The 142,732-nt window shown below is 45.0% G+C and overlaps 4 protein-coding genes and 1 pseudogene across 6 annotated transcripts in view; 4 read left to right on the top strand and 1 right to left on the bottom strand.

Moving 5' to 3' along the window:
• The first annotated feature begins 2,135 nt into the window (after window positions 1–2,135).
• PACS1 (phosphofurin acidic cluster sorting protein 1) lies at window positions 2,136–74,471 on the top strand. 3 transcript variants are annotated; one of them, XM_053368065.1, is made up of 24 exons: window positions 2,136–2,712; window positions 35,110–35,197; window positions 35,786–35,875; window positions 37,537–37,662; window positions 38,475–38,619; window positions 42,784–42,875; window positions 44,179–44,259; window positions 45,329–45,385; window positions 46,176–46,336; window positions 48,657–48,750; window positions 49,652–49,732; window positions 49,844–49,959; window positions 52,458–52,596; window positions 54,230–54,337; window positions 55,644–55,750; window positions 59,661–59,815; window positions 60,808–60,918; window positions 61,609–61,711; window positions 62,697–62,739; window positions 67,210–67,252; window positions 67,912–68,047; window positions 68,530–68,756; window positions 68,973–69,092; window positions 69,492–74,471. In XM_053368065.1, the coding sequence occupies exons 1-24, from the start codon at window positions 2,339–2,341 to the stop codon at window positions 69,602–69,604; spliced, it is 2,910 nt and encodes a 969-aa protein (XP_053224040.1). In that variant the 5' UTR covers window positions 2,136–2,338; the 3' UTR covers window positions 69,605–74,471. The 3 variants fall into 3 exon arrangements, with proteins under 3 accessions (XP_053224040.1, XP_053224038.1, XP_053224039.1); XM_053368063.1 differs by having other exon boundaries at window positions 2,137–2,712; window positions 45,326–45,385; XM_053368064.1 differs by having other exon boundaries at window positions 2,138–2,712; window positions 45,326–45,385; window positions 54,233–54,337.
• Window positions 74,472–78,146: 3,675 nt separating this feature from the next.
• Window positions 78,147–97,995, top strand: KLC2 (kinesin light chain 2). Its single transcript, XM_053368503.1, has 16 exons — window positions 78,147–78,269; window positions 83,786–84,042; window positions 84,827–85,057; window positions 86,313–86,385; window positions 87,593–87,815; window positions 88,632–88,719; window positions 89,406–89,507; window positions 90,411–90,584; window positions 91,333–91,432; window positions 92,027–92,076; window positions 92,186–92,259; window positions 93,063–93,171; window positions 93,668–93,817; window positions 94,025–94,149; window positions 94,493–94,553; window positions 95,541–97,995. Exons 2-16 carry the CDS (start codon window positions 83,794–83,796, stop codon window positions 95,619–95,621), a joined length of 1,890 nt encoding a protein of 629 aa, XP_053224478.1. The 5' UTR covers window positions 78,147–78,269; window positions 83,786–83,793; the 3' UTR covers window positions 95,622–97,995.
• Window positions 97,996–105,840: 7,845 nt separating this feature from the next.
• RAB1B (RAB1B, member RAS oncogene family) lies at window positions 105,841–120,656 on the top strand. Its single transcript, XM_053368361.1, has 6 exons — window positions 105,841–106,044; window positions 113,061–113,133; window positions 115,459–115,554; window positions 115,774–115,869; window positions 116,652–116,783; window positions 118,741–120,656. The coding sequence occupies exons 1-6, from the start codon at window positions 106,031–106,033 to the stop codon at window positions 118,933–118,935; spliced, it is 606 nt and encodes a 201-aa protein (XP_053224336.1). The 5' UTR covers window positions 105,841–106,030; the 3' UTR covers window positions 118,936–120,656.
• On the bottom strand, window positions 120,291–124,460 carry LOC128404274 (sulfotransferase 1B1-like; annotated as a pseudogene).
• Window positions 124,461–133,217: 8,757 nt separating this feature from the next.
• Window positions 133,218–142,732, top strand: part of CNIH2 (cornichon family AMPA receptor auxiliary protein 2) — a 50,633-nt gene continuing 41,118 nt past the window's right edge. Inside the window, exon 1 of the mRNA XM_053368594.1 lies at window positions 133,218–133,679. Coding sequence (XP_053224569.1) covers window positions 133,599–133,679 — 81 coding nt within the window. The 5' untranslated portion in view covers window positions 133,218–133,598. The remainder of the gene's footprint in view (window positions 133,680–142,732) is intronic.

A 142,732-nucleotide genomic window follows, 5' to 3' on the forward strand; every position in this document is an offset into this window, starting at 1 on the left:
TCAGTTGACTGGTCCTCGTTTAGTCCATCATTGTGATTAGGCACATGATCAGTGAGTACACCTATCACCTCACCTGCAGGGGAGGAAATTGAAAAATACTGTTATGTGTATCATGGTAGACTGATGACAATACACCGCAAAACTCCTTATGACTATACTTGGCAGCATGTAGATAACTAGGTTGGGGTGAGGTGACACCTGGCAGCCACATTGGTGCCAGCTGTGCTATACATGGCTATACATCATGCATATATAGTTCTACCACGCAAGAGGGATCCTGGGCCAATCAGGATCCTCTCCTTGGTGGACAGGCTCTTGACACATATGGCCATCTTGAGGACCATATGCCAGGGGTGGGTTGGGCCAAGCGGCAAAAGTAGATGCAGCAACATGTGTGACTTTTGCCCTTTTTACAGTAGGATATGTTAGCAGACACACAAAAACCATAAATTTCTACATCCGCCACACATTTATCTCTCCCCTTGCCCCCCGTGATGCAAATGTCTGTAGAGCAGGGATTGGGAGAGTATTGAGGGCCAAGCAGAGAAGCTCAGAGGGCCACATTTGGCACTGAGGTCCGCCACCCCGGCTTATATCATAAGAAATCTGTGAGGTTTTAAGATGCTGGAAACCTCTTTGGTCCTATAGGCACTGCATAATAGCAATGTGTATTTATGTTTTTAACTGTTTCCCGCTCTTGAAGACAGGTACAGTACTAACTGGACTGAGGGGAAAAAATCACCATTAGTACTGTATTGTTCCCCCTACCGGTGTCAAATATATGCTGTGTTTATGTCTAATTATGTATTTACATTTAAGTTGCCCCTTTTCCTTTCACTTGGGTGGTACCATAGGAGAGGAGAGAGGGCAAGCAAATCAAACTAGGAAGTGGTGGGCTTAAGTACTGTGGTGCTTCTACCTCAACAGAGACTGTTATTTTTCACTCAGAGATCTTAACACGAGGGACACAACTTGTCCACCTAGAAATATACTTGGCCCTTCTGTGTCCCCCCATTTTCTTCTTGCGCCGCCACAGTCTATGTACTTTATAAATGTCATAATTGGCTTTACGATACAATACGATAATCTTTATTGTCATTGTCCCATACAGAACAATGAAATTGAAAAAATCTACATCAGACATACAAAAACCAACATGCTTGCTATCCCTTTGAAGGCTCTTGCAGAAAATGGGAAATATACAATATGCCGTTCCCGACTATTTTTTGTTGGGAGTCCCCGAGTGGCTGGGGCAACCCAGTCAGATGGGCAGCATATAAATACATAAATAATAATAATAATTCCCTCTCTGCCATAGGTGAAGCAGCAGTGATCCAAGTTGTTTCAGACATATTGTGAATACTTCTCTCTCTCTCGCTCTGCCTTGCTTTCCCTGACCTGCAAGGCTGGACTCTGTTTTACCTCCTTGAATTTGTTTTATTATTTTGTTATTGTATTTTACTGGTTTTTGGCTGTGTTTTGGTTCAGTGTTGTTGTTGTTATACTGTACAGTTTTAAGATTTTTTTTGTAATGCTAAGCAGTATATAAATGCCTTCTAAATAAATACATTTTAAAACATAATACAGTACAGTACAGTATATACCCTATCCCCCTTCACAATACGGATTCCCTCCACCCCCACCCGTTTCTAATTTAACGTGTATAAGGGGACGTGTGGCGTGAGCTTTCCCCCTAAGCCAGGAGAGCGTCGAGTTCGCCCTGTTAAGAGTGAAGGGAAGGAAGTGAGGGTCGATTGGAGGAGAAAAGAGAGAGAGAGAGAGAGAGAGAGAGAGAGAGAGAGAGAGAGAGAGAGAGAGAGAGAGAGAGAGTGTGTGTGTGTGTGAGAGAGAGAGAGAGAGAGAGAGAGTGAGTGTGTGAGAGAGAGAGAGAGAGAGAGAGAAGAAGGCGGGGAAAAGGCGTGCGCGCGAGAGAAATACACACCGTAAAAGCGCGAGCGGTAGGTCGCTCCACCCAATCAGCGCGCGCAGAGCCGTCAAGGCGCCCAATCGCCGTCCTCCCGCGCGCGCGAGCGCCCCCTTTAATTTGGGTTTGAGCCCCGCAACTGCCACTGCCGCCGCCGCCGCCCTCCCCCCAAATCTCCCCGCCCTTTTGCCAAGCAACCGTTCCTCAAACTCGCTGCCTCTCGCGCACGCGCTCCTCCTCCTCCGCCAGCGGCCTCGCGCTCGCTCCTCCTCCTATTCGGGAGCGCGCCTGCAGGGGCAACAGGAGTCAAACCCAGCCGCGCGGCTGAAGGGGAAAGAAGGCGGCGGCTGAGGCGCTAGCGGGGATTGAGGGAGACTCTCGTCGTCGTCGTCCTCCTCCTCCTCCTCCTCAGCCATGGCGGAGAGAGGGGCGCTCGGCGGCCAGCGGGGCTCGCTCACGCCTTCGCTGCACCAGCCGGTATCCAGCGCCTCGGCTTCTTCGGCGTCCCCGGCTGCACAGAGCCTTTCAGGGCAGCCTCCGCCGCCGACGGCGGTGCTACAGCAGCAGCAGCAGCTGGCGCCTCCTCCTGCTCCTCCGGCGGCGGCGGCGCCTTCGTTGTCTCAGCCGGCCGCTCTCGGCCCCGGAGGAGGCTCTCTGGCCCCGGGGGGAGGCGGCTCGGGGGCTCCCGGGTCAGGCGCGGCGGCGGCGACGGCAGGGGGGCGCCCGGTCCAGATGAACCTTTACGCCACCTGGGAGGTGGACCGGAGCTCGCCCAGCTGCGTGCCCAGGTGAGGAAGTGGGGGTGGGGGGAGGAGAGAGAGACTCTTTCCTTCCTTTTACATTCTTTGGTACCGCCACCGTACAGATTTTATGAATTCAGTGGCATAGAAATGTGCATTTAATCAACCGATTCCCTGAGGGGTAAGTAGTAGCCGTGTCGCAGCAGCAGCAACACACCAGAGGAGGAAGAGGAGTCGTCTTTGTGGGCAAGCTGGAGGTTTAGCACGTTTATCTGCTTTTGTTGGGCTGCAGGGTTTCTTTCCCTCCAACATCATATCTTCTTCTCCACGTCTGCCCCCCCCCACGTCTCACCCCGTTATCTCCCTCCGTTTACCTTCACAGGTGTGGAAGTCAAGCCCGACCCCACCCACTCCCTAAGACCTACTTGCTCTATCGCCTGCCAAAAAGGGAAAAGAAAAAAAAACACACAGAGAGAAAAGGCGCCTCCCTATTTTAAGTATTTACGTCCCTCCTCCTTGGGGAATAAAGGATGAAACCTAACCCTTAGACGTCATTTATCTGTTCCCCATATTTACAAAGTGTGTGTGTGGAGGGGAATGATGGCAAATTGCTTCTTTTAATCACACACACTTGAATGTTAGAGAGTGGTTTGCCTTTATGTGGGGCTGTGGGTTGATGTTTAAGCAGGAGTGGGAAATCGAGGGAGGCTCTCAGTGGGGGGCAGTTGCACCTATAGGTTTTCTTACATGAGTGTATGTTGGGGTCCTCGACCTTTGCGGAGAACTAATACCCCCTTGCACCTATGCCTGCGTACCTTCAAAGAGAATGAGTTACTATATTTTAGTTACCATCTTCCTCGTGCATAAAGAAGGGGGTGTCATCCTGTGTGTGGGTGTAGATATTACTTTTAACATTTGTATCCTGCTTTGAGTGCATATTTTGGAAGAAAAGCTGGAAAAGGCTAAAACAGAATAAATTAACCCCATGTGTACACCTAAAACAGAACCAGCCCCTTCATTTTGGAACACCTACTTCTGTCCCCACCCATGTAAAGGTGAATGAGGTTCTGTTAACCAGAACCCTCCCCCAGCAAATGTAAAGGATGTGGGATGTTCTCCTCCTTTATAAGTCAGTAGCTTATGTGGGAGGGGCTTGCCCCTCTGTGTGCTGGGGGGTGTAGGTTTTTCAAAGTGGAGCGGTTATTTAAATGATATTTAAGAGAAATGTATATGATTGAGGGTGGGCGTTGGAATTTCAAAGTTGAGGAGTTGTTTCTCCTTCAACAGTCATCCATACACATAATAAGCAGCTCATTTTAAAACAGATGTGTCCCTGACCACATATAATAGAGGACAAGTCAACCTTCCTCACATAATGGAGAACTTGCCTTTTACCCTTCAAAGTTTAGCTTTTCCCCCATCAAAAGAATTATCACCCCACCCCCTTTGTTAGGAAAGAAGAGGATCTCTCCCTTTTCCAGAATATAATTTGACTAAGTAGGAAGATGTTCTGCCTAATAAAAGGAAATTATCCACAGCCCACTCACTTGGTAAAGTTGACATGATTTCCCCGGTGAGAGTAAGGTCTTCACTCACGTAGATACTATATTCTGATTTGCATACGCACACCCTGCTTCAAGGCATGAGCAAAATCATTTCCTTATTATGAAAGCAAGCTGCACCACCCCATCTTTGCCTTCATTTATTCCAAATAAGTGACCTTGGCCTTTTGAAGTGAAACAGAGCTCTATTCTTCCTGTGGGGGTTTTCCATTAGGTGTTAGTAAGAATGCTTACCACTTAAACTTTCCCTTTGGGGAGATTGGGACTTCTGCCCTTTCCCTGTGATGATTCTTTCAGAAACCTTCAGATGAAATCTGCCAAATCTTATAAAGGCAGCTACTTTCCAGTGAGGTTCCTAAAACAACCACTGATAAAGATGCTTTATTGATACAATGGTAACTCTCCATATATTCCTCTTTGCTCGATAAATGCTTCTCAGGTCAATATGAAAAGAACCACCTAAGACATTAAAACAAACTTTTCTGGCTCCATTGAGCTTCTCTTAGCTGAAATATATGTAACAGTAGCTCCTCTAGAAACCATTCTGCATGCCACTTTACTGCCTCATTGACGGGGGGGGGGGGATTAGTAAAAGTGGCTTTCCTGGATCTTTCCATCTATGGAGTGTAGAAGAGGTGAAATGACCCAATGCTTGTCTTAGTTTTAAGACCTTTCAGTCCCCCTCCCCAAGGCAGTCTTGTGCAGTCTTGTATTTTCATTCAGAAATCAAACCACTTTCAAAAGCCAAAAATGTCACTGTCCTACAACAGAACTTTTACTGTGCAACAAGGTAAGAGATTACCGTATGTGAAGTTGTCTTATCATTATATTATAATGTTCTATAACTTAAGGGAACCTTAAGAACTTCGCTGTCCAACAGAGCTGTCATTATGGCCATTCCCTTATTCTTGTCAACCCCTATACACAGGACTTGGTTGGTTATGGACCAATTGCCTTGCTATTCCAATCGCCTGTGAGAGTGAGTTTGCTGTCTGCAGGTTATAAGCTCAACCTAACCCCAAATGGAACATTTTGCATGAGTATGGCTGCTTTTTATTACAGCATTTGTAGCTTGATTTTCTTCATCTGGATATACTGTGGGTAGTGCGCAGAACTTAAAACCTGATGAACTAAAAAACAATGAAATGCCTTCTGCAATTACTGAAAGTCTCCCTCACCTGTGTTGATGAGCACTTGTTCCACTAAATGAGTTTCTTCTATCCTAAATAACCTGTATAGTTTAATGTCCTTGTAATGACTTTGTCCATATATCCCCTTTTAGTTGCATGAAGTGAAACCGGCTAAGCTATAAGATCAACTTTCCTCCTTTTCCTCCTTGTGCTTAAAGCAAAGACATACTCCTCTCCTGTCTCTCTTCGTTAAATGATATTTATTATTTGTGTTGAACTGCTGCTGTTCTGAGGATAGCCAAGATAGACAGGCTGGCCACTCTGTTCTCTTTGGGTGGCAAAAAATTGGCATAAGTAGGAAACAGCAGTTTTTGTCTACTGGGAGATGAGCCGCTATCTCAAACTGATTGATTACTGTTTATTTTTAGTCTGCCTATACCTGTTTGATCTTGAAGAACCCAGGTGGCTGATTATTCTTCTCTCAAACAGACACCATGCTTGTTACAGGAATTATTATGCTAATCCCTTGTTCAGAACCTACATGAGACTTGGCCAATATTTTTTCTGCTAACAAGCATAATATCAGCATGTTTCTAACATCTATGATGCTGTGTTGTGGCATTTTGTGACAGCTGAGACTTGTCTCAAGGGCAGTATTTTTCCTACCCACCTCTTAAACAAGAATCAAACAATAATGGGTCTATTGCTAATCTTTAGACAATGCTTAATTGAAGGATTTGTCTCAATAGCTGAATAATTTGCTTCAAAAGCTGAATGTTAATTTGCTGTAGTTTTTGTTGTTGTTTTTTACATCCCCTTGGTTTGAATTCATGGTTTTGTTTCTCTGCTCAGTCACCGTTTGGGGGAGGACCTTTTAAATACAGTACATAGTTCAAATAGCTTTTTGAAAGCTGTAGGGAATAATCCTAGCCAGATTTGAACTGAAATACAGCAGAGAGCAAACCCCTTTCATCCAGCATGCAAAAACAAAAGGTCCAATATTTTAACAATTATTTCTCACCATATTAAAACAAACACACCAGTTGTATAACTGAATCATTTGTTTTGCTGAAATTTGGGTTATTTTAAAACTTCCAGTATCCTGATTTTTAATGTTGTATTCAAAATGATTGATTAGTGTCCAGAGTACTGAATGTACCCCAGATGGGCTTTGCGATCCATGTCTATTGTCTGTTTATAATGAAGGGGTGGAATAACTAATGATTTGGGCTTATTTTGCATATGCAGCTTAGTTCCCTCACCCTGTTTCTGAGATAGCTGTGTTTGTTATGACTCAAGAATCTGCCTGTGATTACAGTAATCAAAAGTACACTTACTGTAAGATGGTATTCTTGTAAAAAAAAAAAAGGCTTCTGCTCTAAATAAGAAATTGGTTTAAGGCCACAAGGGGTCATAACAGTCATTCCAGTGCAGTATATTGACATGTTTACTTTTTGAATAAAACACAATTCTCTGTCTGAAAGCCATAGCTCTGAGACTGAGGGTTACCGGAGAGGTGTGAGCTATTTTCTTTTTCTTGGGTGATCACTGTCCGTGTCTCAGTTGTACTAGCAATTGGTCCTCCTGTGTTCTGTATTGCTTCTGGTTGATCTATGAAACAGCCAAAAGTAGTTGATAAGCTCCTCCTATTTCACATGGCTCTTGAGCTCTATTACATGACACCGGAAAGCATGTTGCATGCTTTACTAATACAGGAATTTAGTTCCTGCCACAGAGGAAGTTACTGTCTTTCCCATTCCAGAGGTGTCAGTAGTGATTGACTCTTACACTTTGCCATTTTTATAGGGATATTTTAACATCATGTTAAAAGAATTTGGACATGCAGTATCTGACACAGTTGAGATGGCCTGAAATAAATCCTTTGCCTAGGGCAAATACATATATTTGTGTTGTTATTAATCCAACCACTTGTCTGACACCTCATGTCATTATTATATTGTATGCTCACCTGGGAGTAAGTCTTACTGAGCATAATAGGCCTTGTAAAATCTTGTGCATGCCTACTCAAAAATAACTCTCATTGAGTTATATCAGATGTACACCCAGGTAAGGGTAGATAATTGCAGTCTAGGTCATTTGGAACATGAGCTCAATATACCAATCCCCTCTTTGTGTAGTTCCAGGATAATAGAATTTGACAACACTTCCTTTTTTGTTTTTGTTTCTTCTCCCTATTGCACTTTTTGGTATAAAATATGTATTTGCTGTGCTCATCCTTTCCTCCCAGCTGAAGAGCTCCGCTGATTTCCTTAGTGCAAAAGTAACTGTAGCAGGTGGAAAGGCAAGTTCTGCCAATGCTACATTTTTCCCTTTCAGTATAAAGTAACTTCTTAATGTTTCCATTGAGTTTATTGACTTGTAAATAGAACTTCAACATATTTTTATAGTAGATAATACAACTCAGAGTCTGAACAGCTTAATTTATCCAAGTTACATGTTTTTGTGACTCTTCTTTTACATGCAAGAGCATTAGAGTAATATTAGAAACTTTCTGTGGAGATAACATTTCTTCAGAGTGTGCATGCATTTGAATCACACTATTATCTAAATCTTCTTTTAAAATCTAAAACCTTTTATGATTCTTGAAAGGTTTCACTGTCTAGTTTTAGTATAGTCTACATTATTATGAAGTCTTTGACAAACAAGATACTAGCAATTCCCCACTACTCCAGAAAGTTGTAACAAAGTGCTTGATGGTTTCTAAAGCAGGGAATATAGATTTGATCAGGCCCTATTAATTTAGATACTTAGCTTAGTTGCTTTAACCAAACATTGTTGCAGTCTTTAGTTATGGTTATGCTTGATACTGATTTAATATCAGGTCATTTCAGGTTGCGATTGGGTTTTTCTCCCTGGAAAAAATTTCTGGTTTGTTGCATATAATATGGGGAGCTTTTCTCCTCCTTGACATGTTGCAATTATGGTAGCAAAATGTGGCAGTCCACCATTCTGTGGGGATCACTGTTTTCTCATTGTACTAATTAAATGTTGTCTAGAATGGGTGTCAGATATGTGCAATTTTGATGGTTAATTGGTCCATTATGTATGTGGCTGGGTGGCTTCTCTCAGTGATCATGATTTGTAATTTACTTACCAACTTTACTATTGGGGTGGAATGTGGGGCATGACTTGGGACCACCTGGAATTTAATTATTTTTCTTCAAGACCTTTTGGCATATACAGGGCACATTTTGTGTGCCTTGTGGAACAAATAACATTTAATACTGATACTAAATGTTGCTTTTACTTCCACCAGAGTGAGTTTTTCCTAACACCCCAAAGGTATTGCTATAATACTTTACTTCCATGACAATTTTTCTTGTTAAGGAGGTGACACAGTTTGTTGGTTTGATTTTGTCACACTGAATGAAGAAAACTCTTAGTAAGGCCAGTGCACTTCACAGCATGTTAAGCATTACATGTATTTGCCATATAACATATGGCCATCTACCCCAGGATGGGGAACCTATGGCCCTCCAGATGTTGTTGGACTCCAATTCTCCTCATTCCTGACCATTGGCCATGCTGGATGGAGCTGATGGGATCTGGAGTCCAATAACACCTGGAGGAGCATATGTTAGCTGTCTATGATCTAACCAATCATCTATAAAAATAGTTGTAAGTTATCAGTGGGTTGGATAAGAAATATGGGCAGGTCATATCTTTTGCCAGGTGCTATTTCAGTTGCTGATTTTGTGAATATTAGAAAGCTTTTATAGTAAGATAGATGCCTAGTTAATTTTTAGTTGATTAATCACCTACATTTTAACCAATTTTAAATAGGTGTATTAAGAAAAACTTTACTTTTTTTCTTTGATAGTGAAGTACAGTACATGAGAATTTAGTAAATGGAAGCTCATCCGTTGAATAATTTGATTCTCCCAACAAAAGCACACAAGGCTTAAAATAGCTTCAAAAAATAAACAAACTTGCCCTTATATTTTGGTTTCATCAATTGCTTTTATTCATACAATTAAATTGTTCTTTTTCTGATTAAAATTAACCCTGTTAAAGTATCAGATTTGCAGATTTTTAAAGCTTGCAGTCCTATTCCATAAATGTTTTCTGGCAGGAGTTGTGAAAGTTCAAAGTTGCATTAAGAAATAAGCAAATTGGCTTAGAAGTTTGGTTCCATTAGTTTAATTTTCTCACATGTTCAGTTCCTAACAGTAACTCTTTTCTACAGTGTGTTTCAATATTATTGTAGTAACTTATTGCTCTCCTGAATGACCTTGTCTGTTGTTAGCTTAGTGATAGGAACTTTATTGTTGAGCCAATTAATCTGTTCTGGAAGTGTTTTGAATCAAGGAAAAACAAGGCCTATTCTTGGCACCTCAATCCTGCACATGTTTACTCAGATTAAGGCCTATTGCCACCAAAGAAATATAGCAAGCGAATAAAAAGAGAACCCACACAAGTGATCCCGACACAAAACCCCACACATACACTAAGTAAAAGAATAGAAGCATTGCCACCCACCCCACCCTTCTCCTCTTCACCCCCTTCCTTCCTAACTATATACTGCATGAACACTAATAGGGTTGCCATATTTCAAACAGGATGTTGCTGAGGTTTGTTTTTGTTTTTGTTTTTTTTAGAAACACACCAAAATTGTTGAGCTTTTTTTGGGGGAAACCTCCACTTAAAACTTAAAATAGTAATTTTCAGCTTTTGGAGATTTTTCTGTTGCTGTTTCCATCACGTTGGCATGCATCCAGGTGTCCGTCCGTCCCTCCGATGCTATTTTTATACCCCAAAGCCAGGACATGTTAGGAATTTTCTTGATGTATGGCAAGCCTAAACACTAATGTCTCCCCGAAAATGAAACAGATCTGTAGAAAAAGACAAGTTGAAAAAAGAGACAATGCACATATTTTTGTAAGTTCAGAAGTCTTTAATAAAAATTATTTTAAAAATAAGGTCTATTGGGTTCAGTTAATCTTGTTCTGAAACAGGTTTCAGGTTATGTAGGCCTTCAGGCTTAAGGTAAAGATAAAGGGACCACTGACCATTAGGTCCAGTTGTGACCGACTGTGGGGTTGCGGCGCTCATCTCGCTTTATCAGCTGAGGGAGCCAGCATACAGCTTCCGGGTCATGTGGCCAGTATAACTAAGCCGCTTCTGGCGAACCAGAACAGTGCACGGAAACGCCGTTTACCTTCCCGCTGGAGCGATAGCTATTTATCTACTAGCACTTTGAAGTGCTTTCGGACTGCTAGGTTGGCAGGAGCAGGGACCGAGCAACGGGAGCTCATCCCGTCGCACGGATTCAAACTGCCGACCTTCTGATCGGCAAGTCTTAGGCTCTGTGGTTTAACCCACAGGGCCACCCACATCCCTTTCAGGCTTAGGGTAATGACCGGCAATTTACATTGGTGTGGTCCCTCTGAGGTAAATGGAAATATATGAATGTTAAGTGTTTTGAGTTGGGCCCTTCAGAATTCACATGATTTGTGAATTAAGATCTTACTCTAGTGGTAACTAAAAGTGGGTTTAATGCAGGTTAGCCACCCCTGATCCAGCAATACATATACCATAAAATATATACACAACTGTTGTCAAAATTCTGTGTTTATGTGACTTTAGAAGCTTTTGTTACTATTTTTTTTATATCCCTTGAATCCTGTTTTCATCCTATCATTTTGTGTCTCATTTGCCTTGGATCTCTTCTGAATTCTTTGCTGTGGATAGACTTTCTGGATAACAATTAATTCAACTGAGGCCAGGGGCTTTTCTGATATTGTATCTAATCTTCAAAATGAACAATTAATCCTCAACAATGCTTTCTGGTGACTCAGTTTTTATTTGACCTCTGTTCAGGGAACATTAGTGTTTGAAGTTAAACATAGGCATGGATAGGCCTGACATTGTAAATGGGATCTATTAATTGTTTTCATTTTAGATGAAAAGAAAAGAGCTCTCGTGCCATTCTCAAACTTTGAGCAGTTTTTAGCCTACGCATAATTAACCTAACTACAGACATCTTGGGAAAGCAATGGCTTTTTGCTGGAAAATTCATTTTGGATGCTCTCCCCACCAACTAATAGTAGGCTATGTTTACAGGCACGTTTGCACTGCAGTAGCATTAGTAGACACAAAGCAAAAGCTTCATATTAAATATCAAAATGCTCTAGAACAGGCATGTCCAACTCCCAAGAGATAGCGATCTACTCACAGTATATAAAAAAGGCAGTGATCTACCCCTTGTCATTGGAAGATGGACCAGAGTTGTTGCTGAGCTTTTTTTAGGAAGTCAGAGCTGTTGAGATTTTTGGGGGGTGAATATCACTAAGGGCCCAAAGATCAACCAGGAGCACCCCGCGATCAACCTGTTGGACATGCCCTGCTTAGGCCCAGAAGTGTTTATTGCCGTGCATGTTTTAATCCCGCATGGGAGATCAAGTTCTGAGGTGGAGCCATCTAGCAGTAAGAATTGCTTAGTTACGTGGATATAACAGGCAGTGGCAGCGCCTGTCCTGTGGGCGCCACCTGCGGGGGTGGGGCTCCCAGCATGGGGGGGGGCAGCCGCGATGGCAGCCTGCCAGGATCACACTGCCGGGGGCGGTGCGCTCCCCCCACACTCCTCTTCCTCCACCAGTGATAACAGGGTTTCTCAAAAGTTCTACCCCCCACCACTGAAATGGTGGAACAGAGGCAGAACCACTCACAAAATGGTAGCACAGGGCAGCAGTCATATCACAGAAGTATAAAGTAAAATACAATGACACTATTACCAGAGGCAAACCTTGAGGTCTCAAATTTCAGCAGTGCCCTGTGTGACACCAGAATTCAGAAAACTTGCCTCTCACCTTCCATTTTTTATCAGAGTTGTGGCAATCCCTGTGCTGTCCCTGAGGCACATGCACTGTGTGGCTGAACCAGTCACACTACCCTAAATTCGTCTTTGCTGTTATGATGCAGCATTGAGGGATGTAAAATGGCATTCCATGTCACCACTTCTGCTTCTTTTAGGCCTGCAGGCTTGGTGATCTTGGGTCAGTGCTTGTGAGGATAAAATAGAGGACCTCCCCAAAAACTTTACCTCCCTTGAGGTAAATGACTCCCCATCTGTATTTCATGCCCTCCTCTACTTCATGCCCATTGTCCATCCCTACAAAAACTGAAGAAACAATTACTTTACTGATCTTTCTCTTACAACTTTCGGAAACCTTTGTTATAATTTAGTACCATTGCCAATAAAAAATTGTCTTTGGGAGAGTGACCACTAGACAGTTATTCATCTCCATTCTAAATTGTGGAAGGCAAAATTAATGCACAGGTAATTAGAGCCATTGTGCATCCCTTTTCTGATATGTTGGAAAGACTTCTTCACTTTGGAGCTTCACATTCATAACTGTAGTATTGAATGCAAATATAATACATGAACTGAAATAGTCTCCTATTTTATCACAAAAAGTAATTATGTGGTCTGTGTTAGGCAAAACAAATATTTGGGCAAGGAAGGGTATAATTTTTTTCCAGCAGGTTAAGTATTTGTTATAAAAGAATTTGGATATTGATAAAGATACCTTGTCTGTCAAACACGGATAGAATTGTTAGTTAAAATTTCTAAACCTTGAGATTTAAATTTCTGGGGAGGAATCAAGCAGGACTTCATATTCCCCCTTGCAAGCCCTGCAAATTGGCTCCAGTGCATTCATCAACCCTCTGGAGCATTTTTTTGAGGGCACATGGAGAACCTGAAGGGAGGAGAGGAAGGTGAACTTCTGTTGCATGGGTGGAAATTTGTTCTTCTCACACACGGACTAGCATTGCATGCAACCACTGAAATAATCAATGCCTTCTATATTAGCAGGTCTTATTTTGGGGTTTGCTAAATTATAAATTTCTCAAAGCAAGTTGAACTTACAGTTTAGCCTAGGTATTTAAAAATGCTATGCAGGATTAATGAAAATATGAAAATGAATGGTAGCTGGTAATGAATTTGAATAGATTTGATCCAGTTTAATATGACTATCTAAACTAGAACTACAGCCTAAACATTTTTTCAAAAGGCTGCTCTTTCTGAATCTAAGGTCATTTATCAGTGAGGATTAAGGTGCACAGTCTTAAATGTCATGTTATAATTTATTTTTTAAGTGTGCTTAGATTACAGTACAAAAATGGTTTGTGTATTTAAAAACATAATGGAAGTTTTTCAGAGCTAGAAAAACAGTTCACATTTCTATGGTTCACTCAAGTGCTTCTTGTTGTTTCCCTGAAAGCCTATATTAGGAAGTAGCAACATAGGAATAAAGTAAAGATGGCTCAAGATCAAAGAATACTTATTTTCACCCAGAAGTTAAAAACAAATATTAATATTCCACAGTTAAATAAGATAACAAGCTCAAGTAACTATAGTGGTGTTTAAGGCTCTTCAGAAATGTGAAAGGAAAGAATATAAAGATATTGGAGAATAAGGCAGCATGAGTTCACCAGACCCGTCATGTCTGAATACTCTGTATACTGTATTAAGATAAGTCATCTTCTCAAAAGAACTGGCTTTCTGGGCATCACCAGTTTAGACTTTTTGATATGGTCAGCTATACTTCAATTGCCATGTGTAGTTTCTGGAATATTAGCAAATGTTGTGATTAGGATCACATTGTGCTTATTCTGACATTTTCTGTTAATGTGAACAAAAGAAGACTCAAATAACATCATGTTGACATAGCACCAATAGGGCCAAAACCGACAGGGATTTGTTTTGGCTGGCAAAATACTCCCAAATGACTTTAAGCTGCTCTGGCAGAAATACCTGGTCGGAACTACTTAGCCCAGTGACACCACAAAAACATAATAATGAAATGGATGTTGTGGAAGGAAAATGATCATTAACAGCAGTTGATTTGAAGGTTTGCATTTCCAAAATTCCTCTTTGGTTGTGATGTAGAGTGAAAATAGATTGCTGTAATAGGGTTATTTAAATTGTAACCCTAGCTTGCCAGACTTCCCCCATTCCATTTTTGAAGAGGCAGATACTGAAAATGAAACTGTTCTGCTTTATGTTGATTGCTGCTCTTGCATATATTTGAGATTCTTTAGGAGTACACCCACTATGCGCATTTCTAAGGAAAATTGTTGCTCGATTTCAGGTGATTCTATTCATTACCATAGCACGAAGAGCTTTACAGCTATTTTATTATTTGTATTTATAGTCCACCCTTCATCAAATGGTTCCAATTCCAAGACATTACAAAAAACCTAATTAAAATAAGTACAATGTTTAGTTAATATATTGAGAGTAGCAGATATTGCTGTGCATTGCCGTGCACTACTGTTCTGTGTTGCTGTTTTGTTGTTCTGATGTTGGTGGCTTAGTTGATTGTGTTTTATAATTATTTCTCTGAATCTGGACTTTTTGCCTTCATACAAAGCAAGAGTTCACTGTTAATCCTTCCTGTGGGTAGTTTCAACATGAAGGCTATGACAGTGCTGCAACTTAGTTTGCCTCTGGTGTGGTATTGGCTTTCATCATTGAAAGTGCATTTGTATCCGCTTGTTGCTTCCAGAAACAAACATATCCCATGGAGTTAATATGAGTAAGTGGGATGCACTTGATTTTGGCCATTTTTAGCTATGTTTTAATCATATATGGCAGGGTTTACTACACCTTTTGGTCCATGGGCACATTTGCAAACGAGAAACTTTGATGTACACCACACATGTACAGTGGTACCTCGGGTTAAGAACTTAATTCATTCTGGGGGTCCGTTCTTAACCTGAAACTGTTTAACCTGAAGTACCTCTTTAGCTAATGGGGCCTCCCACTACCACCATGCTGCCGGAGCACAATTTCTCTTCTCATCCTGAAGTAAAATTCTTAACCCAAGGTCCTCATCTTAACCTAAGCTCCCATCACAATCTGTTGTGTTGGGTTCAACAGAATGCTGCTTTCAATGTACTAATTTCAGTGGGAGGAGGGACAGAAGAGGTAATCCTGTGGGTACTATTGAAGACCTCTGTAAGCACAAATGCACCTTCAGGTGCTATGTTGCCGACCCCTGATGTGGAGACAAGAAGAGTGCAGTTGCTCAAAGTGCAGTGGAGATGGTAATTTCATACCCTTTTGATTAAACTTGCCTTTCAAACCAGGAGGACTGAATTGTAGATTATTTGTAAAGCATTCCAGTGGAGTTTGGGATTTTGCTCTTAGTTAACCAGTGTTACAGAACTAGATTGTATCATGACATTAAGCACAATTTAATCTGTTACAGCATTCTCATATTGCTTGGAGAGACGCTAAAGCAGAAGTGACTTTGTTATAATTTTAAAACACTGTACCTTTTTCCTTATTGGGGAAGCCCAGAATTCCTGCAGGGCTTTGCGTATATAATTTTGCATGAAGAGTCCTTTCCTTATTTTTAAAGATAAGAAAGCTGCTTGAAACATACATTTCTGTCATGAGATCAATATAAAACTGGAAAATACCACACTTAAATATAGCTATGCAGTTATTAAAATTAAAAATGAGGGTGCTGGTAGACAAACAACCTCTGCTCAAGTACATGTATGATAATTTAGATGTTGGGTTGCATTGTCTATTGGATTTTTTGCAACATTTGCTGCTGTTTAGTTACAAGCTGGTATATTGACTCTGCTGCATCTGCAGTCCACTGTGCTTGTTATAACAGCTTATTTTCATCCACTAGAACCCTTTGGGTTGGGAGGGATCATCTGTGACTCATCTAGCTTGTGCATTGGGGCAGAATTGATTTAATTATGCTTAAATATCACTGATAGATGGGTGTCGAGAGAGAGCGCTCTGCTTTGGATCTCTGCAGAGCTGTTATCTGGAAGTGCCCTTGGCAATTTGTCCCACTGCCTGGCATCAAATATTTTTGTCACGTTCGAGATGTTTTTATTATTGTGATATTTCAGATGAATGACTCCAGTCATAGAAGCTTGTTTATAACTTATCAGATAATGTCCTTTATTTGATTTAGGGCAGTGGATCACAGGCTTCTTCCAAATTGCAGAGCCCAGCTGACTTCATTTGGGTCTAGTCCATGCATAGGTGTCTACAGGATAAGTTTTTAATGAAGTACAATAAAAATGAGTAATTCAGAAACTTGATTTTCTGTACTAAACTGGCTAAATTAGATGAGTTCACTTTAAAAGTACATGTGAAAAGGATCTAGGAGTATACAAAGGGGTTGTAGGGCCATGCCTTTTGCCCTGACTCCATTTTAACATGCAGCTTCTTCTGACTTCCCAGGGCAAGTATATGTAGTGGGAAGTCAGCTGTACTTGTGTACAGCTCCCCACATGGTTTGGAACCTTTATCATGCGGCGCTTGAAGCAGGCTTCCCACTTCTAAACTCACTAGAAACCAAAAGAGCAATGTAGCAATAATGGTGAGGCTAGAAGTGTGGTGAGAAACAACCAAATTAGAACAAGGAACAGTTTCCAGCTTGCTATCCTGGCAGGCATGAAAACAGTACTGAGCTCATCCACTTCTTGGCCAAGCAGAACCTCCTGAGTGCTGTTCTACCTAACATTTCCTGTTACAATTTCTTGGCTGTCATATTTCATGATTCCACCTTGCAAATTTTCTTGTTTGTATAATGGTGCGGCCATGCACTATTGAAGAACTATCTGGCAATGAATAAATGATGCAGCAGCTCTCCAGCCAACCTTAATGTACTACTTATGAAACTGCAATTACTAAAACATTTTATGAAGTTTATTACTAGATGGCAAGAATGACTCTGCAGAAATGGGCTCCTGAGATTTTAGGCATGTGGAAAAACCCTAGCTTTCAGAATTGCTTTATTTTGTCTTTTAAAAAATGATCTGTGGTTTGGTGAGCACTGCTCTAAATTAATTTTTTCCTGGTGGTTATTTTTTATCCTTGCTGTTTGCCAATGATCCTAAAAACATGCCTCAACTCACCCTGGATGATGAAATGGTAAGGAACCATTAGCTATTTTTGAGGTAGTCTACTTTACAAGAAACAGCATGAACAATACTACCTGAGTTTACTTACAGAGCTTTGCTGTCTTTCTGTGTATCATAAGCTGAGTCAACACAACATATGTTGCGTTGATTCTGTAAATCCACAAACACAATAGGCTGATGGGTGAAATGGTATTGTGTGATGGATCATTTACGGTACTGCTTAAGCTGCACGTATATGGTCAAAGAAGTTTCTCCAACAATGCAATGATTACTATTTTGTGTGTGTTTCCCCAGTAGGGTCATGAGATAAGAATTTCAAAAAGTGATCATGCAGCATCTGTTCTTGGGAGTGCTGTGGAACCTGGCCTCAAAGCTGTGAGGGTATTGAAATAAAGCATATATTTTACTTTCTGTGAGAATGTGGTAGGTTTGTAAAAAAAAATAAATCCTTAATCCCCCAATGACAAGTAGGAATCTTCTGCAGTTAACCACGCAAGCAAACATTTTTCAAAAGTTAGCTCTTTCCTTTACGCCACAAGTAAAAAGCATAAGCATGTGTGGGCAAGTATTTTTTGTTATACAGTAAAGGTATGATTGAAGATCCTGCCTAGAGTAGGAGATCCCCTAGGCAAGGGATGGTGGTATGGAGTAGAGCAAGGATTGAAATGCATTGGTTTTCTTCAGATTAAAATATTAAACTGGCCTGGGAAATAATAGGGACCAGTGGAGATTGTTAGGCTAAACCTAGGCAGTAATGTGTTGGTTCAAGATTCAGTGGTGAAGCATTGACTGTGCTCAAGAGATTCCTTAAGATATGTTGTGTAACTGAAAGTAGCTGCTTGACTACAGGAAACAAAATTAGTACAAAAATAATTATGCATAAACTTTCTCTGCTGCACTAAGTCTTACCTGGAAGTAAGACTATCGCTAACATGAGATTAATTCTCATTGTGGTGACCACAGTATAAAGATTTGACACAGGTGACATGTATTAGATAGCTCATTTTTCCTGAAGTGGAAGGATTTGCTTATTAAATGTCCCTCTGGGCCTTCCCAGTGAACATAGTACAGATCTTTAAGTGCAGAGTGCTTCACTGTTCTTGGTTAGCTTATATATTTTGTGCAGCTATAGTGAAGGAGTGAACTCTTGAGGTTGCTGAAGTCATAGGCCATTCAGTTGCTTCCTGGTAGTCAGCATATGAGGTGTGTAGTAATCATGCAGAAACTGCTAATGCTTAATCATGCATTTTATCATTGGTCTTTTGCTATTGGTGTGTGAAGTGGTGTACAAAAGAGTCAAAGCAGCATTTTCCTCAAGAGCTTCACAAGAGAATGGTTGATCGGCAGGTCTGAAACTTAATCAAGCAAATGGGGACCTTGGGAATATGGCTTGAACAGCTGAAAATGGGAGCTTCCATGTCCCAGATGAAGTATCTGCATTTCTACAATGGGTAAACTCTCTCTGTGTGGTTTGGACTTGGTTGAATGTCACTTTCTAAACCTCTAGTAAGAGATGAAGAGAGGCTTTTGTTCTGGTGTGTCCATACCTCTCCCTGGGTAAAAAGTAATTTTTATACAGCTATCTACAGAAATAGATAACAGGATAGAAAGGAGCATGAATTTCTACCTGGAATGGAGGTGAGAACAGGGCAGGTGTGCATATGAAGTGTATTGTTCTCTATACTGGGTACAAAAAGGACTGACCAGGCTCTCTGCCTTTTAGGTGTCAAAGCTGGTGGGGTATACATGCCAAGCTACTAAAACACTGTCATTCAAGCTGTTATAACATGGTTGTTTTAACTTCTGTATGCAGCTGCTGAGACCAAGACTCTTGAATTTCCTTCTAAAATGATGCAGTTCTCTTCCTACCTTTGATACATACCCACACTTAATATTTCTTCAAATAAGAGCTAGTATGAAAAGGGTTCTGTGTTCATTGTTAAGACATTGGTTTCAATTGTCATAATTTTTGTGCTGGTGTGTATTTGATTCTGGCTTTCTTCCATTTACCCTCAACACTTAAAAAGAGCTACTGTTGGCTGAGTGAAATGTGATTTGTTTTCTAAAATGGCCACATGCTATTTCGATGCTAATGGAATCCTGCTGACTTGTATCAGTTCTAATTATTAAGAGCAGGTTACTTGACTCTGTACAGATACTGTGCAGAGGGAGAATAATGAAGAGTTTATGTAAACAAGAAACAGGTGGTAGCTTAAATTCAGTCGCTTAAACTCCCCTTCATCGATGTAATGCCACATCTGAGAGACTGCCTTGGCTCCAGTTGTGTGTATATTTTTGTGATGGTCCTATTTTATCTTTGCAGGTCAGGCTGTGTGTGTGTGTGTGTGTGTGTGTGTGTGTGTGTGTGACTGGCCCAAGGTCAGTAGTGGTTAAGCACAAATTTGAACCCAGTTTCTAATGCACTGACCACTATGCATGCTGTAAGGAGAGCCAAAGCAGGACTTGATCAAGCAACATATACATATTTTTCCGTGTATAAGACAGAGGCCCCCTACTTTGGGGGACTAAATTTAAAGAAAATGAGGGGAGATGCCCCAAAGTTGTTGAGCTTTTTTAGGCGGAATTGCATGCATGCCATCACCCCAGCAGGGCTGTTGCTGGGAGTTGTCAAAGTGGGCAGCCGCTCCCCCAGCCACTGCAGGCACCAGCTGGCTGGCTACGCACAGCTTCTGCTCCGCGCTGCTGCGGGAAACGCTCCCTAGAGCACACGCCTCCTGCAGTGGCTGGGGGGAGAGTTGCACGCCCGCAAACCAGCTGGCTGGCGGGTTCACAGCTTCCCTCCCACGCCACTGCGGGAAACACTCTCCTCCTGCAGCAACATGGGGGAGAGTTGTGTGCCCGCAAACCAGCTGGCTGACGGGTGCACATCTTCCCTCCCACATCCCTGTGGGAAACACTCTCCTCCTGCAGCAGCATGAGGGGAGTTGCGTGCCTGCCAACCAGCTCCCCCCTCCCCTCATGCCACTATCCGTGTATTGGACGACCCCAGGTTTTTGACATGTTTTTTGAGTCAAAAACCCTTGTCTAATACATGGAAAAATACGGTAGCTCTGCAAACTGGGTTCTCATCTACAGAGCCACAGTCTGTATGTGCCTTCCCCTGCAGCATGTGATGAAGAAACCAGCTGCCCATCTTGTATAATTCTTGAGGTTTAGAGACATATCTGGGACTCCTGTGTTCTCTCCTTTTGGTACATTGCAGTTTAGATAGTAAGAATTCATTCTTGGGAGCAGAGTGGCTAATGTGTGGTTTTGAAAGTTCCCTACTTTGGGGCAAAGGTGATCTAGGTCTTGAGGACTGTTATAGATACTTCATGTGGATCTGGAAAATATTTTATTAAGAGACAGGTTGATGGCAACTTAAGTCTAACATCGTGTGACTTAAGCCAGTACACAATGTTAAAATTGTTTTTTTGGATACTACAAGGTGGAAGGCCTGTGAGGCATTGAGATAGTTTACAATTATAATATTTAAATTAACTTAAATAATAGTTACTATTAGCCTTTAATTTGTGGCAGCTTAACTCCTGTTGGTGTTTTCTACACCCACATTAATAGATCTAAGAATCAATGGAGATGACTTCAGGATCTTTCATATGTGTAGTACAAAGAGTGAGAGTCTCTTTAAAAGCTGTACTTCTTTGCCTTCTTATATACAGCATGACTTTTGAAAATATTGCTTGTTAGGTTAGGTTATCAAACCAGTCACCACTACTGACTATTTGTATATGGGGTGGTGGTGGGAAATCTGCACTTACAGAAAAGCAGAGTATTCTGAACTTCTCCTCTGCCTGCTGTATTTTCCATGGTTGTCAGCAGTCAAAAGATATTGAGACACAGGGTTTTCTTCTGATGCAGAAACATGCAAGTCTGAACAGACCTTCTGTTCAGTATCCTGATCTGTGAATTGCCCTGTTGCCGACTCAGGACATGTTTTGGCTTGGCTTAGTGTGGCTAATTGGCTTTGTCATAGCTTGGAATGCAAGGGAAGAGAAGTCCTTGAAATGACCTTGTTGGCAGCTGTTTAATGTGGAAGTTGTGTTTGACTTTGGAAATGTTGGTTTAGAACATGAGAAAGTAAGTTGTCTGTTGCCTCATTGTGAACTGGGAATTAAAATGTCATGCCTAGTGCGACAGAGTAGTACTAATGGAGTGGGGAGGAACCAGGAGGAGAAAACAGAGCAACATAACTTAATTTTGTATGATAGTTGAATATTTAAAATACCAAAGTAACTCTTTTTGAAGGAGGTAGCAAAAATAACATAGAATATACCATACATAAATTTCCCAGTTTTTGATCTCCTGATTAATATTGGAGCAGAGGGGAGCCGGGAGAGAAGTTGAATGCATCATGGTGAATGCACTGTATAGGCCAGGGGTAGGCAACCTAAGACCCGGGGGCCGGAGGCAGCCCAATCGCCTTCTCAATCCAGCCCTTGGACGGTCTGGGAATCAGCGTGTTTTTACATGAATAGAATGTTTCCTTTTATTTAAAATGCATCTCTGGGTTATTTGTGGGGGCATAGGAATTCATTCCCCCCCAATATAGTCCGGTCCCCCACAAGGTCTGAGGGACGGTGGACCGGCCCACGGCTGAAAAAGGTTGCTGGCCCCTGGTATAGGCCATACAAAGCAAAGCTTTTGAATAAAGGCTGTTCAGTGGCCTCTGGCTTGTTTCTTTGAGCCTGCTGTGTTATGCATCACCTTCTTGTAAGAATTAAATTCAACTATTTCAAAAGGACAAATGAATGCCCAGTTGTGTGTTACAACTCTTCATGTTGTTAGGGACAGGGGGAAGCCTTTCATTTCAGAGTTTGTTTTGTGATGGTGGTTTTTCAAATTTGTCTTATCTCTGAGCATAGATGAAAAGTGGAACTTGTGTTTGATGCTTAGTATCTCATTGCTTTCCAGTATTGTGTCCTAATTTACTGATGCTTGTGTTCTGCTCTATAGAGTAATCCTAGGTCAGGGTGAGCAATATTTGGAATACCTAGTAGAAAGATGGAGCAAAATTTTTGCTAAAGGATAAGAATCAAGAAATTAAGTAAAGATCCTGAATTTAATATCTGGGTGGCGCTGTGGGTAAAAGCCTCAGTGCCTAGGGCTTGCCGATCGAAAGGTTGGCGGTTCAAATCCCTGCGGCGGGGTGCGCTCCCGTTGCTCGGTCCCAGCGCCTGCCAACCTAGCAGTTCAAAAGCACCCCCAGGTGCAAGTAGATAAATAGGGACCGCTTACTGGCGGGAAGGTAAACGGCGTTTCCGTGTGCTGCGCTGGCTCACCAGATGCAGCTTTGTCACGCTGGCCACGTGACCCGGAAGTGTCTCCGGACAGCGCTGGCCCCTGGCCTCTTAAGTGAGATGGGCGCACAACTCCAGAGTCTGTCAAGACTGGCCCGTACGGGCAGGGGTACCTTTACCTTTACCTTACCTGAATTTAATATTGCACTGCTTGATGTACGTTCTGCAAACAAACTTCTTTGAATTTGAGGATAACATTCTCAAGAGCTTCATTATAGAAGAGACCTTGAGTACACTGCTACTCAAAAGTGGCAAGATGCTTTTTTGTCCCATATGATGAGATGCAATTCAGTTTGCTCTCCTTATGGTTTGAGAAAGAGCAATGTAGTTAACTGGGATGTATATTCACAGCACAAGATGGTGTGTTGATGATGTGTCTTTTGTCTACATTTACGGGCAACAGGGCATGACTTGAATAATTTTATATTATTTAACATAAAATCTGTCACTTTTATCCCTCAAGCCATGTCCTGTTGCACTTCCTCTCAAGTAATTATTCAAGGAAGAACCCTCCCCATTGAACTTGATACTGTACTTGTTTTTATGAAGTTTTATGAAGAAAGTGATTTTGTTGCATTCTTTCAGCACTGGCATTGCTAATGGCACTCAGGATATTTCTCTGTATGGGAATGCAAATTATGGAATTGATTTTAGGAGTGGAGTTAAGCACATGCACAACTCTCTCTGCTTTACATAAAAAGGACATTGAAAGGGCTTCAATTTAGCTACACAGGCCTGTTGCAGGCATCATGTTTACAATCTAGGAGTTTGCAACCTTTTTTCTTTCCCCTTCTAATTAATGTAAATTGTAAACTCCTTGGGATGGGGAATTGTATTTTGCTTATATTTTCTTAAAGAGCTTTTTACAGTGTTGTCACTAGATAAATTTATAATTTTGTACTATTAGAAAAAAATCTCAACTCAGCATTAGATTTTTGGCAGACTTGCGTATGTTTTAGCTTTGTTTGAAATGCTCTGTGAAAGATAAGGAATATTCTGGTTATCATAAAGTGGCTTAGAAACATAGCTGCAAGCAAGATGTCTGGAGGAAGTGATTACAATTATTGCATAATTGGTTGCATTACTCTACAAATATTAGTTATAGAAATCAATAATGCTTAGATGTGTAAATAGCATGTATAGCTAGATGACAAACTTGAGTATAATGACTTTTAAATGCTTATAATGTGTGTATTTTTAAAATTGCCCCCCAAAATATCCTATGGTTTTAAATTATGGGAGAGACCTTTCATGTTTGAAAGCTCAGAAGAAGTAATATGGCCCAAACACATGCAAATATACATACTCTTGACGTAGATTTTGCCATGGAACAGGCTGGTGTGAATCCATTGATGGATTGGAGGAGGGGGGCTTCTAGTAAGCCAATTGTCATGGATGGATCATTCTCTGATAAGACTTGGGCTGACAGTGGCACACTGTAACAGCTGGGGGACCCATTGACTTGGTCTGCCTGGACTTAATGGAATACAAAGGCTTTCTGAATGCTCTGGGAGATTTTCCAGTTGACATGACTGACACTTGGTTGAGGCTCTGGTTTCTCTTTAGAATGGTGACAAGAGAAGAGTAAAATACACAAACAGGAAGGTGGACAACTGGAGTACAAGTGGCATAAATCCTGATGTAAATCTGCCTGGATACAGATGGCAGCACATTATTGGTGGCAGTGGCAGCAGTGAAGAAGATATAATTTTCTGCTACCATTGCAACTTCTAGTATCTGTTTAACAGTGTCTTTTTGAGTGATCAGTGGGTTTGTAACATCTGGATAGAAAAAGGCGATGATGTGGCAACCATTGGATACTACTGTGACAAATTTGCAAAACGCTAGAAGCATACAATTGCTTAGATTCACATGGCATTGGATATCACAGAGTGAGTCCTGAGGAAATGTCCAGAGCTTCTAGTCAGGTTCTTTTGGATCAGTTCCATCTATTGATGAGCATGTGGACAAGCTACTTGAAGAATTTTGAACAACAACATACCCTTCAACCTCCTCCCTTGCTTATCATAACTAATAAAAACTAGCTGAAGGAATGTGACTAGACAAGTCCTGGGAGTGGTGAATGCCTTGCTATGGGTAGTGGGAGGTACCATTGGCCCTTAAGGAAGCAGTGGTGCATCCCCTTCTCAAGAGGATCTTCCTGGACTCACAGGTGATCGCCTAATAACCAGTATCCCCCTTTTTTGCAAGGTGTTCAAGAAGATAGTGATGGCTCAACAGCAGACAACCTTCCTTTAGGCCTGGATAGGGCACCAAAATTGCCTTGGTTGTCCTGATTCATTATGTTTGTCAGGAGAGGGATGGGGAAGTGCAACCTTGTTTGTTTTGCTTGATCCCTCAGGAACTTTTGATACCATTGACCATGATGCCCTCCTCTAGAGGCTTTGAAGGTTGGGAGTTAGGGGCACTGTGTTTCAGATATTTCATTCCTACCTCCAAGGCCTATTTCAGAGAGTAACAGTGGGAGACTCTTGCTTAGTTCCTTAAGTTCCCATGTCAGTCTTGTCCCTCTTGCTCTAACAGCTATATGAAGCCATTGGGATATATTGTCAAGGGCTTTGGAGTGAGGTGTCATCAGTATACCAATGACATCTAGCTCTAGCTTTCTATTCCACCTGAATCAGGAGGGGCAGTTCAGATGCTGGACTATGTGCAGGCAGTAATGAGCTGTATGTGGACCAGGAAATTGAAACAATCCAGGTAATATGGAGGTACTGTGTGTTGCAGATTATTGAATCTGGGAAGAAGGGAGATGGGTGGTTCTGGATGGGATTGAATTCCCATGGAAGAAACAGGCACATATTTGACCCATCTTTGTCATTTGAGGCCCAGGAAGCCTTGGTGGCTAGGAGTGCCTTTTCTAGCTGATTCACCAGCTATAGCTGTTCCCACACAAGAATAGCCTGACTACTGTGATCCATGCTCTTGTAACTTCCAGACTGTACTGTTGCTATGCATTCCATGTGGGACTGCCATTGAAGACTATTCAGAAGCAGCAACTAGTGCAGAATGTAACACCTAGTGGGTATCTGTGGCTGCAGATATTATGCCAGTCTGAAAAATTATGCACTGGTTTCCAGTCCGTTAACAAGATGAATTTAAGGTGTTAATACTGACACAGACCCTAAATGATTTGGAGCCCAACCATTTGAAGAGGTGCCTCCTCCCACATAGACATGCCTGGGTGTTAAGATAAGTAGGTGAGGCCCTGATAGCAGCACTACCACCTTTTGTATTTTAAGGGGTAGGGGCGAGTGAGAAGGGGTACCTTGCACCATCATTGTATGGCTTTTTGATGATTGGTCAAGGTGCACTAAGGCCTTCAGTTGAGTGGATGTTTCTGTGTTACTGGTCTGTGTGGGTGTTTACTTTATTTTGTCTTTGGTTACTTTTTGTAGTTTTTAATTGATTACTTTAATGTAAAAGCAGTTTTAATTCGGATATTTTTGTAGCCCATCCCGGGAAGGGGAGGCTATAAGCACTAAATACATGCATACATACATACATACATACATTTTGATTGCAAGAGAAATTAGGCTTTTACACCTCCTCCCCCCAGCTCTAAAGTTTATGCAACTATTAAAATAGCTTCCATTTCAGGAATCCATTTCTGCTGCTACACTCAAATGAAAAGCATTTTGAAGTTTACAGGATAATTAGACTGTAAGTGTCTGAAAAAATTGTAGGTATTCCAATCAACAGTTTTCCCAATTGTTGTGCTCTCCTTATAATCTAAGGCATGCTTAGCACAAGACAAAAACTCTGCAGGTCTGTCGCAGCTGGAATGTTGCAAAGGAAGGAAGGTATTTATTTTCTTCAGTCTATTTTGGTTTTGTTTTAAAATTTTCCTCCTTTACTTTTAAATGGCACTCTTCCATTCTCCTTGAATTTTCTTTCACCCTGGAAGGATACACAGCTATCACACCACATACCCCTTCTTCTGCTTTCACTGCTTTCATTATTTTTTGGAGGAACTAGCAAATTTGACTTGCCTAAGCTTAATGCTAGCTTCTAAACTGATTTTATGAGCTCTGATTCTAGATCACATCTCACACTAATGGAATCATAATCTACAATGTGGGTAGAACCAGCTTTTAAACGCTAGTTGTGCAAAAATGAAACAGTTGTTGATGTGTGGTAAATGACAGGACCATGTATAGGCAGAATTAATTTGATGTATTTGGAAAAATCTGGTTGTGCTTCCTCAGGGTAGTAGAATTACTGTTTTTGTTTACCTGTTATTCCTGATAAGTATTCAGATATATACATTGTTTATTTTTTTAGTGTGTTACTCAAAAATGTATGATCTTAAAGTGGGGGACGGGACTGGATCTGGCCAGTGGTGGGTCAAATCCTTATTTCCTTCACTCTACCCCCAGCAACAGGCAAACTTTGAAAAGTGGGAAAGTTTTCCTTTCCTGCATGGTTTGAAATAAAAACTGATGTGGATAAAAGCACATGGTGTTAGTTGCAGGTGGTAGTGATCAGCTGATTGTCAGCCCTTGGAAAACCCTATGCCATGAAGGTCAGCAGTTGCAAAGTGCTGTGCTTCCTCAGTTGCACTAGGGAGTTTTCCTTTGGGGCTTTTTTAGCACTGTCTGAAAGTACCACTTGCAGTTCAACACTTGGGTACTCAGTTTATGAACCCAGTTGCTCAAGCCATGTCTTTACCTGCCCTGCCCCTGACATCACATATGAGTGTGTTTTGGGGGAAATGGTGTCATGAGCCCAGGGGGGCACATCCTGACCTAATTAAACCTGCTGGCAAGCTGTTCCCAATCCATGGGCTAGATGGTTTCATGTTCTGATTGTACAATGCAGCTTCATATTTCTATGCAAAATGTGGAGTATGGTGGTAAAAAAAAATGGCAACGAATGCATTGTTGTCACATCTTATTGACAAAACTACTGATTTTTGAGTGGAGTAAAACATGCACTTGTACATTTAAATGAGGATTCTCAGCTGGGGGACATTGTTATGCTATTACTATCCTGGAGCCAGAGCAGAAGATATATAGTTAGGGTTGCCATACATTCGGAATTTCCCGGACATATTCAGAATACTGCAGCCGCAAGTATACAAAACTGAAAAAGGCTCAACAACTTTTTGAAATATGGCAACCCTAATATAGTGTACTATAAGCAATGCCAAGTCTGCCAACTTTTGATCTGAAGGAGATGACCAACAGATATACCAACATACAAACACAAATTGCTACATTTCAGAGTCGTAACATGCAACTTGGACAATGACAAATTTACTTAAATATTTGCTGGCAAATAGAAGACAAGCACTTGACTTTAATCTTTCTCTGCTGCTTAAGCCACTACATGTGAAGTATGTATACAGATAATGAATTTTCTCCACCTACTACAAGAGATATGTGTTACCATCTGTGGCTACAGTTGTCAGATTGAAGTGAATAATGAATCTGGTTGGGAGTAAGATGAAGTAAATGGATAAACAAGAATAATCCATAACAGGCAACCATATAACATTGTTTAAAGAGGCTCAGTGAAGACCACCCAGGACAGGCAACAATTTGCACATAGTTTGTCTTCTCTGATTTTTTTAAAAAGCAGGTCACAAGACAGAATATTCCAGAGAGCTCTGGTTAGGCTGAGGATGGTCCTCCCTTCAGATTATAATATAATGTTAACTACCTGGCTCTGTAAATGTTTGTGCACCTTTGAACAAATTCGTTGCAGTTCAAATTCATTGCTAGCATATGAGTGTTGCAGTGGACGTCTTTTTTAAAAAGTGGACTAGCCTACCTGCCTGCACATGTGCTAGCCATTTTGTGGCCTAAAACATCCTAAGTCACTTTAAAGATTCTCTGCCTGAATGCATGAAGGCAGTTCTTACTTACCACAGGGAACCAGGTGAACAACATTTGCAAGCCTGTACTATGATTTAACAACTTTAGCTATATTTTCCTAAGGCTATGTGGCCTATGCAGGGAAAACACAAGAGACAAAACAGGAGGTTTGAGCTAGAAGTGGGGGAGCCATCATAAGTGATTAATTTTGAACTGACTGGGGGGGGAGCGTTTTTAAATCTCCCCAAAGCCTTTATGTATACAAGATAGTAGACTTGGGCAGTCAGCCACCACTTCACACATAGCCTACTAGTACAAAGTCCCTCTCAGCCAGTGCTTAATGCAAATTTGCCTGTGTGCTGCATGTGATGAGGATGCACTTTGTCGGGATATTTGCCCTATGAAATCTTTGTCCCAGACACTGCCCGTGGGTTATTCTTTTTAGCATTTAGCATGGTGTTGTTTTTAAGTGCTGCTGTTTCCCAAGTCCTTCTTTCTTTTATATTTAACTTTCACTTGCCCTTAAACATAGGTGGCTGAATGCCAGCTCTTCAAAATCCACTTAGCCAGTTTCCCCTTTTAAAATGAAAAATTGCCAGAATGGCTATTCTCTCAAGCCTGAGGTTTAATGAAGTGTGAAGAGAGCATTGGTTAATTCCCCCCCTCCCCTGAAAGCATTATGTTCCATTTTTAATGGAAGAAAGGATAAACGTAGCCTTGTGAGCAAAGAGTTTGATTGATAAGGTCTGGATTTTGCTGTTTTGATCAACCAGCAACTGGCACAGAGAAGGTCCTCTTGAGAGAGGCAGATATATTGGCCTACTAGATTTCGATATGAATGAAGCCTGGGTCCAATGCTCAGCTTGCTCTAGAACAGGGGTTCTAAGTTTTTGTAGAAAACCGCTCTTTCAATCCAATAAAAAGAAATATAGTAACTGCAGTAAGAACAAGGTTTTGTGGGGGGTTTTGGCTGATGAGACTCATGTTGGCTCACTTTTGGATACCACAACAAACCATGATTAAGGAGGGTTACGTATGGTTTGGCGTGATGTTTGAATGGAGAAACTATAGTTAGTATCTTTTTGCTCTTCCCATGGATGCAATTGCACCACAGAATCAGGAGAGCAGACCTGGTAAAAAATGAAAGCAGATAAGCAGCTCTTAACTATGGCTTTATGTTTATGTTTGGAAGGTTGTCATGGTTTGGTGTGTTGTGTCGTCCTAGACCCAGGACCTGAGAAAACAAGATTTTGGGAATCTGTAGCATGTACTAAGTCAATTAGGGCACCACCTGCAATGTTTTTCAATCTTGGGTCCCCAGATGTGGTTAGACTACAACTCCGATCATCCATGACCATTGGCTAAACTGCATGGGGCTGATGGGGGTTGCAGTCCAACAATATCTGAAGCCTCAAGTTTGAAGAACACCGGAGGAAGCTGTGCTCCAAGTAGAGAGGCATTCATTTTCTATATTAAATCAAGTTATATTTAAGATCAGCCCTTAGGGAATTATGACTGCTGGGACAGCTGTAAGCCCAATGTCTCAGAATGGTCCTGTTTTCCCATCTGTTAAGTAAGTCTGTGGTGTTCTCTTATTGAAAATGCCCTCAAAGTGATAGAAAAGCATTGTTCCAATATTATTAGATTGGATAACAAAGGTGGATGTTAAGACATCTTTCCCTTAAGCAATTCAATCAGATCAGGTGTTTCTAATGCTCTTTTCTTGATTTTGAATAACTGGGGGTTGCATTCCCCAACCTTCCAATATTAGGTTTCTTACCCTGTTTTTTTATTTAATAAACATTACAGTGGTACCTCAGGTTAAGTACTTAATTCGTTCCGGAGGTCTGTTCTTAACCTGAAACTGTTCTTAACCTGAAGCACCACTTTAGCTAATGGGGCTCCTGCTGCCGCCGCGCCACCGGAGCCCGATTTCTGTTCGTATCCTGAAGCAAAGTTCTTAACCTGAAGCACTATTTCTGGGTTAGCAGAGTGTGTAACCTGAAGCGTATGTAACCTGAAGCATATGTAACCCGAGGTACCACTTTATACCGCTCTTCAACAGAAACACTCAGGCTGGGTTACAATAAAAGATTCATATATAGAGTTGCTTCAAGATGTCAGGCTGAGTTTTTTTTGTGAACTACAGGTTGAGTATTTATGTGATTCTGAATAAAAGCCTTTAACTTTCACAGAACTACCTTGTGGTTTCTTTGAGTGATTTGGCAAGGATCCAAAAAGCTACTTCGGACACGCCCAGTCCAATTGTCACAGATTAAAGCTCTGTGTGTGTGTGTGTGTGCACACACACCTCCAGCTCAAGAGCCATGTAGCAAATTATTTTGAGATGCCTCTCAGTTTCTAAAGTGCTGGGCGGGGTGTGGTGGGTGGATCCCAATCTTTGTCTATTATATCAACCTGTGGTGGTTTTGGTACTTTCACTTTTATGACATTTCATGAGTTCCTTTTGCGTCAAACATAACAACTTTGAAAATAAAACCCAGATATCACAGTAAAAACAGCAACCAACATTTTTTAAATACAAACAATTGCATTCCAAATAACATGGTAAAAACAAGGAAATGGCATTAACTTTGTTGCCTGAGTGGAAAACAAATTAAACAAACGTTTCTGACAGCAAAATATAACCCAGGAAATAGCTTGGTGGCTCTTACTCTACAAAGGACAGATAATTCTGTAGGGTATAGGCCACTCCAGAGAAGGCCTGGTTCCTAAAATTTATACACCTCTTGATTGTGAGAAAACCTCTAAGTGGTTTTCAAAAAAGATAAAACAATAAAATTAGAAATAAAACAATAATCATACATGAGGCACAAATACCTTAGAAAATGTATATGTAGGAAATGCATATGTAGATAATTGTGGTTGATCTGAAAACATAATCCTGAATCTTGTGGTACACCATCCACAGCTTGACAAGCTACAGTGGGCAGTGAAGGCAGTGTTCTGCTCCTGCAGTCAGCTTCTGACTTATGTTTGATGTAGGTTAGCAGAGCATCTGTTCTGCAGTTCAATCTCACTATGCAGCTCCATGCCTCCCTGCTTTTTGGTGTTCATCAGTCTCTTTCCCTGTCTGCCCTTTAGAATTTGCTGCCGTTATAGGTTCATCAATTTGAGCAGATGAGAGATGGGCCATGGAAGGCGTAGGTATGATTTTGGTACATAAATGGTGCAGTCAGAAAACTTTTCCTTTTCAGCCTCCCCTCCCCTTTTCCTCTTCACCGACAAAGATGGATAACAGAATCCTTAACAACAAAAAATTTCCTTCTTCCTCAAGGCTTTCCTGTGGTCCACACATTAGACTTAGGCTTAAGCTAGCTATTGTCAACTTGCCATCTATCCAAAAACCTCTTTCCTAAAGGAAGTGTGTATTGGTCAGTGTATAAAGTGTTAAGCTTTCCAAGTCCTAATGGACCATCAAAAGTCACCTCCATCCATATGAATCTACCTAACCTTTGAGATCTAGTGAGATTTTGTTATGCATTCTCCCTGTCAGTGGAAGAACAGTCGGTAAATATGAGAGAATGGCCTATTCTTTGGTGGCACAGACACAGTGGAATGTCCTGTCTGGCCTCATTGCCTCTAACCTTTAAAAAATGATTAATATGTTTTCTGGCAGGCATTATCTGCTATAGTGTTTTAATGCAGAGGTTTTACTGCTACTGTCTGTTGCAGACTGATTTGTTTTCTGTGATGGTTTTAAAATTGATTTTTTATACATTGTGTTATTCTTATACAGTGGTACCTTGGTTCTCGAACATAATCCATTCTGGAAGTCCATTCGACTTCTGAAATGTTCGGAAACCAAGGTGCAGGCGCCCTAGAAACAATAGCCGACAGTCGCATCAGATATTCGGCTTCCGAAAAGTGTTTGAAAACTGGAACACTTCTGGGTTTTCAGCGTTCAGGAGCCGAAATGTTCGAGTACCAAGGCATTCAAGAACCAAGGTTCCATTGTATACTACTTTGAATATATTGTTTATAAAATGGTGGAATTAAAAATGCTAAAAGTAAAACAGGATAGTTTGAAAGTCAGTCACTTGCAGCACTTCCCACTCTGTTCTGTTTTTGTTAGCTTTTGCTGTTCAGTAACACACACTATTCTGTAGCCCTTTGGCTTTTAAACTAATTTTATTAATTTTAAACGCATCAAAAAACCTTAATGAAAAATACCTGTTGGGGATTCTGAAAGAAACTGTGTTTCCTCTTTAAGTGTGAGAACTTATTTATAGATTAAGAACAGAATATATTGCATGTCCTGCTAAAAGAAAATAACACTGTTAATATTGATTCAACAAATAAGCAAATTAAAGGCCCTTCAATGTGATGGGAGACTTGAGGTTTTAAGATGAATATGGATTTTAGCTATCTGGTCTTATTTTTAGAAAAGAAGCCATAGAAACATCACTTGAAAGTTGAACTCACTTTGGATACAGACTGGAAAGAAGTCATACTTTAGTTCCCTTTTGCATAAAATTGGGTGTAGGGAGGAGAAAAACGGCACATCTGTGTGGCCTGCATGAATCTTGTAGCCCTGAATTTCTGCTTTGCTCTCATTACCACTGATAAATGGTGGATTTTTTAATTGGATATCAATGCTTCAGTTGATTAATCAGTAGATTAAAGTGTACATTCCTCAAAGATGCCTTACAGTAATTAACTGCATCACCTCAAGGGGAAAGGCTAGTTGTCGGCTAACCTACACTTGACCTTGCTCTTAATTTAGATGAAAGCTTTGGGGACCAAAGTACAGTAGTAATTTCTAGGTGGAGTTGGAGCCACCCTGTACTGAGTTTCCGCCCTGTGTTCAAATCCTGCTGGCACTTGTCTGGATCTTACCAATTTGAGCTAGACATATTTGAATTTTCTGTCATAGCTGCATTCTTTCTTTGCACTTCCTGCAAAAATGTCTGGGCTTTTATGTTGGGCTATAAGTTTTTAACCTTGGTCACAATGAGCGCACCCCAGAAGTGTGGAAGAACTGACTTGAGCTATGTAACATTGAAGCAAGACCATCAATACCAGTGGGAACTGTGAACTTTGTCTCAGGCAATGAATGGGCAGAGTAATAGAAAGGGCTGCAAAAACCTGTGCTGTGGTGTTGAGGTTCCAAATGGTAGTTTTGGAAAGGTGGAGGTGTTGATCTGTTGGCTCCACTGGTGGTCCATCGATGAGGAAAATATGCTTCCACTCAGACTATATTTCAAGGATCCAGGTTTTTCAAAGCCAGGGTTTGTCAAGACAATTCAATCCCAAGACAGTATCACGAGTTCAGGACCCAGGAAGAATTAGGTTGGCAGCTGGAGGAATTAAGATCTATTTCCAACCAAAATTTGTACAGCTATTCCTGTTAATAGCATCTTTTCCACAGACTTGTTTTTATGTTCTGAAAACTCTCCTGCACCATTGTCAGTACTGTTGACAAGGACTGCTTGTTGACGGGGAAGAATGGGGCAAATTCAAAACACCAGGAGAGAGAGTATATGCCTGCAGATTTAGTAATGACTGCATTAAAATAATGAAAACAAGAGCAACCATAGCATCCAGACATGGGAAATTTCCCCTCTAGTCTTGAGGTCAGAGATTCTGGGTTCCCTTAGCAGGAAGGGCAGAATAGAAATTGAATAAATAATGTTCCTTTGCACAATATCCAAATGACTTAAACATGAATTTATCCAGGAAATAAACCTGTGAAAACAAGCTTCCTGCTAGTGAGCAATTAAATCTCATGAAGTTTTGAAATGTTGTGATGACATTTGTGTTCAAGTTCAGAACCCAGTTTCCTTCCTGTGCACGTGAGTTCTCTCCTGTGTCGTGTGAGGTTGCATTTTAGACTCTCAAATTTCACCTCCACTTTCCCTGTAGTTATCTGGGTCCTGAAGTAGCCACACGCAAATAACTTGATTAATTATCAATACTTTATGCACAATACATCCAAACTAAATGTTGTACCATATTTTAAACCTAGTATTACCATTTCAGAACCTCTAGGGTTAAGCAAGCGAGAAAGTTCTAAACAGATAAAAGGCTTATTATTGTAGAAATGTCAATAGTGCAACAAGAGCTTATCCTTTATATAACATTTCCAGCATGAATTCTTAGCTTTTGCTTACATTATTATATTAACTTTATAATCTTGACAAAATGGAAAGCTTTCTAGTGCACATAGAAAGAGATGTGCATGTATGTGTTGAAAAAATGAAATGAAAAGGACTAATCCTCCTGGCAAGTGCCACTTGGAAATCTGTTTTCTGTGCCTCTTGGCATACCTGAAGCTAACAGTCTGTCTCACTCAAGTTTCAATCTGAGCCAAATGGATTCAGATTGCCTACATATGGAGAATTCATGGTAGGTAAAGGACAAAATTGGTAGCATTGCCCTGCCTCCTAAGCTGCCTTGTGTTCTGGAAGGCTGGAAGAGTGTGCTGTTCTTGATCATTTTCTTGGTAGAAATATACAGTAAAATACTGATTTCAACAGCCTTGTTTGGGGAACTGGAAGTAGAGAGGAGAGACTGTTCCAGGTGCTTTATAGTTCAAGAAAGGGTAAACCTTTTGTCCTTTCAACAATGGGCAAATGTATTTATGTAAAAGTTTTTGTTTCAGGAATCCCTGATCTATAATCTATGTTTTTTATTTCATTTCACTTGACAGATTGTTCAGCTTGACCTTGAAAAAGCTAATCATGCTGAAAGAGATGGACAAAGATCTAAATTCTGTGGTGATTGCAGTGAAACTGCAGGTACGTGTAATAAGGGAGCAAGGAATTTTTCAAGCTGTATATTGGCCATAGCAATTGCAAGGCTTGCCAATTGTGTATAGCTCTGGAGAGACCCAGTTCCCTTTCTCCTGTTCTTTGGGTTGGGGTGGTGGTAGTGTTAAGCTTTTCCATTTTCCTGTGGAATGGGCAAAATGTCTGGCTTGGAGCATTGGACTCTCTAATTCATTATGTGGAACTTCGTGTTCAAATTTAACCTACTGTGCCGTGCCTAGCATCCTAGCCCTATATACCTGAAGGAGCATCTCCACCCCCATCATTCAGCTCAGACACTGAGATCTAGCTCGGAGGGCCTTCTGGTGGGCCTCTCACTGCAAGAAGTGGAGTCACAGGGAACCAAGCAGAGGGCTTCTTTGGTAGTAGCACCCACCCTGAGGAATGCCTGAAAATGGCTCTGAAAATGGGCCAATTCCCTGGATTGATTAAAAAATTAGTACATACTGTGTTAGTGTTCTTGTACTGGTTTCTTCAGTATGTTGTTTGGGGCTCAAATACCCCCATGTTGAAGACTAAAAACAATGATGCATGCCTCTTGTTCTGTGTGAGTTGCAGGGTTCAAAGAGGATTCTGAGGTCCAATGAGATTGTCTTACCTGTCAGTGGACTTGTGGAAACGGAGCTTCAGTTGACTTTCTCCTTGCAGGTAAATACAGTTTTAACTAAATTAATGGCGGTGCATAGAGGGGAGGGATGCTGGGGGAAGGAAGGGATAGAAGACCCTTTCTCCATAAACTTTATCAACATACCTTAGGACCTTTCTCTAATACTGTACTCAACACTAATGTCTCACAACAAATGTAACTGATTTGTTAGAAAGACTGTACAACCTGAAAAAAGCGAGAAGGCATGTATGTTTGTGAACCAAGAAAATCTTTATTAAAAAAAAAACTTTTTAAAACATACCTTACCGTCTAATCCTTAGTCTTTAAGGTGCCACAAAACTTCTGTTGTTTTTAATGTAATAGGTTTAATGTAATAGGTTTAACATGGCTACTCCTTTGGAAGTAGCATAGTGTTAGTGTGCTTCATATTTTCTAAACAAGAAGCTTAATAACTGTACAGTGGTTTGGGGATATTTGAAGAGAGATTGCTGTGAAATTTCAAATCTCGTTACATCCACACTTTCATATTCCTAGGAAGCAATGCCACACTCTTCCTGCTGTGTGCCTAGCATGATAGCTTTTCAGATTGAGAATGTGAGGCTTATGCAATGTGTCAAAGATAGCTTTCCAGTGGATTTCTCTTCTGTGCTCCTTTTCTTCAGGGAAAATGCTCAACTTCTTTTTCTCCCTTTCATGCTACATAAATAGCCATTTCTCAGCACATGGTGTTAAAAAGCATTGGACCTGTAGAGAACTGTAAAATGTATGCAATCTGTACTAAACTGTTCAGCTTCACTGCTGTTTACAGGGTGAATTACATTCTTAAAGCATCTGAAGTGTTTATCTAAGATGGGACAGAGAGGATTTATATGTTATCCTCTTCTCCTTGCTAGTAAAATCCAGTGCAATCACAAAGCCAGGAGGGTGTTTGGGGGATGGTGATGTGCAATTTGTTTTAACGAGTTTTCTTCCAGAATAGTTCAGACATTACCTCTTCCTGAACCAGCTGTCTTGCATGGGGAAGTAAGCTTTTGAGTTGCACAGTTGTTGGATCCATTTTTAGACCATGTCCTTTATACTGAAGTGGCAACCATTTTTGGAACGTCATTCCTGACTCTAAGAAATGGCAAGCAACTATACAATGGGACATTTCCTCACACTTTAAAATCCTTTTGAAGGCATGAATTGAATGGAATATATTGATTGGGCCATTTGAAACGGTTTCCTAATCATCTGGAGAGTATTTTAGCTCATAAAGATTATGAGTTTTGGGAAAGATACGTGGGGCCAGCTGGCTGATAGTACTGCTTTGAAGCTTACTGTGTTGACCATCTTGATATGCTGTCAATATAATAGCATTTATCGAGAAACCAGAGATTGGAACTGAGGGAAGTCAGGGGCGGGGAGGGTGGGTTGTTTTATGGGAGGGGGAGGGGGAAAATGGGGGGGAATTAAGGATGATATGATTTAAGATAATATGTTTTGTCTAAATTCCTAACATATATATTTTTTAAAAGATATGCTGTCAATAGCTACAGATTAGTATTGAGCGATCTATAACCTGAAGACTTGCAATTCTTGTACTAAAGTTGGTTCAAGAAAACATTACACTCAGCCTGATCTCCTTCTATCGGGACTTACTGCTGTACAAGTTTGGTTTGCAACTTATTTACATGCCATTTCCTTTGGGTTCCTCTTGCAGTATCCCCACTTCCTGAAGCGAGATGCCAACAAGCTGCAGATCATGTTGCAGCGAAGGAAACGGTACAAAAACAGGACCATTTTGGGCTACAAAACTCTAGCTGTTGGCCTTATTAATATGGCTGAGGTAAGGGAAGTTGAGAGAACTGGTTTTCTTGAGAAAAATAATAGATGTTGATTATACCTCCTAGTTGGATCATGTTTCTTGGGAAAGCACACTACATTTTTTGAAGGGGACTTAAAAAGTGAGCACCTCCCCACCACTACAGTGTGAGAATTGATTTGGGGAAGTGCAGGCTTGGACAGTGAGGTTTTGCATGCAGGAAGGTCCCAGGTTCAATCCTCAGCATCTCTGGGTAGAGCTAGGAGAGACTTCTGTCTGAAATCACTATTAATTAGTGTAGACAGTACTGAGCTAAACTGACCAAGTAGCCTGACTTGGTGTAAGGCAGCTTCCTATATTCTTATATATTTCCCTCCACAAAAGTTGTGGCACTATAAACAGATATTTGGAGAAGCAAAGAGAGGTAAATTTGTTTCATGGTGTTTGGGTAGGAATGCAAAAGGTTTCAGCAAATTAAGTTCAGTCGCTAGCAATGCTGTGCCAAATGTAGGTTGGAGACATTTGCATCCATAGCACTGCCTGTCTTCTCCCTTCCATCGTCACTATTTTGTATGTTTAGCCCCCTTTACAAGAATGAGCTTTCCCAGTTGGTTGAGCTTTTTGTCTTAGGCTCACATTGGTGTGTGCTTCACTTTCCTTGCTGTAACAATCTCTTTTCTTTAGTAGATTGACTTACATAATTGCCTGCTGTGCGTTTTAGTTTTGCAATTTTCAGGAAACGTAATCAGATCATCTAGCCAGTTTGCTATTGCTGTTTTCTCTGTATTTAAGCTTTCTGGCTGCATTCCTGAAATTGCACTGTTTTTCTTCTCCAGGTTATGCAGCATCCAAGTGAAGGAGCCCTGGTGCTGGGACTCCACAGTAACGTGAAAGATGTTTCTGTCCCTGTCGCTGAAATTAAAATCTATTCCCTGTCCAGCCAACCAATAGACCATGAAGGACTAAAATCAAAATTATCTGGTAAGAATGTTTGTAAGACTTTAATTTCTGGATTTTGAGCAGTCCCAGTAGTTGACATGTACTAATGCAGGACACAGTCCTCAAACAGTTGTCAAAATTTCATTTCATTTCTTTCACTTTTAATTTGTATACTACCATTCTATATAATTTAATTTCTATACCACCCTCCATCCGAGGATCATAGATCAGCTTACAATATAAAAACACCATGGGAAACTCCAGGTCTTAGATGCAGGAAGGTTCTCTGCCCAGACTTCTACCCCTGTATCTTGCTTTCTGCTTCTGATTTCCTGGTGCAGTTGCTCTGCTTCCCTTGGATATTTGTATTGAACCAAGAGTGAGCAACCATTTTCCCATGGCCATCTTAACAACCTTTTCTCAACAGAAGCAAACCAAAACATATCTGCAGTATTTGGACTGAAATCTGATTCATCATTTTTTCACAAGAAATTTGTTGTATGCTGCATCTGAGTATGCACCTTTGGTTTCTACAGCACCCAGATATTTAGGGTGTCTTTTGTAGTGGAGCAGGAGAAGGGGATGGGACACATAAAGTATCTGTTATTACAGAGAGGACTCACAATATTCTCTAAGAGCTGCAATTCCCACAGTTCCTTGTGGTGGGGAGGGAGACCATGCCTATTAAACTAGGTTGGGAGTGATAAATGTGGCCCAAATGAAATTCTAAATCTGTGACTTTCCAAAATACAGTTGGTTTATTCTGCCCATGTGCAGTGTTATATAGCTGCTATGCCAGCAAAGCTGCATTCTGCTCTGTTGGTTTTCCCCTCTTGTCTTGTGCTGATTGGCTAAGCCATAGCTCAGTGGCTAAGGGCTGCCTTTGCATGCAGAAAATCTTAGATTGAATCTATGGCATCGCCAGTTGAAAAGACATCTGGTAGCAGGACTAGGGAAAGCCTGTGGCTGAGATCTTAGTGATTTGCTGCCAGTCAGTGGGCTGCCAATCAGAGTGAGCAGCACTGGGCTGACTTGGTTATAAGTCAACTTCGTATGTTCTCCAGTGCATACATGTATCCATACAAAGCAGAGGAAATCTTGTGTTGGATTCCCTGCTGTGGTTGATTTTGTCCTAGTGCCAATAATATGGATGCTTGAGGCACAGTGAAAGCAAAGGAGTGCTTGTAGCAGCAGGCTTACAGCTGGTGCTTGGCAGCCTGTGGTGTGCTCAGTTGTTAGTCTTAAAGTGTGCAATTTTTCAGGAGAGCAATCCCAATGCTTTTTGGATCTAGTACAGTAATGTCCACTCTTGCTGTGTCTTGTTTTGACAATCCAACCTAATTCCTTCAAACACTGCTATATTTAGCCTTCTGTCTTGGATTTTTCTGCTTTATGCTACTCCCTCCTGGATGGCTGCCTAGGCAATAAATCTGGTTGCTAAGGAAACTGATGGAGATGTAGACTCTGTGCTGGATTTATTCTGATATTTGGGTTTATTACCAGCAATGTTGTGAGTGACCGGATGCGAGGGAAAGCTGGGAACTGAGATGAAGTCATTACACTAGGCTCCAGTGTTATTAGTGCCTTTATCTGAGAATAATGGAAATGGGTTCACTTAGTTGCATAGTGTCAGAGTTTTAATCTAAAAATGATCTTATACTCTTTATAGTGGAGAAAGACGCAAGGTACAGTAAACTAATATCCACTGTTAAATGGATATAATAAATGGGGACAGCTTTTTAAAAATCACATTTGTGTATTGTTCTTGAGGGTGGCATGCCTGTGTATCTTTGGTGGTGGTGATGTACCAGATTGGCCTGAATATAAGCCGCACTTTCCCCCAAAATTCTGGACATGAAAAGTTAAAGTGCGGCTTTTATTTGCGACCTTACGGTATGCAGCCAGGAGCACAGGGCAAACAGTGGCAGGAGCGTGGTGAAGTGGTGCCTGCCCCGCGCGTAGTCCCCCATCCTCTCCCCCAAGGCTGGGAAGGGAGACAGCGAGGAAGGGGAAAGGCAATGCTGCCCCCCCCCCAGCATGCAGCCAGGAGCAGCAAGAAATGGAGCGGCTTATATTTGGGCATTTTTTTCTTTTTTTCCTCCCCCCCCCTCCAATTTTAAAGGTGCGGCTTATATTTGGGTGTGGCTTATATTCGGGCCAATACGGTATTATGATATTTACCCTTGCAACCAATTTGTGAGTTAGGCTAATTAGAGAATGAGTAAGTGATTGGCCCAAGGTTTCCCCAGTGGGCTACTTGGCTGAGTAAGGATTTGAACCCAGATCTCTGCAAACCCAGCCCAGTATTCTCTCTATTCCATATAGGCCATCTTCAGTGAGAATGACGCTGATGGGGTTGGATTTGGGCACAATTGTCCTTTTAGTCTGCATTTGTGAGAGTTAAATCCTGTCATTCAAATACTGTTCACTAATCAGGATTCAAGCTTGGTTAAAAGCAACCTCTACTGCCAGACTTGGGGATAGACTTTGGTGACTTAGGTCTGAGTTGAAGGGGCAGCAGTCAAGCAGATTCAAAGTCCTGCTTTAAGCCCGTGTGTTAGATGGTATCCCACTAAGGCCAGCATAATATACTTCCATTTCCTAATCCCTACTGAATGTAGCAGACGAGCAAGTTCAAATTGTAAAGCTCATTCAGATAGCTGAAGTCACTTGAATGGCACATGGGCACACTGAAAAGAGAGGGGGATCTGCTTTTGTCAGGCTCACCATAAAAGCAGATTTCATTTGTGAAATGTCTGCCTAAATAATGGCTCTAGCCTATGTTTATAGTCTCTTTAATTACTTCCCCTAAATATCTGGGAAATGTTTGCTGTTGGTGAATATGTATTAGGCTTGATGGAGCATTTGGCTGATTGGAGAGGACAGTTGTGAATCTTGAATTGTGCTGTTTTGCTGGTAAGCCCCATCCTCAAGAATGAATGATGAGCTGTCAGTGTGAATGAGAAATATCAAGTTTGAGGTCACCCATGGGGGCTATGCAGATGCAATGATTTTCATAGCTACTTATGCTGTCTGGTCCGACTTGAATTGACCCTTTGGATTAATATTTAAATGCAGATCCCTCCGGTTGCTTTATTTCCCTGGTATGATACAGAAATATCATGTTCTTCAGTTGTGATTCAAAAGGCTCATATTGGCTTGATTTGAAGGACACAGTAAGCCATAGTAGGAAACAAGCTAAGGCTTCCTGCCAACAAGCAGCATGCTAGTGCAAACTCCTCAGTTATCCCCATTTTGCTCTGCAAAAAAACCAAATGATAGAGCAGCTAGCTTAGTGTTACATGTGGCCCAGTGCTCATCGTTCATATTTTCTGTAACAAACCATGAGTTGAAGCTGCTTCTTTGTGGTGTTCCTAACTATGGCTTACTGTCAAGTACTAATGGGGCGATTTTATTTATTACTGGCTCACCTAATGTGTTTGTTGTATTTCTGGGACTCTGTGAATATTAAAATTGTTGGCATTCCTGCCAGTTCAAAAATTAAGATCTAATCTAGTCTGCACAAGCAGTCAAGTGAGGTGATAGGATCCTGAAGTAACAAGGGTAGATTGTTTGCTTAATTTGGAGGGCATTAAGGGGGGGTTCTCTCACCTGCTGTCTGAGTTGATAACAAACAGTGCCCTACTCCCTGCAAGTGGAAAAACAAAACTAGTATCAGAGAGAGATTCATCCAGCTCACTCCCTGTTTAGTTAGTTTTCTATTTGTTTTATGCTTTCTGCCTTGGAAGGACTTTGCACAGAAAGGCAGCATGCACATATTGAAATAAACTTTTTAAGTACTTGGATTTTTTTTATATGAGAAGAATTTTTAAAAAGGGATATATCTCACCTGCACCTTGAAGTGATACACCTCTGGACTCTACCACTTTATTGTGCTGTATGCAGGAAACACTTTACTAATCCACCATGAGATTCCTAGAACTGATTTTCATGACATGTATAGTCAGTAAGACAAGACGACCAACGAAAAGTGGGGGGAAGTTACATATTCTGATGGAGCACAACATGCTGGCCACTCAACAACCAGTTGCCTTCTTGCTTTACATTCTGCTGAATTTGCATGACCTTTGTCCCTTGAACCTTCACACTGGGGCAGCCTTGACTCCAGTTTGCGTATGAAAATATATTCAGTTTATTTGCAAGTTTGGCAAGTTGACATTTCTTAACTCTCAAACTATCCTCCAGATCGCTCTCCTGACATTGACAACTATTCAGAGGAGGAAGAGGAGAGCTTCTCTTCTGAACAGGAGGGGAGTGATGACCCCCTACATGGACAGGTAAGCTTCTCTTTTCACCTAGTCAGTCCCTTCTGTGAGGGCATGTTGAGAATGGATTGCTCAGCAGACTCCTAAAGGAACTTGGGAACTCTGACACCTGTTCACAGATGATTACATCATAGTTCCTGTGTACTACTTCCCTCTCCAATATCCCTTATTGCATTAGATTCATTTTAACCTTTTCTAGTTGTTTATTAAAGCTGAGTTGGAAACCCGAGGAGGAGCCAGGTGAACCCTCTAAAAATAGTTGCTCACCAAATCCTGATGTAAGCTGATTAGAAAGAACAAAGTGTAGCAGAAAAGAGTTCATGGGAGTTGGCTGTATGGCACTTAAAAAAAGAAAGTGAGTCTTCCAACCAAGATTATACAAATACCGTATGAACACAAAAACCAGATTAGCATAATAACACAAATAATTAAAATAGCAACAACAAGCAGTTAACCACTGCTGTATCATGCACTACAAATCTCTAACAAAGTAGTTTCACTTATGCAGTATACAAAGAATACAAAACTATATGTTATTTTGACTCCTTTGGCATTGTTTGCAATATAAAAAAAATCAGTGTGGCTTTAATGCACTCCCAACAATGAGTATCAAATTATATATTCCTGAACCTTATTCACTTAATAGATAACAAAAGTGATTAATTTTTCAGCCAATTTATCATAATGCTGTCTGCCTTCTCTCTTGATGGTTTGGTTGACCATACAAACTATGCCCCATGCTTTATTTAACCAACCAATATTGGAAGCGAAGCCAGGAATTCTTCAAATTATAAGCAAATGTTATATGAGCAGCATTCAGCAAAAGAAGAACCATCTCTTGTTGTTTGTTAAAGTTGAATCTTTAACATAACCCAGCAGGAGGGATTAATGAATCCACTGATAAAGAACAGCTTGTTACATTTTCTTTTTCTGTTACTACATCAATCCAAAAGTGCCTTAGGACAAGACCATGGCATTTCTAATACTGAAGGCTGACTCAAAGTGTCATAGATCTGAGGAGGTTAACTAAAAGACAAAAGAAGCAAACCTGTTACCAGTTAATATCCTGAATAGGAATGGCTGAGAATAAAATACATAGGCTTCCTAAGTAGCTTTGGCCAGTGTTGGCCATCTTGGAATTTTCATGTCTGGCTGTGTTCAGTCATTTGAAGCCAGATCAAAATGCCAAGCCTGGTATCCCTAACATTTCATGGGCAAAGAATGAGATTTTGTCCTGCTTTGGAGGACCTTGTTCATAACTATGTGACTGGGTGTTGTTTGTGTTCTGAAGTGGTTTCTCCCCTGCACCCCCTAGGATTTGTTTTATGAAGAGGAGGACCTTAGGAAGGTGAAAAAGACTAGGAGGAAACTGACCTCAGCTTCTGCAATTACTCGGGTGAGTAGCACTGCAAGCGGACTTGTCAGGTGAGGAGTTTGGGGCCTGCCTCTTCTCCCCCCCCAACTTCCAGTCCATCCTGCATCTGTCTGCTTGGTAATCCCAAGAGATCAGGCATAGGTGAGATCCACTATGTGGCTGTAACACACTGAGGTGAAGATGCTTCATAGCCTCAAGAAGAGCAAATGTTTACCTCCTGTATTGTGTGGCCAAAATGTGCCAAATATTAAACTTCTCTTGGTTTGTGTGTGATTAGAAGCTGTATTAAAAAGGAGTCTCCCATGCTGGTACTCAGCCATACCTGCCAAATTGACTGTTACCAGATTTGTTTTAGTACCAAGATACAGAATGAGTAGCTGACCTTTGATGTTGAGTTGCGATACTCTACGAAAAAGAATCTGTGAGCTTTTTTCAAGCAGAGCTTAATGAGAACAACCATTAGTTGACCACCACATTCCCACATCTCAGGGGGTAGCAGCAGAGTTTCCAGGCAGTCTTGACCTGCTTTTTAATAAATTAAGCACTTATAAGATCTTCCCTCCCCCCCCCCTTTGTATGCATTGCTCCTTAATGCTTAGCTTTGAAGATGAGTCTTTGAGAACTAACTTTCTGAGCTACCTTCATGAAATATGTACGCTTTAAAGCTGAACTGTTGAGAGCTGCATTCTTACCAGGTTTGCAAGCTAAGCAGTGTTGCTCTGGACCAGTTACTGGAAGAAGAGTTTGAGTAATGCAGAGGTTCTGCGGAGGTGTTTTTTTCTGGCATTGTGCTGCAGAGCTACTATTTCCCCCTCCCATTTGGTGTAGGTTTATGGACTTGTTGAACACACTGTGGTACTTGGGTTCAGCTATATATGGTGTGGTGTTCTGACAAATCTGCTACCATCATGTTCTGTGGTTGGGATGCTAAATTGTGGGGAGAATTGCCTTAGGATTTTCAGTGTGTGTTTCACTCTCCCAGCCTCAGTACTCATCATGCACTGTGTCTCAAGAACTCTGCTTGTGCCTGTCCTAGTCAATTGATAGGTGGCCTTTCTAATAAGTAAATGGTACCTCTTTTTCACAGCAGCCAAATATTAAGCAGAAGTTTGTGGCTTTACTGAAGCGGTTCAAGGTATCGGATGAGGTAGGTATGACAACATTTATGGTCTAGATTCCTGTAAGTGTGGTTCCTGGTTATTTTACAAAAAACCGTGGTCATAAGTGGATATTCCATGATGACAATTTCCACATGAAATGTAGCTGGCAATGTTTGGTTTAAAGAGAAGGGCTGAAGTTCAACGGTAGAGCACATGTTTTGCATGGAAATGATCCCAGTTTCAATCCTTGGCATCTGGTAGGGCTGAGAAAAGACCCCTGAAGCCAGTCAGTGTAGACAATACTGGCTAGATGGATTACTTTGGAAGTATAAGGCAGCTTCCAAAGTTCCTAAGCAGTTTTATGAGGGTAGTTTTGGGATTATTGGTATGGCCTGGAGAAAACAGGAGGAACCCTGCTTACATCACAGTAGCAGGAGCTCTGGGAAGTATGGTTCAGGTGTCTGCATGTGTGGGTACAATCAGAAGATGATTTGCCTTGCTGCTTTTGTCTTGCATTTTCCTTATAAGATGTGTCTGTCACTTACCTATTTAAGAATACAAAGCAATATAGTTTTGTTTGTGTGATCTGAAGGAAGACACAATATTTGCTAATAGTTTTCAGGTGAAACTGTTTGGCTGATGCTTGCTTGGCAATGCCCCAGTTTCAAATACCACACATTTGCATCACTATGCAGAAAGAAGATACAGCATAGAACTTAACAGAAAGTTGCCCCTCTGAGAAGCAAATAATTCTGGGCCTGTCTTAAAAGAATAGGAAGCCGTGTATTTGGAACACAGGAGCTTTGAGCACCCTGGTAACCATGTCTTTTTTAACAGGTCGGCTTTGGACTGGAACATGTCTCCAGGGAGCAGATTCGGGAGGTAGAAGAGGATCTGGATGAGCTCTATGATAGCTTGGAGATGTACAACCCCAGTGACAGTGGCCCTGAGATGGAAGATACAGAGAGCATCCTCAGCACACCAAAGCCAAAACTCAAGTAAGTGTGACTGGATAAGTTGGACACCTGTGTGTGTGTATGTGTGTGTGTGTGTGTGTCAGAGTTGGAAACCAAGATTCCTGTGCGAGATATAAAATTGCTGATACGCTGTTCTTCCACAAAACTCTGAAGCCTGAGTGACTATGCTTAAGTTTTGTTTTCTTTCAACATCAAAAAGATTTCTATTTTTGACTGAATGAGGCGACAGAATGTATCAGTATGCATAAAGATGATACAGGGTTGCTGTCAGCTGTTAAAATTTTAGGGCTCTTTAACCCTTGGGGAAATGTTGTCTGACTTCTATGGTTTGATTCTGGAACCTTTTCTCAATAATGCCCACTGTTGTTAAAGCTTTCCTCTGCCACCTTGAGGCCCAGCAACTTTAAAATACAAAGCCCCAAGATTTTCATAAAGCTGAATTATGTGGAAAATATATGTGCCTGCTGTGTGATATGCCTGTTGACATGCATGACATATATTCAGACTTGTCCACTTTTAGGGGTGGATTATTTTCAAGCACTCCTGAGTCTTTTTAAGATTCCATTCCCTGTCGCATTTGGATGGCTGCATGAAATGTGCAGAACCTTGTTCTAAGCATGCAATAGGAAAAAGAAAAGTGAAGTTTGTGCATAATTGAGGCAGGGAGGGGGAGAGTTCTTCCTCTGGCCTCCATTCTAAGGAAATACATTCTCTTCCAACAGGATTCTTCCACTGTAGCTGCCAACCCACTCAGCTCCCTGTGCAGTCATTCTGTTCCATAACACACACTCTCTCTCTCTCTCTCTCTCTCTCTCTCTCTCTCTCTCTCTCTCTCTCTGTGTGTGTGTGTGTGTTTGTTTCTGTCTGTGTGTGTGTGTGTTGAAGGGTGGACCTTGCACCCCTCCCGATTTTGGGATTTGTATTTCTCCCATTTCCTTTCCTTTTACAGAATCATATTAGTGATTATCTTTTAAACTGAAGCTTAATCTTTGTGGTTGGATTATGTTACAGTTCTGTCAAAAACAATTGATCCCAACTTCAGCATGTGTGGCTTGCCTGTGAGCCATTCTGATTTCCTGTTTTTCCTACCAAGATAATTGAAGCCAGTCAAAGCTTTCTCCCCCTATGTCTCTACCCCCTATCCACTTTAACTGAATACTTAAGAAGTCAGCTAAATAAAATAAAAAAATTAGCTGATTTTTAAAAATATATTTAATTTCCTTTTGTTACACACTGTGTGTGTTTGTGTGTGTGTGTGTGTGTGTGTGTGTGTGTGTGTTAAAGTCAGCTAAATGTTAGTCAGGCTTACAGAACATTTTTCTTTGGGATGTGGATGGTGAAAGAGAAGGAACAGCTGCTTTGTGCTAGGTTGGGAAGGCATGCCATTTGGGTCTAGAGGCCACATTGTCACTATTTAATTGTAGCTAGTGGACCAGGCAGAAAACAAAAAGTGAAAAGAAATGCAACCATCTCTACTGCACACTTGTATTAGCTATTGTATCTTGCCCCTTTTCAACCAAGGATGGTTTGTTACATTAGAAAGCAGTTTTTGTTTACTAGGCAGCAAGCGCAATAAAAGCAAAATACATAATGATGTGACACAAATGTAATACAGATAAGTTGATTATTATTATTTAATTAAACAACAGTAAACTAAAAAACAAAACAACACCTAGCAGAAAGATAAAACTTGATCAGGAAAGTTGATTCCTACAAACTAATAAAGTCACAGATGTCTTGTGGAATAGGATAGCGAAAAATGAATCTGAAAGGGAGTGGCATTTCTAACCCATGCCACTCTTTAGAAGGTCCTTTGTAACCCCTACCATGAACACCCCACCAAATTTCAATATAGCAGGACCTGATTTACCTGAAGGTTCCTATGCCTGTATTAAGGCATCAGAGCTGTAGTTTGTCCCAATTGTAGAACAGGAGTGGGGAACCTCAAGCCCGAGGGTTGAATGCAACCCTCCAGGCCTCTCTTTCACTTGGGGCTCTGTCTGTGCCACATCTCTTACTGTCCCTGCTCCACAGCCTCTTCAAACATGTTTGCCTGGCTGGAATTTGCTCTTGAACTGTGATAATGCTTCTTCCTTTCATGAATGGAGACCAGAAAGAGGTGTGTAAAAAGGGTTTCCCATCCCTGTTGTAGATCATCTATAAAAGAAAGCCATGGTTTCTTCCGCCATTAATGCAGGTGGAAGTTCTAAACGGAGAAGAATAGCTGCTGTGATCTAACTACATTGTTTTTTAAGAATGTCAGTCAGCCTTTTTACCCTGCCCCCTGTTAAAATGTCTCTCCCCACTCCCCTCTTGATTTCACTGCTTTGTTCTATACTAGGCCTTTCTTTGAGGGAATGTCACAGTCAAGCTCCCAGACTGAAATTGGAAGCCTTAACAGCAAAGGGAGCCTCGGCAAGGATGCCACCAGCCCAGTAAGTCACAAGGATGGGGGAGCCGTAGATTGTTCTTGTTCACTCTACCAACCTTATCATTATGGTGAATTGTAATTAATGCAGAAGGAAACTAATCTCAGCCTTTTACAAGAAGTATTACCATATTCTACTGGCTGTGTCCATGTGGAAACAATGTTTTTCAGAACCGCTATTGTGAACTGATTGCTGTGTCCTGTCTCAAATGAATGAGATTGGTCTGTCTTCTGTCTACATGCTGCTTGCAAAGTTAAGATGAACCCCAATCTGCCTCTAGCTGTGTGTGCATTTGCATGCACACACCTGTATTCCAATGAAGGGGTGTGTGTGTAGAAGGGATCAAATTGGCCAGGTGTAACAGTTCCTGTGATTTATATTCATATTTATTATTTTTAATTTTTTTAAGGGGATGGGACAGCAGGGCAATTTGGAAGCAGTTCTTTGAAACTCTTCTCCCCTTCCTTTAGGTGCTGTTAATCCTGCAATTAAAGCTTAGTAATAAAGAAAATGCCCCAGCACCGAAGGCTCTTCTCATAGAAAACTCCCCTCTAGAGCATGGCTTGTGATCAGTGGTGATGGGTGTTGCAGTTCAGCAACTACTGCAGGGCCACATGACACCTCAAAACTCTTTGCCTTTCCTCTCCTTCTGACTCCAACACAAGTTCCCTTCCTGAAGGACTAGAAACTTGTGTTTGGAAACTGGGTTTCTCAGGGATTTGAAGGGTGATTTACCTTCGATGCCAAGGAACAATTGTTGTCATTTCCAATGCTAGGAAGTAAAAGTCCTAGTTTTTTAATCTGCATAAACAACAAATGACCTAGTGATTGTAAACATGATCCTTCTGAATCACAGCTTGCTTTTTCCATTTTTCCCTATTTCTCTCCAATGCTGTTCTTTATCCAGATGGAAGCATCCATGGGGGACAAACTGAAACCTACCCGGAATAAAAATGCAGATGATAGTATCAACGAAGGAGACACACTGGTAGGTACATTTGTCCTTTATACTATTGGTGAGGACATTTGCTAACAGCAGTAATCACCTACTTTTATGACTAATATTAATTCTGAATGCTCTTCCTCTTCCCTTATCTAGGAAGGAAACGGTCAGGATACATTTGGAGACTCAACCACCACCTTGGTCATTCCAGAAAAAGTCAAGACACCTATGAAGACCAGCAAGGGAGATCTTCAGAGCATGGCATCACCTAGGTAGTATGCATCAGGTTTTGCTTGCTTACATATTGCTATTCTGAAAATTGGTCAGAACACTGTCAGCTACAGCAAGGTTGGGGAACTTGTGGCTCTTCAGAAGTTGCTAGACTCCCATAAACTCCAGTCAGCGTGGCCTGTGGTCAGGGATGATGGGAGTTTGTAGTCCAGCAACATCTGTAGGGCCACAGATTCCTTCCTTCCTTTAGTAACAGTATAGCTGAAAATTCCTGTGGCAGGGCAACTAGTAGCTTGTATTTTCGCCAAAGGGATAAAGATGAGGATAAAAAAGGCAATTTACTCCTCCCTGCAATTGAAGAGCATCTGCCATCTTTTCTTGGGAGGTTAGCATCAAATTCTTTAGCTATCTTGAAAAGAGGAGATTTTACTAAATTGTTCATGAGTAATTTACCTAGATTGCATACATACGTGGTTTGAGTTACACAAAGGGGGGGGTGTCCTTACCTCAATGAACTTTTAAGTCACAACAGCCAGGGACAATGGAAGATGCACTGAATGAAATATGAGCAAACTGCAGACACACATATTTAGGCTTCATTTCAATAGGAGCTGAGGACTTGGGGGGGTGTAAACCAAAGGCTGCACAGAAAAGGAGGGTTTTGAGGAGGGGTTGGCAAGAAGCATGGCTTACGTAGCCTTGTCAAGGCATAAAAGGAAGAAAGGGGTGAGTTGTATAAATGAGGAGGAAGCCCAGGGCAGGTCACAGGTGAGGGAAGGTATAACAAGGCATAAGGGCAGAGTTTATTTTCAGAATGCTTTCCATCGACACTGAGTAAACCATACCTGCCTCTCCCAAGATTGATTCATTCTGTGTTCTCCAGTGAATGCTTGCTACCGAACAATGGTGGTGGGTGAGCATGGAAAGATTCACTGGGCTGGTGGCTGCTCAAGAACTTGCCCCCTGTTGTGCATTCTGAATGTTCATGGAAATGTATATATTTTTGGGGTGGGAGTGAGGAGGGTGACTCCAGCTGCCCATATGTCATGCATGGAGAATCTTTTCCCTCTCCCAAGAGCTGTGTTCCCTTAGTGGGTAAGGCAAACCCATGCAGCTTCCCACACACTTACACCCATCCCACCACACACCCCATTCATCAGCCTTCCATTCATTTCACACTGTCCCTATTCCATTCCTCTTCTCCCACCTCCTTCCTCCCAGCATGGCAGTTATGCTTTAGAAGGAAGGCCTCACTTGTGCTAAGCCTAAATGTTGCACTGTGGGAGTGTTGCCAAGGAATGGAAACCATGGCCTAGATGCAAAAGAAGTGGGCCTTCACCACCCGTTGCTCCTCATGTCTTTCTCAGTTGAATTGTTCAGTTTTCTTGTGGCTAGTAGTGACTCTTCAATCACAAGAGTTCAGCACTCAGCTTCTGATAGCAAACGCTGCAGCTTCAGCTAAATTCCTGTGACTCAGGCACCTGGGTAAGAATTTGACCCCAAAGTGCTCTGCTCTGTTAGAAGTCTTTGCTGTTTGGTTGTTACCTGAAATGTGCCACATTTGCCTTTCTCTGTGGTGCTTGGGGAGGCAGCAGATGACTACTGCTTAAATGCAAAAGTGATACATTCCCAGGGCCCCTCCTGCTTCTTCCTTTGCAAAGCAGACGCTTAGTAACAGACATGCTTGGCAGCACTATATGTTTGTTTGCTCAGCTCCTCCTCTCTTTGTTTCCTTTTTTCCTTGTTCAGCGGTGGCGGCAGCTCTATGATCCACTTATTTCCAGAGGGCAGCAAATTCTCAGAATGAGGCACATGGTTTTGTCCTTCAGTTTGCACCTTTTGCTGAATGCCTCAGATGGCAGCAGAAGGTTGGATGTGCCTTCGGGCTCCCTCAGGCTCATTACCATTCTGGGAAATGTCACTGGATAGACCAGAGGGGGGTTTCCTTGTAGCATCCAATTCAAGACTGAATCTACAGCTGTTTTTCTACCTGCTTGCATTGTGATTCCTCTGAGAGTTGCTCTCTTTCTCCAAATCATGAACTTGCAGTAATTGATACCCAAGGTTGTGTGCATTTTTCTTTCGCCTCCATTACCACCAGGTTCCTTATGTTTCTTAACATTCACTTTATGTAGCTGATACAGCCTTAAGGGTGTTCATTTTTCTCTGCAGTAATGAGGGCTAGAAACTTGGCAGTGTGTGTTACTTTTGGGGGTTGTAAGATGTTAGATATTAGATGTCACACTATGGTGGTAAGCCTGCAGGCACAAACACACCCTTGCCAATAATTTATTGTCTCAACTTAGTGGAGCTAGAAAAAATCCAAGGCTCTGTTGGCTGGCTGGCTTGCTTCCTCGCAAGTATTAAATGTAAGATGGGATCAGTTAGTTCTGAGACTCTGCTAGTTTCTTTGCAATGACCTTGGATCAAAGTTTCTGTGTTCCCCTACAGGTATAACATGGTTTGCATTCTTCTTTCCATGTTCAGTAAGTTTGGAGAAGATGAGGCATTAATATCATTGTTTCTCTACCGGTCACAGCAAAATGGACAGTGCTGCACACACGCCCCGGCAGAAACGCAGCACCCCACTCAAAGAGCGTCAGCTGTCAAAACCCCTCAGTGAAAGAACCAACAGTTCGGACAGTGAAAGGTCACCAGATCTGGGTCATAGTACACAGGTAACCAGCATTCAGAGATTGCAGCTCTGGGGCTTAAACACTCTTTCCCTAATTTTGGAGGAGGAGTGGAGGTGGCGTTCCTTAAATACAGACTTGATAAAAGCCAACTGTTGTTGGGGTAGCTAGTTGCGGTAAGCTTATTTGAAGTACTGCAGTATCTTTCCAGCTGTATGTAGTCAGCTCTAAAGAGACCCTGAATTAGCAAAAATGTACAAAATTTGTAATAAATGTTGGAAATGTGGGGAGAAGGAGGGTACATTTATCCATATGTGGTGGGAGTGCAAGAAAGTGAAGGGATTCTGGGAAATGGTATACAATGAGCTAAAGAAAATGCTGAAATACAGCTTTGTAAAGAAACCAGAGACCTTCCTATTGGGAATAACTAAAAACGATATAAATAAGAGGGACTGTAAACTCTTTCAGTACGCAATAACAGCAGCGAGAATATTGATGGCCCAAAGGTGGAAGCAGAAAGAACTACCAACTTTGGAAGAGTGGAGAGCAAAACTAACAGACTTTGCAGAACTTGACAAATTAAGTGGAAAAATCAGATTTCAAAGAGACCATAAGTTTTTAGAGGACTGGGAAAGATTTAGAGATTATTTGAAAACTGCATGTGAGGAAAATACAACGCTAGTGTGTTTCAAAGAAGCTTTGTGAAAAAATAAGGAATATCGCAAAAATGTAAAAGAGGATAGAAAAATGTATTAAAAGGTGATACTATAATTAAGGAATGTGAAGAAAGGAATTTAATTATGGATGATTGTCAGAGGAGTTGAGGGAGGTTCAATAATTTAAAATATGTGATGTTAAAATTGTATGATTGGAGATATTATGGAAAAACTTAATAAAAAAAAATTATAAAAAAAAGAGAGACCCTGAATTGAGTAGGCAAAGTTGTTGGTTTGTTGCGTTTACATCCCATTTTTTCCTCCAAGGAGGCATGCATGGTTCTCACCCATGCTTGCTATCCTCACAAAAACCCTATGAGGTAGGTTAAGTTGAGAGACAGTGACTAGTCCTAGGTCACGTTAGGGTGCTTCATGATTGATTTACAATTTGAACCCTGGTCTCCCACCCCCTAGTCTAGCATTCTAATCACCACACTGGAATTTTTGCTTCTAAACTTAAATCCAAGAAGGGAAGGAGATTGGAGCTATATGGTTAGTAAAGGGTTAAGAGCATTTGTTATGAGAGACACAAAACCTTTCCCCCCACTATCCCTCAGACTTGGAAGCTTGTCGAAAGTCCTCTTTTTATTTTCTGAGTTTTCTCCAGATACCAACCACTTATGTAGAACTTTTTTTTTTACAGCCACAAGGGCTACAAGTATTTTCCCCTTCACCTGCCCAATAAATATAGGCAGGAGGAATATGCATTTCTCAAATTATAGTGACCTGCTGAGGAGTAAATAAGTTGTGGGGGAGAATGTAATTTCCCATAGTATTAAAAGGTGATCCTAGAAGTATTGTCATACAGCAAGAATAAAAGGAATGCTTCTCTTTCTCTCCCCATTCCCTCTCATGACATATGCCTTCCTGCTCCATGTTGGGGATAAGATTATTTTGCTTTATATTTGAGTTAGGAGTTATGTCAATGAACCATGCTTAAAAAACCATGCAACTTCCCCCAGCAGATTCCTCGCAAGATTGTTTATGATCAGCTGAATCAAATCTTAGTGTCAGACTCTGCCCTGCCAGAAAACATCATCCTAGTGAATACTATTGACTGGCAAGGCCAGGTAAGGAGGTTGTTGCTGTCCGTGTGTCTGTACATGTGTCTGTCCTTTTCTTTGCACCATCCCAATCTCTGGTCAACAGAATTAAGTAAATTGGGAAAAAGAATGTGTGCTGTTGTCCCTAACTGGTTCCATTTTCTGAGTGCAGAATGTAGCTTTGCCTGTAGAAACCTAGACTTGCTCCCCATATATTAAGGAATGCAAGGTATTGCCATTATTATTATTTAATAATAATAAAACAATAGTAATACTCTTATGCACCATTGGTAAATGTAACAATTTACATAATAACATAAAAATAGGTAGGTCCCTACCCCATGAAGTTTCCAATACAAATGTTTAACAGTACTAAGATAATGGGTGGGGATGTCCTATTATTACTAGTTAATAAAGGTAATTTCCCCAACCATCAGAACCAGATCCTGCAATTCATTCCCAGCAGAATAAATTATTCACTTTAAGCACATTTTTTCATTGTTGTTTATTAGGTAAACTCAGTTTAGCATTATTGGCAATCAGAAGTGGTTGTGCTTAATCTGTGTCACTGAAGCTAAGCTACATGGGAAATTAAGCACCAAGGGGACTGTGCAATATTGGCAAGAGGATAAGCAGTAGGAATGAAGAGCCATGAAGAAATTTTGCCCCTTCAACTGGCCATTAAAATTCATCCCAAGCCCTGTCTCATGTCAATATGTAGAGAAAATCTATTTATCTTAACTATATCATTGAGGCCGTTTGGTTAGAAGCCAGGTGTCTTATATAAAATGAAAGTTAGCATATTCAGAATTTGACAGCTAACCCAGATTCTTCACTGAATGTCATGCAGTAACTGAATGTTTCTGCCAATGGGAAAGGGGGAAGGGTACATTGGTGCTAGTGAGAGGCCATGTCTGGGTTGATTATCTTGGGATTCTGCTTTGTCCTGTTGAACCCTCCTTCGTATAAGCCAGGACCTTAAGTGACTGGAACAAGATCCTCGAAAAGGAGGGAATCATCTTAAAACAAATGGGTCTGTCACACAATATTTCATACCCATTGTTGTCCCATTGCACCTTGATTGCTTTCCCCCACTCTTACCTACTAGGGCAGCAATAAGATGAGTTTCAGATTTCCATCACCTGAGTCGTAACTGTGTCTTGTTAAGCTTGTATCCAGGGTGCTGAATGGTGCTCTGTTACCAAACCTTTTGTCTGAGGTCATGTGGCCAGTGATTGCTAATCAGGGAAGAAGGGGTGTTGTGTGGCAGTTGTGTAAACAGAGCACCAAATCCTTCCACTGCTTGCTTGCTTACTACTTGTTTTACTTCCAGTATGTAGCTGATCTCCTTCAGGACCAGAAGAAGCCAGTTGTTTGCACATGCTCCACAATTGAAGTGCAAGCTGTCCTCTCTGCAATCCTCACAAGGATCCAGCGATAGTGAGTGCACAAAGCTATATCTGTTGTGTCCCCATTTTTATACTATGGAATTTGCCCTGAGAAAATGGGAAAGAAAACCAGATTCCAAATTGCTTGAAAAGGATGCCCCAGTTCACTTTGATTAGGGCTGTCCATCCTTGTCTGCACTTGAATAACTGAAACATCACTTAATCCTTAGAGCTAAAGACTCTTCTCTGGCAGGAAGGATGGGGGAAGAATGGTCTTTATATCTGCAAGGTTTCAGTACTCAAATGTGTTTACAAAGGTGCCTGCCTCCTTCCTAAGGCAGGCACACAGAGAGAAGATAACAGTTGTGTACAAGGCATGCTTTGACTTCAGCCATAGGAAGGAAGCACAGTCTTATAGTGAAAGCTGCCTGTATGCAGAGTAAGAAAGGGGGAGGGAGGAAGAATTCAGTGTAAGCGCGCAAATCTCCCATCTGGGTTTGATGCCTTGTAGTCCATAACCTATACATAGATGAGCTGCAGATGAGGAGCATCTCTGCCCCTTCTCCACATTTTAAAAGTCTCAAATTCTTCCAAGTGCCTCTTGCAGGACACTCAGTATTAGGAATATGTGTTCTGAAGTTACAGTTCTTATGACCACAACTCAAAGAGGACACATTGCAGGTCAATCAAAGAAGACACCTTGCCAAACAACAGTTCATTGATGGCAACCCAGTTCCTACCATACAGGATTGGCATCGTCACAGATCTCTGGTGGCTCCACTGCACATTGCTCTAGTGTCATGAAAAGCAAAGCAGCTTGAGGGCATTGCTGCAGCTGGAGTAGACACATACATCGGCCTCCCCTAGTGTTCTCCCTCATTCCTAAAAATATTTTAATTGTTTAATCATTAGTACTTGCACCTTCGGTAAAAGCAGCTTCCAGGACAGCCACTGTGGAACTTATTGGAAAATATTTTAACAAAAAGCAACCATCTATTAAAAACCACAGAATCAAACACAGCATCATTGGTGGGGCTAACTAGAATAATTAAATTGCTTTTGAAATAAAAAAATAAAAAAATTGTCCAGTAGCACCTTAAGGTAAAGGTACCCCTGCCCGTACGGGCCAGTCGTGTCCGACTCTAGGGTTGTGCGCCCATCTCACTTAAGAGGCCGGGAGCCAGCGCTGTCTGAGGACACTTCCGGGCCACGTGGCCAGCGTGACGAAGCTGCTCTGGCGAGCCTGCACCAGCGCAGCACACGGAAACCCCGTTTACCTTCCCGCTATAAAGCGGTACCTATTTATCTACTTGCACTTAAGGGTGCTTTCGAACTGCTAGGTGGGCAGGAGCTGGGACCGAAAGACGCACCTTAGAGACCAACTAAGTTTGTTCTGGGTATAAGCTTTTGTGTGCACACACACTTCTTCAGATACACAGTTGCTTTTGAAAGGCTTGGGAAAACAAAAGGCTTTAACCCAGCATGACAGTGAAGATGAGAGTCAGGTCAGCCTCCAGGCTGGGTTCTACATCCAAAAATACACCCTTCACAGCAGTGGCGGAGCTAGGGGCTTTGCCACCCAGAGCGAGGGGGGGGTGGCATGCCACCCACGCACAAGCATCCCAATGGGGGTGCCGCCCACGGTGATGTCACCCCTGTCAGGGATGGAACCTGGGCGGCCCCCCGCCCCCTTTCCTACACCACTGCTTCACAGTTGCCATCTGCCTGACTTTATAAAATGAGAGTGCTCAGGAAAGGGCCTTGGAGTTCTTAAGCTTAAATGCAGATGTAACCTTTCTCTAGCACATTCTATTGTGACATGGGCTTGAGTCACCAGAGGAACAGCAACGACGTTGTTTCAGTAACATAAGGACAAGCTCTCAATTTTTCTTTCCATCCAGCACCATAATCCAAGAAATAAGATTGAGTTGTGTGCTCCTGGCTCCCCTGGGCTTCTTTGCTATTTTCATGCCAGAGTCATCCTGGAAGCTGCTGAAATGCAGGTCTGCTTTCCCAGCATGACTGGCTGCCTACAAAAGAGGCTCTGCACTCAGATTCCAGCATCTTCCTCTCTCACAGCCATGATGGGAAGTCAATGCCCATATAATTAGAAGGTCCTTTCTTCACTGTATTCTTTGTCATTGCAAGATGACAGTGGCTGGAGAGGGCAAAGTGCAAGTCTCCCAGGACATGATTCACACTATACTGTTTTGTCAGGTTAACTGGAGTCATCGCTTAGCTCTGGAGGCTGTCTAATGCCAGGGCACAGGCCTCAATACATACAGAATAGTAATGAATGCCTTCTGAGCATGTGCTTGAGTACCCACTGTCAGCCACCAAACATGAAATGAATCTTTAAAAGCAGATGCCATGCAGGATTGAGCCTCTCAGAAATTAAGCATTACATGCAGAAATTTGGCTGTTGTTAATTTCAAATTCTGTATTATGAAGTACAGATGCCTATGTATTTGCTTGAGACTACACCTTACTGAAATTCAAGGCAGGAGAGATTTCTGTGCTTGTGGGATTGGAGGTCAAGGATTAGGTTTGGCTCTTGTCTCTTATCTCCCTGAAGTTCCTGATCCTCATAGACTCCACACTGAGGGTAAAAGTCATGGGTAGGCAAACTAAGGCCCGGGGGCTGGATCCAGCCCAATCACCTTTTCAATCCGGCCCACGGACGAGTCCTGGAATCAGTGTGTTTTTTACATGAGTAGAATGTGTCCTTTTATTTAAAATGCATCTCTGGGTTATTTGTGGGGCATAGGAATTCGTTCATTTTATTTATTTTTTCAAAATATAGTCCAGCCCCCCACAAGGTCTGAGGAACAGTGAACCAGCCCCCTGCTGAAAAAGTTTGCTGACCCCTGGAAAAGTAAATGTTCAGGTTCTTAGAGTTTGCAAGCTATCCTGGTCCTGCTTAAAACAAAAATACTGTGTTACGTGTTCTCAGTGTTGTGTCTAGAAGCAGTAAAGCTGTAGGCATCCTTGAGGGGTTTAAATGCATTTTTCTCCAGCTCTTCAGTGCCCTCTAGTGGCCTTTGGTCATACTGCTGATTTACATGTTAAGACGGATGCTTGAAGCTTTGAAGAAGTGCTCACTTGTTCAGTGTGAAGGAGCTTAGAGTTCATAAAAAGTGAATCCATCCCACCCTCATAAAATACATTTAAATTGCTCCTTCAGATGTAAGGTTGCTAAGAGCTGGGATATGGTTTGCAGAAGGTTGTCGGCACATTGTAAAAAAAAGGTGCAGCTTCCATTTCACCACTGTGTGGCTTGTAATGTGTGAAGGGGAGATATTTATATCTCCTAACATGTGCTTGGGCAGTGGAGATCATAGCTTCTGAGTGCATGTTTACCATATGTGATATCACACATACCTGGCCTATGCACATTAGTGGACACCATGGGAACCTGTGGTGGCTAAATGAGAGCTCATATTTTCCCGTAAAGTATGAAGCAGCCTTCTAACTGAGTGTGAGTGTTGACAAGCTAGTAAATTACAGTGCATTTAAATTAATGGCCTGGGAGCCATAGGATTGTTAGGAAGTAAGTGACTGTGGTCCTGATCAATGCCTGAATGAGAGAACCTTGCAAATCCTTTAGGGCTATCTACAAGGAAAAGTTGGAGATAAATGAAATAAAGGTCCCTTTGAGAGATCTGACTGTGCTTTCATTAAGCCTTGGCATGTATTAAGGTCTGTGGTTATATAGTCCTTAGTCTGAAGAAACCAGAGTTGTATTGCTGTGGCACCTCCTATTTTAAGGAAACAGTTCCTTGCAACTCCGTACTTGTGTGGGGTGTAGGTAGATCATATGCATGGTTTTCTTCTCAACACTAAGATAGAATTCCCAGTTCCACCATTTCTGTTTTTTGCCTTCTACAAGTAGATACCAGTATAAATGCAGAGCCTGACGTACAACTATCTTAACTGCCCTCTTCTTTCTTTCCACCCATCAGCTGCAACTGTAATTCCTCCATGCCACGTCCTGTGAAGGTGGTGTCTATTGGGGGGCAGAGTTATCTCAGCTCCATCTTGAGGTTTTTTGTGAAGCAATTGGCAAACAAGACATCAGACTGGCTGAGCTATATGAAGTTTCTCATCATCCCACTAGGTAATACCACCTGTGCCTGTGGCTCGCTCACTTGGTAGGTGGCTATTGAGTTACACCTCTGAAACCCAATAGGTCTACATTTCAGTGACCCAAAAGCCACCAGGTGTAGTAGCTCTCTTCTTACAAACAGAATGAATGAGCTGAACTGACCTACCTTCCTCCACTCAGTCCAAGAAACGAAGCCACCAATACTTGCCAAAAGCTCACTCAACTCAAAATTCTTTGTCTGGTTTTTTTTACAGCCCATGATACCCTTTCTCAGAACCAGTGGACTCAGTTTCAGTTTTTGAGGGCAAAATTTAATTGGTGGGTCTGAGCTTTTAAAAACATGCTTCCTCAGTTTTTGAGGCTGTGTTTTTATTATGAAGTAGGGAATGAAAGGCAAAATGTTGAGGAGGATGTTTCCTTTTAATAATGAGTGACATCTTTTGTTATCTCATACCTAAGTATTTTCTAAAGTCAGTTCTGTTGAGTATTTGGGAATAAGAAAATGCTTAGGTTTATTTAAGCTAAAGCTGGTAATCAATGACAAAAATAATAATTGCTGAACAGCCTCAATTTTTTGTAGTGAAATATGTGATGGTTTACTTAAAGGAGAGTGAGTTTCCCAGTCATTGGGGTAGTTTTCTTGCGCTAGAAAGAGAGATTACCCATTTTTGTCTCTGAATAATAAAGATCACTCTACAAAAGGAGTGTTGTGGTAAAGACAGTTGCAGTTTCTATTTTTTGGAGAGTCAATGGCTTTCTGATGCCAAAGGGTCTGTTGCCGCAGCAGCCATCTGTCGGTGCTAGATATGTGTAGCTTGCCAAGGAAAATCATAGCAACACAAAGGGAGAGGCGGGATTATTGGGTTGTTTTTGTTTTTATTAGTTATTTGGTGTTTTTATATTGTGATTTTATGTTCTGAACTGCCCTGAGACCTCCGGGTGTAGGGCAGTATACAGATTTAAATAATAATAATAAATAGGCCTTCCTCTCATTTCTCCACCAGGGTCTCACCCGGTAGCCAAGTACATGGGCTCTGTGGATAGCAGATACAGTGGTATGTTTCTTGATGCCACCTGGCGAGAACTCTTCAGCAGATCTGAGCCACCTATGACGGGTAAGAGCAAGTTTTCAGTTCACAGTGAGTGATAGAAGTAACATCTTTCAGAAAGGTCTTTATTCTGTCTTGCCAGACTGAGGTCTCTTCTGTATATGTGCTGCTTTTATGTAACTTAGAATCAAACTAAGGTGAGAAGCCAAAGAATTAGTATGGGCCTTTTGGTATTACACCAAACCCATGCTTGGTAGATGTGGACCCCTCCCTGTGTCCAGCTAGTGTTTAATAAGACAATGTTGTCATTGGCAGTCAAAGGTAGGCCATAATGTCATTTGATAGAACGAGCAATTCCAGCCAAGATGCAAAGTCGCCTTTCCCAGGACCCTTGCAAGTTTGAGGACAACAGTGAACTACACATTGATCAGCAGGATTATGGACTAGGTGGCAAATTTGGGCAGCTAGAGTTGGGTGGGGCGAAATAATGGCATTTAGCAGTGATGTTTACCACACCAGGATGGGGTCCATACTTAATGCTTGTGCGTCTTTTTGTTAATCCAAGTTCTCCTGCCTGCCTCTCCCCATCAGCCACTTCTCTGGCTTGTCACTCTTTGTGCCTCAGTGCAGATACCATCTCATGTGTATCTTAAAGCCAGCATCTTGAAGGTTCTCCCACTTGCTGGCTTGGGTAATGATGAATACTCGGTGTGCCTTTCCTGCTTGACGCTCTCTTTGGGTTATCTTCTTTCTCAGAGCCTTTTGATGTGGTTGGCCGGATCATGCAGTATGTCAGTGGAGCAAACGTGACTCACCAGCTGCCCGTGGCCGAGGCCATGCTGACCTGCAAACACAAATTGTAAGTCCTTCCCCATCCACCCCTCTGCCATGGGCTTTGGATTTCAGCGTGGTGGGTGAGTGGGCTCAAATTGCCTCACCCACATAGCTAGAAGAAACCTAAATGTGAACTATAATGTTTGCTGTGTCTGTATTGATTGAAAGTTCGTTCAGAATCCCCTTTAGCATGCCCTTTCTCAGTCTTCATTTTGTTTGTATGCAAAGCAAGGCTGAGACAAACTACTGTAAAAAAGTGGAAGGTGGCTTGCTTGTGGCTCTCAAGGAAGGCTAGTCTGTGCATTGAGATGTACTGGTGAAAGTGTTGTGGGCACATTGCAATCACACACATGCATACTCACTTCCTCCCTGACAGCAATTAGGTTTGAAAAAAGTGTGTTGGCTTTCTCTCCCCACCCCAAGCCTAATGCAGCTAGAGATTATCTTCTTGGAGAGTATTGCTAGGGAGGCACAAGTCACTCTTCCCTCCTCAGCTGCAGTTTCCAGGAAGGTCACTTCCTTACACACAGCAATTAAGCTTGAAAAAAGAACTTCTATTGGAGCCAGTAGAAGGTTTCTTTCAAGCCTAATTTGTGTGGCTGAGGAGAGGGGTTAGCTAGGGAGAAAGTTAACTGTGTGCCCCTCCCCAGGTGAAGCTGCTGTAAAACAATCAGAGCTATAAATTCTTTTGGAATCTCTTGCATATGGAATTATTGGACCCATGTCGTACCCTTTTTTCAAGAGTCCCAACGTGAAATCCGTTGCCAAATGGAAGCATCCTCCATACTGAGGCTGTAATGTGATGGGACTGACCTTCCAGTCTTCATGTTCTTTTTTGTCTGGTCGTGTGCCTGCAGAATGCTGTGTCTTGAAGCCCCAAGTTTATGTTCGTTTCATTTGTCAGATACGTAAAATATAAAAGAAGGTGGAGAAAACCTTTGCCTTTCAGCATTGCTTGTTCTCTCTTTTCCTGTCATTTGGATTTTTAATGGCTGTTTCTTTACCCACAGCCAAGATGAAGATTCTTACCAGAAGTTCATCCCTTTCATTGGGGTAAGAGTTTTACATTTCTTGGATGTTTCATCTCTGAATATGAACTTATTTTATTCAGGGCCAGTTTACCTGAACTCTTTTATAGCTCTGGTTACTTAGATAAAGCCTACTTTTCGAAAACAAATGTGTGCGCATTTCTGTAGCTGTAGTTTAACTTTAGCAGCCACCTCACTTGCAGAACTATCATTTTCACCTACTGTGTTCCTTACCCTGCTGATGCTGAACGGAAGTTGTGGTTAAAATTCAGATGTGGTGGTATTTAATCAAATGACATTGTGTAATTTAGCTGGGGCTAAATTTATCTTTCTGAGTCGAGGACTTGGCAGTAAGCCTGACTGGATCCCATCTGATGAGTGGTGAAGTCATAAACAAGTGAAAGCAGGCTTCCCATGTTGAAGATCTCATAAAATTAGACTTGTTTGTTTGGTTTTTAAATACCAGTTTCACTGTCCCTAAATTCAAGCAGCTGGCAGAATGTTGGGGGTGGTTAGCCAGTTTGTCACCTTGCAAATAGAGAGGCTGCATACCTGAAACATGGTTTCCTTAGTGCAAATCTAATGCTTAACCATGGTTAATGAATGCCCTAGTTAATTTGCATACATTCCAGCCATGGTTTCACCTCCTGGTTTGTGGGTAATCCTTATCCACAGCTATGTTTGCACCAGGGGGCAAAGCGTTAAGTTTGCAGATCGCTGTAAAGTGAATGTAGCTTTTTTTAAAAAACACCCGACTTCACTTCATCCCTGACGGTCAGAAGGAAATGATGACAGCAGCACTGTTGCAATCCACTTGCAATCTGCTAGATATTGGTTAACATCACCATCCCTTCAACACTTCACTGGTTACTGCTGCCAGGAAAATGCCAGAGGTCAAAAACTATGCAGCTGCCTATGAGGAGATGCTCTAGCCCCAAGCAAGGATGAAATCATGTTGGGAAAAGATGGCTTTATTCCCTTGTGGCCACTGTGCAACCTTTGATGAGCAGTGCTTGTAGCATTTTTGTCACCACTGCCTTTTTAAAAAAGCTCTTAACATTTACTGTGTTCGCATTTCTGTTTTTATTAGAAAGTGCCTGTTGTCAGTAAGAAAGTCAGTCAAAATGTAAACATTTCAAATAAAATAAATAAGCTTGCACATTTAAGATCAATGCCTCACCTTTTGTTTCCATAGGCCACTTTGTGCCCTTGCAATATACAAGGCAGCTCACTTTAAATTGAAATGTTACATGAAAATACATCCTGTACAATTAATGAAGCATAAAGTGGGGGCTTTTTGCAGCAACTGTCTGTCTGTGATTTTTGATAGTGACTGAGGAAGGCCAAGAGGGGTGTACTTGACTATCTTTTAATGGTTAGAGGGGAAACTGTTGCCTCACCTACATCACCACTGGTCTAGGATTATCTTGACTCTTTTATTGCTCATGATTTTGGGGGGTAGATGGTCACAAATAATTATTTGGAAGAAACCTTTTCTCTTGCCAAGGCACTCTATCTCAGCTTTTGCAATTGTGGTGTTATAAATCTTTTGGAGATTTGTTACTTGCAGGCTTCTACTGCATCCTCAATAATTAAATCTGTTTCAAAGCACAGATCTCCCAAGGGAGGGGACCTGCAAAGCAAAAAGTTATCTTTCCTCTCTTGTGCATAAGCTCCTGCCTGGCACTCAAAGTCTCTGCTAACAAAATTGCTCTCCCTTTTCTCTTCCCACCCTCACTCAAACGTATTGGGCTATGTTTGACAAACTAACCTCTGCTTTGACACAGAGGAGGATCTTAAAGGTTAAAGAAAGCTCATTGTGTTTGCTAGTGTGACCATTAGGTAGACATGAGGGATGCTGGCCACTGGGGACAACTCTTTCCCTGCAAAGGAACTGGTGTGCCTGGCAAGAAAGGCAATACCCCCCTCAAAAAACCCCTCCAAAAAGCTTATTTGCTCTCCTTTTTAAAGCACAGAGGAAATATGAGTCAATCTGAACCAGGCAGGGGTGGAGGGAGTGACTCAGCAGACTGTGACCCACAAGTGTGCATTGGAACTGCTGATGTGATGACAACCAATTAAGGCGAAACCTCAGATGCATTAGTTTTTAGAATGCTCTCAAGCCCCTGTGCTATTTACAGAAGGAAAGTAAAAATGTGTGCATTATTTGATGGAACAGTGTGGGGAGCCTGAGAGTTTCACATTTCAGGCTGTTAGCTTTTTTAGAAATGTTGGCAAGTATATCAGGCAGACCTCCTGGTTGCGGGGCACATCTGAAACACAGATCACCTGGTGGCAAGCAAAATTCTTCTCCAGCACAAAGGACTCATGGCACAAAGCAGAAAGTGTGGCCTTGAATCAACACTGCCAGAACAGCCAAACCTGAACTTTGTGAACACTTCTCTCATTCCATCAAACAAGCTCTAAGGAACTGCACCTGAGACAGTGTCGAAACAAGGTGGAACCTACACCAAAGATGCAACCTACAACACAGCTATGATCTCTTTTGGCAAAAGAGAGCAGCAGATCTCCAACTGGTTTGAGGCTGGCATTAAGGACATGGAGCCTGTTATCGCTGCAGAGAGTGAGGCTCTTGTGAACTGCAAGCGTGCAGCCTGTGACAAGATGTTTGCTGCACTGAGAAAGACAAGGAGTGGTGCCAAGCAGATTGCCAGATGATGTGCAAGTGACCACTGGCTAAAAGCTGTGTCAGAGCTGACAGTGTCACTGCTGACAATGGCAACACTTAAAAAATGTACAAATGCATGAAGACAGCCTTTGGAGTTTGGAGCAACAATCAGGAAGACTGCACCACTGAATACCTTGTCTGGAGAGATCATCACAAACCGCAGCAAGCAGATGAAGCAATGAGCAGAGCACTATCAAGAACTGTCCTCATGGGAAAACATGGTCTCCGACATAGCAATTGACAGCATCCAGACTCTTCCTGTCTTGGAAGCGCTAGATGTCTCTCCCTCCCTTGACAAGCTGAGGAATGCCATCAACTCTCAGGCATGTGGTAAAGCCCCAGGACAGGGCAGAATCCCAACAGAAGTGCTGAAAGCAGGTCTCAGTTCTTCCCTCATTATGCACCTCCATGGTCTTCTCTTGCAGTGTTGGGGGAAAGGATCTGTGCCAGAAGAGATGTGTGACCCCAGCATTGTGACCCTCTATAAGAGCAAAAGTGGCCACCATGATTGTAACAACTACCGTGGAATCTTCCTGCTGAGTACTGTGTTACTCACTGACAGGGTCTATCCTGAGCCACAATGCTTCAGAGCTCATGTTGAACAATCAACATGATTTTCTCACTGCGCCAGCTGCAGGAGAAATGCTGAGAGCAGAAACGACCTTTGTATATCGCCTTCATAGATCTGACAAAGGCCTTTGACCTTGGCAGCCCAAAAGGACTGTCCACACTGCTCAGCAAGATAGGATGCCCACCTAAGCTCCTCAAGATGAGCATGTCCTTCCACGAGAACATGCACAGCACCATACAGTATGAAAGTTCATCCTCAGACACCTTTATAAGAGTGGTGTGAAACAGGGCTGTGTTCTCACTCCAACTCGCCTTGGCTTGTTCTTCTCCCTGTTGCTCTCCTATGCCTTCAGCTTGACCTAAACCCACATTCCTAGCATGTTCTCACTTCCGTTTCAGCATCATCTATGCTGGTTTGGTCATGTACACAAATGGAAAAGATGACAGGATCCCCAAGGGCGTGCTCTATGAGGAGCTGGCTTCAGGCAGTAGGCCTGTTGGCAGACCAACTATGCATTGCAAAGATGTTTGCAAACATGACATGAAGGCTGATAACATTAACCCTTCCACTGTAGATGATTGCAGTGTCTCGAGACAGTCAGGTTTTGTATCCGCAGCAGTGACCAGAGGAGGAATGACCACTAGGAGGAGCACAGAGAGAAGATACGCCATAGAGCACCTGTAGCAGCCAAACTGGACATCTTCATCTGCCCCACCATCGATAAAACATCTCTCTCCCGTATCAGTCTCTACAGCCACAGTAGGCACTGTAACTCTCCAATGGTTTGACTTGATCTCTGAAGGCGCACTCTTCCATTTCTCTCCTAAGACAGATGGATGCCAGCAACAACAGATCAGGCCAAGATCAGAGGGCCACACTTCTACTATTTAGAATAAGAAAGAGGGGGAGAGAGATTTTCATGCTTAGTCTCCAGCAGCTTCCTGAACTAGGTCTCAGTTTCAGGCCTCAAACAGCTGATAGTAAATACTGAGCTGGGGACAGATATGGCAAGAAAAACCCTAGGCATATGCTATGAATGCCATGTTTTCGTTATAGTTCTGGAAGGGTTAACTGTCTTGTGCTTCTCTTCTATAACTTTGAGATAAAGTGACTTTCCTTAGGAAGGTCAAATGTGTTTCTTTTCCACCTGTAGCTAAATTATTTGTCAGGCTTTGTTTTTGAAGTGATTTGCCTTCATTGTTTGCTCTCTCCTCCTCATTCCCTGCCCCCTGCAGGTGGTTAAAGTGGGCCTCATTGAAGACTCGCCTGCGGCTACAGGTATGACACACCCCCTAAGATCCCTGTGCTGCTTAGAGCAAAGACTGGTTATCCTAGTTACTCCACTTCCTCCGTTAAATGAATACAAGCATGAAATTGGGTGATCTGCTTCAGTAATATTGACTAGGAAATAGCTGACCCAGCTTGACAAAGCATGAAAAACCTATGCTTTTTATAGTATGCTGTAGCTGTACAGTATCTGCCAGCAGTGATTTCACCAGCTGGAGTGCTAGGAAGGGTCTGAAAAGTGCCTGTAAAAACTTAAGCTACCAGGATGGATCCATCCAATACTCTATGCCTAGAGTGGGGAAGTCCTCGTGCAGCATTGATCCCACCTCTTTCTGCCAGCCACTGAGCAAGGGTATCTTAAGAGGCGGGTGGAGATAAAGATGTCCTGGGATGCAGCCTGCTATTTAGCTGACAAGTGTGGAATAAATCCCAAGTGCCTATCTATTGCTCATAAACCCCCAATCCCATTCCTGAGACTGTTTGGGAAATGCTGGCATAAGTATTAGTGCCAGAGAAACTTTAACTTATGATAAATGCCTTGTAACTAAAACTGAAAAGCTCAGCAAGAGAACCTGAGAATTAACATTGCTTCTATTTAGCAGGTAAACAAGATGTGTTCTTCTCCATCTCATGATTTCCTTCCTTTGCAGGAGAGGGAGATGATTCTCCCATCATCAGCCTCACAGTTCCCTCCACTTCTCCCCCTTCTTCCTCTGGGCTTTCCAGAGACGTCACTGCCACCCCTCCATCATCTCCCTCTATGACTAGTGGACTGGCTGTCATGGGGTAAGTCTCTGGGTATGAAGACACTTTGTGCGGATGGTGGTTGTGCTATTTCTCCTTATCATGTTGGGAACCCTGGACACATTTGCTGGGAAAATAAATTATGAAAGATCCTAAGAGCAAAGTAAATGCCACAGATGGTGTACACACCACCGTCTCTTTACTGTGATCATATATTAAAATACTATTCTAGTCTCCCGAAGTATCATGGCATCAGAGCTTAATCCCCTGTTCACTCTTATCTCCAGAGTGAATTCAATAGCCAAGATTTATGCCTGGCTATCATCAGTCACCACATAATTATCTCCATTGCCAGCCTGCCAACAAAAGATATTCAGTCCGCCATGTTCTTCCCCCAAAAGTCCAAAAGTCCCTTTTTCAAATATCTGTGTTGTCAATGCAAATATGTCAGTTAGAAATAGCTTTTTCAACAATGCAAAACTTGCTCATGTTTCTTTCCACTTTTTCCTGTCACTTGATCACAGGTCCCCCAATAGCCCTTATGGCGATGTCATTGGGCTGCAGGTGGATTATTGGCTAGTTCAGGCCACAGAAAAAAAGAAGGAAGGGGAGAAGAAGGACGCCAGCTCCAAAAATACACTCAAGAGTGTCTTCCGCTCGGTGCAGGTGTCACGGCTTCCAAACAGTGGGGAAACCCAGTTGTCTGGGACCATGGCCATGACTGTTGTCACCAAAGAGAAGAATAAGAAAGGTGAGTTATGGAGAGTGGCACTTCCTCTTTACTGGGGGTGCTCCTTCCTGGAGGGCAAATTGCCAGCAGGCCTTTGCATGATAGCCTGCCCCTTGAACCATTTAGCCCTGCTGAAGACTCATCCTGCAAGTCTTGCCATAAGCATGCCAACTCTTCTACTTCGTGTTTTAAGAGAGAGACTCGTTTTCACTAATTGGGGGTCCTTGTGCTTTCTAGTTCCCACAATTTTTCTGAGCAAGAAACCCAAAGAGAGAGAAGTAGATTCCAAGAGCCAAATGATTGATGGAATCAGCCGGCTGATCTGCTCTGCAAAACAGCAGCAAACTATGCTGAAAGGTAAGCTTGCCCCTGAGATCAGGGATGCCTGACGGTATTGAAGGTGACTGGGAAGGATTTCAAAATGGTGAGGGACCTGATAAACTAGAAGGGATTTCATTATATTATTTCTTTATAATAATTTATAGTGGGGTAGGGAATTGGCTCTAGCCAGAGAGCCAGATCCAGAAGTGACCAACTCTTCATTTCTCAGCACAGCTGTTCTGTTGGGGAACAGAACAGAGTTCAGTGGATTTAAGAGGTCCCAGATTCAATAACTGGAACCAAGCAGTAGGGGATGGGAAAGGTCCCTGCCCCTAACATCCTGGAAAGCCACTGCTAGACAGTTTTTCCTGAGTTCAATGTACCAATGAAGAATACTTGGTATATGTTCATAGGAATCGTCTCTCTTCTCTCTAGTTTCCATTGATGGTGTGGAGTGGAGTGACATCAAGTTTTTCCAGCTAGCTGCCCAGTGGCCAACCCATGTGAAACACTTCCCCGTCGGACTCTTTGGCTCAAAACCGGCCTGATGATGACAACACGGTGGTCCCTCCTGTGTCCTCATCACTCTGCTGCAATGCGGCATCACCTCTGTCCAAACCATCAGCCAAATCAGAGCTGTCCTGTGGTAACTTCACCCATGTTGCATTACTGTGTGTTGATCTGGTCTCGCCAGGGAGGGACCAGCCTCTGGTGCCAAGAGAGATGCTACATTTTTGTCTCCAGCCAAGGAGCCGCCCGCCAATTGCTTTCTCATATTTTTCTGCCACATCGTGTCGTGGGTGTCCAGCCTCCATCTGTGCTGAGTGCATTGCATTTTGGGAACGAATCCCAAAATATTTGGATTCTACTGGTTTCCCATCACTCCTGGCGCACACTCCTTCTCTGAGCTGGCATGCCTGTGTCTTCCTGAAGAATGTGTTTGAGAACTTGTGGTCCACAAAACTTCGCCTTTAACAATATTGTTCTTTTTTACATTTTAGCTTTTGCTGAGCCAACCGAGAGCTTTACTGAGCACCCACTCTCAAAGTTCTCCTTTTCAACCTCAGCCTTTCCAAAAGCACAAAGCTTGCAAAGCCCACATTGGCTATTGTGTTAGCAACCAAACTCAACCCCATCTGGTTCTTGCCATTAGTAGGCAAGGCCCTTTCTCCTGCCGCCAACCCATCCTGTGTCACGTTGCTAGGTCAAACATGCCAGGTTGGTGGAAGGAGCCTCAGCAATCTTGCACGGTTGCCACTCCTTGCAAAGATGAGGAGCAGAAAAGTCAGTTGTAGGGAGCTAGAAGCAGACATTTTTCTTGAACAGGCATACCCACTGCTCTCCCATGGCTGTGTCCCTTCACTCTTTCATGTTTGTACTGCTCTTTTCTTACACCCCTCATCTCACCTTCAAAGTGTTTTTTAAAAGAGCTTAGGTCACCTAAGATACATTTCCATTTCTTTGTAAGACTCCACTTGCTAGTGTGGCATCACTGTGCAGTGAGGGGTGGGGAAGGTTGTCCACCATACTGAAGAGTTGGATAACTTCATTAGAAGGCCTGTCCTGAAACTCACCCTGTTCATCTGTGTTTGGCAACAGCTCTGAGAGGTGTGTACTCCCAGCCACATGCCACAGTCAAGAGGAGAGGCTACACCTTGTTCCTCTGCCCTCTTTCTGGCTCCTGAGCCTGCCTTGTGGTGTGATGCATCTCAGCACAAGGAGATACTTTGGGGGGACCTGCTCAGCCATCTGTGCGGTCTACTTGTCACAGCCATTTATAAGGCATGGTTGGGATCCCAGCAGCATTCCTTCCTTTTTGGCATTTCAGTTTTGGGGTTTTTATTTGAAGTGGCCCCATGTTGCAGAGCCTCTGGGAACTCTATGTGCCATACCAGAAGTAGCAGACTTTGCCAAGCATTCCTCTTCTGGGCGCTCGCCTTGGCAGGCAAGAGATCAGCCTTTGCCCTGAGACTTGAAGGGAGCAAGTTGAATAGCTGCAGGGGTTGGATGCATGGCTGAGACCAGAGGTTCCTTGACAGTGATGCAAAATAGCTTTACCAACTGCAACATAGTGATGCTTAAGGAAGACTGGAGAAAAGGCTACTTTTGTGTAGTAAGCCTGCACTTCAGAGGGCAGTTTTTGTGTGCTTGATACGCACTTCTGTCCCTCAAAGACCTTCCCTCCTTCCTTCTCCAAGCACTGGCACTCTTGTTTGGTTTTTTGGTTTTTTGCTAAGGTAGTAAAACATGAAAACAAACAGGGGCCCCTGAAGCTGGTATTGCAGGGGACAAATGGGAGCCACCTTGCCTCCTCTCCTAGAGCGCTTTGTCAGCAGCTCTGAGATGCTTCCAGGGAGCTGTGCTGCTTTTTATCTGTTCCTGACCAGCAATAAATCAAACCACCCCTACTGTGGGGTTTGGCAACACATCATCAGCCCACTTTATTGGCTGTTCGAAACTGCTTTGGGGCCATCATAATGCTTAAGCACTTAACTGCTCGTAGCATACAGTGTGGCTTTGTCAAACAGTGGCGCGTACAATCCACATTCAGTCTTTTAGATGGTTTTTAGATTTTTGAATCCACATATATTTCCAGAGGCCCCAAAATTCAGCTTAAAGTAACTGTGTGTGTAAGCAGAGTGAAATTTTGTCTAGCTGGAAGTGGTGGTTCTGGTTTCTAGGCTATTACAGCGGAAGGGGAATGTGGAGGTGGCAGGGAGAGAGCTGGCTTTATAAATAACTCTTGAGCAATCTGCTCTGCTTCCCAGATTGAGAGAGGAAGACCCAGGCAAGCTCTTTGCCTTCAGGAAGTTTCTCCCCAAGGCCAGTTCTTTTAGGCTTGCCCTTGAGCCACTGCAGTTGTTTCTTGAGAGAGAGAGCCCAAGAAGAATGACTATAAGTACAAGCAGCTTCGTTCACCTCATGCCCCTGGGTGGGGTGACCCCTCCGAGGCTTAACTGGCAGTGAGCCCCTGGATCGGATTGCATCCCCCTCGTTGTGGATTCTCGGTGGCAGATAAAAAAACCTGTACACTTTTTTCCGTTTCCTTCTCTTGGCTCCTGCTGCTGTGGCTATGTTACAAATGTGGCTTTTGTACTACTCTGCCCCAAGCAATGCTCTCAGAGCCACAAAGTGAACTTGATCTTGTGCGTCTGTCCTAAACACTGCAGCCCCCTGCCTCAAGGAGGAGATGTCACAGATATCTTGGCATGCTACATATTTCCTTTTGAGTTAGATCTCTCTTTGTGTCCTCCCCACTCATTGAATACTGAATAAACTCCTTGGCTCAAATGTGAGAAAGGAGGTTCATAGCGGTATGTCACTTACCCCATGGGCTTTGGGGGCAAGTACTGCTTCCTCTGCATGAAAGGGAGCAGGGTGCCACCCAGAACACGGGGTATTTAAATAAGCACAACTCTGAACATTTTCTTCCTACTTGCTTTGTAGAAATGTTTCCTGTCTCATTTTCATATTCATTTGCCTTCCTCCATAAGCAAATGTCACTTCCAGTCCAGTTGCTTCAGGTCAAGGGTCTGAAAGAGCCTGCAGAAGGCAACCCATTTCCAAGTTGGGAGAAGCAAGGGAGCAGTTTGGCTCCAAGTAGTCAATGTCCAGGATTCTTTGACACTTTGCCATGGAAACATCCACCCTAATGGGCCTCCATTTTAAGATCCCTTTTTTTAGGTTCGGCCTGTGAAACTTACGACCTTCCCTAAACTGAGTGGGGTCCACCAGCAGCACATGGTAGCACACCAGGAGCTCAGTAAGCTTGCTATTATTGTTCAAAACTTAAAAAATGGAGAGGTTGTTGAGCACCTGGCAGGCTACAGTCAGTGGTGGTGGTGGGCGGCAGCAGGGTAACAAGCTGTGCATGTCAAGAACAGGGTGGAACTTACGAGTGGATGGGATTCATTCAGCAGCCAATCAACTCTGCCTTCACCATGGTTTAATTTTCATGACCTCCTCTTGGTTGCCTTTGGCCAATCAGAAATGGATGTGGGAGAAGGGCAAGTAGTGACAGAAGTCTGTGTCTGTAGCTGCATCCTGGGCTTCTGTAGAAGTGCACACTAGTGCCCCCACCCACTCCACAAGTCAGATTGGTGCAGTATTGACACCGTATGTGCCCATCTGTCAGTCAAACCAACGCAGGACCGCCTCACACATGTTGCATTTTTCTTTGTGGCCTGGCTGTTCAGATTCATGTTTTGCAAAGGCGCGCACACACTCTTGCTCTCACGGCTGTGGTCTGGGACAGAGAGGGCTTGTTAAGCTTGGGCTTGTTAGAATTTGTGAAACCGCTTGCAGGACTAGGGGCAGACAGCTGGCTTGGTTTCCCTCCCTCCTTTTTCCTTTTATGGTCTCCGGTGTTTAACCTTCCTGCACCCATAATGCACAAGGGAGTGGAAGGGAAGTTCATTCCAAGAAGCAGCTGTCCAGATAGCTCTGGAAACTACAAGTCCTGCAGCTGCTTGCTTTGGAATGGGTGTGCATGCAGCATCCTCCCAGTGCAAAATGTTGGCACTGTAGGAAGGATCCTGACACACTATCCAGTCCCTTGGCTTACCATCTCCCCTTCTTAAGTGGGTGGCCCTTTCTCTTCCCTGAGGAATGCAGGTTCAGGAGGCTAAGCTGAATGGATGTGCCTCCGAGGATGGATGGGCAGGAGTCGCTCCCACATTAAGCACTTTGTCCTTTGTGCCTAGCGAAAGGTGAAAGTCACAGACTCCTAACATGGAAGGAAAATCACCCCGCCTCAGGGACATGCAGATGGGCTAGCAACTCCAAGAACCACACACATCATATTCATTCCCTGAGCATCATTTCACTTGGTTCCTCCTTACCCCAGTACCCACCTACCACTCCTGAGCCAGCCCCCACGAAAGAGCCTACCAAAGAGTACACTCTTCCCCAGGGAATGACACTCCCAGGAAAGAGCCGCGGTGGGGAGGCACTCTGCTCCAGGGAGCTCTCCAAGGTCTCTGTTCATTGCTTCCGTACAGCCTTGCCTCAGGCCTAATTTCTCATGTCTCGACTGTTACAGTAAGTGTGTCCATCTGAGGACCATTGTGTTTCCTGTTTTTGCTGTGTGGATTTTGCACATTCTGGAACTTTTGTCTATAAATTCAGATTATCTGGATTTTTGTGTCTGTTATGTATCCCAGCCACTGTACATAAATATGAGTTTTGTATATAATCTCATTTTATTCTCCTTTCTTTTTGTAAGTGTGTTGATTCTCTTGGTTTGTACTGCAGGCTCCAAACGATCCACATTAAGAATCTCTGCTTGTTTAAATTTTGGAGCCTTGTTGGTATTTGATGCATTCTATCCTTGGCGGGTGGGGTCTGTTGTCTCCCCACTCCCACTCACTATTTTTGGAGTTTTTCATTAAATAAATTGTGTTTTTTAAAATAATACTTTAAAATCTCAAGCTTGATCACTTTATGCTTTAGTTCCTCCTCAAAGCTCCTTGGATATGGTCCACATGAGAAAAGCTAAGGGGCAATACGAGAGAACCAGCCACTAAGACTTCACTTTTCCAAAATCTAAAAGCAGAGAACTGGGGCAGGAGGCCTTATAGTTGGAATGGAGAAACTGCATTTCAACTTGCTATGTTTTGCTTTTCTTTGCTTTAAGGAAATGCACAAAGAATGTGAATACTTTGCAACTGGCACAACAGTCCTCTGGGGGAAAACAAAAGCTTATAAATCACAGAAGCAAAAATATTCCAACACTTTGGCCATGGGTAACAGCAGTGTGGAATTTAAAGCTCTCCTATACCTTATACCAGGGGATGTGGGTGGCGCTGTGGGTTAAACCACAGAGCCTAGGACTTGCCAATCAGAAGGTCAGCAGTTCAAATCCCTGCGACGGGGTGAGCTCCCGTTGCTTGGTCCCTGCTCCTGCCAACCTAGCAGTTCAAAAGCACGTCAAAGTACAAGTACATAAATAGGTACTGCTCCGGCGGGAAGGTAAACGGCGTTTCTGTGCGCTGCTCTGGTTCGCCAGAAGCGGCTTAGTCATGCTGGCCACATGACCCGGAAGCTGTAAACTGGCTCCTTCTGCCAGTAAAATGAGATGAGCACTGCAACCCCAGAGTCGGTCACGACTGGACCTAATGGTCAGGGGTCCCTTTACCTTATACCAGAGCTTCCCAACCTTTTTGAGTCCACTGCTCCCTTGACAAACTACATTTTTCTGCAGCACCCCTGTGGGGCTTAGGAGCTCAATTATGTCACCCTAGCCTGTAGAGCTGGCAGTCTCTCACCCTTTTTCAAATACCCTCCCTTGTGGAGTGTTCCCTCAGCCTCCCCTCCTTTCCCCTCTCCTTGGGAGTCCTCTGGGCAGTTACAGCTCCTGCCCCTGGTCTCTGAGCTTTCCCCCAACCACACCCCAAAGGGAGGTGCCTCCTCCCACTGTCCCACAAGGGTCTGGGTAGCACCCCCTGGCCAGCCCCAGAGGCACCATTTGTCTGTGGAGCTTGTAGCCAGGGCTGCTGCACCAAACAGCTGTGCAAGCCTTTGGGAGGCAGAGATGCAAGAGGGCATCAGAGGAGGGAGGGAAGGAAGAAGGGACAGAGGCCAGTGTTGCCTGAAGCACCCCTGACCCCTGAATGATTCAAGACACCCTAGGGTGCCATGGCACTCTGGTTGAAAACCACTGCTTTATACAACAGGTGTTTGCCTGCACTGGTGCCAGTCTAGAAAGAATTGGGAACCCACACGGGAGGCAAGGTCCCCCTTTGCTGTAGAACCTCAGCCCAGATGAGCAGAGCTCATGGTTGTATGCTTCCGCAGGACACAAATGTTCCTTCAGCTGCTTTTCAACTACTTTTCATGACACGTCAGTCAAAAACTATCCTTATCTTTAATATGGTCAGAAAGCCATAAACATGGCCATAAAGCAATCTAGATAAATACATAAAATATATGCAATATTAAACCACGTTGCTAGGTCCATTATCTAAATGAATTTTATATTGTTTTTATTGCTGGGTTGTTTGCCATTCTGTGCTCCTTTGGAAGAAGTGTTAGGATATAAACTTAGCAGCAGCAGTAAGGCATGTTATAAAACTCACGTTGGGTTAGCTAACAAGGCACACAAATAAAACTACTGTAGGAAAGAGTGTACAGTGCTAGATAATTCCTTTAGCAACATACACATACGTTATCCTGACACTCCGCCTCACACCCATGAAAGAATGGGATTGCTTTTTTTAAAATTGCAGGTGCCCTGTGGGGTTTCTGGAATAATTATTTCAGTACAAAGACTTAAAACACCTGTCTACTAAAATATCTTTTCAGATTTTAAGAAAGTTTTCTAATCAAGTAACAAACTGGTCCTGCTGTGTAGGTATTAGGAGCTTCCTTTGAAGAGAAAATTTCTTTAAACTTCCCACATAATATAAGCATAGGAGGAGAGCAACTTGCAGTATAATCCCACAAACATTTATGCAAGCGGCAAACCTCCCAGAGTTCAATGAAACTGATTCTCTCGTTAGTGTGTTTGGAATTATTGTCTTTGGTATCTCTAAAAAGAGAAATTCCATCTTGGGGGGCTGCCACTAAGCAAATAAAAAGAGATGATGGTAGCAACAGCAGTAGGCAGCTAAAAAAAATGGAGGAAAAGCACGAAGTTCTTACCTACTTTAAGTGTAGCCCAAACCTATGCAGGCTCACCCACAAACATACTAAATATTGCCACCACAATCCCTTCTCCCCATTCTCTCTCCCCTCCTTCTTCCCCCACCTTATTCTGTATAATGTCTCACATCAAATGTAAAAAAGACTTTACGGTTTGGGAAAAGAAAAAAAAGACTGCACCTTGTTTGTGAACCAAGAAGATATTCAATTTATTTATTTTTAAGTAAACCTGGCTCTGCACAGTGGAACTTACTCCCAGTTCTAGTATGTGTTGTATGGTTGCTATACTCATTCAGCTATACATTGAGGGAGTGAAGACAGGGGGAAACTGGTACATGGAAGCTAGTGTGGTGTCGTGGTTAAAGCACTGGGCTAGGACCAGGGGGTGCCCAGGTTTAAAACCCCACTAACCCTTCATGAAATTCATTGCGTGACCTTGGGCCAACCATTTCTCAGCATACGTGGCCACATTCACACTATACGTGTAAAGCACTATGATGCCACTTTAAGCAGCCATGGGTTCCCTCAAACATTTCTGGGAGCTGTAGTTTAAGGGTGCTGAAAGTTGTTAGGAGACCCCTATTCCCCTCCCAGAACGACACTTTTCAGAGTGGCTTAACAATCACTTGATCTTCATAGGGAAAACTTAACCAAAATCGATTGTAACTAAATCAGCCGACCTACGGAATCGGTCTCTCTGCGCTAGGATCATGCAATCCCTGCCCCCACGGCTTCTAAGAAACCAATTCCTAAGCAGGGGGGTCAACCGGACGCCAAAGTAAGAGGCCTCCCCACAAAGCAGCCAAAGGGAAGAAAAGGCTCCTTTCCCCCTAAAAAAGAGGGGACTTGGGAGGAGACCTTTTTGCACGCCGAGGAGGAGGCGATCTATGCACAGTTGCAGGGCGCTAAACCACATCGCACACGAAGATTTGTTTTGGAGCAAACTTGCCTAGGATCGCCCCGCGGCCGGGGTGGCTCACCGTTTTATGAATTAATTTGCGAATTGTGTTCTGTTTGCATTTGGTTGTTGCTCCAGAGAACTCCTGATATGAGGCGATAACCATAAAATGTAGCGAATAATTAAATGAGAGCCCCCCCCGCCCCTTTAAACACAAGGGGACTTTTCTTCGTAAACACGCACCGTTTCCCGCTCATTTAACAAAGTGTGTGGGGGGGATAACCCCTCCAGGTGGAGGGGCCCGTTGCCCCACCCGGCCGCATTTACTGACATACAAAAACAGGCGCCAGGACTTACTTATTAAAGATACAAAAGGAAAAGCACCAAGTTAAACTGGTAACAACTTCGGAAAGAGAACCCAAGGCATCCTTCCCATCCCCTTTAAGGCGGCAAGGCAGGACCGGCGGCGGCGGCGCTACTCCTGATTTGTCCTCCGGCACTATTTTCCCGGCCGGCCACTATTTGCCCCCTCCCCTTTAAGGCGGTTGTTTTGGGGCGGGGCCGCGCGGCTGCCGGTGCCGCAGTGCCTGCCGGGAAGGATGTGAGGCCGCCGGTGGCTGGAGAAAGAGCAGAAGCGGCGGCGGTGGCGGCGGCGACGAAGGCGGCGCGCGCAGGTGCGTTGCGTCGTGTCGTGTCGGCTGTGGTGCTGAGGTGGTGGGCGGTGGGCGGTGGGCCTCCTCGGTCGGCAGAGCCCCTCATATCTGGTGGAAACGAGGGGGTGGGGGTTCGCGCCGAGAGTAAGTGAGGGGAGGGGGGTCAGGTAAGGAGTCGTCCTCCCCCCCCCCAAGTAAAATCCCCCTATAGGATGAAAATTAGGGGTGGGTGGGTGGTCGTTCGTCGAATCATCTTGTGTCCCCCCCACCCAAGCAAAAAGCTACCCGAGTGGCTGGTTGGTTGGGCAGGGAATCTCCCTTCTGCCATGTAAAAACCTTCCCCCCCACGCCAATAGGGTGGAAACAAGGGGTGGGGGTCATACCGAGAGCCCCCCCCTTTAGGGTGAAAAGGAGGGAGGGTGGCTGCCCAGGATATAAGTGAGTAGTGGCCTCTCAGACAGCCCCCCCAGGATGAAATGCGAGGTGGCTGGTGGGATACTTGAGCAGAAGATGGAGATGAGGGGGCGGCCAGGTGGGTGAGTGAATTCCCTCAGCAGAGGAATGTATGGTGTTGCTACCCCCCCCCCATAAGTAAATTGTGGTCCTTCCATCTCAAAGCTTCCTCCGCCTGGTGGGTGAGTTCCTTCTGCTTGTTATAAGGGCTTCTCAAGAAGCCCAATGGGGCAGGCAGAGGAGACCTCCACCAATTTCATAAAGGTGCCCGCAGAAACACACATTATGGGGGGGGATGAGTTCTCCCAGACAAAAGAGAGGGACCTAAGATAGATGTTCCTTTGCATTTCCAAAAAGATGGGGTGTGGGATGGGGTGGGCAAGGACAAAACCTCCTTAAATGGAGGGGTGAGTTTTCCCAACCCAGGAGAATGAGGTTAGAGGGGAGCCTTGCAAGGGATTCCCCCACACAGCAAAAAAAAAAAAAAAGACAGGGTTGGGTATTCAGAAGTTGGGGGGGGGGGAGCTAATTAGACACTCTTAAAAGGATGAGGGCCTCTCTAAACCAAAAGGGGTTCCTTCCACCAGCTGGATGAGGAGTTGGTAAGGAGGTGAGTCCTCTCAAGACAAGAGGTACTCAAGAAAAGGAGAGAATTATTCCCCAAAAGGAAGGTAGTTGGTTAGGTAAAAGAGGGGACCCCTTGTCCCTCATAAACACTGAAATGTCAGAAGAGGCTTTTGCAAATCTTCAGCTAGCAGGAATAGAGTAGAGGGAGAGAGAAGTTATTAGAGTTCTCTCGATAAAAAGAGAGTGGAGGGGCACTATTGTAGCAAGTGGCTGCAGAGTGTCCAAAATATGGGACCTAATGTATTGTGTGTATCTTCGGGGGGGGGGAGTGAGGATACCTTGTGGGTTGATTTGAGACAACCCCCCTTCAAGGAAAGGATGACGGACGTAAAGTGTGGCACTCTTCCCCCCGCCCCCCCAGCCACAAAGTAATCATGGATGAAAATGCCTCTGGAGTTGAAGTAGAGAATCCCCTTTAAGATGGTGGAGTTTCAGAAACTTTTACCCCAGAAGGAAGAGATGGAGGCTCCCAGGAGAGAGGGGGGGTGTTATATAGGTGATGTGTGAAGGTGAGAAGATATTTGAATAGCAGGAGATCCACCTGCAGAAGGGCATTTGCTGGGCCACCAGAGAAGAGGAATGGAGACTTGTATACATCATTGCTCTGCTGTGGTGACTTGCATCGCCTTCTGTTTTAATTTTTTTTGAATATATAATATAAACCACCTTGGGAACTTTGGTTTTTAGGCAGGTATAAATACTCCTAAATAAAAATAAACAAAAGAGCAAGGAGTTCCCTTTCAAAAAGTGAGACAGGTGTCTAGGGAGGTGATGAAGGAGAAGGGAATCACCCTCCTTCCTGCCTTACCATAAGAGGGTGGGAGGCATCAATAGGATCTCCACCAAGTTAAAATAGAGGTTAAGGTCGTACCCTACCTTCAGTATGATCAAAGAGAGGAGAGACTTGATGTACCTTGAAGGAGCACAGTCAAGGCCTGCAGAGGAGGAAGGAGGCATGTTGCTAACTGGTTGGGCAAAGACTGCTGAAAGAAAAGGAGGCATAGTGGGTTGGTTAAGAAGTTGGGAAAAGAAAGGGTGAAAAGCAGGAAGATTGAAACACCCCCTAATAAATTAGAGGGATTCTGCAGCGCCTCAAAGGCATAGAGGAGGTAACTCAATCAATGAGATTATCCTCCTAAAGGTTTAAGGAGTGGTTGGAATAGGTGAGAGGGGTGAACCCCATAATTCATGAAGACTACCAGACTGAAGATCAGGCTAGGGAGACAACCCAGTCTGATTGGAGATGGGGAGAAGATGAAGCAGATAATATTGAATGAATTAGGATCATCCCTTGAACATCAGAGGACAGAAACAAGCTGGGTTAGGGGGAGTGGAACCTCAACTCTTTAAAAAAAATCTGTGAAGGCCTCAGAGTCAGTACCATTTCAATGCTGTGGAAAGAACTCAAGTATAAGGGGAGAAATTTGAGAGGGTGGAATGACAAAGTAGTCCCATGTCCCCCAATTCCCAGAAATAATCCCAAGACTAAAAGGAAGAGTTTCTGGACAAAAGGTGTTTTTATAGGCCAAGAATTCTGGAAAAGGCACATAGGAGGCTCTTGAGGACTTGGCTATATCTCCCTTGCATCTTACACTTGATTTTGGAGGTGCTTCTCTACAGTTGTGTGGGCCTAACGTGTGTGTGTGTGTGTGTATGTATATGTATATATGTGCACCTTGAGCCTGTGTGATCGTACAGCAAGGAAGGCCCATCTGTTCAGAAGTTCAGGTCTTGCTTCTTCCTTTTTTTCTTTGTTGTGATCTTCATCAGAAATCCTGACTATCCAGTTTCTTGAAATGACGGACATGCTTGTTTGTCGGTAAAGAGGGATTTCCTTTAAACAAAATCAAAGATGGAAAGAGTACAGAGGTCTCTACTTTTGCCCTAAAAAAAGCCCCAGAGTGGAAAATCAAATCTGCAGAATACTTTACAACTGGGGTGGGTGGGTTTGTGTGAAAGAACAGATATGCAAAGCTTCCCTGCCCTTTGTGATGTGGAGTGGATGGGTGGATATTTCTTGTGTCCCCCCTCCTTTTTTTTTGCTTCTGTATCTGCCCTAGGTAAATAGCAAATCCTATAAAATGGGAGATACTGCCCAAAGTTCCTTGAAAGATTCTGAAACCTCTGGCCGAAAGCATTTCCTTCCTTATTTCAAGGGGCGGGGATGTTATGTTGCACCAGTCCATCATTCATCCTTTCCCCTCTCCTCTTGATAAAGAGAATGTTAAAAGGGCAATGGAAAGGAGATTGAAAATAAAAGGGTAGGCTGAGAGGGAGAAATCCTTTTATAAACAGATATGACTGGGGAGGGGGGCAACAGAGCACACTTCATTCATATTTGGGCAGGGGTCAGTGCAGTTCTCATCATTTGGATACAAGGACTTCTGAGTTTCAGCCCTTTTTCAGATCAAGTAGAGACGGGCAAAGTGAGTTCTTAGAAATGGCAGTCTGGTAACTTAAAGGGAAAAGAAGTGTGTCTGGTTCTATCCTGCGTGTGCGTGGGAGAGGTTAAAGCGATCCCTATTGCGCTGCGGCTTCGGTTTGGTTTGCTGGGCACGGGACTCCACGCCGCATTGCGTCTCGATTGCTGGGGCCTGAGCCAGCCACCTACTGGGGGAGCCGGGAAATGCAATGACAGCCGGACAGGAGGAAAAAGGGGGGGTTCTCTGCCCCCCTTCTCTCCCCGCCCCTCCCGCTTTTCCTTTCCCTCATCTCAAAAATGGTAGAATTAGAAAAGGTCAACTGAGAAGATCAAGGGGGGTGAAGTGACTCCCCTATGAGGAAAGAGGCAACATTTGGGACATTTTGAGCTTGGAGAAAAAAGGCAGAGGAAGAGGTGGCACGATGGAAGTTTAGAAAAATCATGCCTGGCGTGGAGAAAGTGGACGGAGAAAAGTTTTCCTCCCTCTCTCATAACACTAGAACTTGGGGACATCCAATGAAGCTGAATGTTCAGTTGGGGGGAAAGAAAGCCCTCCTTCACGCAGCGCATAGTGGAACTGTGGTACTCGCTCCCCCAGGAGGAAGGCATGGCAACCAACTTGGGTCGCTTTGAAAGAAGATTGGATAACTTCATGGAGGAGAGGGCTATCAGTGGCTGCTAGCCATGGAGGCTATGCTCTGCCTCTATGGGGGCCGGATCCGGCCCAATCGCCTTCTAAATCCGGCTCACGGACAGTCCAGGAATCAGCATGTTTTTACATGAGTAGAATGTGTGCTTTTATTTAAAATGCATCTCTGGGTTATTTGTGTAGGAATTTATTCATCCCCCCCAAAAAATAAATAAATAGTCCAGCCCCACACAAGGTCTGAGGGACAGTGGACCAGCCCGCTGCTGAAAAAGTTTGCTGACCCCTGCTAGAGTCAAAGGCGGTGATTCTTCTGAATACCAGTTGCAGGAGAGAGTGCTCTTGTTCTCAGGTCCTGCTTTGCAGGTTTCCCATAGGCATCTGGACAACCACAGTGAGAACAGGATGCTGGACTAGATGGGCCATTGTCCTGATCCAACAGGCTCTGATGTTCTTTGATTCCTGAAATGCTGGGGGGGGGGGTGGCAGCTGCACCTTCTGCCAGACCTTTTTCCTCATTCATGATGGGGCTGTGACTCATCGCCCCCGTGTTGTAACGACAACCATTCCAAAGTTGAACTCAAGCATACCTAACAGGTTCTGGTGCTCAGCCTGGCCTCAAATTAAACCCCACCCTGTGCCACATCCTTGCCGCAGGTATGCAAAGCTCAGGTGTCATCTGGGTCACTTAGAGCACAGTCCTTTGCACTCCAGAAGTCAAATCCCACTGTGGTTGTTTGATGGTAGGGTTGCTCCCTTGTAAGTACGTTTTAGGATTGCCGCCTAAGGGTACGAGTGGTTCCCCCATGTGGGAATAGCAGGTAGTAATGTTCTTTCTCATGTGCCTAGGCTTTAGAGCAGGGTTTCCCAAACTTTGCTGTTTTTGGACTACAACTCCCATCATCATCACTGACCACTCATCCTGCTAGCTAGAGATGACCTTCCAACAAGCCTTTTAAATAGAGATTAAGATCCCAGTTTCCATCTGTATTAGAACTGTTTTTAAGAAGTTCTCATTGTTTTATTGCTTGTCTGTTTGCCACCATGGGCTCCTTGGGGTGGAAGGCTGGGGTGTAAATTTTATTAATAATAATAATAATTACTTAATCCATAAAAATTCACTTGTTCACACGCACTCGTATACCAGCAAAAGTCATGTATTTCCTCTAAGACAAGAAAACCAACTTGTGCGATGCTTCTGCGCTTCCTTTTTCAGTCTAACCTACCTCACAGGATTGTTGTCAGGAGGGGCCATGTGTGTTACCTTGACCTACTTTGAAAGGAAGAGTGATCATTATTAAAACAAATAAAACAAGCCTGGTTTAGTGGACCTATTCCAACTCTCTCCACCGTATTCTTTTCTTTCTTTCTCTCTCTCGCTTTGCGAAGGCTCAGTGATGGCGACCATGTTGTACCCCCGTGAGGAGAAGCTGGAGAAGATGAGCCAGGATGAGATTGTGTTGGGCACCAAGGCAGTGGTGCAAGGCCTGGAGACACTTCGCACTGAGCACCACTCGCTGCTGGCCGCCCTTCTCGACACCGTCAACCGTCTGGAGCAGCAGCACGAAACTAGCGCTGCCCAGGAGAAGGCCAGCCTCTTGCGCAAATCTCTGGAAGCCATCGAGCTGGGCCTTGGGGAGGCTCAGGTAACAGCCACTAGTTCAGGGATGAGGAACCCTGTGGGCCATTTGGGTGTTTGGATGCAGAGAAATGGTGGGAGGAACCAGCTGGGGAACCACAAAGGGAAGACGGTTGAGAGCCTGGGAAGTGGTGGCGGCATAACAATGAGTGGTCAGAGGAAGAGGACTGGGAAGAGGAGCTGAAGAGGTAACGGGGCTTAGTGAGCTGGGAGAGTCTGTGGCAGAGAGAAGCTCAGAATCAGAGACAGAAGCTGAAGCAGGAGAGTGGGATGAGGGAGGCCAAGAGGCAGAGATAAGTCAGGCTGGTGAAGAGTCACAGGTGTCTCTCCCACCTGCTGTGACAAGCTCCTCTCCCCCCTTGTCTCCCAGAACCAGAAGAGGCATGAAAAGCATGGAGGAGAGGTTGGCTGCACGCAGGCGCAGTCTCCGATTGTTTGGGAAAAGCCCTGGAGAGGAGGAGATCTAGACGGCTGTGGGGAGGTGGAGACCTTTAGTTTCGTGGAGTAAGGCCTAGAGGGAATGAATGGCTGCTCTCGTTAGGCCTGGCACTCAGCAAGTCTGCAAAGATCATGTTTTTACTAATAAAGAGTTAACGCAAACTTTCAACTGAGTGACTTGCTGACTGGATGACTCGGTGCCTGCTGAGCTGACTGGTGTTGATGGGAGTCCCAGCAGTATCTGGAGGGCCAGAGTGTCGCTAACGCAAGGGTTCCTGGGGTTTTGACACCTGTGTCCCCTTTCCTAGTTGGAATTTCACAGGCCTGTGTTCACACTAAGTCTCCGGTTACAGGTGATCATTGCCCTCTCCAGTCACCTGAGTGCGGTGGAGTCGGAGAAGCAGAAGCTGCGGGCTCAGGTGCGGCGCCTGGTGCAGGAGAACCAGTGGCTGCGCGATGAGCTGGCTGGGACCCAGCAGAAGTTGCAGCGGAGCGAGCAGTCCGTGGCCCAGCTGGAGGAGGAGAAGAAGCACCTGGAGTTCATGAACCAGATTAAGAAATTTGATGATGATGTTTCGCCATCGGTGAGCCTTCTCTTTTTCTTCTTCTGATTTCTCTCAACCCTGCACTCTCCTACTCGTGACCCTTCATATTTAGAGAATGAGCTGCACTTATGATGTCCACCAACCTAGATGGCTGTAAAAGCGGTTGATTGTTTGTTTCCTGCCCTTTGCCCGAAGGTCCCAAGGCAGATTGCAGCATTAAAACACAAGAGCAATTTAAAACAACTTAACATTATACAAATAAGGTGTCTTAAAAGCACAGAACTCATGTGTCAAAGGCCCCTAAACCTCTGAGGGCAGAGGAATTGCCAAGGTGGCCCCCTTTGCCATTCTCAGCAGCCGAGAAAGATCTGTAGGGAAGGAGACGGTATTACAGGTATTTGCGGCCTAAGTCATGTAGGGCTTTAAATATTAATATGAGCACCTTGAATTGGATGCAAAAACAAACACAGGCAGACAGATTTGTGAACGATAAGGTTACCAGGCAAAACCATCCTGTTCTCCCAGGCATTTGGCTTTTAAACTGTGGGGCGGGGGGAGTATTGCTTTTGTTTAGTATTTTCTGTACTGTTGTATTTTTATATTGTAAACCACTCTGTGATCCTTGGATGAAGGGTGGTATAAAAATGTAATTAATAAATAAAATAAAAGTCACAGTGGCTGTGTTCTTCCTCCACTGTCCTTGTACCTGAGAGAGCCCTGTATCTGTGTACAGTTCTGCTCACCTCACCAAGAATATTGTAGAGCTGGAAAAGGTTCAGAAAAACGGCAACGGAAATGACCAACAGGTTGCAGCAACTCCCCTGTGAGAAAAGGCTACAACGTTCGGGGCTTTTTAAGTTTAGAGAAAATGCGAGTAGGAGAAGACATAATAGAAGTATATAAAATTAGGCATGGAGTGGAGAAAATGGGTAAAGAGAAGTCCTGCTCCAGCCCTCTCAACAGTAGCATCTACCTTGAATCAGGGGTCGAGGGACCTGTGGCTGTCTGGATGTTGTCAGACTCCCATCAGCCCCAGCCAGCATGGACAATGATTAAGGATTATGGGAGTTGTAGTCTGGTAATATCTAACAGGTCAAAGGTTCCCCCATCCTTGCTATACATAAGTGTCAGCAAATTGGGAGTGGAACACTGCAGGTTCATCAATCCCCAAGGACTGAATCAGAGGTGTGAGCTTTGGTGATTAGGATGGTGCTGGGCATTATTACTATTTCCTTTTGCCCTTGAAATGGTAGGAGAGTTTCAAGCCCTGATTGCCTTTTTTCTTTCTGCCCAGGATGAGAAGAATAGGGAGACAGGCAAAGACTCCTTAGATGATCTGTTCCCGAATGATGATGACCAGGGACAAGGTGAGCTACCTTGGGTTAAGTAGACCATTCTGATCCAGCAAGTCAGTTCGTACGGCAAGGAGTCAGAATACTAGAGATAGTGGCCTTCAGATTGCAGCATTTCAGTCCAGGCTGTCAGTAACTGCATGAAGACTAGAAGCTTGCTCCTTAAAGCTAGAATGGGAAGGAGTGTTCTGTTTCAGAGTCATCATCATTGTTAACGTCAGTAGACCAGAAATGAAGACTTACCTAGGAGCAAATATCTTGTATAATAATGACTTGGTTTGCCAGCTAGGGATATCACCAGGGAAATAGATTAGTGATGGGGAACCTGTGGCCTTCTAGATGTTGCTGCTCTCCCAGCTTCCATCAGCCCTGTCCAGCATGGTGATGGGAGGGAGGGAACATCTAGAAGGCCAGGAGTCCCCCCACCCTCAAGTTAGATGATCACAGGTACTGGAGTAAAAAGAACAAGGCATGGGCAAACCCTAAAGTTGTTGGAATTCAACCAAAATTTAAGGAAACTAAAAATGTTCAGGGTTGTAGGCAGTGCTAGTCCTGCTTGGGGTAGACCCATTGAAATTAATAGACATGTCTAACTTAGGCCTGTTAATTCCAGTAGGTCTGCTCTGAATAAAACTTAGTTGGGTATCACCCCATGTCTAGCAAACATAAATACTTTTCAATATCTCAACCACAGATAGGTTGGCTAATATACTCGTGACAGAAGAAAGAAATGATCATTTATTTATTTGAAAGCAGTTTTGCCTTGCTCTTCATCTGAAAAGGCTGCTAGAGCAGTTTACATATCAGTAGCAAACAAGACAATCCCTGTGCCTCATGTGTACAGCATTAAAAGACCCAACACAAAGTGAAAAGGGGGAGGGAAGGGAGAGGAGAGGAGAATATACAAACTCAGGCCCCTTGTCCCGTGCATTTACCAAATTCTTAGGCTGACTTCTCTTCCCTCACATAGCTCTTAATTCCAGCCATGAAACACTGTGATTATATAAATTCCATAGGATGATGCTGCATTATGTGGAGAAGTCTGCTAGCTCTCTGTCCTAAGCCTGCCGCCTATTCATTTTAAGTGTGTGTAGGTGTTTGTGTTTGCAGGTGTATATACACCTGCTTTGAGTGTGTATGTATAGCATACTGAAGAACTGCTTTGTGGAGGGTGTGGGCAGCAGATCCCACCCCCTTTGATGATGCCAATGTATTTCTGCAGGGCAGACGCATGGTAGTGGAGATGCGGCAGCCCAACATGGTGGTTATGAGATTCCGGCACGGCTGCGGACACTCCACAACCTGGTGATCCAATATGCTTCCCAGGGGCGCTACGAGGTGGCTGTACCACTCTGCAAGCAAGCACTGGAGGATCTTGAGAAAACCTCAGGACATGACCACCCTGATGTGGCTACCATGCTGAATATTCTTGCTCTGGTTTACAGGTGTGAGGCTTGGCTGATTTGGGCTGAGGGCAGGGGACTGCTTTTTGACCTTAGATCTAACTTGGACATGCAGAGAAAGCGTGTGGAGCTGCCCTGCTGAGACTGTATCGCTTTAGGCTGCCGTTACTGAATTGCTTATTTGCAGGCTCTCTTAAGCTGAAAGAATAGAAGCTCAGAAAAGCTCCATGCATTTGGAAAGTTAGCTTGTCAGGAAGATGACTAGCTTTCCAAGTTCCTTGGAGAACAGTATTCAGACATGATCAGAAGCCACCCCCTGGCCTGACATGGTGCAGTCTAGAAAGGACTGTACCCCATGCCTTTTGTGTACTGTACATTCAGATGTGGGCTTTTATCATTTTATGTTCTTAATCGCATTTATAAACAGCTTCATATATATATTTTAATCTATACCATATAAAAATGAAAAATATAATCAGAACAAAAGTACAACCTGAAACCAATAAAACAGCAGTCTAAAGACTTGTAAAAGCATATTAAAAACAAATGAAACAAAAATTCAGAGCATTCAGTTCCATAAAAATGGGCCCAGTCTTATGGGTCAGGGAAAGCCACTCAGGTCCCTGGCCACAGCCTGCTGCACCAACTGCAGCTTCTGGACCAATCGCATGGGACGCCCTGCATAGAGCTCATTACAGTAGTCCAGTCATGAGGTTCCCAACGCATTGAATCACAGTGGCTAAGCTACCTCTGTCCAGGAAAGGGCATAGTTGGTGCTCCAGCCTGAACTGGTAATAGGCACTCCTTGCTTTGGAATTCTCTCTGGCCAAAATAATAACTTATTTTTCTTCCTGTCAGGGACCAAAATAAGTACAAGGAGGCTGCTCATCTTCTCAATGATGCCTTGGCCATCCGGGAGAAGACCTTGGGAAAGGACCACCCTGCCGTAAGCACCCTGATTTTTTGCAAACCACTTTGAGGTCTTTTTTTAAGACAATCAAGCAGTGTATAAATTTTATTAGATAAATAAATCATTTCAGAGCCTCTAGCAGAAACCATTTGGATGCTTGAGGTTCCCCCTCCCCCTTGATAACGATGAGGACTATTACTTTAGATCTTCTCTTCGCCTCCTTTTTCTTTAATGGATCACCTTTGATTCTGAATCTGCTAAAAGGGTAAAGGGACCCCTGACCATTAGGTACAGTCATGACCAACTCTGGGGTTGCGGCGCTCATCTCGCTTTATTGGCCGAGGGAGCCGGCGTACAGCTTCCGGATCATGTGGCCAGCATGACTAAGCCGCTTCTGGCGAACCAGAGCAGCGCATGGAAACACCGTTTACCTTCCCGCCGGAGCGGTACCTATTTATCTACTTGCACTTTGACGTGCTTTCGAACTGCTAGGTTGGCAGGAGCAGGGACCAAGCAACAGGAGCTCACCCCATCGCCGGGATTCGAACCGCCAGCCTTCTGATTGGCAAGTCCTAAGCTCTGTGGTTTAACCCACAGTGCCACCCGTGTCCCCTGAATCTGCTAGCCTGCTGTGATATCCTGTTTTGAAGTAGACTTCAGAGGTTCACACAGCAATCATATCTTAGAGTTTTGAGTTGTACAATGTACTTTTTCATCCTTAGGTGGCTGCTACCCTCAACAATCTGGCCGTGCTGTACGGTAAGCGGGGCAAGTATAAGGAGGCGGAACCGCTGTGCAAGAGGGCTCTGGAGATCCGAGAGAAGGTACTTAAAGAAGGCCGCTACAGGCAGCAATACTTGGGGCATATCCCACCCACCCCGGTGCTTTCTTTTTCTGCAGAAAATTTGCAGTTTCCAAAGTTCATCAGTTACAATGCATGGATGCTAACTATGAACGCAATATAAGGCAGACTTCTCAGTGATCAAGTTTTTAGCTTGTACTAAATTCAAGTAAAATGAACATGGTAAATTAGATCACTTTTAGGATATCGTAATGGTTCCCCAATGCAAACTGAAAATTTTCTGATGCAAGTTACCCTGTTCTGTGTGGGGGAAATGTTCAGCATATAAACAAATAAAATATGAAACAAAACAATACTATTAAAACAAAATGCTGGAAGATCTGATAAGTCCATGGCCTGCCGAGCCATTGCCTGTGGGCTATGGCATCACCCTCCCCACTCCCCACACCTTTGTTGCTGTTCTGTTGTCAAGGATCTTTATCCCCACCCTTTTGCTCAAAGTCATATTCCCTTGGCAAAAATTTAAATACATGCACTGCGCTTTTTAAACAAGTTGCTTCTATTTAACCCTGTCTCTTCCAGGCTGTTTGTTTCCGTACCCCCACCCCGCTCTTCATTGTCTGCTGTCTTCCTTTATTCAGAACATTGAGGACTAGAATCTTATTTGGAAGAGTGGCCATATCTCAGTGGTAGAGCATCTGCTTTGCATGCAGAAGGTCCCAGGTTCAATCCTCAGTGGCATTGTCAGGGAATAACCCCTGCTGCCAGTCAGATGGGATGAATTGCCTGATCTGGTTTAAAGTAATTTCCTATGTGAAATTGATGGTTTGGGCGATCAGCACTGGGAACTGGGATTTGGCAATATGGGCAAGCTTTGCTTTCTTTCTTTTTAAGTGATCAGTGTCTCCTCTTCCCAACCTCCCAGGTGCTGGGGAAGTACCACCCAGATGTGGCCAAGCAGCTCAACAACTTAGCTCTCCTTTGCCAGAACCAGGGCAAGTACGAGGAGGTTCAGTACTACTACCGCCGCGCCCTGGAGATCTACGAGTCTCGCCTTGGGCCAGATGACCCCAATGTGGCCAAAACTAAAAACAACCTGGTGAGAGGGGCTGATTGGAAAAGTCCAAGAGAAACCTTTGGGGGTGTGGGGATGGTTTAAGCAGGGGGTGGAATCTATGCTAAGCAATTTTCTTCCATGCCAGATTTTGGTTGGACTACAACTCCCATCATCCCCGACACCTTAGCCAATGTTTAGGGATGATGGGAGCTTTAGTCCCAACAACAGGGGACCCAAGGCTGAAGAACACTGATAGCGTGCTATAAAGTTTGTATTAAATGCTTTAAAGTTTGTATTAATTTTGTGACATTAACAGTGTGATGTTTGCTGTACGCCCCGGGGCACTACAGCCCTCCAGATGTTGTTGGACTACAACTCCCAGCAATCCCAGCCAGCAGGGGGTGATGGGAGTTTTAGTTCAATGTCTCCTAGACAATGGCAGCTTCTGTAGCCCCTGATTTGCATAGTGCTCATCAGTTATATCAGTGCCTTTGCCCTGGTGGGAGGCAGGAAGGCAACTTCCAGGTGCCCCTGGAGCCCTTTCATCCTCCTCCCCTGCCTACTCCTGATTGGTGTCTTTCTGCTGTTTTTCTTTGCAATCATTGACCATGCCACTGGAAGGCAGGTTAATCCCCTGACTGACCAGCTGGGTTGAATACTGGTCTGTGCAGTCTGCCTCTTCTCTCTGCAAGAGAAAGGACAGCACTTCATAGAGTTATGCTAGGCATCGATGCTTCCTGGTCCCTGTTGCCACAGCCTGTTCCTCTGACCTCAGAATATGCCCCCACAGGCCTCCTGCTACCTCAAACAAGGCAAATACAAGGACGCTGAGGCCCTCTACAAGGAGATCCTGACCCGAGCACACGAGAGAGAGTTTGGCTCAGTCAATGGTGAGTGCAGGAACAGGTGGTGGGACCTAAATGTGTACAGGGGAGGGTTGCTTCCTTTTATTTTATGCACATCAGGTGTGGGGCAGGAAAAGACACAGCTGGGACAAAAGGGGGGTTGTGGCTGCTGTCAGTCAGCTGATCAGGAGCACCGCTAAAAACATACCCTTTGCCAGCGCTGACCACCAGCTGATTGGCAGGGCTGGCATGATTGTCCACATGATTTTAATGATTTTTTTGTTATTATATTTCTATCCCATCTTTCCTCTAAGGAGCTCAAGCTGTTCTCCCCTTTCTCACCTTTTCCCCATCACAGCAACCCTGTGGTGTGGATTAGGCTGGGAGAGCGTGACTGGCAAATTGGTTGGTGCGTTGAAATGTGGATATTTCATAAACCTCCCACCCAACCCCCCGATCGTGTTTTATTTATAACAAATTTATGTCAAACTTTTGTTTATAATTATGCAAATGTACAAGAAATATTTTTAATGTCCTGAGGAGTCCTACAAGGTGGACTGATGGTCTGCCCTGGTTCAAGTCAGGTTCTTCACTGCTGTAAGTTCTTTTCTGTTCTCCCCCAACCACCGTTCTTTGTAGGAGAGAATAAGCCGATCTGGATGCATGCAGAAGAGCGAGAGGAAAGCAAGGTATCTCTGCATTGGGAGGGAGAAGGGAACCCGACTTTCCCTTGGGGTTGGATCCAAGCCGTCTGACACATACCCTGCCCTTTAACCTTTAACCTTGCCTCCCCCTTAGGAGAAGCGCAAGGAGAAAGACAGCGCCCCCTATGGGGAGTATGGCAGCTGGTACAAAGCCTGCAAGGTGGACAGGTAAGGGGTAGCCCCCCTTTCTTTTTTAAAAGGTTTTTAAAAGGTTGCTCCTGACTTTGAGTTGGGGCTAGGAGCTTGAAATGAAAGAGAAGCCAGAGGCTTAAGAAGAAGAAGAAGAAGAAGAGTGAAATTGCTGCTGCTACAAGTTAAGGCTGACATAGTTTCCTTATTTCACAATGGTTAGGATTCATTGACTGTCTTGATAAGACGAGTGAACTTAAGTACAGAAGAGGAGCTCTGCTGGATTAGGTCATTGGCCCATCTAGTCCAGTATTCTGTTCTCACAGTGGCCAATGAAATGCCCATGGGAAACCCGTAAGCAGGATCCAAGCACAAGAGCCCTCGCTGTTCCTGTGGTTTCCAGCAACTGGTACTTAACTGTGTGATCTAACAGGTGGCTTTTACAACTTATCATTTAAGATAGTTTCTGCATAAAAGTACCAACGCAAGTACAACAGTATTGGCAACAGTAATGCAGAGAAAAGGCTGGAGCAAAGTGTAGGAACAGCATTGGTGACCTATTGCTGGGCAAAGCAATCCAGTGGTTTAAACTGAGACCATATTTTAGCCCAGTGTGTCTGTCTTAACACAGTAGCTTTAACTAATTTAACTGTAATTATATTAGAACAGTTATAAGATGCATACATGACAATTGATTGAAATTAATTTTTTTCAAAGACACGAAGTTGACCATTTAATGGAAACTATTTTGTGAAAAGTTCCTTAAGAGGACAGCAAAAGTGCAAGGGGTACAAAGAACGCTCTTGACCTATCTGTCTTCGCATTCTCCTTTCCACCCACAGCCCCACAGTCAACACGACTCTGAAGAGCTTGGGTGCTCTCTACCGGCGCCAGGGAAAATTGGAGGCTGCAGAGACGCTGGAGGAGTGTGCCCAGAAAACCCGTAAGCAGGCAAGTGCTGCATCATGGTGGTTGGCGGTAGAAGGATAGGCAGAGCTCGCCCAGATGTTAGGCAGGGTGAGGCCGCTGCCTCAGACAGAAGAAAACCCCCAGGTGGAACGCTCACGGATGTCCTGCCGCCATCAGTACTGATTTGGGGCAAGATCGCAGCCATTTGGAATGAGATCTCACCCAAACTCATTCAAGATCTTGTGTGCTCCGCAAGATCTCGAGTGATCTTGGGTGAGATCTCTACAAATCAGCGCTGATGGTGGTGCTATTTTGATGCGGCAGGGTGTGCAGTGGCGACAGAGCAGACCGTGGCAGCAGAAGCAAGGCAAAACAGCACTTATCGTTTCACACACACTGCCCCTGAGGATAGGCAGTGTTGTTCCAGCAGTGGGACGTGTGCTGGAGGATATTAAAAAAATTCTGCTCCCCCATGCTGGCTGAAATAGGCCATCTAGCTCTTGGATGCCCCAGTAGATAATCTCTGTATTCCAACTAGGGCATGGACGCTATTAACCAGAGCAAGGTTGTAGAACTACTGAAGGATGGGAACCGCTCTGAGCACCGATCAAACTGCGAGGGGGTCCTCAGCTCCAACAAGTGTGAAAACGGGATTGACCCAGAAGACAGAGCGGCTGAGTGGTCCGGGGTAAGAAGCAGCAAAACTTTACAAATTAATCCTAAAATGGAGGACACTTCAGTGCAATCCTATCCAACAAGGTGTGGGGAGTCTTTGGCCCATGCGCCCTGTATTTAGGCTTCCCTTCAAGGAATGTGGTTGGCCTCTCTGGGAACAGGATGCTGATTTAGACATTTGGTGCTGATCCCTTTTCTTCTTTTCTCCCCGCCTTCCCAGGCTGGCTCCGGAGCCTTGCGACGCAGCGGCTCCTTTGGGAAGCTGCGTGACGCCCTGCGACGAAGCAGCGAGATGCTGGTGAAGAAGCTGCAGGGGAGCAGCCCGCAGGAGCCCCGGAACCCAGGGTAAGTCTTCCGTCTAGTGGCTCTGCTTTGGGACCTGGGGTGGGCAGGATGTGCTGCAGACCCAAGGTCTAGCCAGCCCAATATTTTTTATTATTGTTTCAGCAGTATATAGCTAGCTGCTTTTCTCTGGAGAAACCCACAACCAGGGTGTGAAGGCAACACCCTTAGTGAATATCAAAAGGGGCTGTGTCTCAACTGCCTTGCATGCAGAAGGTCTCAGGTTCAATCCCTGGTATCTTCAGGTAGGCCTGGGAATATCACATGCCTGAAACCCTAGAGAAGGCCATAGATCAGTGACCAAAAGGCCTAACTCCTTTGGCACTTATTTTTTGTCTCCCTGCAGGATGAAGCGGGCCAGTTCTCTCAACTTCCTCAACAAGAGCGTGGAAGAGGAGGCAAGCCAGGTATACACACAGACCGCAAAACCCAGCCTGCCTCTCTCTCCCTTCTGAGTTGTTTCTCTGTTGGGTAGGGGAAGGAAGTGTGGTTACTGAGAAATCACAGGATGTTCTTTCCCAACCACTTCCAAAGCCCTGATTGAAAGGGCAGAGCAGGGACCCATCCAGAAGCACAACGGCAACCTCATATACAAGGGATAGTAATTTATGTTGCATCTCTGTAATGAAACCCAGTGCAGATGCGCCACAGAATTGTCCACCCCTAGCAGAGGCTGATTGGGAGAAGGCACATTCAGATCAAAAGATCACGCAGAGGCACAGAAAACAGACTCATCCACCCAAGACTGGGTGCTTTAGATCATGGGTAGGCAAACTAAGGCCCAGGGGCCGGATCCGGCCTTCTAAATCCGGCCTGCAGGCGTTCTGGGAATCAGTATGTTTTTGCATGAGTAGAATGTGTCCCTTTATTTAAAATGCATATCTGGTTTATTTGTGGGGCCTGCCTAGTGTTTCCACATGAGTAGAATGTGCCCTTTTATTTAAAATGTATCTCTGGGTTATTTGTGGGGCATAGGAATTTGCTCATTTCCCCCCCCCCAAATATAGTCCAGTCCCCCACAGGGTCTGAGGGACAGTGGACCAGCCCCCTGCTGAAAAATTTTGCTGACCCCTGCTTTAAATCCTTCAAGGCAGAGGTAGCCAATGCAGTGTTCTCCAGATGTGGGAATACAGCTCCAATCAGCCTCAGTCAACATAGCCAAGGGCCAGGGATGATGTTTATAAAGCCCTGGCTTTTGAGTGGCTGGCCTATTCTACAAAAGTATGCCTTGCACCCATAGCTCCACCCACTTTTGCCCCTGGCCCTCCCCACCACTGCCATGTGTTGTTGTCCCCATGAGTGGTTGCCCACAAGGCAGTGCAGCCCTCTGGCTGAAAAAGGTCCCCCACCCCTGCTCTGACATGTTGACCATTGTCTCCCTTTCCCTTTTCCAGGCATCCAGTAGTCTGTCTGACAGCCGTGGCCTTAGCGCCAGCAACGTAGACCTCTCTCGGCGGAACTCTCTGCTGGCATGAGGATCAGCTTGGCCTGCACCTACGTTGCATTGTTGAAGACCTGGGCCACGTCCGACCTTCTGCCTTCTCTCTCTCTCTCTCTCTCTCTCTCTCTCTCTCTCTCTCTCTCTCTCTCTCTCTCTCTGTGCTGCTCTGCCTGTGACCACTTGCCCCCATGTCTAACAGCAGAAGAATCGCCCACCCCCTGGTTACAGGGATGTCCCGTCACAATTTGCCCTGTGTGGAGCAGTGTGCACTTTCTCACACACTTTCTCACACGTGTGCATGCACTCACGCATGCACACACACGTGCACACACAGCCAATGTCTTCCTCTCCACTGCAGCATGCTGCTGTCACCCTCGTTGTTGTACTTTGCTACTGGAAAAGAAACTGTAGTTTGCTAGGGTGAGTGTGGCTCTTAACTCTGCCATCTGCCCATCTCCTCTGCCAGCAGTTTAGCTTCTTGTAAAGGATAAGGTGATCCCACCTGCACCAAGGAACCCCTAGGCTGCACTCCTCATGCATATACTGTATGCACTATATGTTTTTCAAGTGCCCCCTTCCTGTGAATGCTAAGAATGTATCTCTTTTGGTGGGGAGGAGGAATCTGTGTCTTTCAGAACCCTCCCCCCCCAAAAAAAAGGAATGGGCAGAGAGAGGCTTCTTACAGTGCTCGTAAATAAGCAATGCTACGCCGTACTATAGCAAACCTCTGAGAGAACTGTGCCTGGGTTGAATTACCCAACAATTCAGTTTGATTTGTTTGTCCCCAGAAAAGGAAGAATTGCAGTTCCCAGGGCACCTACAGTTACCCTTTGCCATGTGAAGTCTCTCTTTTCCCGTTATCGTCTTCTCCCCATCTCTTTGCTTTGCATTCTTGTTTTGGCCTCAGGGAATCGCTGTTCCTTTTCAAAGTCCCAACCCCCCCTTATGCACTTCTTCTCCCCCATTTTTTCTCTTCTCTTCTTCTCTACCCAACCTCCCCAGTCTCTACTCTGCCTATGTACAGCAGCCTCTTAAGAATTCTTTCCATAGTTGTTTTGCCGGGTCGGGGCTGTGTCATTTGTGCACAGAACAGATGTTGCCAGTTTTGCCCTTTCCCTCTCCAACCCCCCTAAAATAGTTTAGGGCCAGGGTAAGAAAGCAGCTGTGGAGTCTACCTCTAGTTTCCTGTGTCATGGATGCTGGTGCTGTCACGCTAGCAAAACTACCACCTACTCTGTTCTATCAACAAAACTTGAGCACATGGCATTTGCTGTTTCCTCTTCCTTCTGGACTGAGCAATAGCAAGGCATTGTGAAGCAGGAATGACTGGCCTTCAGCGCTGGACGTTGCACTTTCTGGGTCATTCTACACTGGACAACAAATTTCCCTGGAATGTTTGTCTCTGTTTCTATCAGACCAATGCACAGGAGTGCAGTGTAGGGGACTTTGGATTCCAGGCATTTTCCGTCTGCTGGGAGGAGTATGGCATTTGGAGCATGAAGGTATAGGTGATGGACGGTGGAAATTAAAGTTCTTCCTTGTAATAATCCCCATAAATCAGTGCTGGAAAATATTAGCCCAACCCCTCACTCTATCGTGTGACCTTGTTAAAAATCACGTTAAGACCTGTAAGCACTATAAATGGAGCTGCCTTATTTCCTGGTGAAGGTTTTAAGCTGCAGCTGCAACCTGGCATGTGTGGCAGAAGAGTAAGGAATTTGAGCCATTCTCTCAGTGGCAGCCAAGCTTGCCCCCTCCATGTGACGTTGGACTTCAACCCCAATCAGCCCTGACCATTGGACTTGCTGATGGGGAATTGGGAGTCCAGCAGTGCTTGGGGGGAGATCACCACTTCTGTTCTAAATTGACCCACCCCTCCAGGAGAGCTTTCTCCTTTGAGTCTGCTGCTATCCTAGAGTTTCTAGGCCAGGATCTGTGTGCCTTTTAGTAGCTGTTTTAAGAGGTGAGCATTTCAGTGGTTGCAAATTCTCCATTCTGCCTCAGTCGGGAGGCAAACTCAGCTGGCATTGCTCCTTCCTGCACAGCTATTAAAAAGCATGGGTGGGGGGTCCTTGCAGTTTAAAGCTGGCGACTTTAATTTGCCTCTTCATTAGTTGCTCTCTTTGCTCAGTATTTAAGCGAGAAAATGTTATTTAAACCAACAAAACAGACAATAATACAACCAGGCCCTCTCACCTGACTGTATCCCTCTCTTTCAGGAAAGTACATACAAATGGGCAGGGCCCAGAGCGACTTAACATCGAGTGAGGGGGGTGGGGGGTGGATAACCGATAGCTGCTCTGGGGTGGGATGGGCTGAGATGAAGGGAATAAATGGGATGGGGCAAATTTTGCTCTGTATTTAATGATGTTGCTGTAGAAAACATAATAATAAAAAAATGAAAGCTCCTTACTGTACCTGGTTTTCTCTTTCCTGCTTCTCTGGTAGTCAACTTTGTCCCATTCTTTCAGGTCACATCCACACCATACAGTTAAAGCACCATTATTTCACTTTTAAGTGTCATGGAGAATCCTTGGAACTGTAGTTTAAGTGTGCTGAGTACTGTATTTTTTGCTCTATAAGACTCACTTTTTCCCTCCTAAAAAGTAAGGAGAAATGTGTGTGTGTCTTATGGAGCAAATGCAGGCTGCACAGCTATCCCAGAAGCCAGAACAGCAAGAGGGATTGCTGCTTTCACTGCGCAGCGATCCCTCTTGCTGTTCTGACTTCTGAGATTCAGAATATTTTTTTCCTTGTTTTCCCTCTCCAAAAACTAGGTGCGTCTTTTGGTCTGGTGCGTCTTATAGAGCGAAAAATACGGTGAGTGCGGTAGCTCTGGAAGGTCAAAACTCTTAACAAATTACTGCTCCCAGGATTCTTTGGGGGAAGAAGCCATGATACAAGAGTGCTGTGAACTATGTGTGGGTGTGACCTTTATCGCAATTGTAAAAGCCATCACTGTTTCACATTCCCAGCATGTTCACACTCCTGTCTCAGCGACGTCTTTGCTGACTCGATCATGTCCACAAAATGGAAGATGGCAGGATCCCCAGGAACATACTTTGTGGGGAGCTGGCTTCAGCCACCAGGCCTGTTGACAGACCCAATTGCTTCCAAAGATGTCTGCAAACGTGACATGAAGGCTGGCAACGTTAGCCCTGCCGTGTGGGAATCCCTTGCAGTTGACCACAGTGCCTGGAGACAGACAAGTTGTGTGTCCATAGCAGTGACCAGAGGAGGAATGACCACTGGGAGGAGTGCAGAAAGAAGAAACGCCATATTTCACCCGCATCAGAAGAACTGGATGCCTTCATCTGCCTAACCTGCAACAAAACATGTCTCTCATGTATTGGGTCTCTACATCAACAACAGGCGCTGTAACTATCCCAACAGTTTGGCTTCACACTTGAAGGCACCCTCTTCCATTGCTTCCCATGTCAGGTGGATGCCAACAGGGAACGGCTGCCAACAAGGATCAGCTGTCCTGAGGAAGACTTAGTTGGAGGCAATTGTGTGCCACCGAGCAGCTTATAGCAAAGAAGCTGACAAAGGAGTGAGGGGAGAGATAAACTGGATAATTCTAGAGAAAAGCAAGCCATGAGTTATATCGGTTGACAGTGACTATACAACTTAGTTTACATTGAGTGTTAAATTTTGGGAGTTAAAAGTCCTGTAGAAAAGTGGGATGTACTCATAGTGGGGTGGGTTGCTGACCTAGGAGTCTTATCTGGTGCCTCCAAAGCTTTTGTAGAACACCCCCTTTCCCATTTTAAGTCCTGTTGCAATTACTGAGGCTTAATCCCAGGTGAACTATATGGAATTATCTATAGAATTGCACCCTTTGGGCAAGGAAGTGTGTGTATAGGGAACTCTCAACTTATGCACATTTAACGTGTGCACATTCAGCTTTATGTGCTTGGCAATTGATAAAAAAATAAAAGGAGATGGGCATCTGGGATGGGGGGGGGACTGCAATCCCACCTGCCATTGCACCCAATATGTTTTGACTATATGCAAATTTGGCTGAATTCGCTATCCCTGGGACGTAACCCCCACATAAGTTGAGAGTTACCTGTATGTATGTGCATACACACACACACACACACACACACACACACACACACACACAAAGTATCTCTTCTTATTCTTGTGTTCATAAGGCGGGAAATGTTCCATGACCGAGTTTGAGGCCTTGTACTCTAACAACGTTGCAAGCCTATGTGGCAGTAGTTCTTGATGACTAATTCTGACAGGAGAGAGAGACTATTGTACTATTAAGTTTGTTAGTCGCTTTTCTCAAAGAATAACCCAAAGGGACTTCAAATAACTTATTGGGAAGGGTCTGAATCTGGTAAATTCAATCTGGGTGTCAAAGGACTCTTTGATTGGCTGAAGCCTCCAGTCAGTTGGGCTTTAACTGAGAGAGACCGTTGAGATTTTGGCAGTTGATGAGTCGGTGGGAATAAAGTGGTTGAGGAGGGAAATGTGAGGGAATATGACCAGAGAATGGCTGAGGGGAGTGGGGTAGATTAATAATTAAAAATTATTAATATATTAGTGATCAGTGTGTTGTTAATGCTTGGCTGGTAACGGTCTGTGGGAGTTATTGGCTGGGTGGAGGTTTAGGGGATTTGGCCTGAGGTAAATGCCACTTAGGGGCAACAGTGGAGTCTATAGAAACTGTTGTCAAGCATCTCTAACACCCCAATGTAAATATAAGTATTCCCCTATGTATACAGTATCCCTTCACTAAGCCAACAATCATGAAAGTTCATCCTGGCACTAGGGTTGGCATCCATTTCATGCCCAAGCACCCACCTGAAGACCTTCGCTCAACAAATCTAAACAGAGCTTTCCCAGTTTGCATTTGTACTGGAGTTGCTTTCAATAATATTTTTATTGTTTTAATTACATCTTGTTTGTCACCCTTGGTTCCTTTGGGAGGAAATATGGGATATAATAATCATAACAATAAACACACTCCTAAGAGGTTTTGAAAACATTCTGAGTAAATTGGTGGCAGTAGAAGATTAAAAAGGAGGATAGACCAACTAAATTTGGGTTATACAATTGAGGTTGAGTGTTGGCATCCATCTCACGCCTAAGCAAACTATCTGGAAACTTCTGAAGACCTCCTTCTTTCAGAAAACCTTTAAAATGAGATCTTCCCCAGTCTGCATCTGTCTCAGAAGATAAAATACAGGGACTTGCATGCATTGAAGATGGTAGATTTTAAAAAGGCATTCCTCACTTTCAGCTTGAAATGGTACAATGCTCTTTAGCACTGCCCTTTTTAAAATTCTCTTCCAGGTGTGAGACTTCTTTGAAAGCTGCTTTGAACTGCTGAAGGAAGAGTGGGATCTAAGTATTATTTATTTAAAGGTGGTGCATATCCTACTGTGCTAATGAGATTTTTTAAAAATATATAATAAAAATATGAGTGCCATCACACAGCCCCCACTGGAACATTTGTAGCTCTGCATCACAATCCTAGATTTGCGTGAAGTCAGGGCAGGTTAGCAGAGGAAAAAATATGGCAGGTTGCACCAGAGCAGTGGTAGTAGCATGGGAGGGAGAAGGGAGGGACATAGAGAGAAAAAGTGGTTGAAAAAATTAGACTACAGTGACAAGAGAGTTGGGAAAGGCTCTGCTGTGCTAGCTTTTTTGGTGTTAGCTTCTCTGTTGTATCCATCTCTACTGTTTAGTTCCTCATGTACTGTATTTCACTCCTGGTATCATGCTGGGTTGAAAATGACCCCACTGGGCCCACTAACCCTGGGCATCACTGTTATCAGATTAGCAGGTGCCCTCCAGCAATGGCTCCTGGCCTCTACCATTTGCAGCCAGGAAGATGCAGTGCCTGACCGTGATGTTGAGACTGCATTTTGGGAAAGAAAATGTGGCAGCACCCCCACCCCAGCACCTACTTTCCCATCCAGCGTATGATTGGTGGTGGTGGGAGCAACTGCCTAATGGGATTGGGGGCCCAGCTTGGTCAGCACCACTTTGCCAAGGGTCTGTTTAAGCCTGATGCCAACCTGGACTTAGCAAGGGGGCAGGAGTGTCACTGGCCATAGGGCATCAATAAATGAGTCTTTAAGGTTTGGGTTTTACACTGGGGGGTGGCGAATACAGATTCCACACCTGAGGTTGGCTGTGGAGATTTCCTCAGAGAAACAGCTCTGTGACAGGGTTGGGATTTGAGGACCCTGTGACTTGGGAGGTCCGCCTCAGGCAGGTAGACTATCTCACTCTATATGTCTTGTCTAGATCTCAAATAAAAAGATGACGGGATAATTCTACTGGTTTCTGTAGCTCAGTAGGTGGTGCAGACAGGTCTCATGTGAATCATTAAATCAGAGCTTTCCAAACTGTTCATGTTGGTGACACACTTTTTAGATATGCGTCATTTCGTGACACAGTAATTCAGATTTACTAGCAAACTGGAGGTTAAACTAACCTATTTCCAGCCCCAGGATGAGCAAGCAAGCGTTTGTATGACACGCCGACACACTAATTTGTTGCAGCATACACCTTGGAAAGCTCTGCATTAAATGAAGTCTGGCCTCAGCATCACAGGGGAGCAACTGGCCAAGAGAGAGCCAAGGCAACATGGGTGACCCCTGTCCTCTCACGCCAAGTTTTGAGTAGCAGTAGAAGAAGTCCTACTTACATTTTGAAGTTTCTTCTACTTACATTTTCTTTCTACTTACATTTTGAAGTTCACATTATGAAGTTTCTCTGTAGAAAGGTAATTTAAAACACACAACCAACACCTATGTTTTCTACCTCCCTAAAACCCACCTAAGCTACTCCAACCCCTACCCCTAAATATCAGTCTAAAAATATACAAAGCTATGGAAAGCATTATATAAAAATATCAATGAAAATGTGTAAGTACCAAAACAAAATATAAAACCTCTTATCCTCTCTCACACACCCACAGTCACACTCTCACACTGCTCCTACGACTCCTGACTCCTGGACTGGACACCTCTGGTTTGTGACTTCTAAGCCAGAATTCAAAGAGATGTCACAAAGGAGGGCAGATCACTGTTACCTTGACAACCCAACTGCTCCTCAGTCTTGATGCTTCTTCAGAACTTTGAGGCACCTGATAGTTTGTCTGAAACACCTTGTTGAAACATCTCTATTCATATTCATATCTCCATTTCAGATTATCCTGATTTCTAAGAGAAGTTACCACCCCAATCTCCTTTTAAATACAATATGAAACGCACATCTCCCAGGTTTAAGGATGTTGATAACACAGCATTAGGCTATCTGCTTTACAAGCAAGAGGTCCCAGGTTCAATCCCCAGCATCTCTAGGTAGGAATGGGTAACTTCTCTGTCTGAAACCCTGCAGAACCGCTGCTGATACCAGTGTTGATAATAGTGGGGTAAATAATAGTGGTTTGCTATGATATAAGGCCAGTTTCCTATCTAGATTCCTATGTTGTCTTTTAACTTGAGAGCCAGCAACCTTTCCCACAAGACACAATGATTCATTCGTTTTTTTCACTTACAATATAACATCCTTTCCACACGTTCTACTGGCAAGCCAGGTGTCTAATATCTTACTGCATATCTGTGCAGCTGGTTATTCCTGCCTAAGTGTAGAACCTTACATTTGTCCCCATTGAAATTCATTTTGATAGCTTGGGCCCAGTTCTCCAATCTCTTAAGGTCATCTTGAATCCCGATTCTGTCTTCAGCCACATTAGCTACCCCTCTGTATATGTGCTTACATGATCTTTCAGAATTCTCGTTTGCTTCATTTGGAATTGCATAGCTGCTTCCAGAACATGTCCGTACCATCAAAGCTGTGATGTTGGTGGTAGCTATATGTTTCTCAAACAACCTACTTATGAACTGTTAAGTTGTGGGTGAACAGACTACACAGCGATTCTTCAACAGCTCTTGTTTATTCACAGAACAGAACAGAACTGAACTGAAGGGTTCAGCCAGCCTGCTTATATAGAGCTCCACTACAACGCAACAGTAACAACTTTCTGTAACTATCCAATCACTGAACGTCACTTTCAATTCCTTACTTGCATATGTGGACCTGAGTGAAAACTATCTACAGTATCCCCCTGCTGGCCCAGGGTGAGAACTTCAGCACATAACATGAACAATGTTAAAACTAACTTAAAGAGCACTCATCTCATCTAGCCAGTTGGGCACAGAAAATCCAGTTTCTGAATTACAGGTTCTCATTATATATCATTAAAACATTATCCTTTAGACACCTATGCATAGGCTAGCCAGGGGTCAGCAGACTTTTTCAGCAGGGGGCCAGTCCACTGTCCCTCAGACATTGTGGGGGGTCGGACTATATTTTGAAGGGGGGGGGGAGAACAAATTCCTATGCCCCACAAATAACCCAGAGATGCATTTTAAATAAAAGGACACATTATACTCATCTAAAAACACGCTGGTTCCTGGACCGTCCACAGGCCAGATTTAAAAGCCGATTGGGCCGGATCCGGCCCCCGGGCCTTAGTTTGCCTTCCCATGGGCTAGACCCAAATGAAATCAGTTGGGCTCTGCAATTTGGAAGTGATCCACTGCCCTACATCAAGGAAAGGGTATTATTTGCTATTTGCTAAAAAAAGCCTACAAGACTGGAGTCCTTCATACCACAAAAATAAAAACATATTGAACGTGACAAAATCACTTGGTGACAGGCAGTGGGACAAATTGCCAAGGGCACTTCTGGATAGTAACTGCAGAGATTCAAAGCAGAGCTTTCTCTCTTGACACCCATCTATCAGTGATATTTAAAGATAATTAAATCAGTTCTACCCCAATGCACAAGCTAGATGAGTCACAGATGATCCCTCCCAACTGAAAGGGTTCTAGTGGATGAAAATAAGCTGTTATAACAAGCACAGTGGACTGCAGATGCAGCAGAGTCAATATACAGCATGTAACTTGTTGTTGTTTAGTCGTTTAGTCGTGTCCTCTTCGTGACCCCATGGACCAGAGCACGCCAGGCACTTCTGTCTTCCACTGCCTCCCGCAGTTTGATCAAACTCACGCTGGTAGCTTCAAGAACACCATCCAACCATTTCGTCCTCTGTCGTCCCCTTCTCCTTGTGCCCTCCATCTTTCCCAACATCAGGGTCTTCTCCAGGGAGTCTTCTCTTCTCATGAGGTGGCCAAAGTATTGGAGCCTCAGCTTCATAACCTGTCCTTCCAGTGAGCACTCAGGGCTGATTTCCTTAAGAATGGATGCGTTTGATCTTCTTGCCATCCATGGGACTCTCAAGAGTCTCCTCCAGCACCATAATTCAAAAGCATCAATTCTTCGGCGATCAGCCTTCTTTATGGTCCAGCTCTCACTTCCATACATCACTACTGGGAAAACCATAGCTTTTACTATACGGACCTTTGTTGGCAAGGTGATGTCTCTGCTTTTTAAGACGCTGTCTAGGTTTGCCATCGCCTTTCTCCCAAGGAGCAGGCGTCTTTTAATTTCGTGACTGCTGTCACCATCTGCAGTGATCATGGAGCCCAAGAAAGTAAAATCTCTTACTGCCTCCATTTCTTCCCCTTCTATTTGCCAGGAGGTGATGGGACCAGTGGCCATGATCTTCGTTTTTTTGATGTTGAGCTTCAGACCATATTTTGCGCTCTCCTCTTTCACCCTCAGTAAAAGGTTCTTTAATTCCTCCTCACTTTCTGCCATCAAGGTTGTGTCATCTGCATATCTGAGGTTATTGATATTTCTTCCGGCTACAGCAATTATTGCAAAAAATCAAAAGGGCAGTGCATCCCAATGTCTGAATTATTTTACATGTACTGGAGCAGAGATAGTTTGTCTAGCAACACCCCCATTTTTTAATTTTGATAACTGCATGCCTATATTTGTTATATTTTCCAGTTTTATATTGGCCTCAAGTCAGAAATGTATGAGTAGACATTCTTAGTACTGCGTTTGTAAGGTCAAATAATTTCAACTCTGCACTCCCAGAAAGAGAGTCTGCTTCACTTTTGCTCAGTTGAGCGTTGCAGCGCGAACTACATCTCCCAGACACCTTTGCGCAGGCAGGGGCGAGCCCAGGTCACGCGGTGTGAAAGCCGACTCGAGGCGGGGCGTGCGCGAGAGGGAGGCTGACGTAGGATGCGAACGGCCTAGAACTCCCTTTCCCACAATGCCTCGCGGGGCCAGGAGGGCGACGGGTGGGGCTGCGGGAGCAAAAGCGCCTCGAAAACTGCTCTGGAGAGCGACAGGCGGAGGAAAAGACTACATCTCCCGGGGTGCTCTGCGCGCACGCGCCTGCGCGGTGAGAAGTCGCACCTGAGGGAAAGAGGGGAGGAGGGAGCGGCCGCCATCTTGCGTGAGGGAGAGACCGGACCAGCTTAGCCAGGAAGGAAGGAAGGAGGGAGGGAAGCAGCTAGTCAGCCGCCGACCCACCACCGCGGAGGAGCCGCCATGAACCCCGAGTAGTGAGTGTTTCTCTGCTGGGCCTGGCCGGAGGGAGGGGGCGGACTGGCTTCTACTTTGGGGAAGGGGAGGGGCTGAAGTTCCTGGCTCTCTTCTTCCTTCCCCCCCATATGAGGCCTAGATAGACTCCCTCCCCCGGTTCTCCTAAGGGCGCCGGTGACAGTCGGTGTCGAGTTGGGGAGAAGAGGCTGAATATATATACATATAATATATACATATATACACACACAAATACGCATGCACATACACATACACCTTAGCTCATTCCTTATAGGTGTGGGGAGTAGTATACATATAACTGGTTGGAGGAAACTCGACTCTTGTGCCAGCCCCTTCCTCTCCCATGAACTGTCTAGCTCCGTTGCGCTATGGTGCCTCCTCCATGGTGGCTTTTTATGTCTGTCCCCAACTTCCCACTATGTGTCTCCTGCTAGTCTTCTTCACCCCACATTGGCCTTGTGCCATTCTTCCTCCTGACTCCAAATTGCCCACTTGCCTTGTCTCTCTTTCCCTAACTTTCTGCTGTGTTTTCCCGCAACCACTCCTCTGCCTCCGCCCTCCCCTTGCAACTACTAGCCTCTTGTGCTATTATTCCCACCCCCAATGTTCATGATTTCCCCCTTTCCATTTCTTTTTTACACACCTGCATACCACACTGTTTCGCTTATAATGCATTTAGTTCACTTATTTCGTGAAATATCTAAAACAATGTGTGCAATTAAGAAAAGAGATTTAGCCTGTTTTTAAGGACCGAGTCTTCACAGGGTGTTTGAAAGCAGATAGTGTTTCCTTAAGATGTATGATAGACAAACAGATGGTGGAAGAGGAAGATGGAAGGTCGATTCACTGATTAAGTGAGGCATACATAAATGTTATATACTCCCATCACCCCTGGCCATTGACGATGCAGGCTGCTGGGAGTTGGAGTCTAAGAGCATCTGGAGGGCTGTAGGATCCCTACCCCATATAAAGTTAAGCTTCTGTGTATGTTCTCATTAACTAAGAAGAGTCTGTTCTTATACACCCCTTCAAAGAAAAAAAACCCTGTAATCCTATTCACCCTTGCTTGAAAGTTGACTGTTTTACTCAGTGACACTTGCTTCCAAGGAAAGAAGCATAGAATCAGGATGTAAATTCCTGTGTCTATTTCACTTTCTGTTCAGTGGAATAGTCTTCGAGTTCATATAAACAACTTCCAACTCCATCATGTGCTCCCACTATATTGTCATGTGTTTTTTACTTTGTACAGGAAAGTATCCACCCAATCAGGTGAGTAGTTGTTTACAAATCTGCTGTTAGATCCTCCTATATTATATACCTGCCCACTTAAATGACCACTTACCACATTATGTGGTTTCTGACCTAGGAAGTCTTATGCCACAGTGAACAATTAAGGTCTTTAAGGTGCTGCAAGATGCTTTGTGTTTGCTGGAGTTTGTCTTCTGTAGAAGCTATTTAGGTGGCCTGGCCTAACTTCTGTAGTTGACACTGTTCATCTGACCACATTCATTGAGGCCTTGCGAGGTTATCCCAAAGTTGTTTCTGGTAACTTTTCCTGCTGTGTAAATAGTCCTACAGCCGTGGTAAAAAAGAGCGGGGGGCTTTTACAAGTAAAGTTCATGAGCAAGCAAGCAAGCAAGCAAGCAAGCAGGGATTTGGGCATTAACTCAAACTCCTGCTTCTTTCAAACTGTTAAGAACTTGAAACAAGTTTTGTTAAACCGAGGTAGTTTGTAAAAACAGTAATTTCAAACTGTGTACCAAGTAAGCATAGGTATCTGAGAGCATCTGTATTCCCATCTGCTCAGAATGGGAGATCCCCTTAACACACTACTTTGTGTGTGCAGAGGCACTGGCTTGAAAGCTATTCTTTTATAGGCTAGCACAATCACATTTCAAACCCTGTTTTAGCTGTCTGTTTTAGCTACACAGAGTAGACCCATTGGCATTACTGTATACGACCAACATTGGACCAAGGATGGACACAAGAACGTACATAGAACATAAGAAGCTGCCTTATAAACTAGCTCAGATCATTTGTCCACCCAGCTCAATTTTGTCCATGCTGACTGGCAGCGGCTCTTCAGACTGAAGTCTTTCCCATGCAGCCTAGGATCTTTTGCATGCAAAGCATGTACTTTACTATTGAGCGACATCCCTTTAAGACTCTGAGCAGAATATGCTGTTGTTTAATTCCCAGATGTCAAGTAATTGGGCTTTTAGTCACTGAGTGTGAAGGGAAAGCACCATGCAGGTGCTCAAAGGCACACTTTCTTGGAGATACAGAGTTCTGGCCATTGTATGTAGCACGGGAGACTCATGAATCTCAAAATGGGCTCATGAAATCTTGAGGCCCGGCAATAGTGGGCCTGAGGCCACTATAGTTTTGGGACCTTTGGTCCTTTCTGCTGCATCTCTGGCTAGTTCTGACTTGTAAAAAATTACTTGCCTGATGTTCTGTAGAGAATAAATAATGCTTCATTGAGATCAACCAGGAGATCATTGGTTTTACATTCATTTCAGGGATGGGGAGCCTGTGGCCTATCAGCCCCAAACAATGGTTAGGGTTGAAAAGAATTGTAGTTCAGCAACATCTGGAGTGCCACAGGTTCCCCGCATATGTTTTATTCTAAGCTCTTGGTTTTCCAGTGTGGGCAAGCAGGCTAGAACAGCCTTCTTTGGGCCAGTTTCTTCTGTGGACTTTGTTTGCAAAGGATTAACATCTACCCATCAGGATGATCTGCTGCACCTTCTCGGAATGGCTACTCTGAGCCATCCCCAGAAACATTCACCCTCATTATCCAGGGTTGACTGTGGTTGCCATAGCCTCTGCAGAGGCTACTGTAGCTTGTCGGGTCAGCTTTGGTACCTTTGGTTTAAAAAACAGGAGTTTCTTCTCTATCAGCTCTTAGCTGGTCACGAATGCCGTTACCATTGAGATGATGTGTTAGCAAAGTTACAACTCGTAGTGGCTGCAGACTCAGTGGCCAGACTTTGTTTCATTGGCGCCAAGGACAGCAGTATCTTTTCTCAGTGCTGAGCCCAGGCTATATAGTTTACTGTGGTGGAGAGCTAACCTAGCATAGTGGCTAAGAAACTGAGCTATGGAAACAAGAAGTTCCCAATTCAAATCTTGCCTCTTCTGTTAACTCATTAGGGGCAAGCTAAGACAGTCTCAGCCTTCCAGCTGCAATGTGGGGAATCATAATATTGATCTACCTTACAGGACTGATGTATACATTACTGATAAGATGTCTGTGTAGCACTTTCTACATGCTAATCATCACATTAAGTGCTTGGCTGCACAAATCCAGAAAGCATCAATTCTGCTGGTAAACCTGCATTACAACAGGAGCCTCCTGTTTTTAGGGGTAAAGGTGGAACATGATGCTGCACTGGCAGAAATCTTGGGTTCCTTGACCCTTAGGTCTGTAAACATTTATTGTGGATGGCACCTTAAGAACTATAGTGGTGGTTTTGGCTTTGTACAGACCTATTTCTTAAATAGGTAGAGGTTTCTAGCCTTGAAAGGATGTTGGTTACGTCCTATAGAGGTCTGGTGTTCTGAAGCAAAGGGGTGTAGTTTTAAAATAAGGAGAAAAGAGAAATCGTCTTCGGTCTTGCAGGGGGAGATAAGTGTAATAAAGTGTCAACAAGATGGTTGGATTGTCATAACTACTCTGAAAAACAGTCTTGAGGTCTCTTTTAAGTACCAGGGTCTTCTTTCATGGGAAGTGTTCAAAGAAATGACCTGAAGATCATGTGCCATCCTTTCCTGGCAGAATGGATTTGCTGTCTGGCTGCCCTTAACTTTTTAGGACACCTTGGTCTTCACAGTTCAAGTTTGTTGACTGCCTCTTTAGCAGCTGCTGACTCCCCTGCCCTGGTAGCTGTGAGTTTGGCTGGGAAAAAACACATGCGTTCTAGGTTGTGGTGCAATCTGGCAAATAGATCAGAAGCATGTGATCTGGGTCAGATGCCTTTAATCTGAATTTAGGTTCAACAGAATTGGGGCTACCTCTAGCTCAGGCTAAAACCTTTTGAAGTCTGTTTCGCAGTTGTTTGTCCCTTTGGGCCCAGGGCTTGTATATATCTTGCCCTTCCTTTCTCAAACCTGCAATGAGTGAGGAACAGCTGGGAATTGGTGGCATTCCTAAGGTCACCTGAGTCCATGACTGAGGCTTGAGACTTTAGATTTTATTGGCATGCATTTGCTTTGTGAATAGCATTGCCTCCCCCACCCCCCAAGATTAGGGATAGTCCCTTCCCTCTGTGCTTAATCAGGAAAAGTGCCAGCACACCATCTCGTGACTTGCCTGCTTCCTGTCACCTCTCCCGCACACTAGTCAAACACTCCAATTAAGAAACTTCCTTCCTTCTGACTGTTGGCTATACTTACAGTTTGGTACATGGGAGAGAACAGCCTGATAGTCAAGTGCCCTGTTGTGCTTTTGGAGTGGGGGGATCCTTGGCAGCAGTGCTGGTGGTGTGGCAAAGGGGTGGTGTTGTGAAACAGATTCCAGAAGGTTTCTCTGGTAGTCCCCTGAGCTGCAACTTCAGATGAGTTGGGGGATAATGGGAAATGATTCTGGGGCTTTTCGGAACAGGAAGGATGTAAGACAAAGGGCCTGAGTAAGACAGTGGAACTGTCTCCCTCTGTGGACTCTCCTTCATTGGGGGTTTTTAAGCAGAGGTTGCATGGTCATCTGTCATGGATGCTAGATGTCCCGTTCCAACTCTACAATTCTCTGATTCTAAGGCCCAGCGACTCAGCTGGGAGCATGATGGTGCTTAGATATATTACGCACTCTTCATCACAACGTCCCAGGGCAGGTCACAACAATGTAAAATACAACATTGAAAACAGTTTAAAACAGTTTACAAGCACAACAGGTGTGGGTCCTAAAATATCTATATCTCAAATGCAAAAAGGCCAGGCATCTTCAGCCTACAAATGAAAGGTGTATAGTGATGGTGCTAGATGTGTCTCTCTGTGGAGGGAGTTCTGCTGCTTCGGGGCTCCCAGGTCATCCCTATCCTGAGCTTCTGAGGGCAGAGGATCTACTCTTAATACCCCCCTCTGCTGATCTTCACAGCTGAGAAGGTCTGTATGGAAGGAAGCAATCTTTCATATATTTGGGGCCCAAGTTGGTTTAAACACTAGCATGAGCACCTCCCAAAGATGGCCATTCTTAATTGTTATGGAGGCTTAACAGTATTGTTTTAGAAAAGGATGAGGATAAGGTGGTGGAAGTTGTGTTGTAAAACCTCTAGGCTAGCATCTTCTAACCTGGTGCCCTCCAGACATTTTGGACCACAACTCCCATCAGCCCCAGCCAGCACATTGTAGTCCAACATTTATGGAGGGCACCAGGTTAGAGGAGGCTGCTCCAGGTGGCAGAAGTTAGCCATGATTTAAAATTGAGCCTGTCTTTGAAACCGTTTGCAAACACTGGTTAAAGCTAACCATGGTTAGAGTTGATGTCGCTGTAGGTTAGCTCTGACAAAAGTGAAGCAAGGCAGGGATAAATTTTCACTCGGGTGTGTGGGGAGGAGAGTGCATGAATCACTGACTCACTCCCTGTTGCTTAACCATGAGTAAGAGATTGAGAGAATTATGCTTCTACTGGGCCTTACTGTCCCTAGTGCCAGTTAACCATACTGATTCATAGGAATTATTAGACAAAGTGCCAGAAGTCCACTGCTGCATTTGTCACTGGCGACTGCATCTTTTAATTGGGCAAGGGGCTCTACCCCTCTTGTCGAATCTGGAAAAGGGAAGGAGATGCTCACCTTGAAGTTCAGTCTCTCAGAAAGTAGTGAAACTTTTTACTGCTTTTTTAGTGCCTCCACCACAACCCATCCTTGTCAAACCAGATGTTGTGGCCTACAACTCCCATCATCCCTGACCACTGTCTATGCTGGCTGGGGCTGATGGGGGTTGGAGTACACAGGCTCCCTGCCCTGTTCTAAGCACTTCTGAAGCTAGCATTATAAGGTCCCCCCCATTCCCAGGTCCTCCAATGCTCACTGGAAAATTGTAGCAGAGACCTTATCCCACACCTTGGGATAAGGGCAGGGCTGGGTCTCTGGTGAGTGCCGAGGCCAAGCAACATTTCTAAAACCCAGCAGAGTACATAATCATGGCGTATACACAGAGCCCTACCCTATGACTTTCCAAGGAAGTATCTGCTTTCGATGAGTAGTGCATTGTGACAGTTCCTACAAAGATGATTTATTTGGATAGTGAAGTCAGACCTGAACAATCAAACAGAACATTCAAACATTGCTCAAGGCTTGTGCATACACAGCAAACTCATCCAAATGATAACCTTGTCAAAGAAACAAATGTGTTGGGGTATTTAATGCATTTTGCTGCATGTCAAATACATGTTTCACTTTGTGTAGAGGTGCTCCTTTACAGAATACCTGCCGGCCACAGATAATCTGGGGTTTAGCCATATCTCAGTGCTAGAGCATCTGCTTCTTATGCAGAAAGTCCCTGGTCTAATCCCTGACATCTCTAGATAGTGCTGGGAACATTCCCTTGCCTGAAAGTTTGGAGACCTGTCTCCAGGCAGTGTAGATGCTACTGAGCCATGTGGACCAGAGGCATGACTTGGTATAAGACAGATTTCAATTTCCTGTTGGGTGAGCTGGGACATGAGCTTGAACAGTGAGGAGGCTGATTAATTGGGGGCGGACGGGCAGTACCACTTGGGACCTAATGGTTTCTGCTTTGGCCTGCTCTGGCTCCTGATTTCTTCAGTAGATAACAATCAAGATGTTTTTGTACCTCCCTTGAGCAATTTCATAAGAGAACTTGGATTTCTGGGGCAGCCAGATCCTGTGCTATATTACTGTAACATTCAGAATACTCAAGCTTAGTATAAGAATGTCCTCACTGCTGAGTCAGGTACAGTGTCTGGAGAGGAAACAAATTAGCCCAGATGATGATGATGAGCGATACTTTTTCTATCCATACAAAACTTGTTTGTTCTCCTCTTTCTATTTTCCAGTGACTACCTGTTCAAACTGCTTCTGATTGGTGACTCCGGTGTGGGGAAGTCATGTCTCTTATTGCGGTTTGCTGTAAGTATTTACTCTTGCCCTAAGTGGCAACCTTTCTTCCTAGCCTGGGGAGCAAATGCAACCTTCCAGGGCTCCTTGTCTGGTCTTTGGCATGCTCCCCAGGCCACACCCCCTCCTCCAGACCACATCCTCCTTGAGGCAGCTGCCTCAAGTGGCGGAATCCATGTGGTGGCACTATGGGTGCAGCATGAGTGCCTTGCCTACTGCTGCAAGAAACAAGGAGAAGAGGCAGCGGCTTCTGGCAAGATCTTGTGGACCTCTCAAAATGCACCTGGCATGTGGTGAATTTCAAATGCTGCATTTTGAGAGGTCCACAAGATCTTACCAGAAGCCGCTGCCTCTTCTCCTTGTTTCTCCAGTGCTGGTGCCCCACCATGGGAGAAGAGTTGTGCTGACTACCACAGCTTCCAACAAGATCTCACAAGAGCCCTGCAGGATCTCACTGGAAGCCGTAGCTTCACCAGCAGTGCATTTTGCACCTGGCTACTGGCCACTTGCGACCAAGTGAAGATGCCCAGGCACCAGGATGGTGCCTGACATCTCCACCATCTGAAGATGCACGCCTGGGGATCCTTGGATCTTGCCTGTTTTCACACACATCATGTAGAATTCTATCCATGATATTCTATCCATGATATTTTATCTACACAATTTGTATTGAATAATATGACTTTCAAGCCCTCTGGCCTCAAAATGGCAACTAGACATTCCATTTTGGGGACTGTACCCCTGACTTAAGGAGCCACTTAGTTCCTAGCTTATATATCTGAGTTTGAACCCCGGTAAGTGAGACTTCAGGAGGGGCAGTAGTAGGAGTTGAGGACACCTTCCTGTTTCACCTCAGGTGGTGAAATGGGATGGGCCACCCCTGACTCTGCACATCCCTCTTTCTTTTCTGGATGAAGGCTACTCTGCTCACTTTGGCCTTTCTCCCCACCCATCACTGGCATGTCGCCCTCAAAAGCTTTACCAGAAGGGAATGTAGTCCTCAGGGTGAAGGGGTTTCCCCAACCCTTGTCCTAGCCTATTGTTAGTGAGCCTAAGAGAAAGCAACTGATTGGAGCTGCCTCTTGGTGATGAGTTTTCTTAAAGCTTTTCAGTAGATTTGAGCCAACTGAAGAGGCACAAGACCTGTGACTAATCCCCTTGGAATCTCTTATCTCACCCCCCCTTAACACACACAAAAATACAACATTCATTGTGAGGAAGCTTTGTTTTCTCTGTTTGCCCCTCAGGATGAGCAGCTGTAGCAATACAGTTTTTAAATTTTTCTGGTCTTTAGGAAATCCCTCTTCCATTCCAACATGTCTGCCAAGGAACCCTAGTTTGCAGTGTAGAGAGTTTTGCTAAATGCATTGCTCACATGAGCTGAGCACAGATTAAGAAACAGACTCCCCCCACAACCTAAAAATTCTGAGTATTATTTATTAAATTTCTATCCCACCCTTCCTGCCAAAGAAGCACAGGGTGGCAAACATCAAACAGTTTAAACAATGCAATTTAAAATAACCTATTTAAAACATTTGAAAAATTATCTAAAAACATTTAAAGCCAATCACAATGGTACTACTACCAGTAAGAGACCTCCCATTTCTGGGTGCTGTATTAGACATACCGCCTTGCCTGCAGGCTTACAGTCAGAAGGTAGAAATAAAACAGGAGGAGGAGGAGAATCAAACTGGGGAAAGCCAGGATGAATAGCCATTGCACTGGAGTTGGGTGGCCGTTTCAGTACTAGCTGCCTGCAGTCCTCCCCAGCCTTCAGACTCAGACACTGATTGTCGAAAGCCACAAGAAAACCTTTATTAACTATGATGTTCTTGCTGCTGAACTTATTCCCATTGAGAAACCCTAATGGGACCTTGAAGAACCTCTGAACTTGGAACAGTCCTGGGGCGAGGAATCATTGGTCTAGACTGTGCAGGAAGACAAGGGGAAAGTTGGTTTTGGTGGATTTCTCTCCTTCCCTTCTACTGTGTAATGCATGGTTTATACAGTGGTCTCACACTACAGTTTTTCCTTGCCAGTTGGCATTCTAGGCATATGCCAGCCTTCCCCAACCCTGTGCCCTTCACATGTTTTGGATTACAACAACTCCCAATAACCCCACCCAGCATGGATGTGCTGGCTGAGGTTGGTTGGATATGAATGCTGTTACCTAAAATGTACACTGCTTTTGTTTCATGTGTGTGAACATCTTGAGTGTTAGAATTGTTGGTTGCATTTTGATACACCTTTCCCCCACCCGAAAGAAGAGAATTGAGAACAGGAACGGTGACTTCTGTCTGCAACTTCTTATTGTTGATGAAACACTCTCTTTCCTAGGATGACACCTATACAGAAAGCTACATTAGCACCATTGGGGTGGACTTCAAAATCCGCACCATCGAGTTGGATGGCAAAACTATCAAGCTGCAAATTGTGAGTCTGTAAATCTCTTGGTTTCAAAAGTGTATTTAGAGGAGTTTTTGGATGTGGGAACTAATCCCAGAATCTGGGTTGTTGATTGATTCCTCTGTGGAGAAGATGAATCGCATTCCTATAGCTCTGTCTAAAAGTTTTGCAAGGTCCACAGTTTCATCCATGGGTTGTAAACTAATGGTGCTGAGCCACAACTGTTATCATCTCTTCCCTCTCCAGTGGGACACGGCCGGGCAGGAACGGTTTCGAACCATCACCTCCAGTTACTACCGAGGGGCACATGGAATAATTGTGGTGTATGACGTAACGGATCAGGTAGAGTAACGGCTGCATTGTGGTGGTTAGAGCAGGGGTGGGAGATGGGGTAGGGGAAGATGAAAAAATCTGTGTGTGTCTGTTTAGGGTATCCAGCTCTGGGGGTGAGGAGGAACAGTGGGAAAGAGGGACCATGAGTGTAAAAGGCAACCACCCACCTCATTTCTACAGAAGATGGTCTATGGCTGACATCTGTTCAGAAGGGTGGACCAAATGCTCCCATTTCCAGATGTTATGTTGGTAGCAGTGTCTTGAATCAAAAGGCAGCTCTGTCCAACTAGAGACCATGAGAAGCAATTATCTCTCTATCCCCGATTAACAGGTGCAGTTCAAATTGTAATGTCAAAACACCCAAAAGGATGAAAGCAGGACAGTTAACTGGAGTGAGTGAGCAAAGCTCCATTCCAGCACATTTTTACCTCTCTTCTTGATGTATTTTGTGGATTGATGCATGGGTTGGATCCAATGATGTCCTACTTGGAGTAGACCCATTGAAATGAATGGACCTAAGTTTGTTCTCTGAACAGGACTAAAGTTGCCTACAACCCTAGGGCCATAATTTCGGAGAGCTCAGAATTTCCTAAGTTCTCCTTAAGGCTGAAGTTCTTGGGGGTCTGAGTTTTGTATTAAGTATTTTGTGAGATTCTTTCCATTGATGAAGCTGTCTAGTCTGCCTGCAGTCCTTTCCAGTGCCAAGGGATAATCAGGTTGATAGCCAGGCTTGGAAGTCTGAGCTCTGCTGCCTCTCATCCTCTTCCCTCTTGTGGGCTCCCACCTTTCAGGAATCCTACAACAACGTGAAGCAGTGGCTTCAGGAAATTGAGCGCTACGCCAGTGAAAATGTCAACAAGCTTCTCGTGGGCAACAAGTGCGACTTGACCACAAAAAAAGTGGTGGACTACACAACTGCCAAGGTGAGTCGCTGAAGGCAAGGCAGATGCCAGTGGCTGGGAAGAATAGCAAGTTGGAGGAGTTGCTCTTGTGCTTTAGGGCTTCTCACAGGCATCTGGTTGGCCACTGTTAATAAAGGTAAAGGGCCAGTCGTGTCCGACTCTAGGGTTGTGCGCCCATCTCACTTAAGAGGCCGGGGGCCAGCGCTGTCCGCAGACACTTCCGGGTCACGTGGCCAGCATGACGAAGCTGCTCTGGCGAGCCAGCACAGCACACGGAAACGCCGTTTACCTTCCCACTATAAAGCAGTACCTATTTATCTACTTGCACTTAGGGGTGCTTTTGAACTGCTAGGTGGGCAGGAGCAGGGACCGAAAGACGGGAGCTCACCCCGCCGCGGGGATTCGAACCGCCGACCATGCGATCGGCAAGCCCTAGGCGCTGAGGTTTTACCCACAGCGCCACCCGCGTCCCTAGTTAAAAAAGGACACTGCACTAAATGAACCACAGACCTGATCTAGCAGCCAGGCTCTTCTTATGCTCTTCAGGCTTTTCTTAGGTTCTTCAGGCAGGCGCAAGCAAACCCTGCAAATCAGCAACCTTTCCCCTCTCGTCCTCAAGGCAGGAAGTGGGGCAACATTCGCTCCCTGTCAACCTTCTGGAGGCCATATACCAATGGTGGGTGGGACCAGAGGCAAAAATGGCTGGAGCAACAAATGTAAATTTTCATTTGGCAAGTTCTATTCTGCACAAGTTCATACACTCTCCCTCCTTTATCCTCAATCCAAACAAGTGTGATCAGAGTTTGACACTATTCCAGCCGGGCAAAAGCACTCCAGGAAGATGTGGGAGGAGTGTAGCCTAGGGAGAATTCAGTGGTCCAGGTAGATGGCCTGGAGAGGCACATTTGACTCCAGGCCTGAAGTTCCCCACCGCATCATAAGGCCTGGTCTGCATGTGACAGAGTACAATGTTGTTGAAAGGACTTCAGCATAACCCTGCAGACAGCTTAGGCACAAATAGTCTTTAACAAAAAACAAAACACCTAGCAGCCGTTTAGTGGGGGGAAATGTTTTTAAAAACACATAATTCTTTATAGGCTTGCATGTAACACTTCAGTGAAGGAAGGCAAAGCAATTCAGTTCAAACGCCCCATTGTAAACAGCTGTCCTGGATCAGCAAATTAATTATTCTTTACTTTTGCCTTTCAGATGCTCCGAATAGAGGCAGTGTTCTGTTTATTTTAGCTTTTCAAACTATATGGTACAGACAGGTGTCTAGATCATATTTTTGAATGTCAGAATGCCTTGGGAACCTCCTGGCCCTTCTCTGGAACATCTGCTTTTATTTGCTTGCATCAGGGATAGCCAACATTGTGCTCTCCAGACTGTAGCGCATCAGCCCTAGTGAGCAAGGCTAAGGATGGTGGGAGTTGTAGTATAGCAATGTATCGATGGCACCATGTTGGCTACTGCTGATTTACACTATTTATACCCCACACCTTCAACCTAAAGCCAGTGGTGATATGGTGGTTAGAGTGTTGGATTAGGACCTGGGAGAGCAGGGTTCAAATCCCTGCTCAGCAAAACATGCTCAGCCTAACCTGCCCCAAAGGGTTGTTGTGAGGATAACACGAGGAGGAAGGGAAGCATGTACACTACCTGAATCTCCCTGGAGGAAAAGGGGGATATAACTGTAACAAAGAAATGTCCAAGGGCAGCTAACAATAATAGTAAGAAGCAAAGTACATTGTAATATTATTAATAATAGTATAAAAACAGCAAATTAAAGCAACAAATTGAAGGAGAATGTGAAGAAAGGCCTCAGGCAACAATCTCAGTGTACACGTGGATTGATTATGGGAGATGGTTCAGCTGCTGGCCTTGCAGTTGAGGTCCTGCAAGGAGCCTCTGACCTATGTAACAAAACCTGGGACTCTTTGCTCCTTCCTAACCTTCCCTCTCTCTTTTCTTTGGGCAGGAATTCGCAGACTCGCTTGGGATCCCCTTCCTGGAGACCAGCGCCAAGAATGCCACCAATGTGGAGCAGTCGTTCATGACTATGGCGGCTGAGATCAAGAAACGCATGGGCCCAGGTGCCACGGCTGGCGGCGACAGACCCAACCTGAAAATTGACAGCACTCCGGTCAAACAAGGAGGCGGCGGCTGCTGCTGAGGAGGAGGGACATGAGGATAGCGTGGGTGGGGGGGCGGGGGGCAGCCTGGGGGGCAGGCTGTGGGGAGAGGGGGCCTGCCCTTCCCCTTCTGGTCCAGCCCCACCTCCTGCTTCTTTTTCTTCTCCGAAGGTGGCTTTCCCGGATGATACCTCGCCGGAGGGGGACGGGACCTCCCTCCCCTTCCAGCTCAGCTGCTCCAAGTGCTGTTGAGTATCCTCGGCCTGTTTATTTTGGTTTTGGGGTTTTGTTTTGTTTTGTCACTTAACTCTGTAGGGGATTTTGTGTGGGAGGGGTATTGGGGTTGCGGGAGGCAGTGGGTTGGGCTGAGGGTGGGCTCTGTACAGGTTGCAAGCTTCCCTACAACAGGGGGAAGTGGGGGGGTGATGACATGCTCGTCTGCCTTGGGGCCCTCCTTCCCCTCCGCACCCCCCAAGGTAGGCAAGGCCTGGGCAATGGTTCTCTTTGCTGGTTTCGTTACGCTGCCCTCCCTTCTCTTCCCCCACCTCCAAAACTGTGTTTCTAATCTGGGGCAGAGCGTTGGTTATCTTTCGCTTCAGTCTCCCTTTGCTTCCTGCCCCCATGAGTGTTTGGACTTTGCTAGGGCAAGCCTGAGTTCCTGTGTCCTGTCCTTCTTACTGGCATTTGACTGGTTTGTCAGCAGGCAGGGTTTAGCTGGCAAAGGGCTGAAGTGTCTGTGCATCTCCCCCCGCCCCCCTTGTCTCCAGGCCCCATTTGGACAAGATGCTGTGTGGCCCACTGCACTCATTCCCCTGCATGTAGCAACTGCTTTCTTTTTCTGCCAGGGGCGGGGGCTTGGTGTCCCTTGCTTCCTTGCCATTATTTCTACCACCACATCCTTTCCGCCCCGGCCACTCCTAAAACCTTTCCTCTCAGGGCACCCTGTCTCACAGCTCCTCGCTTTCCTAGCTGTCTTCTCCCTGCTGTGCCCCGTTTTTCCCAGCCTGCTCGAGGAACAGACATCCTGCTGGCCTCTAGCGGGAGGAGAAATGTGTAATATGGCCTCCCTCCATCACTAGCGCTGCTGCTGCTGCTTCCCCTCGCCCAAGTGGCGGGTGGTTTATTGATCTAATTTAATCCTTCCTCAAGACTGAACTACTGGGAGGAAGGAAGGTGGGTCGCGGGGGGCTTCCCAGCTCCTGCATTCCACAGTCGATGAATGTATCTTTTGGACAGCTGGGCAAATTCTGTGAGTCTGCTTCAGGTGTGGTCTGAGCAGGACCCCGCTCACCTATGGCCATCTTGGCATGCTTTGGCCCTGATCTTCCTCCCACGCCACCCATTGATTCCCTTGTTGATATTGCAGGTCCGTGTAGCCAAACCCTATTCTTTTCCATCCACCCACCTTCCTTCCCTGGATCATGACCAAACCAAGGCCCATCCGTCCCACCCTGTTGCCCCCACTATCCCCAGTTTTGGGCTCTGGCTCCCAAGAATGCTGTATCGTCTTTTTTTTTTTTAGCACCAGGAAGCTGCATTTTCCATATTGCTTCACTACTACATTCATCCCATTGTCTTTCTCCTTCCCCCACTTTATTTAAGGAACGTCAGGGACCCCGCTGGGCCAGGAAGTGGGTGGAAGGTGGTTTTGTTCGTCAGCTTCTTCTTTTTCCACAAGTGAAATTTAAAAAACACAAATGAGAGGAAAAGAGAAAAAAATCCAATAAAACATAACCAGCCTCTGCAAAATGAGGGATTTTCAGGCTTGGCTGTGTAGTCCTTATCTTCCTTCCTGCAAGGGATTCAAAAGGGTTGAGCTGTGCTTGTGGATTGTTGGGGTGGTGGTGTGTTTGCACTCTTGAAATGTTGCACCCAAGGAGTGGCGGATGTTAATGGTCTTAACTCCCACAGCTATGCTGGTAACCCCAGGCATCTCCTCTTCTTTCCTTTCGCTGCCCTGATGAAAAGCCATCAACTGAATTTGAAAAAATGTCGCCATCTCATTTCTGGCTGCAGGGAAATAAGTGTCAGCTGAAAGAGCATGCCAGACAAGAGTCTTGTGTCCCTTTCTTGGTTCAGTCAGGAAAAATCAGGTTCCTTTGGGTCTTCAGCATCTTCTTGAGGAGAGTAAACTGTGGGTGGGAACCTGTCTCTGCATCCTGTTGGGCTCCCTATGGCAAGATTTGCCTTCCGGCTGAGGGCCACTAGTTTTTAATGTTCATTTTTAGCTTGTAGCCAATGCTGTGCCTGCTTTTGTGCCTCATCCTGGCTGGTAAAATCAGCCTCCATCTGTGATCTTATTGTGCAAGGCAGAGTTGATACTCCAGGGTGGGGCTTGGGGCTTTCTTTCATGATTCCACAGAACTGCTGAAAAGCAGAACGCAGGAGGCCTGATTGTGCAAGATGGATTAGGCAAACACTTCCAGGTTATCTGTAGATTTGTGGCTTTTGCTAACGAAACCTGGTTATCTTTTTAACTGTGGCTCAGGCTGACTGTGCTGGCGCCTGGCCTTTCATGAAGCGGGATTAAGAGAGCTCAGGTTCTCACTGCCCCTTCTCCAGGTCGCACCCTAGAATTGCTGTAGCCAATGTGGTATAATGGACTTAGGGGCTGGGAAGACTTCAAAGCTATGTCAAACCTGTGTGTGTGAACGAGAGAAAAATTGTAGGCTCCCCCTCACCCCTGCTCCACACGGTGCCATCCAGAAGCCCTGGACCACAACCCTTATTGACACCAATGGTTATGCTGGCTGGGGCTGATTAGATCCGCAGTCCAAAACATCTGGAGCACACCAGCCTGGGAAAGGATGAAGTAGACTGTTTCTGGTTATGTGGGCCACGGACTTACCTGTCATCAGGCATGGGAAAAGGTGCTTTCAAAGCCTCCATACAATGGGTTTGCTCTTCTGGCAAATTTTGTTGTCCAGGATGTGGCTGTCGGAACACACTGGGAACCTCCAGCCACTTGTCAAGCTCCTTGATCATGCAGCTGTCAATGAAATTTAGGCAGTGGTCTCCTGTTACCTGTTGGTGCTTCTTGTTGAAGAGCTCAGCCTGCAGTGGGCAGGAGAAGTGGTTCCTCCAGTCTCCAGCAATGCCTTTCCTCATGAACGGGCACTTGCTTGTATCAATCATCTCATGAGGGATGCGTGTACCATTAACGAATCTGCAATGCCTCCAGGTGGAATCCAGGAAGGCACTCAGTCGTGCCGCACAGTCCTCCAGGTCCTCATGTAGCTCTTCATAGGTGACATGGGAAACCTCCTTGCTCCTCCTTGCAGCCGAGTCAGACTTTGGTGTCCTCAAACCAGGAGCCATAATGCTCTGTGCCATCCAAGTAGCTGAGGAGAATCTCATGGAAGCAGCCAGGGTGATGGAAGAAATTGGCCATGCTTAGAACTGAGAGGACGACATGGCAACGCCTTCAGGGTTTCTGACCAAATGGATCACCTTGGGCTTAGATTTCTTCAGGGACGATTTTGGACACCCCTAGACTAGGCAACAATTGCACTATATCAGCCTTCATTGGAGTGCTGTTGTTGAACTACCCTTAAATCCAAAATAGTTTATTGCACATGCCTTCAGTTAGAGGGAACTGTAGTTTGTTACGGGTGCTAGGAACTTAGCTCTTTGGGAGGTAAAGTTCCCAGGGTTCTTTGGGGGAAGACATGGGCTTTAAATATATGGTGTGGAGGCGACCAAAGCCTTTAGGGTACCACAAAGCTCCTAATGTATTAGTACAGATTTAGGGGTAACAGAGCTTAGGGATGCAAGTGCACTCATAACTGCCAAGAGTTAGTGAATGTCAGAAATGAGTAAAATGGTAGAATTTAGATACTATTTGGGATACTGAAGGGAAAATGCAGGCTGCAGCAGTTCTCCTGAAATGGGCCACACATAGAAGTTCCTGGGTTAGTTTACGCAAACGGCCTTGCTGGGCTAGCTAAATGCAGAGTCCTTGAGAAACAATGGAGAGTCAGGTACTGGGTTTTTAAGGGCCGTTGGCAATGCAAAAAGCTACCCTTCCCTCCTGCTCTGAGGAGTGGACAGAGACAGGAGATTTGGGCAGTTGTCACACAGGAAAAATGTGCCCCTTTTAAAACGGAGAGGCTGCTTAGCAAGTGTTATTGGGAAGGAGAAGGAGGTGCCAGAGCTCCAGGTGGGGCAGAACCATATTGGCAGGCTGAGAAAAAGGCATGGAAATGGTGTGCTGGATGACATGAGCTCCAATGCTGTGCTGTTGTGGGGAACAAGCCCCCCTCCCATGCTGTGAACTCTCTTCCTCTACCTAGATCCAGGTGTATAGAGGTGTAAAACCATATATCTTAAAATGCTACAGTCTCTTACATGCCTGAATTCCTAACGGAAACAGGACCCTGGGTAAGCGCCTGGAACCCCCTGGAAATTTGCTACCGCTTGGCAGCGACTGGGGTGGTGTGCAACCTTTGTAACAGTATATAGGCTTTGTACACACTGGCATTAAAAGCACATTTGAAACATAGACTTTCCCTCATAGAATTCTGGGCACTGTAATTTTCTCCTCCCAAACTTACAATTCCTAGCAACCCTTAATAAACTACAGCGCCCAGAATTCTTTGAGGGGGGCGGGAATGTGCTTTAAAGGTACAGTGTGTACACAGCCTTAGTTATCCTAAGCTGTCCCCAAAGGAGCCACTAGAGGGTGCTGACCCACCAGCAACGTTTTCCAACCAAATCTTAATTGCCCCATTGTGAACCCAATTTGCTCTCTGGTAGGAAACAAAGCTGAATATGGGAGAGAATAAGAATTTGCTTTGCTCAGCAACCTCCAGCCTGCCCGACCTGTGCCAGGGTGGCTCGGAACAGCCGGCGAGGGACTGGGCCGCCGCGGAGCAGGCTGTTTCTGCTGCCTTTGGTAGTGTGAATGATCTATAGGCTATTGTCCTGTTTCTCCCCAAGTCTCTATTTTAAGCCCTCAGCCGGCAAGTATTAAGGTCAGTTCAAGGCAATGGGAGCAGACTCAGCAAAGCATTTCTACACAGGGGAAAAGTCTACATGTCCACAGTGATGCCCACACTATATTTTTTGTACCCTCAAAACACACCATACCCTGCAAGGCAAAACCTTCTAGAGGAATTACAGCAAAACTAATTAAAAGTTTTGTAGCAGCTTAAAAAATAACAGATGCTTATGATGGCGAAAGCTTATGTAGCAGTTTGCATAAAGGGTTATCCTCATTTAGCAGGTATATAAATACTTGTTATTGTTAATTTATTACCTGCCTTTCACCCTAAGGTCCCAGCATTAAAAACAACATTTAGAACAACTTTCATGATGGTCTAATGACATTGCAATATAACAGTGAGAATACCAAACCAGAAAAACTACCATATGGAAAGTTAGACTGTAGCATAGTAGGAAAATCCTCTGTTACAGATTATAACTATGCCAGCTAATTCTAAACAAGTAGCTGGACATTTGTTAGAAAGAATATTATGTAGCTGCCTTCTTTACCTTGAGCAATCAGGCAGTGATGGAGGGCATAGTGGTAAATTTTGAATTGCAGGTGCTTATTCTGGTAGCCCATATAGTCATTATTAGGATGAGAACAACTGCAATCCTATGAATAGCTTCTTAGGAGTGTTGGTTAGTTGGTTAGTTCTGACTGAATGGGTTCAGCTTATGAAGCAGGCATCTTTTAAAGGTCTTCATCCCACTGAAATGCAACCTCTAGCTTTTAATTAGAAATGCAAATAGACGTTATTATCTAAACTGCTGGCATGAAGCTGGAACCTCATCAAAGGAAAGGAAAGAGGTGTCTAGCCTCTTGTTTCCTTCTATTCTAATCTGCTACAAATTTGAAAGCTTTGTTAACACTTCACTCACTTGCCAGAAGAAGAAAAGGTATTTAACACTGCCAGTGCTCCAACCAGCAGGTGACACCATTTGCTCCTGCTCGGGTGGGGAGAAGTAGTCCCAGAGCTGTGTTTTCCCTCCTCATTAAAGGTACCCCTGCCCGTACGGGCCAGTCGTATCCGACTCCAGGATTGTGCGCCCATCTCACTTAAGAGGCCGGGGGCCAGCGCCGTCCAGAGACACCTCCGGGTCACGTGGCCAGCGTGACGAAGCTGCTCTGGCGAGCCAGCACCAGCGCAGCACACAGAAACGCCATTTACCTTCCCGCTATAAAGCGGTACCTATTTATCTACTTGCACTTAAGGGTGCTTTCGAACTGCTAGGTGGGCAGGAGCTGGGACCGAAAGACGGGAGCTCACCCCGCCGCGGGGATTCGAACCGCCGACCATGCGATCGGCAAGCCCTAGGCGCTGAGGTTTTACCCACAGCGCCACCCGCGTCCCTGCACTGCTACTTTAGTTGTTCCCTAATGAATACTGTAATATGCGCTAATAAGCAGTTCTCTTGAGTGCCAGTGCTTATGTATCTGCATAACGTTCCAGAGCATTGGCTGTTTTTAAATAAAAAAGTAAAGGTGCTACGAGAGTCCCAGCAGATTTTCCATGAAATAAGTGAAGCTGCTATGGATGTTAATGGCAACAAAACTAGAAAGATTGAAAGCAATACAGCTACTGTTATCAACAGGCACAGTGCTTATCAGGGCTGGGGAACCTTTGGCTCTGAAAGTGTTGCTGCACAACATCTCCTGGGCATGAGAAGTGCTTTGGACACTTGAGAGAAGAATACAGATGGGAAGCATGATACTCTTTATAGAGTAGCCAATGTGGTGCCCAATATGGTAGAGGGAAGTGGGGGGCAGATGGGGCTGGGAAGGTAGCCCATCTAGGAAAAGGAAAACTCTGACTCTTGCGAGATATCTTTGGGAGAAGAAAAGGCTAAGGCAGTTGTTTTCAACCACTGTGCTGTGGCACCCTGGGGTGCCTTGAATGATGGTCAGGGGTGCCACAGGCAACACTGGCCTCTGTCCCTTTTCCCCTCCCTCTTCTGATGCCATCTCATATATCTGCCTCCCCAAGGCTTGCACAGCTCTTTGTTGCAGTGGCCCTGGCTACAAGCTCCAAAGGGGATAGTGCCTCTGGGGCTGGGCAGGGGGTGCTGGCTGCCAGAAGGTGAGGCAACCTCGGAGTAAGCAAGCAAGCAAGCAAGCAAGCAGGCAGGCAAGGGAACCCAGCCAGCCAGTCCTCCAGCCGTTGCTGTTGGGAATGGACAGTGTGAGGCACGTGAAGTGCAGGTGGGTTCCCACAAGGCAAGACACAGTGATAACAGCAAGAGCCTTTATTGAACTACATAACTGGGAAATGGGCAAAGCAACCACTTATATACATTTCTGAAAGCCTGGACCACTCCCACTCACAATGTGATTGGCTGACTAAACTTCCAAGCTGCAAATCACGACTTCAAGGGCCAATGGAAGAGGCCCAAATCCTGAAATGTTCTGTGATTGGACATAATGTATCAAATCAGAACACAGGAGCTGAGATTCCTTAGTCCAGACTCAAGCTCAGGCAAACACAGACCACTGAACACATAACACTACATCTCTTTGGGGTGGGGTAAGATCAGAGACAGGGACACGGGTGGCGCTGTGGGTTAAACCATAGAGCCTAGGACTTGCCGATCAGAACGTTCGAATCCCCACAACGGGGTGAGCTCCCGTTGCACGGTCCCAGCTCCTGCCAACCTAGCCATTCGAAAGCACGTAAAAGTGCAAGTAGATAATGGGACCGCTCCGGCGGGAAGGTAAACGGTGTTTCCGTATGCTGCTCTGGTTTGCCAGAAGCGGCTTAGTCATGCTGGCCACATGACCCGGAAGCTGTACGCCGGCTCCCTCGGCCAATAAAGGAAGATGAGCACCGCAACCCCAGAGTCAGTCACGACTGGACCTAATGGTCAGGGGTCCCTCTACCTTTAAGATCAGAGACCAGAGGCGGCGGCAGCAGCAACAACAGCTGCTGCCCGGAGGACTCCCAATAAGAGGGGAGAGGAGACTGAGGAAACTACAAGGGAAGGGTGTTCAAAAAAGGATGAGAGACTGCCAGCATTGCAGGCAAGGGGTGACATAACTGGGCTCCTGAGCCCCACAGGGGTGCCGCAGGAAGAATGTAGTTATTCAAGGGAGCCGTGGACTCAAAAAGGTTGAAAACCTTTGGGCTAAGGAGTAAACCCTACAGAAACCGGAGTCCCTAAGATGGTGGGTCCTGCCTGCCGCCTTCCTCCTCCTCCTTCGTCTTAGTGTTGCCCCTTGTATTGCTCAGCGAAGAGGAGGCTGTGAGCAATGCTAGAATTAGCTGGCTCTGCCTGTCCTGGGCTCTGGCTCCACCTGCTTTGGGGCTCCCTGCCTTCTGCCCCACAAGTCCCCATGACACACCAGCCACCATTGTTTACATTGGATGCATCCGCACGAACTTGGCTGCATGAACAAAGCCTGTGAGATTATAAAGGTTGCAAAGTCGAGGATTTCAGTTGCCTGGGCAACCTAAACCGAGCCTCCTCTCCCCCAACCCCATCGCTTTTCGGTTAGTGACATGGTCTTAAAGCCAGGATCACACAGCGACTGCTGTTTCCCTAAGGTTCTTACCTCACTTTGGCGCTCTGGGCAGGGAGGAAGGGGCTGGTGGGTGGATCTCGATGTTGTTCTTGCATCGTGTAATCCAAGAGATGGGATTAGTGCCTTTAAAACCTGCGTGAAAGAATGGCTCAAAATTGAATTAACAATACTGAGGGATTTGGGGGAAGGTGGGGGGGGGAGCCCCAATGTGTTTCTGACAAATTGAACAACAACAACAAGTACACAAAGCCTCCAGAGTACAAAGCCCAGATTCCAGGGATTTGCATGGGGTTTAGAGCTGATGTTTTTGTAAGGTATGTTATGTGCCGAAAACTGCATCTTCTTGTGTGTGCCCTACCCCACCTCCCTGGCCTGTCAACTGATTAGGGCATTTTTTTGGCTGACTTAATTTGGATCACTTGCAGCTGATCAATCAGTTAATAAAGCTAAATGCACATGTGTACCACCCAAACCAATACATATATTAGTGCTGTTGTTATTGTGATGAAACATTTGCAATATCTGAACCCACACATGCAGAAAATCTGAATCCATTTCTAAGCCTTTAAAAGAGGGAGATTCTATTGTTATTATTTAAGTTTACATCTGGTCCTTCCTCCTGAAGGAGTCCAGGGCAGCAAACACCTTCGAAACAATCCCAGTACTGTACAGATGCAGACTGGGAAAGATCTTACATTAAAAGGCTTGTTAAAAGGTCTTCAGCAGCTGCTGGAATGGCAAGAGAGACCATAATTAATGGGAGGGAGATCCAAAGTGGTAGCTACCACACAACACAACACAACACAGGCCCAATTCATATATCAAAAGATGATATCTGCCAGAGGCCCTCTCCTACTGCACACAGTGATCAATTGGGTATATAATCTTTCAGGTATCCTGGTCCCAAGCTGTAAAGGTAGCTTTTTGATATAATCGAGTGCTGCAAGGCTGGCACCAATGGTTGGTACGGCTGGGTATTTCGTTTTCAAAGCAGGTTTCTAGTCCTCAGGAACGCTGAGGTTCCAGTTGCAAAGGCTGAAGTCCGAGCAAGGCTTGCTGTAAAGGAGTGACTCACTGAAGGAGAGAGGCCATGGGGTCTTGTCCAAACGTTCTCTAGAAACCTGGTACTGGAAAGAAGTGTGAGAAGGTACAAGTGAAATGCAGAAGCTGCCGCACATTACTGTAGGGCAGGGATGGCCAACTCCCAAGGGACTGCGATCTACTCACAGTTAAAAACTGACAGTGATCTACCCCCCTTTTGGGGGTTCAGGTCAAAGTTGTTGAGCTTCTTTTAGGAGGGAGGGAGGGCTTTTTTTAGGGGAGCCAAAGTTGTTGAGCTTCTTTGGGGGGAGCCAGTGATCAACCAGTGATCTACCACAGATGTCCAGTGATCTACCAGTAGATCACAATCTACCTGTTGGACGTGCCTGCTGTAGGGGACAGTCCTCTTGCATTACCATTTCCCATTCTTTTTGACTGTAACACACCAGAACCAAAATGGCCTCCCTGAAATAAGCTTCATTGCCATTAATTAAAATGTGACGATAGCATCACCCTGGTTCTGAGGCAGGTGGCTGGAATGGTCAAATAGGATTGGGAGACCTGGGTTCAAATCCCCACTCAGCCACAAAGCTCATTGGGTGATCCCAGGCCAGGCACCAACTCTCTGCCTAATCTACCTCACAAGACTGTTGGGAAGATTGAAGGGTAAAAGATGTGGGTATGGAGAGAACAACCTTGAGCTCTTTGGAAGAAAGATGGGGTATAAATGGAATAAAGAATTGCATCTTGAAGGAGCCCTCAGTTATTATAACATTTATACCCCCACCTTTCATTCAAGGTGCTCAAGGTGGTATACATGGCTCCCCCTCCCCCATGTTATCTTCACAACAACCCTGTGAGGTAATTTAGGCTGAAGTACAGTGAATGGCCCAGGGACGCGGGTGGCGCTCTGGGTTAAAGCCTCAGTGCCTAGGACTTGCCGATCGAAAGGTCGGCGGTTCGAATCCCCGCGGTGGGGTGCGCTCCCGTTGCTCGGTCCCAGCGCCTGCCAACCTAGCAGTTCGAAAGCACTCCCGGGTGCAAGTAGATAAATAGGGACCGCTTACTAGCGGGAAGGTAAACGGCGTTCCGTGTGCTGCGCTGGCTCGCCAGATGCAGCTTGTCACGCTGGCCACGTGACCCGGAAGTGTCTTCGGACAGCGCTGGCCCCCCCGGCCTCTTAAGTGAGATGGGCGCACAACCCTAGAGTCTGGCAAGACTGGCCTGTATGGGCAGGGTACCTTTTTACAGTGAATGGCCCACGATCATGGGCTGGATGCAGATTTAAACCCTGGTCAAAGTTGGGGTTGTGAGTCCAGCGCTCTAACCACTATACCACATACCTCTTAAGGCTGCCTCCATTTTAAAAAGTTGTGATTTGGAATTTTAAACTGCGGTAGGACAAGACTTTTTTCTTTTGTTTAGAATGGAATATGAACATTCAGGAAGGAGCCTGGAATATCCTTGAGGAAAGAGAGAGACACACAGGCACACATATTCCAATCACAACTTAAATGAATAAAATATTCATTATGGTGTGTAACTACCCACTGATTCATTGGAGCAATAATCTTAATTAGAATACCATGCATTATTGAAGTTCTGTTGAAGGAGGGGGGGGTACACAAACACTCAGACACTACCACCCCATAAAAAAACCACAAATCCCTTAAAAAGGGATCCAACAGCTTGCTTTGGCAGCTCCTGTTGACAACTGATCGATGCTTCTGACAGAATAGAACATTTTGTCAGATTTCATCAGCATGTGAGGAAAGAAGCTCTGAATGTGTATATTAAGAGCCGTCTGTCTTTTTTAAGAGTTATGGGGGGAAAGGACACACTGAGAGACAGACACAGTGACCAGGGCTGCGGACACTCCATATACTGAACACACATTATTTCCTCCTGACAATCCCGGGAACTGTAGTTTACCCCTAAATAAGCTACCATCCCCGCTGGTTGTGCTGGCTGGGGCTGGTGGGAGTTTTAGTCCAACAGCATCCAGTCAGCATCATGTTGGCTGCCCTTGTACCTTACAAAAGACACTTCTATGTAGGAATTCTTGAATAAAACACGCCGTGTACCTATCTTACGCATACATATTTGCTGGATTAAAAATTTGTTGACTAAAAAAAAAGGGTTCTCATAACATCTTTCAGTCCTAACACACCACACATTCCTCTCACACACTGCGCTTCTGTCAATCAGTTGCACCGCTTTCCCTCCCTCCCTCCCTCCCTGCCAGCCACAACACTGTCTCCCTCATGTTTTTACACAAGTGTGCCCATGCACACTAAAATGGAGCTGCCCTGGTCTCCCATTCGGCTCCCTTTTCCTCCACACGGAGAACCCGTGCGATTCTCACACACACAAACACACCCCTCTCTTGTTTTCCACCCCAACCCTTGTCTGTTCACACGTCCTGCCTGTGGTGAAGGCACTGAGAGTGTGTGTGTGTGTGTGTGTGTGTGAGAGAGAGAGAGAGAGAGAGAGAGAGAGAGAGAGAGAGAGAGTGCTTGCAAGTGAAAGAACTGCATCCATAAGAGAGAGACGAAAGAAACAACTACATACATATGAGAGACGTTGCGAGGAAACCGTGAATATGAGGGAGCTGACTGAAAATACGGGTGAGAGGCAGGAGGAGACATAGGAATGGATTTGGGCGGGAAAGAGAAGAATGAGGTGTGAGGAAGAGCCTGGTACATCGTAGCACAAACACACTCCTTCCTCACATTTCCCTTTCATGTTTCCCCCCTCATAATCCACACTCCTACACAAGCCTTTCCCATTCACTCTTTCCTGACAGGATATGTGCCCCATTCTCCCCTTTCTGTCTGTCTGATGCACACATACACACACAGCTCTGCAATGCATTTAAAACACAGACAGAATCCTCGGAACAGCAGCTTATTCCTCACAGAACTACAATTCCCAGCACCCTTAGCGAACGACAGTTCCCAGTTTATTTGGTGGTGGGGAGCCATGTGCTTTAAGCGTATGGCGTGTAGGCAAGCCAGTTGCCCCCTCGCTCTCCTCTATGCACGCACAAGCCCCTCATGCATCCACACAGTCACACCTCTCTCCAATTTCCTTCCTCTCCCCTCTCATTTTTTGTATTATGCATTTATCATCTATATTTGTTAGCCACTACATAAAACTTTCCGGGGCTCAGAGCAGTAAATGGGGAAGTGCGGATTCCAACCAAGTTCTCACAAGCAGAGCCACTGAAATGAATGGGCCTAAATGAGCAGTGTGCTTTTATTCCAAAGTGGCTACACTTAAGTAGATGTAACATAATGGGCTACTGCTCAATGTCTGCATGTGTATACGGTATCATGCCCCCCCCCCCAATATGGACAACCACGACCTATTTCACACTCGCTTTCACACACTGGCGCGCAACCACATTCCCTTCGATGTTTTCACACGCGCCTGTATGCAGCGCACGCTAAACCACGCCCCCTTTCAGACATCCACAGCCACGCCTCCCCCGACTCACATTTGACGCCCACGAACGATCGCTGACAGCCACGCCCCCTTTTCACACGCGCGCACACTCTGCAGACTCGGCCCCTTGGAACGCAGCACCGCAGCCATAACATCTCCTTTTACGCATCATTTATTATTATTACCCAAGGTCCCAGGGCGGATTACGGTATAAAACACAACATTAAAAGAACTTTGAAAAGCGGGTCCTCTCTCTCTCTCCATTTATAGTGTCGAAGGGCAGGGGAAAGATCCCTTTAATACCTCCACGCTACTGTATGAAATCCTTCACCCCCAGTGTAAAGGTGCAGTGGTTAAGGAGCTGGGCTGGGACGCCGGAGACCAGGGTTCAAATCCCCGCTCCACCGCGAAATTCAATGAGTGACACTTGGCCAGGCGCTTGTTTCTCAGCCTAGCCTACCTCACAGGGCTGTTGGAAGGACAAAAAAATTTCAGAGAACCATGGGTATGCTCCTTGAAGGAAAGGTGGGTATGAATGTAAGCAATTAATACCTGACAGTAAGCTCCACAGGGACTTACTTCCGAGTAGACACCGCTATGATTGCACCGCTATGATCCCATATTACAGATCTCATGTTATTTATTTATTTAATGCTTGCATTCATATTCTGCTTTCCTTTCCCTTTCCCTTTCCCCACCCCACTCCTCCAAGGTGCTCAAGGCTGGCTTGGCACGTGGTTCTTCTCCCATTCCGGCCCCCCATCTCATTTAATCCCCACAACAATAACCCTGCGAGGTAGGTTAAACTGAAAGACAGGCGGGGGAGGGGGAAGGCAGGGCGCAAGAGGAAAGCTTCGTGGCTGAGGAGGGCGGGGACCCCTAACCCTGTTCTCTCCGCGGTCCTCCCGCAATGCTCTAGCGCCAAGAAAATCTGGTGGAGCAAGTAAGCCCTGTCCCGCACCATCAATGACACGACACGACACGACACGCACACGCACGCGCACCACTTGAATGGCAATGGTCAACTATTTTATTGGGGAGACACCGGCCCCTGGGAGTTGGCTCCTATGCTCTAACCACTGCACCACCGCTGCCTTATTCCAACTGGAGCCCCACGAAGCTCCTTCCCTCGCTCCTCCTCCTCTCCGGGCGCCTTCCCCCACCAGCGCAGCCCCGCCACGTGCTCCTCCTTCCCTGGGAGCCGAGCAGGGGACTCTCCCTCTTACCCCCCCCCACACCCCGGGGGGAGAGCGGTGCGCACACCCTTCCTGGGGCGACTCCCTCCTCCCCGCCCGCCCTCCTTTCCCAACAGCAGCTCCTCCAGGTAGAAGCAGCCCCGCCAAGGCAACTCTCTTCGGTGGCGCCGCCCCGCTCCCTTCCCGCCGCCGCTTGCAGCTCCTCCTCCTCCTCGCCGTCGTCGGCGAGGGCGCCTCGCTCTCCCTCTCCCGGCAGACGGCGGCGAAGGAGCAGGATGAAGGGGGCGTCGTCGCGGACCTCGCAGCAGCAGCTCCTCTAGCCGCCTCCTCGCACCTTCCTCGCCTGCCGCTCTGCCCCATGGCGGAGTAGCTGCGCGCCCGCCTTTGCTGCCTTCGGGGCGGGGGGTGGGGGAGGGAGGAGGTTGCCAAAGTGGGGGGAGGTCGCGAGCCGCCCCCTCCCTCGACAGCACCGCCGCTACTGGGACCACCACCGACGGCGCGCCCCCTCCGCCCCGCCATGGCCTTCACCTTTGCCGCCTTCTGCTACATGCTCACCCTGGTCCTCTGCGCTTCGCTCATCTTCTTCGTCATCTGGCATGTGAGTCGTCGGCATCCCCCCACCCCGGGAAGGGGGGCGGATGTGGGGTGGGGGTGAGGGGTGAAGAGCTGGGCTGGGTGTGGGGGGAGGGCTGTGGGGTGTGGGGATGTTCCAAGCGGAGCAGGATGGGGTGGGGGCATTTATAGGCAACAGGAATGGGGTGGGAGGTTACAAGTAGGGCAGCAAGGGGTGCATTTAAATGCACCTGGGGGCTGAGGCAGATCCAAGCAGGGGGGGGGGCTCTGTGACGGGCTGGGGGTTCATGGAGGGGAACATCTGGGGTACCCCAGGGTGGGGGGGGAGAAAGGGAGCAGGGTCTCTGGGGAGGGCAAGAGGCCAGTGCGAAATGAGCGGTTGGTTGGGATGTTGTCAAAAATGGGGGGAATAGGGGGGAAATAGGGGTGGAGAGATCAGGAAACTGGAGGGGGGCATTGAGGGAGTAAATGGGATTAGGGAGGTGGGGGCAGGGGACTCCTCAATGGGACTCAAAGAAGGAGGCACCAGCTGCCAAAGTGTGTTGGGGGTGATATGAGATGGCAGAGTTTTCCAATGGGGCAGGCAGTGGGGTGGGGGCGTAGGGAGGCAATTGGGGTGAGAGAGGGGGTCAAGCTAGGGCAATTAAAAGGGATAAGCAGCGGGGGGCTGGGGAATGGAATGGGGGGAGCACAGGCAGGCAGTGGGGTGTGGGGGATAGATGGCGGTGGGGGGAGATTGGAGAAGGTGAAGATGGGGCTGGAGGAAACCCCACAGGGAGGTTTGGTGATGGGGAAGTTGGGAGCGCTCATCTCCAAAAGGGTTGGTGGCGGGGCAGTGATGTTTTCACCCAATTCCTGCTCGGCTGCTTGTCTTCTTCCCCAGTCCCTTGAACCCAGAGCCAGCCGTCTGCCGTCTGGAAGGAAGTAGAGGGGGGTTAAACTCCGTAAGGCTGTTGCCCAGTGGCTGTTGCCCAGAAGGTTTTGGGATGGGGGTGGCAGCAATTGCTTGATCTCAAATAGTGGGTGCTGGGGTCACAAAGCAAGGGGGGTAGATGGTTCAGGTGGGCAATAGCAAGGGGTCCTGGATAATGTGGTTAAAAGCCAAAGAAATAGCCCCCCAAATGTGGGGCACTGTGAGCAGCTGCCTTATCTGCAAATCTGGTTTGTGGGACGGTTTGTGGGGTTTCTTTCTTGCTCCCTGCTGGAACGCAGGTGGGTTTCTGAAAAGAGGGGAGCATGTGGATGAGAAAACCGAACAGTGGGGGGGGGGGCATTTATTTGGATGGTTGGGGACAAGGTGTGGTAGGTAGAGATCCCTCTGCGTTTGGGGGTCCGTAAACATGGCACTAGAGATTTTCATGGGTTTGGGTTGGGAAGTCGGACAGTCGGCATCTTGTATACCAGGAACCAGTGTTTCTGTGCTACAAAATCCAGCATTATTTCTGGGCCTATTGGAGGAAATTGATACTCTTTTTTTGGGGAGGGGGTGCTGTTACCGGGCAAAGAATCTCATTTAGGGGGACAGTGGGAGAGGATTTCAGAAGCCAGCAGATCCTACTTTAGCTCAGTCCAGCCACTACCTGCTGTTTCTTTCCCCTTCCTTCATCTTCTTTGCTCCCCCTATAGTTATTAAGGTATGGGGGTTTTTTTTGTGGCTGGGGAGAACTGCACCTCACACACGACTGCACCTCTGACTTGATATTGAACACCCTTCCTCTCAATTTTGCCCATTCCATTGCTATTTTTTTTGTTAAAGAGGAAGAAGAAAGACAGTGGTGAGGAGGGTAGAAGAATTTTTTGGGCTTGGTGGTGGTGGAATATGCACTTTTTTTCTTGTGGGGCTCAGAATCCTCTCCATCACCCCCTCCCCACACAGTTCTCCCTATTATTGCATTTTTCTTTGCCTGAAGAGTTGGACAGAAAATAGGGGAGGTTCGTATTAAAATAGCTTTGGTTATCCATCCGTTTGTATTCCTCATGTGCCTTTTTCTGGGACGACCTGACTCTCTGTCCTCTCTCTACCCCCCTTTTTTTCTTCCTTCCTTCCTTCCTTTTCGGTGACGCTTTCAGGAATCCCAGAAAAGAAAAGGGGGGGGGAGAGGAACACACACACACACACACACACACATTTTCCTCCCTCTGTTCCATCCATCCCCTCCTAATTTTGCTTTCCCTTCTCTCTCTCCCCCTCCCCACCCTCCATCCGTAACCAAGGAACCTGGCTCTGGTTGCCATGGAAACTACATATGTTTACAAAATGATGCTCCCTACTAATAATCCGGATGCTACTGTCTTTTAACCCCTTGGCTGCTGCAGCCCTGTGTCTCCCTCTCCCTTCTGCTCCTTGGATGCGTTCTTCCCTCACCCACACACCCACGCACACCCACACACAAACACACCTTCGTTGGCATCGATAAGTCGGGGTGGGGTGGGGATTGTTTATTATTAACAATACGTTGAAAGGTTAGGGAATAGTTTGGGAAATGAGACTCAAAAATGACAAGCTGTGGCAAGGAATCCTGATATGTGCGGTTTAGAACAGAGCGCCCTGCGCAAACCCTTCCACAGCTCTGGTGCATAAGACCACATAGCACAGTCCAGTTACCTCTGTCAGGAGCTTCAAGCTTCATCAGTCATCTTATGCCCTACCAGAGTGGCCTGGGGATGGAGGCAGCCCCCAGGGGTGTCTACTTGCCATTGGGGCTGATTGGGCAGCAGGCAGGGAGCCCGCCAGCAGGTGGCGCCAGAGCCAATGGCAGGCAGAGCCAGCTGAGTCTAGTTTTGCCCCTCACCCTCCTCCTTCCTGCTGAATAATACAAGGGCAACGCTGAGACTAAGGGGGTGGGGGGGAGGAAACTGACAGTCCAGGCTACCCTCTGGCTGTAAGTAAGAAGGTAGGCTGAGAGTAGGCTCAGGAAAAGGCCATAGCTGCTTTGGGGGGGGATTAATAAACATTAAAATGGGAGGGGAAAGGAAAGGGCCATAGCTTAGTGGTAGAGCAGCTGTTTTGCATGCAAAATCCAGGTTTGATTCCCCACCTCTCTAGGTAGGAATGGGAGTGTCCCTGCCCGAAATTCAGGAGAGCTGCTGCCAGTCAGTGTAGGCAATCCTGAGCTATATGGACCAATGGTTGGCATGGTATATAATAAGGCAACTTCCTATGTTTGTACAGGGGGTGGGGCTGTGCCCCCCTTCGCCCTACCAGAGTAGCCTCCCTTCCGTCATGTTAAAGGGGACCCCTGACCATTAGTTCCAGTCGTGACCGACTCTGGGGTTGCGGCGCTCATCTCGCTTTATTGGCCGAGGGAGCCGGTGTACAGCTTCCGAGTCATGTGGCCAGCATGACTAAGCCGCCTCTGGCGAACCAGAGCAGCGCACGGAAACGCCGTTTACCTTCCTGCCGGAGCAGTACCTATTTATCTACTTGCACTTTGACGTGCTTTCGAACTGCTAGGTTGGCAGGAGCAGGGACCGAGCAACGGGAGCTCACCCCGTCGTGGGGATTCGAACCGCCAACCTTCTGATCGGCAAGTCCTAGGCTCTGTGGTTTAACCCACAGTGCCACCCGCGTCCAGTTCCGTCATGTTAGGGGCTGCTTATAGGTGGTCAGGATTTTGTTCTGTGCTTGTGTGCGTGGAATTGTGTGGTGGGCGGGCAGTAATGTGGTTAGGCGATTTCAGATTCTGGACTAAATGTTCTTGTAAGAGACTTGGTGTTCTCCTTAGATGAAAGTGGGGGTTATTTTTTTTTATAAGATATTTATTAGGTTTTTTCAAAGAATACACATAGATTTATGAACTAAAAAAAAATTACAAACAAAAAATTACAGTGTTAAAAAAAATAGAAATTACAAAAAAACTAAGAAAAAATACAGATAGAAAATACATACACAAACCAAGAAAAAAGAAAAAGAAAAATTTAAAAACGAATCCAGTTTTCAGAGCTTGTAGGTTCATTTACTTATTTTCTTGACTTCCTCACACCCCCCTTTTTGTATTCCCATTTATATGATTGGTTCAGCAAATCCTAACCTTCTTTCATTTATCTTAACTTTTTATCATAACCTATTATAACAATTTATTTTCATCCATTATCAATCCATATTTACATATGCTTATTACTCTTATTTGCCAACACCACTTATTTCCAATCCAACATCATTTTAACATTCATTAATTTTACAGTATTTCTGCAGATAGTCTTTAAATTTCTTCCAATCTTCTTCCACCAACTCTTCTCCCAGGTCTCGGATTCTGCCGGTCATTTCTGCCAATTCCATGTAGTCTATCTACATGGATAGTAGGCAGTAGGTCTGCCACTCTTCCAGGGTGGGTAGTTCTTGTGTCTTCCAATACTTTGCAATCAATATCCTTGCTGCTGTTGTCGCATACATAAAAAAGTTTCTATCCTTCTTTGGCACCAATTGGCCGACCATGCCCAAGAGAAAGGCCTCTGGTTTCTTCAGGAAGGTATATTTAAATACCTTTTTCATTTCGTTATAGATCATCTCCCAGAAAGCCTTAATCTTTGGGCAAGTCCACCAAAGGTGAAAGAATGTACCATCAGTCTCTTTACATTTCCAACATTTATTATCGGGCAAATGATAGATTTTTGCAAGCTTGACTGGTGTCATGTACCACCTGTATATCATTTTCATAATATTCTCTCTTAAGGCATTACATGCCGTAAATCTCATACCTGTGGTCCACAACTGTTCCCAGTCAGCAAACATAATGTTATGTCCAACATCCTGTGCCCATTTAATCATAGCAGATTTAACCGTTTCATCCTGAGTGTTCCATTTTAACAGCAAATTATACATTCTTGATAGTATCTTAGTTTTGGGTTCTAACAATTCTGTTTCCAACTTTGATTTTTCCACCTGGAAGCCAATTTTTTTAATCTAAATTATATACCTCTCTTATTTGATAATAATGAAGCCAGTCTCGCACTTTGTCTTTTAATTTCTCAAAACTCTGCCGTTTCAATATGTCTCCTTCTTGCTCCAAAATTTCCCAATATTTCGGCCACTTGGCCTCCATATTGAGCGTTTTCTGAGCCTTAGCCTCCATCGGTGACAACCACCTTGGGGTTTTATTTTCAAGTAAATCTTTGTATCTTGTCCAGACATTAAACAATGCTTTCCTGACAATATGGTTTTTAAATGCCTTATGAGCTTTAACCTTGTCGTACCACAGATATGCATGCCACCCAAACACATTGTTAAAACCTTCTAAATCCAAAATGTCTGTGTTCTCAAGAAGCAGCCATTCTTTCAGTCAGCAAAATGCTGCTGATTCATAATAAAGTTTAATGTCTGGCAGGGCAAATCCACCTCTTTCCTTTACATCAGTTAATATTTTAAATTTTATTCTGGGCTTCTTGCCCTGCCAGACAAATATAGAGATATCTTTCTGCCACTTCTTGAAACAGTCCATTTTGTCCAAGAAAGTGGGGGTTATTTAATACACTTCAGAATGTGGTAAGCCAGCCCACCCCCCACCCCCCCGCTGCATTTGAGAAGGCCTTCCCCGACAGCACTGGATTCTCTCAGATGAAATTACACCATGTGCATCAGGTGTGCCGTCCCCAATATGGCATCCCAGCCCACCCTCCTCTCTGTCTCTGCCTCCTATGCTCAGGTATAATATGCACAGCTGATTGGCATGGCTTTAAAGTCATAGCCAGGCTTAATTTGAAAGGCAAAAGTGCAATCAAGCATGTGCAGAGCACCTTTGGTCCATCCGTCCATCCCCCCACTGAGGATGTTTGGAGAGGGAGCTTAACTCAGAACTGCGCCGTAGACTATTTTCTGTGCAGGATGTTCCAAGGGTAATTGAGCATGTGCAGAGTGCGTTTGCTTTTTCCACTGAGGGAAGGCCTGTAGTGCAGCAGTAGAGCATCTGCTTTCAGGTCCCAGGTTCAAGCTGCAGCCCTTCAGCTAGGGCTGGGAGAGCCCCCTGCCTGAAACCCTGGAGAGCTGCTGCCAGTCAGTGTAAACAGTACTGAGCTAGACAGACCGGTGTTTTGGCTCATTATAAAGCATCTCCCTCTGTTGCTAAGGGGGAGGGAGCAGAATTGCCCTCCATGCAGAACATCCCAGATTCAGTCACTGACCTCTCCAGTGGAAAGATGACGAAGAAGACCTCTCTCTCTCTCTCTCTGCCTTAGAGCCACTGCCGGCCAGAGTTGGCAGTACTGGACTAGATGAAGCTACAGAGGCTGCTCAATAGCCTGATGCCTTAAGGCAACTTCCCGCGTTTCTAATCAAGCAATACTAATGTTTCGTTCCTAATAGACAACAGGGGGCTGAAAGGTCACAGAATCTAACCTTGTATATAAGACACACCTCTGTGTTCCATCCTGTGTTTGCCGATGAGACTGAAAGGGCTTTTCAAACTTCAAGCCTTGTGTGATTTGTGTAAGCCAAATCAATTGTTTCCGCAGAACAGAAAGCATAAGGTGTGTTGGGTATGTGGGGTTGCAACACAAGCGAGTCTTCTGACCAATTTATTCCTGGGACATTTATTCATTTAATATACACCCCCTTCCCCAGTTCTGCGTGGAGCACAGGGCTGGCTTGCAGGGTTCTCCTCCTTTAATCCCCACAACAGCCCTGCGAGGTAGATTAGGCTGATAGCCAGTGCTTGACTCCGAGGTCGCCCTGTGAGCTTTGTTCATGGCTGAATGGGGGATTCGAACCCTGGTCCTGACCCGACACTCTACCCACTAACAGTGCACCAGCTCTCACCCCTGACCATTGGCTGTGCTGGTTGAGGCTGGTGCGGGTTCGAGTCCAGCCAAATCCGGATGGCCACAGGTTCCCCAACCCAGACTATCCCACTCTCCCCCGACCCCCCGTTGAAGCAGGAACTGTTTGGAGCCTCGTGTGTGAAGCCGGGGATGACAGCTAGCTGTGCATGCAAAGGCTTTGAGGCTGACGACCTGCCGTCTCCGTTAAGAAAAATAGAAAAAGGACCTCTTAATTCTGGGATCAGTGGAACTGCTGGTCTGCCTCTCCTATGTGCGCCTATCTCTTTCCACCCATCTGTGATTACTGTGGAGGGACTCCATCTCAGAGTACACGATGTGCGAGGCTGGGTTTCTCATTTTGAGGAGCATCGGGTCGCGGTGACATGCCAGTTGCGGCAATCTGTGCCGTGGTCTGGGAATGAATTATAAAGCGGTGGCGGCAGCGGTGGTGGGCGCAGCCCTCTGCCTGCTTCTTTACAATACATTTGCCTTAGACCCACCGGTAAGGGGGAGGCTTGGCGGACGTTGCAGGGGGAGAGACGAAAAAGCCATGTGCTCGGCTGGCTTGGTGGTGAGAGCAAGTGTCCTGCTTACCAGGCTGTGGGGGCTCTCCTTTTCCTCTCCATCCTCGCAAAGTCAGCGTGGGCTGCCTCTCGGGATTTGCGAGCCCTGGGAGTCAAGCGAGTTGGCTCACCGCAAGCCACAGGGTCAGGCAAGACGACTCACATTCTCTGGTTCACTCCGAGAAAAGCCGGATTTCAGCTTCTGAAACAGAAAGCGAGGGCTGCTTCGCAGGCCAGATAAGGCAACAAAGGGGGGAGGCGGGGAAAGGATATCTGCTTATGGACAAGACACCCCTTCCTCAATCCAATTGGTACCCCCCCCCCCACATCGGGCGTGTGTACATACCTTTGCCACTTCGAAAACACTTGCTTCCTTCACTCACACATTGAACTTTTAAGCCACGGAAGCAGTAATGGCTGCCTAGTAGCGTTCAATGCCACCTTAAGCTCCTAGTCCTCTTGAGTAGGTAGGGGAAATCCTTACATTTCAAATACACATCATGCATTTGGAGCACATCCTGCCCTTGCCTCCCCCCCCCAAAGGACCCTGGGAACTGGAGTTTGTTAAGGGGGTGCTGGGAACTGGAGCTCTGCGAGGGATGCAAACTACAGTTCCCGTGATTCTTGGGTGGGCGGAGGATGTGTTCTAAACGTCTTCCTTATTTGGGTAGCTTTGAAGCCTGCACCCTGCAGTCATTGCCGGAATATTTAAGGGTTGTTGCAGGTGTGCAGGTAGCTCACTAATCTGCATCTTTCCCCATCAATCCCTGTTCTATTTTTTACATTGCCTGCGGGAAGCAGGTTGAGGTGTGTCCTTTCCTCCTAGAAAGAGCCCCTCTGCTTGGGGTTCCTGCCAAGCCGCATTGCTGCTGGTGCCCTTTGGGGTTGGTGGGGCAGAGGGCAGGGGAGCCCAAAGGGGGGCGGAGCCAGAGCTAGTGACAGGTGGAGTCCCTCCCTTTCTCCCCCTCCCTGTTGAGTTCTTCAAGGGGCAACACTGAGGAAGAGGAAGGTGACAGACAGTGCCCACCCTCTGGACAATGGGGCAAAAGATTCCTGCACTTTGGGGGGTGGGGGTCCCTTCCAACTCTCCAATTCTGTGATTCTAAGGGAGCAGGCAGGTGGGGGCTGGCCCAGGGCAGACTGAACGGACCAGCCCTTATGAACCAGCCTCCGCTGCCTGCAGGATGCTATAAGCTCAAACATTTCTGTTATTACAATATTTGTATCTCACCTTTCCCCCAAGGACATTGAGGTGATAGATATGGTTCTCACCCCTCCTAGTTATCCTTAAAGCGACCTTATGAGGTAGGTTAGACTGAGAGATGGCGATTGGCCTAAGATCGTTTGGATGTGTGGAAACTGGAACTCGGGACTCCCTGGTCCTAGTCCAGCATGTTTCCCCCACCTCCCTAGTTTTCAGTCTTCTACCCCCCCCATGCTGTGAGCGATGAGGGTGCTCGATTCCTCATTGGGGTGTTTTGAGGATGGGTTGCCCCCTTTGTTTAAATATTTCTTTTCATTCCTTCAGCCCTCGAGGTTCCCTCCAGCGTGCTGGTATCTCTCCCTCTTATGTCTCAGTTCTGCAGATTTCTTTAAACACCTTCTCTTCTTGGGTGTAGAAAGAAAAATGAAAGGAAGAGCGAAATGTTTGTTTTTATTTTATTTAAGAAGCTTTATACGTTACTTGATTGTAGTAAAACCTCCAAATGGGTCGCAAGCGGTGTTGAAATTATCAATAAAAAACAGTGAAAAGCAGTGAAAA

This window comes from Podarcis raffonei, chromosome 16 (assembly GCF_027172205.1).
Source record: "Podarcis raffonei isolate rPodRaf1 chromosome 16, rPodRaf1.pri, whole genome shotgun sequence".
Classification (NCBI taxonomy): domain Eukaryota; kingdom Metazoa; phylum Chordata; class Lepidosauria; order Squamata; family Lacertidae; genus Podarcis; species Podarcis raffonei.

Excerpts from the sequence above, each read along its gene's own strand:
- PACS1 (XM_053368063.1), top strand. The coding sequence starts at position 2,339 with ATGGCGGAGAGAGGGGCGCTCGGCGGCCAGCGGGGCTCGCTCACGCCT. Across the intron at positions 42,876-44,178 it reads ATGACCCCCTACATGGACAG|GATTTGTTTTATGAAGAGGA; the intron begins GTAAGCTTCTCT and ends TGCACCCCCTAG. Across the intron at positions 55,751-59,660 it reads CTCACAAGGATCCAGCGATA|CTGCAACTGTAATTCCTCCA; the intron begins GTGAGTGCACAA and ends TCCACCCATCAG.
- KLC2 (XM_053368503.1), top strand. The coding sequence starts at position 83,794 with ATGGCGACCATGTTGTACCCCCGTGAGGAGAAGCTGGAGAAGATGAGC. Across the intron at positions 85,058-86,312 it reads ATGATGATGTTTCGCCATCG|GATGAGAAGAATAGGGAGAC; the intron begins GTGAGCCTTCTC and ends CTTTCTGCCCAG. Across the intron at positions 88,720-89,405 it reads TGGGAAAGGACCACCCTGCC|GTGGCTGCTACCCTCAACAA; the intron begins GTAAGCACCCTG and ends TTTCATCCTTAG.
- RAB1B (XM_053368361.1), top strand. Across the intron at positions 115,870-116,651 it reads TGTATGACGTAACGGATCAG|GAATCCTACAACAACGTGAA; the intron begins GTAGAGTAACGG and ends CCCACCTTTCAG. Across the intron at positions 116,784-118,740 it reads TGGACTACACAACTGCCAAG|GAATTCGCAGACTCGCTTGG; the intron begins GTGAGTCGCTGA and ends TTCTTTGGGCAG.